Source organism: Tyto alba, unplaced genomic scaffold (genome assembly GCF_018691265.1).
Source record: "Tyto alba isolate M040663 unplaced genomic scaffold, T.alba_DEE_v4.0 Super-Scaffold_34, whole genome shotgun sequence".
Lineage (NCBI taxonomy): Eukaryota > Metazoa > Chordata > Aves > Strigiformes > Tytonidae > Tyto > Tyto alba.
The window spans coordinates 3,868,616-3,990,511 of record NW_024881309.1 but is presented as its reverse complement, the minus strand read 5'-3'; the positions used below and the strand labels follow the sequence as shown (position 1 = coordinate 3,990,511).

The 121,896-nt window shown below is 48.3% G+C and overlaps 5 protein-coding genes across 10 annotated transcripts; 1 reads left to right on the top strand and 4 right to left on the bottom strand.

Annotated features, from left to right (window-relative positions):
- Positions 1–653: 653 nt before the first annotated feature.
- Positions 654–9,766, bottom strand: ENTPD4 (ectonucleoside triphosphate diphosphohydrolase 4). 5 transcript variants are annotated; one of them, XR_006166147.1, is made up of 15 exons: positions 9,658–9,765; positions 8,830–8,982; positions 8,502–8,619; positions 8,033–8,230; positions 7,405–7,610; positions 6,719–6,869; positions 6,531–6,634; positions 5,840–5,899; positions 5,444–5,598; positions 3,743–3,909; positions 3,191–3,515; positions 2,423–2,508; positions 2,034–2,195; positions 1,242–1,753; positions 654–1,147 (listed from the first exon to the last, which is right to left on the bottom strand). XR_006166147.1 is itself a non-coding variant. In XM_042801560.1 (14 exons), exons 3-14 carry the CDS (start codon positions 8,507–8,509, stop codon positions 1,525–1,527), a joined length of 1,773 nt encoding a protein of 590 aa, XP_042657494.1. In that variant the 5' UTR covers positions 8,510–8,619; positions 8,830–8,982; positions 9,658–9,766; the 3' UTR covers positions 654–1,524. The 5 variants fall into 5 exon arrangements, 4 of the variants coding, with proteins under 4 accessions (XP_042657494.1, XP_042657491.1, XP_042657493.1 ...); XM_042801560.1 differs by having other exon boundaries at positions 654–1,753; positions 7,483–7,610; positions 9,658–9,766; XM_042801557.1 differs by having other exon boundaries at positions 654–1,753.
- Positions 9,767–18,937: 9,171 nt separating this feature from the next.
- On the top strand, positions 18,938–32,396 carry SLC25A37 (solute carrier family 25 member 37). Its single transcript, XM_042801531.1, has 4 exons — positions 18,938–19,215; positions 25,995–26,223; positions 27,704–27,760; positions 28,928–32,396. Exons 1-4 carry the CDS (start codon positions 19,009–19,011, stop codon positions 29,446–29,448), a joined length of 1,014 nt encoding a protein of 337 aa, XP_042657465.1. The 5' UTR covers positions 18,938–19,008; the 3' UTR covers positions 29,449–32,396.
- A 10,031-nt stretch (positions 32,397–42,427) lies between these two features.
- NKX3-1 (NK3 homeobox 1) lies at positions 42,428–47,741 on the bottom strand. Its single transcript, XM_032989986.2, has 2 exons — positions 47,370–47,741; positions 42,428–45,400 (listed from the first exon to the last, which is right to left on the bottom strand). The coding sequence occupies exons 1-2, from the start codon at positions 47,716–47,718 to the stop codon at positions 44,991–44,993; spliced, it is 759 nt and encodes a 252-aa protein (XP_032845877.2). The 5' UTR covers positions 47,719–47,741; the 3' UTR covers positions 42,428–44,990.
- A 4,674-nt stretch (positions 47,742–52,415) lies between these two features.
- On the bottom strand, positions 52,416–54,646 carry NKX2-6 (NK2 homeobox 6). The gene is made up of 2 exons (XM_042801440.1): positions 54,526–54,646; positions 52,416–52,996 (listed from the first exon to the last, which is right to left on the bottom strand). The coding sequence occupies exons 1-2, from the start codon at positions 54,644–54,646 to the stop codon at positions 52,416–52,418; spliced, it is 702 nt and encodes a 233-aa protein (XP_042657374.1).
- A 19,530-nt stretch (positions 54,647–74,176) lies between these two features.
- STC1 (stanniocalcin 1) lies at positions 74,177–101,794 on the bottom strand. Of its 2 annotated transcripts, none has more exons than XM_032989991.2 (4): positions 101,733–101,794; positions 79,606–79,748; positions 78,410–78,621; positions 74,177–75,137 (listed from the first exon to the last, which is right to left on the bottom strand). In XM_032989991.2, the coding sequence occupies exons 1-4, from the start codon at positions 101,746–101,748 to the stop codon at positions 74,867–74,869; spliced, it is 642 nt and encodes a 213-aa protein (XP_032845882.1). In that variant the 5' UTR covers positions 101,749–101,794; the 3' UTR covers positions 74,177–74,866. The 2 variants fall into 2 exon arrangements, with proteins under 2 accessions (XP_032845882.1, XP_032845881.1); XM_032989990.2 differs by lacking the exon at positions 101,733–101,794 and adding an exon at positions 82,049–82,268.
- Between the last annotated feature and the right edge of the window lie 20,102 nt (positions 101,795–121,896).

Here is a 121,896-nt window from a genome sequence, read left to right as displayed (position 1 = left end):
TCTCAGAAACAGGAAGTACAGGCTCTGTAACAATTGGCAGTGTCAGTTTTCTGCTAATTCTTATCAGCCTACGAGTGCAGCAAGTTTGTACCACAGTTCCAGACATGAGAAGCGAGAGGTGTATTATCTGAGCATTCACTCAGATGGTGCTCAAAAAATAGCAAAATGCAAACCAGACTCTCTGCTGAAGTGCTTAGACTTGTCAGGTACAAAAATTCCTTATAGAAGGAAGATGCTATTTGTTATTTCTGAACATTCAGTTAAAAGATTCTGTTGCCATTTCAGAATTCCACCACATATCCAGTTAATTTTTATGACTGCAACACAGCCATCTAGCAGACACCCTGGATAGAAGGAACAGGAAGTTTAGCACCTAAATTTAGATCAAGCCTAAGCTTTCTAGACAAAGGCAAAAGCAAGCATATCAAAAGTAGACTATAAACCAATCTGAAGTATCTAGATTTTTAGATGAATAAACTGCAACTTAAATATGACAAAAATGGTATCAATGCATCTAGCTCTCCAATACTGGAAACAGCATCCAGTTTTCCAACATATTCACACCTACTAGAAGAGAAAAAAGTTTTGCCAGTTTGATACAAACAGTGAGAACAGAAGTGATACTGTGCAATAAAATGTCCACACGCCAGAAGTTCATATAAATCCCACTTTTAATCATGGACAAATTTACTTCCAAGTAAAATTAACAGTTTTAAATAAAATATAAATTAACAAAGCAAAGTACTCAAAACCAGAAAAAGACACTGTGCATGTCTACTCTAGCAGGAACAAAAGCCTAGACATATTCCAGTTGTCTTCACCTTACTGGAGTTTCAGAGATCTCTCTGAATGATTGTGAAATAGAAATAAAAGATTAAAAAATAGTGACCTTTGCCACTAGGAGGATGCAGCTTCCAAGACAGAAAAAGGGGAAACCGTCACAAATAAACAAAACTGATTTAAGCAGTTTTGTGGAAGCACAGCATTCGGTGCAATAGATTTTTCTTCTCCATCACAGTACTTATTCCAGAATATAATCAGATAAGCTGTCCTAAACGGTTGTTTTCTTACTGCTTTTGAAAACCCTGCACTTCCGTTTCTTTGACTGAGGAGACTCAGAACTGAGAAGTAATATCAATCCTGGAATCTGGAAAAGAAAATAAAAACAGTCCTCATTCATCCTAGCTAACAGTGTCTCGCAATCTCACCCGGAGGATGAGAATTCACACTCATTCTCTTACCATGCGTAGCTTAAGCTGCTGCTACTCATCTACTGACAACGAGCCTTTGCTCGTCCCATTACACACAAAAGTGCAATACAGAAAAAAAAAAAATTTGGCAGATATTGTCTAATGAGACTAAGCCAAGTTGACCCCATTTTCCCATATTTCCAAAGCCTAGCTGTATTACACACTCTGGGCAATCTGCTTCTTCAATGGTTTAAAAGGGACAAAAAGGAGGAACCCTGAGGCAAAAATGGCTTTTTGTGTAGCAAGTCCAATAAAAGCTCTCCATCACAGCATCTCATAAGGGTCCTGTAATCTTCTGTGGTGGGATGCCTTCCTCAATCCATAGGGAAGTAGACGAACTGTTATGCAACATTCGTCTGTGGATCCGTCTGAGCCTTAGCAAGTAAAGCAGGATGGAGAGCAGCACAATCAGAAAACAGACAAAAAACAAATAGTGATTGTAAACAAAGGAGAAGCTCCTCCAGTGGGAATGACTTCCACGGAAGTTTTCTTGCTGGATGTCTCTGAAAAGAAGCAAAGGGATAACGGACATAAGTTGCAAATCTGACTGCCTCCCAACTATCTCACCACAGGAAAGAGAGCCCACTTTAGTAGAACTGTCTTTATAAAGCATTACTTGAGCTACCAAATATGTACTGAGGTTAGATATAATGCACTAGAAACAGTGTCTTGTCTCCCCCTGTCTGTCAGCTGCTTTGCTACCACTGCACTGCTTCCCTTCTCAGAACTCCCACACCTTCCACCCAAACGCTCTTTCCAGACACTTAAGAAAACAACTGGTACCTTAAAGGTAAAAACCGTGTTCGGTAAAGAATGGCTCCCAAAGTCCATTGCACCTCTTTATCATAAACCTGCAGAGCTGTTTTCAAATTGCTGTAACTCGCAGGAAAAGAGAAACCACTGTGAAATACTTCATACATCCAGGCAGACTTAAAACACTGGTACCTATAGAAAGAGTGGCATATGGTCAGGCCAGCAGTTACAAAGTCTCAGAGGACCAGGGAGCACACAGTTAGACACAATTATCAGTATTTTTTTTAATGGCTGATGCAATATTTAAGGTTATATTCACACTTTCAATGATTTCGTTAAATGGATTATTTGGACATGACCTTGACCTCTCCCTGGCAACTCTGCATGAATGAATTTGCTGTACAAACACAAATACTTACTTCAATCTGTGGAGATCAGCATGTGATGCATAAAGACCACGGTCAAAACGTTCTCTTAGGACAGACCACTTAGTGGCACAATAATCCTTCAAGAAAAAAAAAAAAAAAGAAAAAAAGACTTTAACATTGCTTCTGCCTTGAGAAGAAAAAATGCCACAGAAGAGGCTCTGTAAATACTGAAAGCAGGAAAAGACAAAAATGTCGTGGTATTTTCTGTAACATTTTGATCCACACTTGACATTTATGGTTAAATTAATATCCAGTAGCACTTAAAATTCCTTGCTCATGCACTTGGAGGTGACAAATAGACAACCTATTTTTAAGGCACTGAGACAAAGCAGGTCATATTCTTCTACTTTATGTTGTAGCCTTACTTTAAACTGTCCCGAACAGACTGATCCCTGTTAGGACTAACACCCAGGAAACTGGTACAAAATGTATAAAGCAAGAGGAAAAGGAATTCTTTTTCTAAACAACAACTAAGACATTCCTAAAAAGAAGCAAGGGGTGGAAGCAGCATGGATTTCCCCATTATTAATGGTTCTGCTGGAACTTGACTACCATGATTCCCGTTACCTCTAGAGTCAGTCAATTTTACTATTGTGCCTTAAAACAAGTATTCCGAAAGAAAACCCAACGAGGATAAGAGATGCCCTGCAAGAGCTTATTGGATCTTTAAAGGTAGATTTTTGTCTCAAGAATTTCAGAACAAAATACTTCTGGAGAGTATTGTTTTGAATTAGAAAAAGTTTCTCTCAAGAACGCTACCTTTGCAGCTTTAGTAAATTTAGCAGCATTGTAATCTCCTCCCATGCGTAACACATCCTCGGTGCAGTAGTAGAACTCTGAGAAACCATAGAATTCACTGTTCTGAAAGTGCACAACAGGCTGATAGACACCATTAAGAGATGTCTGTGTTTCATTAGTCTTATTCATGAACGGTTGAATAATTTCACGACACAGATTAAAATCTCCTGTTCCCCGCAAATACATTATCTGTCCGTTCCGCTGGATCTCATCCTGAGCATCCAGGGGCAGGCAAGGATCTAGGTAGGGCGAATCAGAAGTCATGCCAGTCTGTTTGCCCAGCAGTCTGTATAAAAGAACAAGCACAGTAGCAACTGCGTATCAGAAACATCAAGCTCTGAGATACAACACGGTCAAAAGCATCCTCCATTAAAGAAACTTCAGCATTGCATGCAGCACGCTGTAGAAAGTAAGTTTTTTGTCAGGACACTTTAGTAAATGTATTCAAGTTAAGGGGTTACTGAGCCTGGTGACGCACAGAACCCTTAACCCCAAGGGGCTGCAGCCAGCTACCTGTTTTTAAGCACTGTACTGGTAAACAGACTGTCTTCATATCTCTGGCGTGCTGCATTTCCTCCAAAGCCAAGGAATGTTGCAACGTAGACTCTATATACGTGCTCAGTTTGATGAGCATCACAGCCCAAGTTGAATTCTGCAAGTAAGTTTTTGGCTACTTCCTCCTGTAGGAACACAAGCACCAAGATAAAGTATAAACAATACGAACCAGAACCTAAAGATGAGTTCTCTGGACAACGGGATGCCCTTGACATCTTTAAACTTTATTCACTACTCATCTATTTTGCTTTTCATGGGTCCACATACCTTCTACTTCATAGGGAGAGCAAAGCATACTGATTGCAGAGAACTGCATTATCACTACTGATACTCAAGGAACTGTAAAGGCCAGCAACTGCTACTATGGACCTTGAAGTATCTTCTCCTATAAAAAAGAACATGTTGTGGCTACTAAACTCAGCGCTACCTTTTCTGAGTCCCCGTACTACTCATTGCTAGGCTAGACAGATTTAAGGGCTGCCCAGCAGAGCTGTTCTTCCTTTTCCAATCTGGAGTGCTCAGGAGACCCATCAGTCACTCAGGTCTCCTCACATACCACACATCAGTCACTTGCAGGTATTTAAGAGATGCGTAGAGGAAGCACTTCATGTAGAAGGCACTCAGAAACGTGGCGTAACGCTGCAGGGCTTCCAGCTGACATTGTAAATGAAAAACAGCACTGGAGCTGTAAGCATCACAGTCAGTTGTTTGACTCTTGTCATTCTGTCTGGGAACCTGGGGAGGCTCCATGACCAGAATACCTATTTTATATCAGCTTATGTTCAGACAGAGCCATACAACAGTCATCACCAACGGACTGCAACTCTTCCTATTTCCCATTCATATCTAACTGGGGCGATCTGCTCTGAATCGAAATGCCTGTACTTTCTTTTAACAGGCCAAACTATTTGTTACACCATCTGTCTGAAAGGCAGTGTAGTTATTAAAACCTGTAATAATGAAAATGCATCATTTCACAGGAAGGTTTTAAAAAAAATAAATATATACATCATTGTAACAGTGCAGAGAGTCAAAACATAGGGCTTTTATACTAGTCTTACTTTAGATAATTTCTCAATTTCGTAATTGGGAGGTCAACCAACTTCAAAAATTCAGGAATTACTCTCAAACTCTGTGGATTGAAGTTAAAGCAATTTATGTTCCAAGACTTGCAACAAAGAAATTTGCTTCCTACAACAGATGAACTGTGCTGAGTATGTAAGTGATATTTAAACAAACTGTACTGTTACTCCCATGTCCTGTTAATTCAGTTTCTACCAATCCAGCCTGAAGGAAAAGGCGTATCTTATATAAGTTCTTATATAAGAATCACCACACGTTTGGTTTCCAAACTCCAGAATACAGTCTCTTAATTATAACACAAATTTAAAAATTGTACATACATACACACACAAACAATGCACGCCCACTTAAACTTAAAAATTAGTATCAAATTATACTAATTGAAATAAACTTTCTGAATGAACAAAATACAAATGAATTGCTTAGCTGATGAAGGACTTGTATTTGCCATCTTTTCTTGCCTTGGTTTTGGAATGTGATGTAATGAAGAACAGGACTCAAAACAAAAACAAAACAACAACAAATATGCATTAAAATAAATCAAAAGGAAAAGAAGAAAGTTGCACAGATAATAACCTGCTGTGAAGAGGCAAAGCTTACAGTTTTAGGGACTTCGTATGCTATCTGAGTCGACACTCCGCCCATGTCAAGAATACCCACTGTCCTCTTACGGAAGATAGCCTCTTTGTTTTCACTGCCTGGGACATGCACCTCCACAATCGCTTCATCCTCTGGATAAAACAATAAAAAGGCATTAAGAAATACAACTAGGACGGGCCTAAAGCAGCAGCACACTGCTTCCAGTTAACTTTTTTGTAGTAATGCAGATCTCTGAAATTTCACATACAAAGTAAGCCAACATCAGCACACGCACTATACACCAATATCTCTCTCTAAAAACATTCCATCAACAGTGCACAGGAACGTGCTTAAAATCCTTCCTAAAATCCAATTGACAATTGAAATACTTACCATCATCTGTGTGTTCAAATCTTCCAAGAACAAAGTTGATGCCAATCCATGCATATACTCCTACGTGCATAAGAAAACATATTTGGACATTTCAGGAATACCTGGTACATATAATCTTAAAAACAAAGAGGGATTTTTTGCATATGAGTTAAGATATGTTACTGCTCATATTTTACTATATAAAATACTTAGAAGTTAAACATTCCTGACAAATTATTCTAGTCCTCCTCTCCCAAGTCAGAGCTATGATAAAAAGCCTAATTCAGTGTATTAAAGACAGTCTGATGTGTAAATTTCAAAGAAAGCAGGTTAGCTTTTAACATGTTTTTAAGCTAACTCTAGTGAGTTGACCACATCAAAATGTTGCTTCTTTAGAAACCATTTTTCCCTGCAAAGTTTCTTCCATCGAGAACGTTATACCTTATCTCCGCCCCTCCCTCCCCAAAACCAGAGAAAATGGACTAGAATTCCTGCTAAACACATATAAGTTATTTTCACTGCTAATTAGAAAACATTTAGACAAGTTAGAAGATCACAGCAGATGATCATCTCCACACTCCATATGTTGCTACTGAAGAACAAGGTCTCTCAACCAAACCAGAATTTTAAAAAGCAACAAAAATAAAATGATCCAAGTTATACTGTGAAAGTTATAAACATTTCAAAGATAATTTTTCTGATGTTAACCTACCTTCCTGTTTCCCTGAAATAACCTCTGCATGCGAGTCCGAAAACAGAAAATCAAAATGCACGGGAATATCAGTGAGCAGATCTTCAAGTATTGCCTTCTGCTGGCTGCAAAATTACATTTTGAAGTTAAAAATAGTCAGACACACCAGGACTGCTATTCTAAATGCTAAAAATAAGACAGCCAATAACCTTTCTGGCAGAATCCTCATTCCTGCAGTGCACAGAATATAAAGAGGAGTCTCTTTGTGTTTTGCACGTGGCACGTGTTCGGCAGCAAAGCTCAGAAGTGGGGAAATATAATCGCTGACCTTTTCAGGAGAGCTGGCAAACTCTGAAATGCCTAGTGAAACAGATAAATAGGAGAGTGAAGCAGCTCAAGCTTTGGGCATTTCCTGGAAAATCTTGATAACCACAGATAATGCACAGAGAAGAAAACAACAACCCCAAGCCAAACCCAGGAAATTAACTACAGAAATAAGAAAATAAGATTGAAACTAACAATTTAGCATCCTCTAAACAATGAACAAAACCCTGTACTAAATACATTACTATTTATATAATTGGTTCAAATAGCCTTACAGAAAGCCAATTATTTATTCACTAAACAAACAGAACCAAGTTAACTGACAACTGAACCGGCAACTGTCTTAGTCCCCAGAGAAACCTCGCCCTCCTGCCCATCAGTGTCATATTTCAACCTTTAAAGCTGAACAAAGCTCTCTGCAAACCAAGCCCGAAGAAATCTGGAGGAGTGCCATGCTGACAACTTGCAAGTGTCCTTTACCCAGACACTTTAAATACCGGGTTTGAAAAAGCAGAGTTAGGATAGGCAACTATCTAGCAAATTGCATCTAAAACTGATTTCTTTCCAGTACCTGGTTTAATTTTCATAACCACTGGCTTTCTGGTTTTGTCCCTCATCTGTTTGATGTCCAACAGATCATGTGGATTACCATTGTGCCTTGGCCAACAATACACAAAAATCCTAGAGCCGCTGCTGCCACAGTCCACAACGATTCCGTAGTTCAGATTGGGGTTGTTTGTATCTGTAGCCTCAGTGTCAGTTACTCGGGCGAGATATCTAGAAGAAAATCAGGCATTACTACATGGCAATTAAGTTCCATACGGAAGTTTTTCTTGACATCAGACTCAAATCAGGACAACAGTTTCCACTACTGTAATGTCGCTGAAGAAAAAAAGTGAAGTGCCACTAATAAGAATCAAATTCCCAGAATACTAAAAGTAATTTCCAAAATAATGTATTACACAGTAACTTTTGCACCTATAGATTTACCAAGCTGCTACAGGTACATAAGATATTAGAAAGTGGAATTACTGATTAATTAAAATCAACTTAGAGAAAGCTTCATAAAAAAGCAGGAAGTTTTCCTCATGCTTTTTCCACCCCATTCATGTATTTTACAGATGTGACTTTTCAGCGTTTTCTCTTTCACACCAACACTCCATTTCCTTCCTTTCCACAAAAGTCTTTCCAGCTCTCACCTGTGGAATCTCTTGTCCCTGTATGCACGTCCATACTTATTGCGGATGACTACCAGAGAGTAGTAAAGCAAAGAGACAGCAGCAGCAAGTATTCCTATCACAACGATTTGTCGCAAGGTGGTGTTGAAAATACGTGGACATCCCACTGGAGAGATGCTGAAGTGCCAGGAAGCAGGAAGCAAACATGAGATGCTGATCCTAAAATTCAAAGAAGATAATTTGCTTTAAGAATGGGCTTTATTACCAAAAAGAAGCACAATGCACTCTGACACAAGGTAAGGACAAACAGATTCTTCATAAAACTATTTACTTTGCTCTGCTCTAGCTTTGCTTTGCTCATGGTCAAGTGTACTCAAGGCACTATTCACAGCTTTGAATTAATCATTAGCCATGAACTCATGATAAGGTTCTCTGTCCTTCACTTAAAAGACGCGACAGTTTAATTTGACAGTTCCTTTCGGATTCTTACCTCCCCATTTTGGGATATGGCCAGCAGAGAGAAAGACCAGCTGGTGTTCAAACATCAGCTGGCCACCTCAGCCTGACAAGGCACATCAGTCATTCTCAAAGCCATCGCTCTTCTGTTCCTGAATTAAAAATAAAACACAGATGATCTTCTAGCCAGCATTATGAAGAGCATTGCCAGCAATTCAAGGGCGTTGATCCTTCCCCTCTCCTCAGCACTGGGGAGGCCACACTGGGAGTGGTAGGTGCAGTCTGGGGCTCCCCAGGACAAGAAATACACATTGTTCAGTGTAGGACCACAAAGACAATTAAGGTACTGAAGCAGCTCTTACATGACGACAAATGGAGAAAGCTGGGCCTGATCTGCCTGGGGAAGAGATGGCGCATCAATGCATGACTGGAGAATGTAAAGAAGGAAGCAAACTCTTCTCAGTGGCGCCCAGTGACAGGACAAGAGGCACTAGGCACAAACTGAAATATTGCACCTGAACATAAGAAAATAAACCGTGGGACAGTGGAACAGGTTGCCCAGAGAGGTTGTGCAGTCTCCATCCCCAGGGACAGTCAAAGCCCGGCTGGACGCAGCCCTGGCCCACCCGCTCTGGCTGAGGCCTCCTGGAGCGCGGCCACGCACCCCTCTGCCCAGGGAGGCCAAAGCTGGCCATGCAGCAGCCCGCCTGCCACCCAGGGCCTTCACTAACCGAGTACCTACAGCTCTGCCACCACTTGCAAAGCCAGTCCCCAAAGCGTAACATAACATCAACGACATTTAAAAAAAAGAAAAAAAAACAACATAAAACCCCACACCGCCGCGTAAATGCTGACACTTCTGCCCAGGTTAGGACTGGCTCTTTCTCCACCACCCCCAGCTGGTCTCACAGCCCTTCCGCACACGCCCCATCCTTACGAAAACACCCGCCCGAGGTGCCACGAAGTCCCTGCGCCCACAACCGGGCAGCGGGCACCGGCAAGGAGAAGGACGGGCAGGGGCCCGGCTGCGGGCAGGCCGCCCGGCCTGGCCTCACCCCCCCACTCCGCTCGCTACAAACGCGGCAGCACCCCCGGCGGCGGGAGCCTGTCCCGGCAACCCGGAGGGATCCTCCCCGCCCCCGCCGCCCGTTCCCCCTGCCCAGCCGCGGAGCCGCCATCGCCGCCCTCACCTCCGGGCCCGCCGCCGGCCCGCCGCATAGCAACCGCCCACAGCACCACTTCCGGGTCCCGCCGCCGGACGTGACGCACACCCACGGCGCGCGGGCTGGCGGGGAAGGGATTCCCCCGGGGGCGTGACCGTGCGGGGGGCGTGGCCACGGGCTGCGAGGAGGCGCGGCTACAGGTGAGAGGTGTGGCCGTGCGTGGGGGGCGTGGCCACGGGGGTACGAGCAGGCGTGGTTACAGGTGAGAGGTGTGGCCATGCGCGAAGGGGCGTGGCCAGGCCGGGGATGTGGCCAGGGAGGTACCGATGGGTTAATGTTAATTTATAGCGCGTTGGGGTCAACCACTGCCGGGCTGTGCAAGTGATCTTACGTTGCTGGTATAGATAGACAAATGTAGACAGTACATAAACATATAAATAGGAATTTATAAATACAAAAATATAAAGAAAAGTATTTGTATATATTATAAATATACAATGGTATTGTAGCACCTGTAATAAACATATACATATTTATGATGTAAGTAATAAATGAATCTGGTTTAAAAAAAAAAAGCAAGAAAAAAGCCTCTCCTTGCCTCGAAGGGGCTGAAAATCCACTGGCAAAGCAAGGAACCCTCCTGTGCGTTGCCACTGAGCGGCAGCACAGCTTGTGCCCACACCGCTCCAAGATTCTCAAGTTCTCCCTTCGGAGAACTGAAAAGAAGAAAGTTTATCCCGGCGACTCTAACGGATGAATAGCAGGGATAACCCCGCAGAAAGGCTCGCGGGGAAAGAGGTGTGAGCAAAACCACCCGCGTGGCGATGAACGTGCGTCCAGGTGCAGGCTTGGAGGGAGGCGCATAAAGCTCTGGTGGGTTAAATGCTGCTTTTCCAGGAGTAAGGGATGGGCCGGGTGACTTGGTAAGGTCAAAAACTGATCCCCTGCAGTCGCTGCTCATTTGCAGAGAGGAGGAGCTGGACCTGCCGGGCTGCTCAGGCTTCTCCACTTCTCATTCCTTCTGCCAGCACAAATTGCTGTATTGCAGATTTTGCCTTCATCCCTGGGAGCTCAGCAGGAGGGAACTGGAATAAAACCGAAGGCCCAGCCTGATGGCTGCTGTCATTTTCTGTACCTGCTCTTTGTCCGTCTGTCTGTCCATGACACGCCTCTGTCGTCGCTCAGGTGCAAGGCTGTATTTCGGATGGCCCAGCATGAACACCCCAGGAAGGCTTTGCCTTCAGGCAGCGCCAAGCCCTTAAGCGAAGGAGCATCGAGCCTCTGCCATGCATTTCACAGGAGCATCCAGAGCTGCTCCTGCCTTTTGAAAGCCATGGTCATACTGGGAACAGAGAAACCAAACCTGGCCCGGGGTGAAGCAGCAGAGCCAGGATTGTCTGGTGCCCTTATGAAAAGCAGATGTGACCAAGGAGCCACGTTGCTCTGAGCAGAATCCTCTGCAGGACTCCTCCAACCGGCGGGGAATGTGGAAGACAGCGGGGTTTCACACAAATTCATTTTCTGCTGCGTTTCCTCTTCCCCTTTCTCTACTCACATGAGAAACTTTCATCTTTGCCTCTCCAGCCGCTGTCAGAGCTTCTCAAAAACACTTTGGCTTTTGCTTCCCACTGGGCGCAGAGCTGCCAGCACACCCAGTTGTCCTGGGGCAGACCTGCTGAGCCCATGCGCTGGGTTTCACATCTGGGTTTTATGTGCTGGATTTTGCACGACAGCTTTTGCACACTGGGTTTTACACGCCGGGTTTTGCACCACAGGTTTTACACGCCACATTTTGTCCACCAGGTTTTGCATGCTGATTTTTGCACACTGGGTTTTGCATGCCAGGATTTGCGCACTGGGTTTTGCACACCGGGATTTGAGCACTGGGTTTTGCACCACTGGGTTTTGCGCACTGTGTTTTGCACGCTGAGGTTTACCAGATTTTACACACCAGATTTTGCACCCCAGGTTTTACACACCACATTTTGTCCGCCAAGTTTTGCAGGCTGATTTTGCACACTGGGTTTTGCACACCGGGATTTGCACACTGGATTTAACCGCCGGATAACCAGGGTGGGGTCAGGGCTATGCTTCCCTCCAAGGCTCACCCCAGCTACTTAGCTGTGCGCTAAGAACTAATTGTCTCCAGTGTGTTTTCTCACAACAGTTAAAGTGCTTTTTAAGCGTTGCACCTCTTGTCCGTGGGTCTATATCCCTTGTTAGTTTGGACTGAAGCAGAGCACAGAGTATTAATCTTGCAGGGAAAGTTGTGCTTGCTGTGCAACCCATCCCCAGCACAGCTGGATGCGGCCCTGGGCAAGAAAGCAGGAGCTCTGGGACGGGGAATTATACCGAGCTAATGACAGGACCTCCGGGGAGAAGGACTTCTTAGACCTGCTCTGGTTTTGCAGGAGAAACGTGGAGCCCTGGGGCAGCTCCCGGCGCTGGTGTCAGCACGAGGGCTTGGAGGAGCGAGCAAACCTCAACCAGGGGTTCAGCCCAGCGAAGATGCTGAGCCTGTTGTCCCACTGAGCGAGGAGCACGTGTCCCTTCAGGGCTTCCCCATCCTTGCTCAGCACGGTGGACATTCAACCACCCGGCTGGTGGGACCCATCCTGGCATTGCATGGGCTCCCAGTAGCCACGCAGCTGAAAACCCGGCAACTGTGGGCAGCCCCTCAGTCCCTTTCCAAGCTGAATTCCACCCAAAAGTAGTCGCTGCAACTTGTGACTCTGGGGGAAATGGCTTCAGGGCAAGCGGTTCCCGATGCTGCCGTCATCTACAGAGACGAAGGCACAAGTAGGAGCATGTCAGTGGCGGTGAAGGCTTTGTGGAGATGAGCAAAAAAAAAAAAAGCGCCAGCACTGCCATCAAACCATGCAAACAAAAAGGCTGCGCTGGGGGGTGGTTTGCTGAGGGCTAAGCATGGTTTCTGCATCACTGGCAAGCTTTGGTCAGCGGTTGGCCTGGGCCAGGCTGGGTGTTAGAAATATTGAACAATATGCAAAAGTGGGGAGTTGCTGATAAAAACGTCATTGCCAGAGTCTGCAGGCGACACAAAATGGAGGCCTAGGAGGAATGTGCAAGTTGGTTTTGTGCATGCTAATTATTTCCAGATGCATGCTCTTTGCAGCAGTGGAGAAAATATTAGTTGTTTGTGAATATATTTCATTCCACAGTTAACAGTATCACGAGTGGGAGCAAAACCTTCCCCACTGGCTGTTGCTCGTGCTGGTGAAGCGAGCCCAAATTCTAGCTTGGATGCTCCGCTGCGGAGAGCTCCCAGCGTTTGGCATGGGAGGAAGGTTTCCTCCAAGCACCAAATCCTGCTGTTCTTCCCCCTCCATGCAATTCGGAGGAAATCTGGGATAAAGCCACACTGCTAAAATCATCAGGCTCGCTCTGAATCGGTGCCTGGAGAAAGCAGCTCGATGGAGACCCAGAGCAGCGCCGCCGAGCTCGCCGTGAGCGGGACATTTGGGCATCGGCCACTTCCAAAGACAAAACCGCCTCTCGGACACGCGCGGGTCGACCCCGACAGCCCCAGCAAGGTGTGTGCAGGGGCCCCGGCCCCTATCTCGGGGGAACACGTCGCCCTCCCCACCGCACCCTCCCAAATATCAGCCTGCAGCGTGTACCGGGGCCAGCAGATACGGGAGCTGCTGTTGCTGATCGAGGCGGAGCACCCCGCTTTTCTGGCGGGTGGGGGTACGAAGGAGGAGGCAGGGCTGAGCCGTGTCTGCCAGCTGGACTTTTCTTCTTGCATTTTTGTGTTTATTTGCTAAAATGCCCCTCTTCCCATTTCAAAGCTGGAGAGGCATCCCTGCAGCCTGGCTTCCCCAGATGTGCTGGCTGCGCTTGCTCCGGGGCAAATAATGCTGATTTTTTATTTGCTTGCACTGTGACAGCAGGCTAGGACTGCCTGCCAGCCATGGCCCCACTTGCAGAGCCCTCATCTCATCCCTTTTTGCTCACCATCTCTTAAACACACAAAACCTTGCCCGGAAGAAGTGGTGAAGCCCATCAGAGTTAAACAATTCGACCAAGGCCATGTGAGGAGTTGGTGGCAGAGGAGGATCATACCCAGCTTTAAATTACATCCCCTGAACAACAAGCCAGGGTTTTCTGACTCCTTTCTGGATCTAATTTTGCAAAGTGCTATAAACAAGGACAAAAAAAAAAAAAAAGAAGAGCCATGCCCAAACACAACAAACTCCGTGGGATCCTTTCAGCCTCCTCTGCCCAGTGCCACCAGTCAATCCTGAAAGCACCATGTGCTGTGCCTTTCCCATTGTTTCCCTGGGGCTTCAAACCAGAAAGGCAAGTTGATGAAAAAATTTGGTCCAGGAAGTAATACAAAAGGCAGGCTTAATTATACACATTGGGTATTGCCTCTCCCTGTTCCATTAATCCATTGAGCTAGGTAATGGTAAATTAGGTCAGATTATATGAGCGCTGAAATAAAACCCACAGGCCAAATTCCTTGCATCCACACCTCCTTTACCTCTGAGGTTGCATAAATGTTAATGGGTACTGGATCTGTCTGCTTTGCTTCGGCGGAGCTGCAGTGCTGAGTTTTCAGATTTTGACTGTTTTGGCGTAGGAATAACCCCACAGCGTCATTAGGGCTCAATTCTCTCTAATTTTCTTTGCATTCATGGCTCCCACTGGCATCAGCCTAATACCCTGCGGTTGATCTGTTACGTATGAACCTGTTATATACACGCTGGCTGTGAAATGAATACCTTGGTAATCTGGAGTGCTGCTCTGGTGAATCAAGGCAAGAAGAGATGCTCTGAGTTTGTACCGGAGCAGGGATTAATGTTTTTGATTTTCCAGTACTAACCTACCTACCAGCATCTCAGTGTGCTCAGCAAGGGCTTAAAACCAGGGGATGCCTTACACTGATGTTCAAGTAAGTGGGTCAGTTCACCTCGGAGACAAAACAATACTGTTTGCTTGTTTTGATGGCGTTTGCTAATATAAAGATAAAAAATAACTGGAACGCATTGGGTTTCCTAGAGGATGATATTTCCCCGCTGCCGCCTCTTCCCAGGGGCATCGCAAAACGCACCCGGGTGGGCAGAAAAACCCACGCTGGTGTCAGAGAGACCCTTTTCCAGGGCATCTTCTGAGTGTGATGCTGCCTTTGACCTAAGGCCAGTTGTGGGGAGTGAGGTCCAGGCTTGCTGTTTAAAATTTCTTTTGAGGTTTTGAGCATTTCTAAGCAGGGCCAGGGCTCACGGGGCTGGCAGTGGCCGAGCACCGGTGTGCCGGGAAGGGGCTGCAACCCATCCACACCATGCAGGACAGGGAATCGGGGTGAGCACTGGTGATTCCCGCATGAAAACTGTCCTTCCTCAAGCGTAAGCATCTGGCACACAAACTAGTGGAAAAAAAAAAAAACAAACCAGGCTCTGGGGACAAAAAGTTCAGGCTGGTTGCAAGTAAGATTGCAAACATATGCACTTAACGACATACATTTGCTGTGATCCCCCTTCTAAACTGAATGCTTTACACCATGCCATGAGTGGGCCTTTCCACAATTAAAAATATAATTACCTGCTGCTGAACATCTAAATTAAAAAAAAAAAAAAAAAAGCCCTGTAATTTGCTGCTATGTGGCATTGTGCTGCTGGAGGTGAAGTAGCGTTCCCCCTCCTCACCCCAGCGGGCTCCTCACCGCTGCTGCAGCCCCGTGATGGTGGCAGCCGGTCGTGAAAAGGATAAAACCCACCCTAAACCAAGGTGTTGTTCAGCTGTTAAAGAACTTGTAGATTTGGAAAAAAAAAAAAAAAAAAAAGAAAAAGATATATATCTCACTGGATCTTGTAGATAAGGTACAATTTCTGTGGTTCCCAGAAGGTGTCCACCTCCCAGCAGGACACTCCTGCCTTATCGCCGTGGGCGCAGCCGTGGTGTCCACGATAAGCAAAACCGGGTCCCCCGAATCAGCTGCAGAGTGCCAGGCAGATGGCCTGGGGGCTGGAGGCACCTTCTTGGGGCAGGGACTTAGGAAACCCAAGGAAGATTTCGCTTCATTTTGCAGGTTGTTTCTCATTTCTCATTATGGTTCTGGCAGTGTGTTATATTTCTGCTGTGTAAACACTGTCCTACGGTGCAGAAGCCCCATTAAAAAAGTTACGTCCCAGTGAGGACTCAGATCTGAGGGCCTGATTCATCATATTAGTTCGCTGCTCGCAGTGATGCAACGTGCGTGCGGATTGCGGCGGTGTATTTTGCATTGACTTGTCAGTGTATAAATGAGCGTGCTCTCTGCAGCCTGCAGCCAGGTGGTGCTTTTAATAGCACAGGTAGCTTTGCCCTTTGCTGCTTCTCTGCCGTGATGGAGTTTGGGGCTTGTGGAGCACCTGAGGGACACACTAACCCCAGGGGAGCTCCGGCACTGGGACGGGATGCACCGAGCAGTGGTTGTGCCCTGGGAGGCAGCAAGGGAATCATTGCACAAGACCGACCTGGTACAAAGGAAGGTTTTGTAAATCAAGTTACGTTCCCTTTGTTGATGACCTGAAAGGGATGACTCTTATTTGCCAGGCAGGGATGGCAGGAAACCATCCAAGAGGCACAGGCTGTTCCTTTTCCTGCCGGTGGGACATGTGACACGACGAAACCACAAGCCAGAGCAGACTCCCTGTTCCATTTTCCCTCCACAAATGAAGAATAAATCTGTCCCTTCTCCATGAACGTGGGGAAAATCCTCAGTCTGTGCATCTCAGCTTTGGCATCTGGGGCCACAGGTCTCTGTGCCCTGGGCTGGCCCTCGGCATGGGGCAGGAGCCGAAAGGATTCCTTGTGTTAGTGCTCCTCAGGGTTAAAATATAACCTGCACCTACCTGGAAACAGCACCGTATTTCAGACTGATTCATACTATTTCTTATCAGGGAGCAAGCCCTAAGATGGTAGGGGAAAGGGCTCATTAAGTGACAGTGTAATTTCCCCACCCTTGTCTGCCCTGCCAAAAGCATTGGAAGGAGATTAGCTGCTGTTGACTGTTGTTCGTGGAGAAAAAAACCTAAATAAACTATGTGGAGCAACACTGGAAAGTGTTCCTCTTCGAGTTTTAATTCAGGCATTTCCTTGAATACAGCTGCCTTACAAAAAGGAAGTTCTTGTGCCCACGTTTGATTTACGTCTTGCAGACACAACTGATCATCGGGGAGCATTGCCTGCTGGAATTACATTTATGCACATGGCTCTCTAGCTCCAAAATGTCATTTAATCTGGAGAACACAGTGTCAAACCATCTGTCAGCACATATATTTGCTTTAGCCTCTTTTGGAGGAAACAAAGCCACGATAATCCAGTGGCTTCTGCCAGAGGGCAAGATGGAGGGGAAAAGAAGGAGAGATTTAGCAATTGCTGTGCTAAACTGCATATTGTTGAAGGACTTTTTATAGTCTCTGCTTTCTGCAGGTTTCAGGACAGTTGATGATGCCTGGGCTCACAGGCCAGTGTGGTGGCTTGGATGCTCCAGGACAGTGGCCAGGTCTCATCTCCGGCTCTCCCACCCCCTGTAAAAGCGCTGCTCCGGGTGCCGAAAACGCTGCCAGGTACCCCAAATCGATCAGGAGTGAGTCAGGCGTGTGTCATGCTGCTCTTATTGTTATTTTTTTTCCAGCTGCCCTGCGTTCCCACAGAAGACAGAGGATTCCAGGCACAAACACGGGGCTGGAGGACGGTGCCAGCGCTGGCCCCAGCACTGTTCCACCACAGCCCCTCTCCAGGAAACCGGACGGGAGGCGAGGACAAGAACCAGGCTTTTCTCACCTCGTGTGTTTTCATTTCCTGGTTAACGGGAAAACCAAGTGCTTTATTTTTCTGCTTTTTTTGGGCCCGCGGAGGATGGTTTTCTTACTTGCTTCCCAAGGCCCAAGCAGCAATAAATTGCTTTGCATTATTACGGTGCCTCATGCAAATGGTTAACCTTGATTTCAGCACACGCTACGCAACGCCACCTTCCCAGCAAGGTCGAATTCCAACTAATCCTTCAAGGAGGAATGAAATAAAGTCAGTGCCGTTCCAGGAACCCCGGGGCCACAAAGACTTTGCCTCCATCTCGTTGAGAGCATCACATTTAATGGGTTTGGGCTGCTTTCACGGCAGAACAGACATTGAAAGAGAACAGAGGGGAAGGGGAGGGTTTGGGGGTGCGGGGGGCATGGGGTGAGCTTGTTCCTCTTGTGGCCAGGCCAGGGTGAAGGGCTCCGTGGTGGAGCAGGAGCTGCGGTGAGGGATGGTGGGCGCTGTGGATGCCATTTTCCCCAAAAGCCGTTGTAGGAAGCTCTCCTACGCCCTTCCACGAGCTTTCCTTCCCCCGGCCGAGGCTGAAGCCCAGACAGGGGAGCCTCATGCTGCTGTGCCGGCCCCGCCAGCCGGGGTGACAGGAGGGGGCACGGGGCTGAGGCGCCCCGAAAACCCTGCGAGCAGCACCGAAGCTAAAGCCCATCATCGGCAAAACTCCTCCGAGCCAAAGCGGCAGCCCCACGAGAGCTGAGCGGGCCCCGTGGCTTGTGCTTTGGAGGTAAATTTGGGGCAATTTGGGGCCATGCAGCGCCCATGTGCCCCAGGCTGCTTTTCCTCCAGAAAAAACACCTTTTTTGCCCAGGCACGGCCGCCATTTCCACCGCCCTCTCCACCCTGGACCCCACCCCCCTCCGCCCAGAGTCACGCGTGGGGTGCCTGGCGCACACCGGCCCTGCACGCCCCACGGTTGCACCCCGACACGCGGCTGTGTGTGTGTGTGTGTGTGTGTGTGTGTGTGTGACACAGGCCCCGGGGGGCAGCTGGAGCCCCGCGCCTGTGCTTGCATGGGAGTTTGGGTGGGGGGGTGCAAGGGCCACACTCACAAGCGGGGTGCGTGTGATTCCACGGGGGGCGCGCTCGCACCTCGGTCGCGAACGCAGACGATCCCCCCCCCCCCCCCCAAAAAACAACCCACGCACCCCCCCCCCACCCCCCCCCACGCGCTTGCACACCCGCGCGAGGCCCGCGCCCGCCGGCCGCCCCGCCCCGCCCACCCCCGCCGCCAAGAACCAATCCCGCCCCTCCACCCCGTCGCTTCTCCTCGGCCATTCGCCCGCACCGCTGCCAATTTCCCGCCGGGCGCTCTGTGACGTCGCCTCGCGAAGCCCTCTCCCCCCCTTTCTCCCGCTCCAAGCGCGGGCCCGAAGGGGGCGGGGCAAGCGGCGGCGGCCCCTCGCTATTGGCGGGGGCGGGGCGGGGGCGGGGCGGGGCGCGGCTTTAAAGCGGGGCCGGGGCGGCGCGCGAACCCCGTGCGGAACCCCCCCCACCTCCCTCGCCACTCGTGTCCGCCCCCCACGCTCCACCCCCCCCCCCCCCCCCCCACACACGGGGCGGATGGAGCTGAGCTGCGGAGTGGGGGGCAGCGCGGCGGCACCCCCGGGGCCCGGTCCCCCCCCCGCCGCCGCCGCCCCCGCGCCGCCTATGGAGGGCGAGGAGTACGAGAGCCTGCCCAGCGGCGCCTCGCTCGGCACCCACATGATGGCCGGGGCGGTGGCGGGCATCATGGAGCACACGGTCATGTACCCGGTGGACTCGGTCAAGGTGGGTGTCGGAGGGTGTGTGTGTGTGGGGGGGTGGCCCCCCCGGGACGTTCGCGATCTCTGCCCCCGTGGGTTGCACGGAGCCGGCGTTTGTAGTGGTGCAAACGGGAGAGCACGCGTGGGGGGGGGGGGGGCGTGTCGGGGTGCGAGAGGTGTTGCGTGGAGGGAGCCGGGGGGTTGTGCTGGGCTCTTGGGGAGCGAGTGGCAAGCTGGGGGTGGGTGAGGAGCGGGGTGCTGCGGCGCGGGAGGTCCCCGAGGTGGCACCCCCGAGGTCACCGATGGAAGCTGGCGCTGTGCGCCCACCCTGGACCCATCCCTGCTTCTCCTCGGGTGCTGTCCCAGCGTCCGAGCCCCCCCCGCGAGCTTTGTGCGACCCGCGGTGCAAAGGTGTGCGCCGGGCCTTGTCACCTCCCGCTGCCACAACCAAAGTCCTCCTGCTGCTCCCCGGCGTGGGAGATGCCACGGGTGCTCTCCTGGCACAGGGTTGGAGCAGGAGCACCCTCCCCCCTCGCCCGAGAATCCCAACCCAGGAGGGAAAAGCTGGTGGGACGGGGTGGTCTGTCCATCCACGCACCACGATGACTGCGAGCGGTGTGGACTTGAGCTTTTCAGTGTCACGCCAGCCCTGTGGGAGAGGTGGCTTTAGTGTCGTCGGGGCTTATAAAGGGGCCTGCGGGGCTTATAAAGGGGCTTGCACGGATGCAGATTTGCTGGTGGTTGGTTGGGTTTTAATGCAGATGAACTGCTTGAGACCAACGAGCGTGCCGTCGAGTAACACACGAGGGAAGACTTCATGGCATCATCAGTGTGGTGGGAAGCGTCATGAAGGGTATTTCCTCCCTCTGCGCTGCCAGCATGCTGCTCTGGAGGCTTAAAGAAGAGAAAATAAAGTTGGGAAAAGCCAAACTCTCTTGATACTGAATTGCTGGTGCTGACAGAGTATCAGTGGTCTGGTTGGGAAAGGCTGCAAGCAGATGCTCTAATTTCTTCTCTTTTCGATGCAGGACTCACTGGGAGAGTAGAAAGAGGAGAGGAGAGGAAATGCCTTTGCTTTGAGGCACTGGAGGTCTTGCGATAAGCTCCCCAAGGAAATATTCTGTGCTTTTTTCTGTATTTTCCATCTGGGTCTGTGCCTGCTGGACCTGGCTTGTAGGTTTGGGCTTCTCTACACTGTGGGTCCCCCCGATCCCCGAGTGCCTCTGTACCGGCTCCCTTCACAAACGAGCCTGGTATTTTCTGCCAAGTCACAGTCAGAGCAGCGTGTCGTCACTCTGGACTTCACGGTGTTTAAGAGGGCATTTCCTCTGCAGGGAAAAGGGAGAGGGAGAAAACGAAAGTTGTGCCCAGTTTCCCGGAGCGGGAGGTGCTTTATAGGAATGCAAAAGTGCTGTTTTCGCTGGACAGTGAATTCCCTGGTTGCTTCAGGGCTGGCAGCGCCTGTGCTAGGAGAATGCTGGAGCAATGCCTTACGCTGGGAATAATTCCGCTCAGCAAACTGCCTTGAAGTGCTCGGAAGCAGATAAAATACTCCGGCTGTTGGCTGGCTGCAGGGAAAGCTCTGTCAGAGCATGGGCAAGGTCACCCCCTGTGTCGGGGGCAGAGTGAAATCCTGAGCTGCAGGCTTTGGGTGCTGCTCCTCTGTCCCTCTTCTGTCTGTCTGCTATGGGAAAAGGTGAGAACTGACCCCAAAAGGGCTTTTTTCGTAACAGGAGTAAGCAAGCTCTAATTAAGCTTGCAAGAGCAGCTGTCTTTCACTTTACTATGTGCCACTCTCCTCCTACGGAAAGAAGAGTGGCAAAGCTCCTTCCTTAGTCTGACTTTCTGGATAGTGATTACTGGAATCGGTCACAGCTGAGCAGAGGAGCTGGGGGGGCTGTGGATGCTGCAGAAAGAGCTCTTTCAGGCACCTGGATGGATTGTGCTCTAGAGGAAATGTTTTGGTTCCAGCAAGTCACTTCCTCTGAAAGAGAAACTGAAAATGTTTTAATTTGGGGAATTGTTTGCTTCAGACACTTGCACGGTTCCTGAGCCTGACGAGGTCGGGGTAGGGCGGGCTGCAATGGTTGTGACCTGTTGAGGTAAGTCAAGGCAAGCAGTTAAAATAGTGCCATATGGACCTCTGTGAAGTTCATAGATATGCCTGTGTGACAGCACAGAAAATACCCAGAGGTGTGCTGGTGGGGCTCGTGGCACAACACATGCTGGGATGTGATGAGGGAAGGTGTAAATCTGTGATGCCTGTGCGCAGCCTCCTGCAGCACCTGGCTGCCATAACCATGTTGTAACTTAAAGCACTGCTAGTTGTATGTGTGTTTTGCAGCAGTTTTGCTATTTATTTAGAGGATAGATGTGTTACAGATTGTATTTACCAACTAAAGCTTCAGCAGGAGGCTTGTGATTATTGAGACTTGCTCAGTGTCTTTTCCTTCCCATCATTTTCCTTTTAATGGTAGAGACCCCCTTTTGTTGGCCTCTGTCACCCTCTCAATGCTGTGGTTGTATTAAAACACTGGCTTGAACTGTAGGTTTTTAGATGTGTGCTGATGGTGTTTCTCATAGTGCTTAGGCTTGTTTTATTTCGTAGCTGCTGAAAACACAGCTGTCCTGGCAAGCCTGATCAGTCTCCAAATTAATTTGAGGTCAGGGTGTCAAGGATTTCTTGTGATGGCAGCAGAAGGGAGTTTCTGGAGGACTCCCCTGGAGCTTCTTCCCTGCTCTTGTTTAAGGTACTGGTGGCTTTTCTGCAAGGCTGCTGGAGCTGTTTTCCCAAGACGGGTAAAGTAACTGCCTTGGGGATGTGAAGAACAGTTGTTGTCACCTGGGAGCTAATTCCTGGTGTGAGACAGCTCAGTGAGGAACTGGGGATGTGCTGGGCTCCCTTCCTCACAGTGGATGGCAGGTGCACTGATGACAGAAAGTCCTTGCTCCAGCTCTCACCCCTTTGCAGTCCTCCGTGAAAACCTGAACCGTTCCTAACCAAACGCTGTGGTTTATTTAGACTTTGGGGTTAGGGATGCTTGCCATGGCTTGGGTTTGGTGGTGGGAGGTTCTGCATCCACCCATCTTGATACCCAGTGTTGGGGTGCTGGAAAGTCACGGCCAACCTGTTCAACTGACCCTGCACTCCTCTCTCGTGGGCCTTTGCAGACACAAGTGGGTACCACACCAAGAGTGTTGCTTGGATGGGGAGCTGCTGTATCTGAAAAAGAGCCTAGCAAAAAAAAAATAGGGAGTTCAGAGCTTGTGTGTAGCACAGGTCATGCAATAGTGAAGTCTTTGGCCAGCAGGATTTGACCCAGTCGCTGCATAAATGCTGCTTATTTCCTAGTAAAAGCATATTGTGTTCTCCATGCCTTTTGTTAGCTGAAGAGAGACCAGAGTGGTTGTGTCACATGAACGTGCAGGCTGAACTTTGAGAAAGCATGCTGTGTTCGGGGACAAAAAAAAAAACAAAAACCACCACACAAATAAAAAAAACAACCAACACCACCAAAGGTAAATTAGATCTGAACTTGTTTGTACAGTGGCATGTCAAATCAGTGACCCCTTGCAAGAATATGTGAAACTAGAGACCTGACTCCTGTTAGTAAAACAATTCTAGACAGAAAACTACCTGGGACTATTCCTGTGCTCCAGGCAGCAGGAAGGCTGGGTCCGTAAGGATGGCACTGGTCCACAAACAGCAGGTAACCTGAAGCTGTGACTTTTGGTGCTGCTTCTTATGCCCAGGCTGAAACCAGGACTACCAGGATGCTTGCAGTTGTCAGTGCCTTGCCTTATGCAACGAGGATTAATTTAAGTAGGTGGAGAAGTATTTCTTGGCTGGTTTAACAGGGAGGTGAGGTTCCTGGAGGAGCTTGCTGGCTTCAGAGAGGTGGCAGGAGCTGGAGGGGTGAGGGCTGCATAGCTCATAGCAAATCATCATCGTTCACACCACGATAAACTTATCCTGGACAAAACAGAGCTGAACTTGTTTTCAGCTCCATGCCTCTTGCAGCAGCTGCGCAGGAGATCCTGTTTTTCGTTACTCCTGGGGCTGTTTGTCCTGTTTGTGTCCACAGCTTTTAAGGAGAGGTGCAAGCCTGTGGTCCTGGCTGTGCTGATGGTGATGCAAACTGCAGCATGCTTGGGGTAGGTGGGTACAACACAGACTTACCACCTGTTTTGGGGTACAGTATGAGCTTCTGAACCCCTCCGGAGAGGATCAACAGAGAAATAAAAATTGATATTTATCTGTTCTTATGTGAAAGCAACTGGATCCTCAGTAAGGGTGGAGATAGTCAGGGTTAGTTTCCAACAATGCAGCACCATGTGCTTTGGTCCTGCACATGCCAGGCGGATAGCTTATTGTTTAACAGGAGCACTTATCCCTCATTACCTTTCTGATGAGATGACGCCGCTGTGTGCTTGTGTGCTTAAATTATACGGGCTGCTTCGAAGGCATCCCAGAAGTAGTTTGGGATGAGATTGAGATCTCCCCGGGGTCAGTTCTGGAGTCTGAAGCAATGCCTTCAAGTTAAAACTAGTAGAGCAAAAAACCATAACAAAACAAAACAAAAAAAAAAACCAACCAAAACCCCAGCTGGATGCGACCAGCTCGGCAGCGTTGGGTTGTGCTGAGTCACGCTGACGGTGGAGCGGCTGCTGGGAGTTTCTCTGGGGCATCGTGAAATCCAGCCCCTCCTGATGAGCATCCGTGGGCCGGGAAAGTGCAGAGACCCGTAGAGGGGTTGCAAGACCCTTACGCCCGCTCGGTGAGGGCTGAGAGCTGGATTTAAAAATGTGGTTTTAAATTCCAAGATAGTTCAGGGCTGTTGCTGCCTTTACAGGAGGGTTTTTCTGAGCCTTTGGGTTTATTTCCAGCACTGTTCATAGGTTAAAGCACGCATTTAGTGCTCTGAAACAAAGCCTTGCTCGAGGCTGCCACATTCCCTGTTGTAGGGTGATGCCTTGTCATGACCACCGGCAGATGCTTAAGTCTGAAATTCAGCTAGCTGTTGGACTAAGTCACTTTGCAATTGTAATTCCTGTGCAATTTTTTAAGAGTATTTATATGCAGTAATTTGGCTTAGCCTCACGTATTGCTTTGCTTTCATAGCTTTGTTTTATTATGCTGGATTAAAGTCCTGAATTCAGCTCTGGTCTCTTCCTTGGTCTCAGGAAGTATATGTGAAATTTTCTGGAAACTAGAGTGGTTTGGGGAGTCGAAGGTCCAAGCCTTGAAACACTTTTGTTGGCTTAATCTTGCCTGAAAGCTCAGCTGTAGTATTGCTTCCTGGCTAATTACTGAAGTGGCTTGATAAGCTCGAAGGGATGTGTCCCGATGAGGAAGTGCGGAGGTGGCCTCGGCAGCCCTTGCTTTTTCGAGGGCTCTTAAATCTCTGCTGAGGGCCGAGCTGCTCACATTGCTTTGCCTGCTGCAGACTGCCAAATTGTTTGGGGGGAAACTTTATTCTGAAGATGGGGTGTCCCAGCTGACGGGGCTGTTGGCACCCTTCCTGTCAAACCCAAATGACCTCTGAAAATTAATTACCAAGCTTCTCCTTAAAAGAGCATTAATTTGAAGGAACCTGTTGCAGGATGCTAAATGCTCATCTCCTGTGGCTACGCCCTTTCCTAGGAGCCTTCTCTGTTTGTGTTTCGAGGCATGAGGCCCACCACCAAAGGCTGGATCCCTTCAGACTGGTTTCGGTGTGATGAGGTTTATCAGCTGTGTTGCAGACTGGCAGGATTTGTGGGTGCCCTTTGCATCTTGATGCTCTAGATTTGCTTGGTCTTGCTGAGGTGGTTTTTAGGGGTTGAAGCCCTGCCGGTGCCTCTCCTGTTGCTGGTGAGAGGTGACTGGGGTCTGTGCCCTGCAAACGTCCATCGCAGGTTGGCATCATCGTTGCAAGAGCTTTGAGCGTTGCTGGTGTGTGATGGCATCAATCTGCAGAAGCCTGAAACAAGCTAAAAGGAGTAATTTTTTTTTTTCCCACGGTGCATAATTAAGTGATGGCAGTGAGTTTAATAGGATGCTTTGGATGCCAGAAGCTTGGCTGCCTTCAGAAATCTGTGGAAGAGCCTGTTGAGGGCTGTTGAACAAAGGTGCAGGTGAAACCTCCTGAGGGCTCAGGCAGCTGGTGGCTGTGGGGCACAAGGAGCCAGGAGGAAGATAAAGGTGAAGGGCAGCTCTGTGCTTGCCAGGCTGCCGGGGGACAGTCTCCATCTGGGTCTTCCTCGGGTCTCTGCAGAACAGGGTGGCCTTTACCTGTCTCCCCTTCTGTGGAGGGGTTACTGCAGGCACCCCATTTTCTCAGCTTGCCCTTCTAGGAAACCTGTTTCCCAATCGAGCAGACTGACTCTGCACGCCAAGTGTCACAAGCAGCTGAGCAACTGCAGGAGAAACAAGCTGGGGCAGAGAGCCGGGAGTGTTGTAAGCAAGAGGCAATTAAAGACCTAACTGTATTTCTTCACCGAGCCTTTTTGAACAACTGGGCTAGCTTAATTCCCTGTACTTTCGATGCATAAACAAGAGCAGAGGTTACACTTCCCTCCGCTGAGCACTTGTCTGAGCAGCCTCGTAACGTTTTGGTGTTGCAATGGGAGCACGGACTTAATCTTGCTGGTCTGGCAGGCGAAGCGTGGATAAGTAGTGCCGTGGCCCTGGCATGGGTGCAACCAGGGACTAAATTATTGCTCCCTCTAATGATCTGGGAAGTCTCGTAGCTCTTTATGACTCCTGCTTGTTGCGTTAAAGATGGGTAACTGAGGCCTCTCCCTTTGTGTGCTTTGTTGCAGACAAGGATGCAGAGCTTGCAGCCGGACCCCAAAGCCCAGTACAGGAGTGTGTACGAAGCTCTGAAGAAGATTGTCCTTACAGAGGGTTTCTGGAGGCCTTTACGTGGGATTAATGTCACCATGCTGGGGGCTGGCCCTGCCCATGCAATGTACTTTGCCTGCTATGAAAAAATGAAAAAGTCTCTAAGTGATACTATCCAGCATGGAGGAAACAGCCACTTGGCCAATGGTATTTTTTTTTTTTTTTTTTTTTTTTTCACAAAAAACCCCACTTGCAGTTAACAGCCCGTCCCGTGCTTGCTTCATACACTTGGCCTGGCATCCTTCACGGTGCTCTGCTGCTGGAAGATGTGCTGCAGGCAGCCTGCATTCAGACTGCCTCCCTAAATATCCGTATGGGTGGCAGATGCAAACGTAACCCCAGGCTTGCAGGGCTCGGCACCCGCTTTGGGGGTGCTGGGGAGGCAGGGGGAGGGCAGGTGGGCAAATGTGGCACCTGCCCTCCAGTTGAGTGGTTCATGCTGGTCATCATGCTCCTCCAAAACCTGGGTCCTGTCCTAGGACTATTTAGAGGGTTGGGCTGGCTGTCAGCAGCAGCGTAGAGAAGCTCTTCCTGGCACTGTTGTGCACCCTCCAAAGTCTTAGTCTAATCTAGATTTCTGCACTACTCTTTAATCTCAAATTATTCTAGCACAAGTAATCAATACATTGGACAAGAGGTGTTCAGATGCAGTTGCGGGCTGTTTCTGGCTTTATCTTGAAGGCATCATCTAAACCTTTTGAGGTTTGAAGTACAGGTTGTTCCAGGTGTCTCTTGAAGCTCCAGCATGGTGAAGCGCACTGCATGCCCTGTGTGCTCACATGCTTTGTTAAAGATTTTGCTTCTACCTGGAAGGCTTTTGCTTTTAGGTCCAGCAATACTGCTGTGACAGCAGAAACCCTCTAATTGAGCAACCAGAGGTGTTACAAAAGGGTTTGTGCCGAAGACATTTCTGCCTGGTCCTTGACATGATGTGACAGTGGGAATCTGCCACGGCAGTCACTTGACTCAACCAACTCAGTTAAGGGTATATAATAACTTTCTGGCTTGCTGCTTTTTGCTAGTAATATGCTTCCTGTGTTTGCCTTTCAAGTAGCTACAGGCTTTCAGTACCAGCAGGAAAACTGAAGTGCTGTGTTAATGAGAAATGACCGAAAGTCATTTGGGCAAGAGAGAATTTGAGATGGAAACCTACATCAAAGGAGAAGGTGTGGCGCGAGAGGCCCATCCTAGAGCCAACTGCAGAATCATTAATGGCTGGATGGATGTTTGCAGAATCCGTGCAATTAGTGTTTAAAACTAGACTGAGTAAATGGATGAAAATGCCTAATTATGGATGTGCTGAGCCAGTTCTAAACATTGCTCACTTCTCAGTCCAGCGCAGGCTGAGAGAAGCCAGTGGTGTCTTGCATAAACAAAACCTTGTGAGTTGTAGGGAATAGCAGAGGTGACAGCTGTGATCTGGGGAACGGATCCTGCTTTCTGCCAAGCCTCTCTGGATGAGTTTTTCTGCACTGGGGATGGGCCGTGTTGCTGGGCTGCAGCTCCCGGGTGCACGTGGGCTGCCCGCACCATCGGCTGCTGCCTCCGTAGGTGCCTGAGCAAACCCCTGGCTTCTGATTTTTTTTTTTTTTTTTTTTTTCCTGAAGGATGCTCTTGTGTCTTGCAGGTATAGCTGGGAGCGTGGCCACGCTACTCCACGACGCAGTGATGAATCCTGCTGAAGGTAACTCCCCGTGCTGCTGGGGGGAAGTGCTTCACCCGCTTCACCTGGGAAGGCACCGAGGACACCCTGTGCCATCTCAGCAGCTTAAGCCCTTTGCTTTAGTGACTCTGCCCAGCTTTAATGAGCTCAGACAGGCCAGTGTAAAGGGATAAATTCTGCCCGGCTCCTTTCCCTTGCTTACCAAGGGGTTGCACAGCATCTGTGTGGCGTGTTGTGACTTTCCAGGAAAACTGGTGTCATCTCGATGCTGTTACTACTCTGCTAGTGCATCTTCGTTAAAGTGGGTTTTTTTCAGAAGCTTTGGACTACCCAAACAAAACTGAGCTTAGTCATGTTGTTAGACAAATGCAGCAGCTGGTGGGACCATGGCTTAGCCTTCCCCGGTAGGTAGAATCTGGTATTAAGATGACTAACAGCAAAATGCAACTGAAATGAAAAACAATTAGCTGGACTGCCAGCTATTTGGTGTTAATGTATTGTACTTCTGAGTTGGCCCAAAGTCAGGTTTTTCTGAAGGAAAAAAAATACCTCTAGTGTTTCAAGTCCTTTTAAACATATCCCAGTTAAATGAATCAAATTAGTTGGCCAATTGCTTAAGTCAGTGGAAGTTGTTCCATTTCGGGACTTGGGGCTGTAGGTGGGGTCTGTTACACTTCCCAGGTGATGTACAGTTATTTAATCACCTTTCTGCCCATGTCCTCTTGGCATGTCAGTGTTTCTGTGCATCAGCTCTGCATCCTTACAGATGCATCTGATGGTCCTTATCAGTCTGTCTTAATGCCTTTCTCGCTAGAACTAAAGGTTCCTTAATTAAGCTTGAGGAGTGGGTTAGCACGTGGAAGTGGGGCTGAGCTCTGACCCGCTTCCCTCGCTTGTTGTGTTGAGGTTTTTGGGGGGCACTGGGCAGGTTGGGGGGGGGGGGTGCAGAGGATGCATGCTGCCTTTTGGTGAAAGCCTGGCGACAAGGAGCTCGTCGCTCCAGAAGTGCCTGGCTTCTGTTGCAGCAGTTTGGACTTGGGAGGTTGGGTCTGGGAGCAGGGTTTGGGCCGGGTGTTGTGATGACCAGGAAAGATGTGCCTTGGCTAATAAGTCTTTATCTCCCTGTGTCTGTCCTGCCTGGTGCTGCCCGCCCTGCCTTGCCCCTCCGCGGCTGTCGCCTGGACCCAGTGGTGAAGCAGCGGATGCAGATGTTCAACTCCCCCTACAAATCCGTCCTGGCATGCGTAAGGACAGTGCAGAAGACGGAGGGGTTCGGTGCCTTCTACCGCAGCTACACCACCCAGCTCACCATGAACGTCCCCTTCCAGGCCATTCACTTCATCACCTACGAATTCACGCAGGAGCAGATCAACCCGCACCGGGAGTATAACCCTCGGTCCCACATCGTCTCCGGTGCCATCGCAGGGGCCGTGGCCGCCGCTGCCACCACTCCCCTGGACGTCTGCAAGACCCTGCTCAACACCCAAGAGAACATGGCCTTGAACTCCGTGAACATCAGCGGCCACCTCTCGGGCATGGTGAACGCCTTCAAGACTGTCTATCAGCTGGGGGGCATTTCAGGGTATTTCAGAGGGGTGCAGGCACGCGTCATTTACCAGATGCCCTCAACGGCCATCGCCTGGTCGGTGTATGAATTCTTCAAATACTTTCTCACAAAGCACAAGCTGGAAAAAAGAACATCCTTGTGAATGACTTAGAGTGAATGTGAGGCTCCGTGTCCCCTCCGTGCGTGTCTGTGTGTGCCTGCAAGCCAGCGGCTCTGCTAAGGAACGTGCCAGGTTTCTGGTGGATTCACAGCTGATGTCCACTTCTCCCTCCCCAGGGATTACAGTGGTCCTCAGTCACGTGTTCCCCTCCTTGCTTAAACAGTGACATAGTTTATAAAGACTTATAATAATATATATATATTTAATAACTTTATTTTGGAGAAGTGAAATGGCTAACTGATATTTTTCTCTGAATAAGTTTGAAGATGTAGTTTACTCCTCACCAGAAGGCTTAGGTTATACAGCCTAGGCTGTTTTTTTTTTACAGCAAAGAAGCAAAATGTCCTATCACAGAACTTACGTTTTATATAAATATAAAATAGATGGATAATGTTTATCCTTTATTTTTCTATGTAGGCGTTTGGGTTGTTTTTTAAATAGTATTACAGCTAGATGCTAAGCTGTTTAAAAAGGGCTAAATTCTTCCATCCTATGTAAGGAAGACACAAAAGCATTTATTTTTATAGCCAGATTGGCTTTAATTATACAGCATTTAGACCCCAAATGGTGGCCTGGATTCTCATGTGGGTGTCAAGGTACTTGGTAGCCCCTTGAGACATGCTGGGATGGGGGGAGAAGGAATGGGGATACCACTTTGGGAAACTGTAGGACACCAAGGAAGGGCACTCCAAAATACCTGGTCACTTTGTGGGGGAGAGGGGGAAACTGTCAATTGAATTTTTTTACAAGGAGACTCTTTAAAAAAAAGGTAGATTTTAAAGAATAGTATTTTTTTTTGCAAACACTTTTTAAAAGGTACATTTTTATGGTGTGTGATAGCTGAACAACCTTCTTCCTCCCTTAATTTATTCATACTTCTTTTTCACTAAGGCCCTGATCTTACTTGCAGGAGCGACCGTGCACGTCCCGAGATCGAAGTGGGGTGCACGGAGCTGCTCTGCTCCCTGGGGGGGGACCAGAGCTTCTGTTTACAATTTGGCTACTGAGTCGCAAGGGTCGCATCCTGGCAGCACCAAACCAGCACCAGACAGCGAAAGCCTTGGGAAAGTCTTCCCTGCAGAACCGAAGCCACCTCCCAGCCCATGTCTGACAATAAGCTGCTTCTCATCTCTATTGGGGGGGGGAATAAAAAAAAAACCAAACAACATAGAGAGGTTCCTCGTGCTGTGGGCTTGGTTTTGCTGCTGTGGGATGCTGAGCTTTGCAGTGGCCAGCAAAGATGTGCCTGCTTGAGAAGGGTGGCAGCCCTGCTTCTTCTGGGAACGGCTCTTCAAAATACATCCTTGATCAGTAGCTAATGAGGGATTTGAGGGTCCTGGATGTGTAAGTACAAGTTACAGGACACCAGCTGGCAAATCTCCATCCTCCCTGGAACTTGCCCTGCCCGCAGCAGCTGATACCTCGAGGTGGCACCATCTCCTTACGGTGCAGCTCGTGGAGATGGGGCTTCAGCTCGCTGTCAGCACTGGAAGGGTCTGGGGGGGGACCTGCGATGCGAGGGGCAGCTTTTGGGCTGGCACGTGTCACTGGAAGTGTCCTGTCAGCCAGGCGTGTTGTGTGTAGGGTGACACTAAACAGAGCTAATCCTTTTGCTCCATTATTTGGCGAAGGTAAATCAAAGAGCACCTCTCCGGGTGGTGTTGCATGTGCCTTGTGTTGATTGAACTTGTACCACTGATAATGGTGAAATGAGCTTCTCGATGCCTTTTTGTCACTTAAACTGAATGAATCACTGTGTCAAATGCACCCTGTGTCTTAAAGTGTAAAAATTGTAAGCTTGAGGCCACTGGTCCTCGGGGGTGCAGCTGGAGAAAGCGCCCAGCTCTCTGCACGCGGAGATCCTCGAGGCTGGAGGGCTTTGGGCTGTCCGTTAGCCTTGGCTGTCTTTTTCTGTTGACCTGGGAAACTGGAGGGTCCCTAACAGGAACCAGAACTGCACAAAATATTTCCTTCGGAGGTGGGCATAAACACTTAAGATGAAAATTTTGGGTCACTTTAATATTAAAAGAGGCAAACTGTAGCATAATGTGGAAGGCAACTGCTTTCCGTGTGACTTCAGTAGCTAGGAGTCGCACTCGGCGAGCGGTCCCCAGTGCATCATCCTCTTCCTCTGGCTGCTTAGCTGTAATATTTCTGACTTCACCTTGGCTATTCTGGGAGAACTTCCCTCCCGTTTGGAGTAACCTGTGAGTAGCTGGGACATGAAGGCTGGATTTGCCCAGGGTTAGAGCCCATGGCCATGGAGCGACTAGGAGGGGGGGATCATGGTTTTGGCCAGCTGAGAATTGTCCTAAAACAGGGGGAAGTAGCATCCTGTTTCGGTCACTAGCCAGGCGGATGTGAGCATGTCCTGAGTTTTGAGCACATAAATAATTATCAACCAGGTTTTCTTGGGAACTTGCTCTGCCTCAAGCTCCGAGTGGGTAAGGAGCACTTTTATGTTTATAGAGCTCTTCACGGATTACCCTGGGTATCCGATAAAACCAGACTTCCCATTCTGCAGCTGGGAGCGTGCCCAGTTTGTCTAATAATTGCAGAGGTCTCTTATATGTTTAAAATGTTTCCTGCTGTGCATAATGCTGGATCCCCAGGTGAAAGCCCCTTCAGCAAAGCCTCTCCTTGTCTCTTCTAGGTTTGCATTTGAAAGTTTTGCTGCGACTCTGAAGTTTTATTTTAACCTGGTATGTGAAACATGTACTGCTGCTTTGTCTGCAACAAACGCACATATTATTTGAGGGGGAAGATGAGTAACTTTGTCCGCAGTTCTTATTTTTTTTTTTTTTTACCTGCCTTGGAATTTGATGTGTTTCTTTAAATGTATATTTAACAATGCAGGAGTTCATTTGTGAAATGCTGCTACAGTTGTATCACTGGAGCTCAAGGAAATAAAATACTCAGATTTTTTGTCCTTTGAGGCTCATGCTTGTGGCTTTCCTTCGCTGTGTAGTTGGGCATCGAGCTCCAGCTGGGGCTGAGCTGCGGGAGGGTGTCATGGTTCTGTGTGGTGGCAGCCGGGCAGGCTGATCTCTGGAGGAATGGTGCCTTCTAGTGTTGCCTGAACACTTGGCAGGCTCAGCACCTCATCATCTGAGTCAGATAAAGCCCTTCGTCATCACACAGGAGGAAGAAAATACTTCTGGGAGGGGTTTTGCAGCCTGTCAGGAGCTGACATCTGTATCATGGGCTTGCACTCCTCTAGGAGCCGCTGAAGAGTTTTGAAACAACCCTCTTGGCAACGAACTGGCTTCTGCGATTTGCAAAGCAAACCCACAGACTGTGGCTTGGTCAGCAGCAAAGCAAATTCCCAAATTGGAATTTCTTCCCCCCTGGAAGAAAGTGCATGGGGTGAAGGCCCTGGGGGAGCTGCTTGTTTGCTGAAGTTTCAATAATGCTTGCTGCATAATTTGAAGGGAAAAATGCAGAAGATATTAAGCTGCTTCAGATCTTTTCTTCCCCTTCAATAAAAAGGAAGAGAGGCTTTAATTGGTCTGGTTTCTGCACAGCACTGGTGCTGGGGGAGGAATGCTACCCTTAAAGCTGGGCTGAGCAGCACCTGGTTAATCGGGGGTTACCGAGCTGTCCCCAGGGCCAAGGAGACCCCCAGGGCTTGGGCAGGGTGGGCTCTAAAGGAAAAAAAAGCGAGATTTAACCAAAATGTTTCAACTATGAAATCTCCAGCGTGGGGTGACTGTTTTGGCTCTGGGTGGAAAATGTTTCTGGCCCCGAGGTGGCTCCGCGCAGGGGTTTTGGTTTCCAGCTGGGTGTCTGATGCAGGTAGCTTTGCTCTGGTCTGGTCACCATCATAAACCAGCTTGTGCTGTTTGCCATCTCGGGGGCTCTGTGGGAGTTTGGGGGCTCTGCGAATGCAGCAGCTTTTCAGGCTGAAGTTTGGTCTAACTGAAGTCTACCATACCTTATTTTGAAATTTGACTCTTTATAACACTGTCCAGAGGATCTGGGGTTCTTGCAGGTGCTTTTCCTCTTTTTTACCTCTAATAAACCTGGCAGAACCACATGGCCCTGGTTCCAAATGTAGCATGACACCCAGGTTGTCTTAAAATAACATTTCGGCTTACCAAGTGCTGTGCATCTCTGATTTAAAAAGAAGAGTCTGAAACTCCTTAGAGTAAATCTCCAGCCTTAAAAACCGGGGTCTGTGTCTGAAGGATTATTTTGGGAGTAGCCTTGTGTCGTTTTGACAAGGGGATGGAGCATAATTTGTTTCCTATCAACTTTGTTCAGAAAATGACAAGTTTGGAATGGATGCTCATCCCCAGGGTATGCACCTTCCAGCGATGTAGGAGGCATTGATTTCGGTGTGTTCCTGGTGCAGCAATTAAGAGACGCACCTAAAATCACGAAGATTAACTTTTTTTAGGATGCAGGCAGCCAGCAGTTCTGCCTCAGCCCCTCCTGGGCTGACAAAGGGCACCTCAGCTGGGAATAATAATAATAATTGTGAGATTTAGCAGCAAACACCTACCTGGGGAGGCAGGGCTGGCTGCAAAAGGAAGCAGCAGCAAGACGCTGTTGCCCTTGGTCCACCCCAAAGGAAAACGGACTTTCCTTTTCTCACCTATTCTTCTCTTTCTTTTTTCCTTGTTTTTTTTTTTTTTTTTTTTTTTTTTTTACTGTCTGAAAAATCAAGAAGGTGCAACGGACTGTTGATGTGCTGGGGTGGAGAGCAGGCTGCTTCGCCTTGCTGATGAGCTTAAGAGACAAGATCAAGAGATAAAGTGCTATTTGTGCTCAGCAAAATATTTTTGACAGGTTTATATTTCTGTTTGCATTATAGAGTAAATATTTAACACCCCCCCCCTTCCCTATGTGTAGGAAATGTGCGTAGTCCTGAAAGGTGAGGTATGTAACACACTTCATACATACCTCTAAAACACTAAATACTGGTTTTATGTGAAGGCTGGTGAGGACCTCTACATTTCTGTTCATTGTAGTCACTATTCAGCTCTGTTGTATTCCCAGTAACTCCCCAAAAAGTGAGAAATGCCCCTACTATGTGTCTGATCAGGAGGGAATTTCTGTGTTCGGTTGATGTGTCGTTACTAATTACGTGATTAAGCTTGCAGCTAAATTGCTGATAACACCTATTCCTGTCCATCCATGTCTTCCCCATTAGACTCAGTAGCCCTACTGAGGGATTTTTACCCCTGAATTACTCAAGGCTGTCAAAACTCTGAATTAGGTCTACTGAAATAAAGGAAAAACTTCCAGGAGAACTAAAAAGCCCGTGAGAAAAGACTCTGTGCCCTTGCAAGATGCCCTGGGAGAAGCTTTGGTCGCCTGCCTGAGTGGGAGATGTGACTGCAGCCCTTCAATCCTGACATCCCTGAGGACTTCAGGCTGCTCTCCCTCCGTTTGGCTGGTGAGTACTTTAAACTTTTCTTATGTTTTCTCTGGTTTTGCTTTGCCTAAAAGTTGTCTGATATAATTAAATACTTATTTTATGCTGCATCCTGCTGGTGCTGCAAATAATAATGGAAAATGTGGCTTATTGAGGGAAATAAGGAGATGTAGCTTGTTAGGAAAGTGTGGGGTGGCTGCAGAGCTGGGAATGCCTGGGCTGAATCCCAGTTTTCCCAGCAGGAAAAGGCTGTGGTGGGGAGAAGGGGATGATTTGTCCCTGGATGGAGAGGCTCGCTGATGTTATTAGAAAGGCTGGAGGACCTCTGCAAAACACATCACGTGCGTGGTTAACTCTTCTCCCTCCTTTCTGCTCTAAATCTCTGGCATCTGCTTGGCTTGGTGGTGGTTGTTGAGTGGGAACTGGGGATTCCTGCAGCCGAGCAGGACGGGCCACGTCCGTGGGGCACACGGGTACCGAGAGCCGCAGCGGGAAGCGGCGGAGCAAGCAAAGCCCAAGGGCATCGCCCCGGCTCCTCCATCGCCTCAAACTTCTGGGACGGCTCCCTGGGCAGAGGAATGAGCTGCTGGAGGTGACACCCGTGGGCATGTGGCACTTGCCAAGAACTGTGACACTCATGTCCCCAGCTCCCTCCGGGCTGGGTGGTGTTTTGCCCTGGGAACACATCCGACTTTCTAATTGACACTAATGGTTTCTTTGGCACCAGTACAGATTATTGTGTAAATAATTTTTGAGGGTATTTTTTAATGCGTCTTATTTATCTGGTAGACCACAGCAACTCCTTAAACTTGCAGGATTTCCTGCAGCGAGGATCTATAGGGCGGTGGGTGTTCTCTTTGCTGTGCTCAGCACTCGTTCATATATTGAAGTCTTGGGATGGTACCAACAAATAAATTCCCTTCTGCCGTGCAGTCCATGTTTTATAAACTTCCCAACTGGCATTTTTCCTAGGGGTCTATAAGTATAGAGCAGAAGAGGGGAGCAAATTTAAATAACAACTGTAACATCTCAAATCTTGCGTGAGTAAAAGGAGAAGTAGCAGCCGAGGGCTGTGCCGGCGGGTGGAAGGTGCGTCCTGAGCATCAGTTGTGAGGACAGCGGGAGGCCGGGGGGCGACTGCTCCCTGGGAGACGTGGGGGGTGGTGATGGCGAAGGCCACCTCCCCGGGATAGTGTCGGGGGATGCCGTCCGGGGGGCACCTTCTGGCAGAGATGTGGGAGACAGCGGTGGGTGCAAGGGCTACGTGCCCCATGGGACGTGGGTGCTCTCCCCTGTGCCACCAGAGCCCTGGCGTTTGGATTTTTATTTAAGTCACTTGATTAATCCAGGATCTAGGCTGTGTTTGTTCACCGCATGTGATTATTATCTTCATTTCTCTTCAAATATTGTTTCTGCTTTAAAGGGTAATGAACATAAAGGCAAATATCTCACCTTTTCCCTCTTGAAATTTCATTAAGCTGCATATTTACCTTGGATGACAAGATGCAGCCCACAAAATGAAAGGTTTTCCGGCCTCACCTTAACCCGCTATCTTATTCTGCCACAACTGTCCACAAAGGGAATAAAAACACTTGTATTTATCCACAAGATTTAATTCCTTTTAAAAGACAAGGGATCCATTTGTAGAACAGGTAAGTGTTTTCCGCCGGACTCTGCAGGTGTAAATCTGTCATGGAGCACTGCAGTGCGGCCGAGCCCCGGCTGCGGATGGCTGTGGAGGAGGTAGATGTAATTCCAGCTCCAAATATTGCCGATTTTTGGCCATGAGCCTTTTGGCCCTGGAATTAAGCAGGTCCCCTTCCCCCAATATGCAATATATATCCCCAGTGCAGCATCCTCACTTTTGCTTCACTTACTGCCTGTTTTGCTGCCAGCACAAAGGCCCCAATATTAGTAGTTTTGGTGGGAGGAGGAAAGCCAGGATTTCCCCCTATTTTCCTTTTCACCTGCCACAGTTTGCACAGCAAAAGTTTGTTTGTCCTTGCCTGGAGGAAACTGAACCCTCTAAGAACTGCTCAGAGATGCAGGTCTGTGACAGACAGCACAGCCCAGACACAACCACTGATCAACTGGATCCTCCTTCATTTAAAATTTTCTATATTTTATTTGGTTTAGAGCTTTGCCCCCTTGAATTTTTTTTAATTTTTTTTTTTTTTTTTTTTTTTTGAGCAAGTGGTACAAGAAGCACGCAGCGACTGGGGCCTCCGGGGCTGCACTGCAAAGGAGATGAACAGTCTCCTGGTGAAGGAGAGTGTGGTAGCTAAATACTGCAGTAACTCCTCCTTTCCCCAGCACAAACAGAGGATGAGGAGGGTTGATGTGCCATCGACACTCAGCAAAAAGCTGCTCAGCAGGGAGGGGTGAAATATTGGTCATCTGCTAAATAATGCCCAGAGGTCGTTTGGGTTGGGAATGGGGAGACTGTGGGAAAGCTGTGGAGAGCAAAGAGTGCCCCTGGCTCTTGCCGATCGTGAAATCTGGGTAAAAGTTGAGTAGGTCTTTGTGTCACAAAATAAATTAGTTCCTTGGTGGCTCTTCTGAAGCCCGAGAGCTCCAGGCCCTGGACTGGACGATGCCCTGGTACTCTGTTTATGATCTGGTGCCCAGGCGTGGGGCTGCCTTGTGCTGGGTTGGATCTTGCAAAGGCTTCTTGAAGGCTCCCCAGGATTTTTGCCTTAAAATTCTCCATTTGTCTATTAGTTGGCACGAACACACCCCCCCCCCCCCCCCCCCCCGCGATGTTTCTACATTGTCTGTGCTGATGAGGACAAGGCTGTGGCTTTGGGGTGCAGCCCTGGGTCTGGGAAGTTTTGCTGCTGCCTTTAGTGGTGACAATCCATCTCCTCGTTAAATCCAGCTGAGCGGCTGGCTCTTGAGTTGAGATGGGAAAAGACCTGAATCATTCTGGATTTGGGACCTCTTCATGCTCATGTCATCAAATGCATCATGTTTCTGGGGAGCAGGGAAATGAGCCCCCACGGTGGTTCTGCACGGAAGCTTGAGGCTTCCTAGGGACCTGCCACAGGAGCAGTGCAGGCTCGGTGCCGATTTGTAGGTTTGTCTCCATTTCTCCTTTTTTAAAGGGCAAAATGATAAAGCCTGTCATGTGGAAGTACTGTTCTGGGGGGCACAGCTGATACAGGTAGCTACTTGCTGGGGAACAGCACGGATATCTAGGCTAAAACTCTGGTATTTGGGAGAAACTCAGCTTCATCACGGAAACTTGCCTGGGAGCTGGGCGATCGGCATCCCCCTGCCTCGTACGTGACGATACCTAGCAGCAAACAAATCCCATAGACGCTGGCAGAGCTCCCGGCCGCCGCAACGCCCAGAGTCTAGAAAAAGGATTAATATTATCTTGTTGGTACAAAGGGAGCCCACATTCTACTTGCTTCAGACCCAGCGGGGGGGAAAACATCTGCAGATGTTTGGGGGGAACATCTGACGTTCGCTGCAGCCTCTCTGAACAGCCCCAGCCCTGTGCCTGGGCTGGGGAGGGAGCTTTGCCCTGGCCCCGACCGAGCGGCACAGCCATTGGGGTGATATTTGTAAAGCATTTGGACATCTTTCTGCAAAGGAAGTTACTCTGGGTGTACTCCAGGGTTACTCCGTCCTGTGTAAATCCTGCAAATCTCCACCCCAGAAGCCCGGGCGCTGCCATCCCCCATGAGAAAGTGGCTCCAAATGAATAATTGCTTCGCTAGAGCTCGGCTGGTGCGTTCTCCCAGCTGAACCAGCCATTTATTCGCAGGGGAGTGGCGAGGAGCCCTGGGCGCCCCCACCCAAGCTCTGTTTGCAGAGAGACTTGTGCTAATCCCTTTGCTTTCCGGCACGGCGCGAGCAGGACCCCGGTGTGCTGCCTGGGCCTGGCGCTTCACCGGCCGGTGGAAAAACACCGTGGGAAACTTTGCCAAATAGCTAATATCCCGGCTTTTCCCTCCTCTCCGTAACACGGGCTCTTCAGGACGGGGTCCCTTTCTCCTTTTTTTGCACCATCACTGCTGAGAGCCCCGATCCAGCCTCACCGGGCTTGAGTGGTGCAAATTGTGAGACACGGAGGATGTAAAACCAAACTGTGTTAGAAATTCAGTCCTAAAAGTTGGCACAAACTAGATTTTAAAAGCCTCTGGGATGCTCAGGCTGGGCAGGTGGGTCTTGACAGGGATGTGCACGGAGCCTTGCCTCGCTCTGAGGTTATACCACCTCAGGTCTGAAAAAACCCTGCTTGTCTGGAAATCTGGTTGCCCCAAAAGGCTTTGGATGAGAAGAGGAGCTTTGGAGACCACACATGGCTGATGGCTCTTGGAAACCCAAACCCTAGTGCTGGAAAAAGCCCTAAGTGGGAACGGAATTAGGCAAAGCCAACAGCTACAAGCGCTGCGAGCATCCTCCCCCGCTGACTCTGCGGAGATCCCCCCTTGGCTCCGTCACAATCCAGTGGGAATGTCCCGCCGCGGCCGGAGCCTCCCCAACGTCCTTGCCCTCCCTGCCAGCCTTCCGAGCAGAGGGAGAGGCCGACTCCCCCGAGCAGCGCTCCTGGAGCCAGAGCCCTGATGCTGCAGCTCCCTTCCACCCCTCTCAACCCCCCCTGCCCCGGGAAAGGCATTGCCGGGGGGTCCAGGGTGAGGCTGTGGCGAGGTGACCATGGGTGACACACGTGGTGCCCCTCTTACCCCCCCATTTTCCTATTTCTGTCTGGGGAATAAAGCAACAAGCCTGAGTCCATCTGTTCAGACACCCAGTACCTGACTCCAAAAGCCTTTTTCTTCACCCTGTTTCCTTTTTCTTCCAAGACCAGGGCATTTCAACACAAACCCCACCCATATATGCTTCGCTCCTAACTCCTTTTCCTGTAAAAATACTTGTCTTATCTCTAGACTTTCCCTTCTGTGAGTGGACCACCATAAATTACCACGGGCAGACAGCTTTGGAAGCACTTCCAGGGCTATTCACTGCAGATTTCTCTCCGCCTTCGGCTGTTCTTAATAAAGGGTGCCCAGACCGTAACAGAAGAAAGAGGAGGAATGCGCCTTGGATTTTTGTGAGAGGCAGCAAAGGAGTTTCCCATGGGAACGTCAATCTGCAAAGCTGCATTTTGCCACATCTCCAAAGTACTTTATTTTAAAAAATGTATTTCTTTTTTCCCTTTTTCCTTTCTCTTTCCCCATCAGCTGTCCATCAGGGCGAAAATCTGCCTTGATGACCTTGCCACTCAGCTTCTCCTGTGCTTCCCTGACCCCCCCCCCCCCACACACACTTTGGCATTGCTGCTGCCGGGATGGCTCAAGGGGGAAGGAAGCACCAAGTGCTCCAGCACCTCGAAATGCCTGCGGGACTCCCTGCTGCAGGACAGCCTCGCCCCTGAGGCACTAGCTGGGTTAGAACGGGATGGAGCGTTTCTGTGGATGACAAGAGCATCTGCAATAAGAATAGCAAATATTGAAAATCCTCAAGGGTTTTTAAGAGCGCTAAATCCTTGTTTTGTGACTTAGTTTGCTTCTTTCCTTAGGAAGCATCCGCACATCCATAAAGACGCATCCTAGTGCTCGCTGATGAAAGGTTTTCTGCACTTCTCTCCAAAGCATCTTCGTAATAACCGGTACCAAAACTGGGGGGAAACTGGTCTGCTGCAGCCTGGCACTTTGGGTGTCCTTGCATTTTCCATCCCCTATTTAGCTCCATGTAGCGAACTTGTTCCCACTGCTCTGGTTTGCAAATGTTGTGTAGGTCAAGTTGAAGATTTTTTTTGGCTCCAGTCCTGTGAGTCCTTGCCAAGTATGTGGTTTATTGCATGCAAATGTTAGTCAACAGTTACATTATCCAAAGGCAGCCTTTTTTCTCTCTTTTTTTTTTTTTTTTCTTTAGCTTTAAATAAATGATTTGGCACAAACAAGCGTAAATGTTATGTCAGCATTAGACACTATTTAATCTTGATGGATATGTTAGCGGCAGAGCGTGACACTAATTGACAGACATTAAATTATGCTTTCTGTTTCTAGTTGCGTACAAACAGGAGTTCTGCTTCGTTAAGGCTGATTAAAACTCCCTGTCTCCACAGTTAGGGTGGGATTTTTCTATTCTGTATTAATCAAGGGGATATTTATCACCAGGAAAGCCTGCTGTGTCGTTCCCCTTGTTGTGATTAGTGCTTTAACACTCTCGGATGATTTGGTTCTCCAAATGGTACAGCCCTTTTTTTGTCCTCGTGCTTTGTGCTTGGGAAAAAGAAGAAAAAAAAAAAAAAGGAAAAAACCAACTGGAGGTCTATCTTCTGTCCATAAAGAAACCACTTGGGGGTTGCAGAGAAAAGAGTTGGGAGGGCAGGGGCAAGTCAGCCAAGATGTTTCTCGCTGGCAGAGGCTGCGGAGGAGCCGGAGCTGCTGCCCGCACCCCTGCCTCCCGCCAGCACCGACGGCAGACCCACAGCCTGCTTCGGCACGTGCCCACGCTGCAGAAACCCTGCACTTCACCGCGTGCGTGTTGCAGCAGAGCGTGGGGTGCAGCAGCTTTTTGCTCTGGGTGACGAACACGGCAGGTTCGGTGAGCGGGACCACAGCCGCTGGCAGGATTAGGGCAGGGGGAGGAGAGCCGGCCCCCAGCCCTGGCGGCGGGGACGGCTGCGTGTCACTGCCCGTGCCAAACGGGCACCCACGCTCGGGAGCTGTTGTTCCCTTCCATGACATTGCTGGGTGCGGGCAGTGGAGCCTGGTGAGCTGTGTCTGCCAGAGGATCTGGCTGCTGAGGACCCGGCACCAGCCTCCTAAGGCAACAGGAGCTCCCCAAGACCTCAGTTTGCCATCTTAATGCCTGCTTTGGCTTTTTTTTTTTTGTTGTTTTTTTTTAATCTTAAAGCTACTGAAATACAAAATTAAGCTGGGAGTAATGGTGTTTCAGCTTGCTATCCACTTGGGAAAAGTCGCAGCTGCCAACAGCAGAGGCGAGGGAGTGTGTGCAGGGGCAGGCTGGGACCCAAGGTCAGCCCCTCTCCGCCTCTGTACGAGGGGGGAACGTTCACACCGGCAGCTCCCGGGGCGAATTCTTTTTCTTATGGTCCTATGGAGCTCAACGCTGCCACAGATTGCATCGACGTGCTTGCAGGACTGGAAGGCAGGGGTAGAAATAAACACCGGGATGAGCGCTTGTAGTGTAAAACCCTGGAGACCACCAGGATTGTGTTTAAATTGTGGGATTACGGGTAATTTGGGGGTGATAAAGAAACTACTTCACTGTATAAACTCTAACTTTTGGGAAATAGTCACCTGTTTAATGCTCATGGGAGAGTAAATGGGATTAGAGGGTGTTCAGTGGTACTCCTGGCTGGATGAGTGATGGAGCAGCATTTGTAGCTGAGTGCCTAGAAATAGCAGTGAATGATGATTTACCACCTGTGAGCTGGTGCTTGTGACAATTCATTGCACAAAACTCACTCGAGTGCATTGTCTGCAACAGTTGTTCATACGAGAAGCTGATGCTGGTGGGACAGCCGTGGGCACTCCGTGGCAGAAACTGGGGTTGAAAGAAAATCCAAACCCAGAGCAAAAAACCCACAGAGGCAGCTTGTTTTTAATAAAGACTCTGCGCTCTTTATTCCAAAGCACAATGCACATCAGGTAAAACAGTATCAAAAAATATGTACAAAAATAGCAACTATTTGCCCTGGACTGGCTTTGATACCAGCAACGTTAAGTATGAGCAGTTGGGTGTTGAAGCAACAAAAAGGATATTTTACTGGTTGTAAAACAAAAAAAAAAAAAAAAGAAAGTAGTTATGACACAAACATTTTCCCAAAGAAGCATCCAAGACGTTCGTTTATATCTAATTTTCAGCTTATATCTAATTTTCCCAGCCCGGTTCAGTCCTTCCCAGCATAATGTGCCCGTCCCTGCTGCTTTTCCGCTGTCTGTGCAGAGGACACAGTGTGATCCATATCCAGGGGCAGGTCCGGGATGGTCAGAGCCACTACTCCAGTGAATTTAGTGCAAATATAGTGTCTCTGCATCGATTTAAGCAGCATCCCAAGGGGCCGGGTGAGCCCATGGGATTTTGGCAGGACTTTCTCCCGCTGGAGCTGCCACCAGGAGGGATGCGTGCCCTGTGGGGGCTTGGCTTCGAGGCCATAAGGGCTTTTTTTTTTTTTTTTTCTTTTTTCTGTTGTTCCAAGCAGCAGATAAGCCAAGTGGATAAGCAGCAGGACTGGGTTTGAAACATATTGCAACAGCGCAGGGGAGATGGCCTTCTGGCCAAGGGGCTGCGGGATCCGCAGCATCTGAGAGCAGGAGCTGGAAGAAAAATGTTACCTCAAGATATTAGCTGTTACTTTCAGACAATTAGAAAGCAACTGGTTGTCCTCCAAACTGAGCAAGCAGCTTTGATAGCAAGAGAAAACGAGTATCTACCGCAAAGGGTTTCAGTTTGCATGTTCTCCCTTCCCTGTCCTCCCTTCTCCTGAGTTTTTCCTCATCCATGTACCCCCAGCAGCTTTGTCTTTGCCATGTCTGTGAGCTTGCAAGATCTGGATCTACTGGCAAGGCAAAAGATCAGTTTCCAAATAATGTTGTTAAAAGGGACGGATCTAAGCAGTTTCTTAACATGATTTAATTGTCTGCGTTTCCCTGCTGCAGGAGGGAATTGGACCACTGTGATTTTTAATTCTCTTTCAGAAAGAGCAGGTACCACAGGAACGTTTCTGGAGGTTCACAGGGAAGGAACCTCTATGTATTTTTGTTTCAGAAGAGTAAATTTGTTCTAGCACAGCTCTGCTGCTTTACACTAGCAGAGAAAAAGCAGCTGATGTGTTTCCTCTCTTGGAAATCTCATTTATTTCTACACTTTCTCTCATAGATTTAGTGGCATCTAAAGTTTTAAGTATGATTAGTTAAAAAAAAATAAAAATCTTTGCTACTCTGCTAGTGCAAATGGTTGTTGTCTCACTAAAAAAATTACTTGTAAAGATCTCATCCTCTTGCTGCCCCGATGCCTCGGCACTGGGCATTGGGCTGATTTCACCACTTGCAAACAGGGTGTTTGCTGCTTTGAAAGCTGACGGGAGCGTTCAACTCTTTGAGCTGCTGCTTTTTCAAATAGCTTATATGGGAACGTTCAAACAGCGTCAACACCCGGATATGCAAAACTCATCTGTCATTGTGCTATTGTCCGTGTTCCCGAGGCTTTCTGGTTTGGCTGTTGTTGGCATCTCGGCCGTCGAAGGGCAGAGGGAGGGTTTGGGGGGTGGGGGGAGGCTGGCACGGCTCCATCCCCAGCAAACCTGGTCCCCAGCTGCAGCTCCGCGGCTGGCAGGCACTTCGGGTTGTTGTTGCTCGTGGCAGAAAGCGGTGTAATTCTCCCCAAAAGCCACATGAGTTGCCCCAGGTGGAGGCTGCGGTGCTGCCCGACAGCACGCAGAAATCTTTGGGGGGCTCTGAGGCCCCTCTGGGGCCTTTAGCAATTATGATATCAATGGCAGAAATGCAAATTATTTTGCTTTTTTTTTTTTTTTTTTTTTTTTTTTTTAGTAGCCTAAGTTTTAGATCATACAACAACTGGTGGCCCAAGTGGCCGAGCTGGGGCCATATTGGTGCCAGCCCAGGAGCAGCAGTTTGCATTTTGCCCGCTTGATCTCAGCAAGAAACAAAGGCTTTAGGGGGGCACGGGTGATTTAGCAGGGGCAGAGAGGGGCAGTCGCTGTCTCTGGGGCTGAACCATCCCTTTCTGTCCCTGAAAGAGCCTGCAGTATACGGCTGCAGATTGAACCCAGAGCAGTGCTATCAAGCATGCTGAATTACAGGCTTTTAAAATCTTGGGGGGGGTGTGTGGTTTTTTTGGGTTGGTTGGTTTTTTTTTTTTGTTTGTTTGTTTGGTTTTTTTTGTTGTTTTTGTTTTGTTTTGTTTTGTTTTGTTTTGTTTTGTTTGCGGTTTGTTTTTTTTTTTTTTCAGTGTTAGTGACAAGAAGCTTGTGCAGCATCTAAGAGATGCTGATCATTACCACGAATGGGGTCTCCGTCCCCGAGTTAGCACTTAGAAAGAGCGATGCAATATTAAAAAAAAAAAAAAAAAACAAACCCAAACCCAAACCAACCCCAAACTATTTTAAGAGAAAAGGATGCTTTCCACTTAAAAAAAGAGGTTACCACCATGAGGGACTCCAGCCGTTCAAGTAGTAGAGGCAAGGCAGGTACTGCCAGCCGCCCCGCAGCGCGAGCAGCGATGCTCCGGGGAGCTCGGCCGCTTTCTGCCCGGCCAGACGCGTGTCCAGTCTGCTGATTTCGGAGGCGACCTGTTTCCTCTTGGTTTTATATCTCCTGTTCTGGAACCAGATTTTCACCTGGGTCTCGGTGAGCTGCAGGTTTTTGGCCAGGTGGGCTCGCTCGGGGGCCGACAGGTATTTTTGGTGGCTGAATTTCCGCTCCAGTTCGATGACCTGGGTGTGGGAGAAGGCTGCCCGCGAGCGCTTCGCCTGCTTGGGGGGGCACGGGGCGATGGGCAGGCGTCGCAGGGGGGGGTCACACTCTGACAGGTCCGTCTCTGCCGTGGCATCTGCAGGGAGAAAGAGCTGAGAATTACCTGCTTGGAAATTGCCCAAATCACTTGCTTTTTTCCCTTCCAGAGAGCAAAATAGTCATATTATCTCGGAAATATTTTCATTTAATGGAACAAACACCATCTTAAAGTCATATAAGGGAGTTTTTCTTCCTAAATCACACTTAATTCGTATAAGCATGGATTCAATATGAACATACATTCAAGGGACTAAAATAATACTGAAAAGGCTATTTTGTAGTGTTGGTGGAGGTCTGCTTAAAACCTCAAGGTACTGTTCTTACATACATTATGGCATCAATAGCTCTTGAGACTTTTATTGCAGAATTCCTACTATTAGACACTTCTTTGAAACATCCTCACTGCTGTGCCTATGGGGAAATCCTGATCCCCACAGAAAACAAGTTCCTATCCTCAAGCTACGGAGGATAGCTCAGAAATGGGAAATCAGTGCAGCTTAAAGCAGACTGCAAAACGTTGAAAAGAAATTAATTCCTCCCTTTTCTCTTTCATGACTCCAAAGCAATGCCATGAAATTTGGGGTCAGGTTTTTAAACCTTTAGGCCTGGCGTGGCACACATAGCTGCCGACCTGGCCTCGGATCACAGCTCCAAAGCAGCATCTCAGTATTTGGCTCTGACTTATTTCTCGTGGCACCGGCTGGTTGCCTGAGCCGCGACCCAGAAAGGTGCTGAGCTCCCTGGGAGGCGTCACCTATAACTGTTTAAAACTTCTTAAGTCAATTTATTTATGCAGCTAGTTCCTTTTTGTGTATTACTCAGCTTAGGATGAAATAGCCCAATTTTTTTTTTTTAACCTTTAGTTATTTCTTAGTATATTTTCCTAAGACGTGAGCATAATGCTCAGGATAGAAACAAGGGGCTTAATTCTCTGCTTGAGTAAATCATGGTTGTCCCGCTAAAATCCCTGCAGCTTCGCTGATTTGCACTAGCCACTTTTGGGGAGATTTGGTATGGCTTTTAATGATTTTCGTAATAATCAGCCCGGTGGCTGTTTCTGAACTTGCTTTTATGTAGAAGCTTCTTTTAATAGAGTTGAAACGTAAAGCCAAAATTCCCCTGGCAAGGGCTCTCTTAGCAAGCAAGAGCTGGTCGCTAGAGAGTTCAAAATTGCTTTTTTGGCTGTTGCAGCTCAGCCCAGGATTGTTTGGGCAAGGAAAAGCTGAGTCCCCTCCTGCAGCCCCGGCCGTGCTTGTGCTGCTGCAACAGCAGAGACACTGGTCAAAGTAATTTGCTCCTGACTGATTTTTGGTACGATGCTTCTGCAGTGAAACCTTATTGCCTGCAATGAATTTAGCAATCGCATCCTACAAAGGGACGCTGTGGCAAGAAGAGCAGGATCGTTATCAATAAACCACGTGAGGTACAGTGGCAGAGGCAGGAGCACCCTGTAAAATTGGGGCTGGGCAGGCGGGAAAGCTGAGCCCTGCTGCAAACAGCACAAATTCAACACGGGGACTTTCAAAATATCCCCGGACCAGAGGCACCGATGAGCTTGGCCACGGCGGCGTGAAGGACCAGCACAAACTGTCCCTCTGGGCTGGCAGCCCTAAACCACCCCCCACCCTTTCTGGGGACCTTCTGTGTTGAAAGGGAACTTTATTTCCCAAGATAACGCAGAAATCCATCGGCTGGATTTGTTTGTTTTTTTTTGTTTTTTTTTTTTTTTTTGGTCGTTGTTTTTGTTTTGGTTTTTTTTTTTTTTTTTTTTTTTTTTTTTATTAAAGTGGCATTTTAGGCAGATTCAGTCCTTTGACGCGCCTGGCGAAAGGTTTGCACGCAGTTGCTGTTTCTTTTACTTTCCCACTGCTAAAGCACAGATCCTCCCTGGTATTTAAAGCACGGGCGATTTGGCTCCTGGATGCTCGAGGCAGCCGGGGCTGGACCCTGCCCCTTGGTTGACCCAAGCGCGGCCATCGCTGATCCAGGAGCTTCCACCCCCTTACCTGCATCCGCCCCGTGGGGTGTCCCTCGGCCTTGGGGTGCTCCTGGGGGATGAGGGCTCTTGGGGGGGAGCCCTGGGGCAGCCCCCGGGGCTGAGCTGCCCTCGCTCCCCTCCGCCGTGGCCGCCCCTGGCTCCCCGTCCTCTGGGCTGCCAAATCCTCTGCTCTTGCCCCGTTCCGGCCGCGCTCCCCGCTCTGCCCCATCCCGGAGGATGTCTTGGATGAGGAAGGATGTCCGGGGCCTGGAGGAGATGGGAATGGGCTGCTGGGCTGCTGTTGGGGTCTGGCTCATCCCTGCTGGGGTGCCGCTGGGTGCTCTCTGCCTCCTTGAGGGGAGCACTCCAGCACTCATCCTCCTCTTCCTCTCCCTGCCCAGAGGCACGCTGGCTTCCCACCCTCCCTGCGCTGCATTTATAGGGCAGGCAGCCAAGCCTCCCTGGGCCTGATTGGAGATCCCTGGCAGGAGTCTACGCCCTTCAGTTGTGTCTTGGCTCCGGCGGTTTTTCTGACTGCTTGTTTCTCCCTCTTGCTCAGGACTCCCTTCCCCGTGGATCCATGGGGTCACAGCCAAGCCTCAGCCTCCTCCTCTGCCCCTCTGTTACTCCTTTGCTGGCATATCACCCCCCTGAGATTTTACAATGAGAGAAGGATGCCTGAGTTCATCCTTTTCAGGATCAAAATGCGCCCAGGGTGGGGGTTTTGGCCAGAGGAGCAGGGAGCAGCATTGCTGCCTTGGAAGGATGCGCTGCAAGGGGACAGCTTCTGCACCCTCGGCCCCAACCCCATCGAGCTGGCTCTCTGCTTGCTCCTTGTTATGGAAATTATTTATGTCCTGGGGTAATCCCTTGACATCTTTGGGGAAATGCTGTTTTCAGGGGAAAAAAAAAATGAAGAAAATAAAAAGATTGGTTTGTTTTTTTTTTTTTTTATTATTTTGAGGGCTTTGGGGGCATTCTTCAAAACTTTCCACTTTGATGTGCTTTCAGTTTGTTGCAAAACAGGGGGGAAATGTCAAAGGCATTTTCATCAGCTTTGTAAAGCTGAGTGAGGGCTTTAAAATGAAAGTTAAGATATAACAGACAGGGAGAGTGGCTCCAGAGGCAAATGTTTGCACAGAAAGGGGCAGAGGGTTCATATGAAAATTTAAGCGTAAACCTCAGACTAATTCCTTGACCAGCTGTGGAATGGGACAGCATTTATTTAAGAAGCCTTAGTACCTGTGTACACCATCCTGCAAGACCCTGTGTTCAAAGGCACCCAAAAGGAGCAAACCCCTCCCTACTCCAAGAAAAACCATGAGTCGAGCGCTCTGCTATGACAGATTTTTTTTGTCTGAGTATCTACTTTATTTGTAGTTGCTCTTCTAGAGTTTCTGTTTGGAAAATAACTCCCCGCTCGCCCCACAAACAGCTGCGAAACCCACCCCCAGAGGTGAGCAGCGCATGATTAAAAAATCACCTTGTCCCATCCTAAAGCAAAGCGAGCTGGTGGGGAAGCCTTGTGGGAGCAGGATCCGGCACCACGGATGCAGCTGAGCAGCATCCCTGGGAACTGCAGGCACCCTCTGAGCAGTATATGTGTATATACAGTGACTCCCCTATAGCCTCCTTGTCTGCAAACTCCTTTTGCTGTTGGAATAACGTAGCACTGATCACCCCTTCTGTTCCTAAAGCTTTCACTCCAACCCAGCCCCTCGTTCTCAGCCGGAAAAGCCCAGGCATGTTTTTTTTTTTTTTTTTTTAACCTTAAAAAGGGGAAACAATAGATTTCCTTGAAATACCCTGAGGACTTTGTTGATTTTATAGGAGGGTGTTTGGTTACGGCATCCCAAAGCCCAGAGCAGGTTGTGCAGACGTGCCCCAAGCCCTGCTTTTAACCTGCCCTTTTCTCTCCTCCTTTAACCTGCTGATGCTCCTGCATTAGAAAACGTCCCCCTACATTCACTGTATGCTTGGAAAACTTCAGTAGCTTCAATAATTCATCCTCATTATCCTCTTATAATCTGAGAAAGGGAATTTGGGAAGATTTATGAAGCGATTGGAGCCCAAGAGTATTATTGCAGCCGTGGCCCAGCCGCTGGCCCTCTAACCCCCCGGCCTCACTTCTGGAGAGCAGATTAGGAGCCGGTGTAAGGTGCTGCTGTGGGTGGGTGGGCTGCCCCATAGCTCCCTGCCTGCCCGCTCCAACGCTTAATCTGCATCCCACTGTGCCTCCGGGGGGGGGTTGGGGTGGAGGGGGAGCCCCAAGGGGCACCGGCGGGTCCCCTGGCAGGACCAGGGCTTGCCCAAAACCACATTGCCCAAAGCCACGCTGGCGTGCCTGTGAGCACAGCACCGTGCAGGGACGCTCCCCGGGGACACCGTGCCCAGTTTGGGAGCCAATTTTCCCGCTGCAGAGATGCTACCTCTGCTGATTTTAGGCTGCCCTCGCTGTTGTCGGAGCTCGGCACACGCCTCTCCCCCCACAGCACACCCAGACACTCAGCCTGTCCTGCATCCACAACTATTTTGGGGTCTATCACCAAGACGTGAACATAAGACCCGGCAGAAGGGTTTGTCTCCCCAGAAGCTGGGCAGTTGACTTCCTTCCAAGGGGATAATTTCATTTCAATTAAGTATTTTCCTGCAAAAACAGCTGGGCTGTGACACCTTTACCATATCCATTAGTGAAATCTCCTGGTGTCTGTAGGTCTGCCCTGGACAGCCTCTTTGCGTGGTTCTTTTGTGGTCAGATCCCTTTTCCCTTCACTGCCAGTGCCTGCATCCTTGGCTCGCTTGGTGAAAATAACCCATAGCTGGTAAGCAGTGAGAAATTAAGCCCACGACAGCAGTTTTGGTGCAGGAGAAAGCTTTGGGGAAATGTGGGCTGGTTTGTGTGTGTGTGGGTGGTTGGGAAAGCTGGTTTTGCAGTGGCTGGTGTAGCGGGTCATTTTGGATTTACGCTCAAACTGGGAATTTTAAAGCACCAGCCCTGGCATGTGCTGCAGAGAGGCAGGGAACTGAGGGGATCTGGCAAACACCACGGGATCCCAACCCCTTCCCTTTCAGGAAGCCCCTCCAAAACATATGGAGGGGCATAAATGATTCTTTCAACACTCATGTTTTCCATTTTCAGACTTTTTTTTTTCTGAGCTGGGAAGGGTAACAATTTCCTCCTTTGATTTCTGTGTTTATTTGGGGGGAGTTTCATGTGATTTGCCTTATTTGATTGCTGAACCTCGAAGGAAAAAACCTTGGAGTTGTTAAGACTTGCAGGTAAGCCCGTGCACCGGAGATGCCGCTGTTTGCTGGGGCTTTCCCTGATGCTGGCAGCGTTTCCCAGCACAAGGACCCAGTTGAGTCCCCTGGCTGCTCCAAAGCCAGGCCAGAGACCCCAGATTTTGGGAGATATCCCTGAGTGTGTGGGTGGATGAAGGGGAGGAAAAGGAGCAGCACCTTGTCACCTTCCCCAGTCGTTTCCAGGGTCTTGGTGGGGCTGCAAAGCCTCGGCGTGGTGGGACGGCGTGCAAGCTATCTCACCCAGAAGGTTTTTCTGGTTTGATTTGGATGTCAGGGATGTCCCATTTGGAAATTGCAGGAACACCGGAGTGATGGGGATGAGTGCGATTAGAGATAAAATCTTAATTGCCTCCTGCAGGTCTCTTTTCATCAAACCCTGGGAGGATAAGAAGCTGTTGGGAAAGGAGCAGGGAGGAGGGGGCAGTCCCGTGAGGTGGGAGTTGTGTGCCGGTTGTTGTCTGGCTCCGTCACTGGGATATCTCAGCTTTGTAGCAGCAAGATCTCTGTTAAACCAACGTTTTGCATCAAGCATGGATCTGTGGGTGGTTTTGCCCCCTCCCCGATCCGAGTAGAGCCTGCTTGGGGCAGGGGGCATGGGCAGCCCGACGAGCGGGTCGGTCTAACGAGGTTCTCACCGGGTTTATTCTGTAAGAGTGAGGCTGTGGATTTGTGCTGCCTGTTCGGGAGGTGGCTGTGCTCCCCTTCGATCACCCCCGGGCACTGCCACAGCATCCAGCTCTCCTGCATTTCATAGAGAGACGTACACGTATGAATATACATACAGTCCTTTGATCCAGCAAGGCACTTGACGCCGATGGATCCTGGTTGGGGATCCTGCACCTCCCGGTTCAGCCCCGGTGGCGTTGGTGTCATTCAGACGATGCCAACCCACCTCGTGAGCCTGTAACTACGGAGCTGCTCCACCACGTACCTGCAAACCCGCTGCACCAGTGAGGGAACAGCACCAGAGAGCTGAAAACACTCGCCAGGAGTCGGGGGGGGTTAAATCTGAGCAGCTCTCCAAGCTCGGACTACAAGGTGATTATCTTTCTGGGTTAATTATTCATATTAAGATTGATTTGTTGTTGGTTTTGGTTCCTTTTTTTTTTAATTTTTTTTTTCTTTGGGTCAGATTTTGATGCTCAAATGCAAGTTGTGGGTATGAAAAATCAAAATGCTAAGTGAGGAATGGCAATAGAGTGAAAACACACAATTTCATTAACTTGATTTTATTTGCAAATAATAATATTAATAATAATAAAGACAGAAATTAACACCTGTGCTGGCAGATATTAAGAAATATAAAACAGAAAGGTACCTCTAAAGATTAGAGGAACTGAAAGCTTTAAATAGTGTTCATAAAAAAGTGAATGCACAGTGATGTGCACAGACCCTGTTTTCCAGCTGTCCTTAGGCAGAAAATGAGTGTTCACACCCTCGTGGTGGCCATGCGGTGGCATCAAACCCTCTGGGAGCAGGGAGGGCCAGACTCCAAAACATTTGTGTTTAAATAAATAAATGCCCTCAGTCACTGGGTCTCCGAAGTGCTGGCGTGGCAGCATCCCCCTCGCTCCTGACCTGCCTTCGCGGAGACGTGACCGTGCGAGCTGCCTGGAGGGGACGATGCTCCGGAGACGTCCCACTGTCCGGAATGTCCGAACCCTCCAGATTCGACCCCTGTCCCGACAAAATCTGGGCTCTGGAGCAGGGGGGAGAGGGGTGGGGGGGCTTTCCTCCAAGCTTTTCAGGCAGTCCTGACCTCCACGGCCGCCTACCAAACCCTGATCCCCGCTTGCAGGCAGGCGGGCTGGTGCTGAGCAGCGCCGGCCGTGCCCAAGCTCACGGTGGGGACGGCGTTGGGGGGCAGCCCGGTGTAGCCCCCCCGGTAGCTGGCACCATACGGGCTGTTGCTATAGGCACTGTAGTAGGAGCTATAGGAGTAAGGGCTGGCGGTGATGCTGTACGGGGCTGGGTAAGGCTGGGAGCCCCCGAGGCAGGGTTTGCCATCCCTGACCAGCACCGGCACGGCCACCCTGCGCGGGGGCAGCGGGTGGGCAGCCAGCTCCAGGGATTTGTCCTGCCTTTGCCTCTTGCACTTGTACCTCCGGTTTTGGAACCAGATTTTCACCTGCGTGGAGGTGAGCTTGAGCACGCTGGCGAGGTGCTCCCTTTCCGGAGCTGAGAGGTATTTCTGTTGTTTAAATCGCTGCTCCAGTTCGAATACCTGAGCTTGGGAGAATAAAACGCGGGGTTTTCGTCGCTGTCGTGGCTTGGGGTGCTGGCAGGGGTCGGCTTTCTTCTCGTCTGCCTCGAAGGGGTGGGCGAGCAAACATTTTCCTGCAGCAAGAAAAACTCAAAGCAAAGTGAGACCCAAGTCTGGTTCTGTTCCCAGTGAGTGTGTTTCCAAAGCAGGGAATGAACTGGGAACAGGGCCCCTTGGGTATATGATAGAGAAAGGTTGATAATTGATAAATTTAATATCAACTTTCCTGTGATGTTTAACAGGAATTCAAGAAAATTCCCTTTTTTTTTGGATGGAATGAGACTGCTATATGGATTTTGCATAATGCCTCCTTTCGGTCCGTGCTGTTGTGGGTGCTGCCCCTGTGGCAGCCCCAGCCTGGAGGGGCACAGGGGAAGTGGGGTACACTGCACGCTCGAGTACCCCAAAACACAAATCCCCTTCCCCACCACCCTGCTCTGGAAGCAATTGCAGTCAGACCTCCGGCAGGCTTTACCTCCGGCGCCCGAGGAAAGGGGAATCCTGCAGCTCTCTGAATTTGAGCAAAACCAGAAAAATGGTGGGGCTGGGAACAAAGGAGGGAAAATTGTTAGATTGGAGAGAAGAGGCAAAGTAGTGTTAAGTAGTGTTTTTTTGTTGTTTTTTTTGTTTTTTGTTTTTTTTTTTTTTGTTGTTTTTTTTTTTTTTTTTTTTTTAGTTTTGCTGGGGTTTTGCGTCCCAGGGGAGCTAGCTGGGGGTGTTGCACAGCGATCACTCCCTGGCTGGTGGGATGTGCTCGGGTGCCCTGGCAGCCACAGCTGGGGCTTGGGGAACTTGTGTGGGGGCTGCGGAGAAATAGGGGTGCTGGAGGGCTCCGTCTGCAGGTACGAAGCGGGCGGGGAGCTCTCCCCGGGCTCCTGTCACCCTCCCCGGGCTGCTTTCGCCCTCTCTGGCTCCCCGGCTCCCTATCCCAGTTCCCCCCAGTGCTCAGGCTCTAGTCCTACTGGTTTCCCCGTTTCTCTGCTCTGCAGCCGCCGGGCATTGGGGAAAACACGAGCAAAGGAAACTTTGTCGGGTTGTAGCCGCGGGGAAAAGGGGGGGCCCGTCCGATCCCCCCTCGGCGGCCGCCCAGGAGCAGCATCCCCGGTCCCGGCTCCGCGCCCCCGGGCTCGGTCCGATTCACGGAGCATCGAAACGGGGGGGTTGTGTCATCGAAAACGGCGGCGATTTGTGCCTTTCGGCAGAAAAAAATCCCCAAACTTGCTATATCCATTCCCCGCGGCGGGGGCCGTTTCGTTTCCCCGAGGGCGGCCGGGGCGAACGGGGCGGGATGCGCCGGGACTCGCCGGGCTGCCCGGAAAATGCCCCAAACAACACCCCCCCCCCCCCCCAAAAAAAAAAAAACCAACAAAAAAAAAAACCAACAACCCAAACCCTGGGTGGGAAAGGGGAAAAAAACCAACCAACCAACCAAAAAATGGAAAAAAGGAGCAAACCCGCCATGGCCCGCCGCGGGGAACATCGGCGGGATCGTGGGCGGAGGGTGCGAGGATGCAACGGGCGGCTCCGCTGCCTTCGGGTTTCCAGCCCGGGGGAACGAAAGCGGCTCCGTGGGGCCCCCCCCGGGCCCCGCCACCCCCCAGCCCCGTGGGTCACTTACGCGGCTGCGGTGGCTCGTCCTCCCCCCCGGGGGTGCGGGCAGCTGCGCGGGGTCCCCCGGTAGCTCCCGGCCGCTCCAGGTTGAGGATGTCCTTCACCGAGAAGGGGGTGGGCAGCATCATCCGGGGGGGGGGGGGGTGTTGGGGTTTGGGGGGTGGGTGGGGGGTCGTCGGGTTTGTCGTGCCCGCAGCGAGGCTGTGCGCTCCGGGACCCCGCTCCCCGCCTCTCACCCTCCTGCTGCCGCCAGGCCAGGCACCACCCCCGGGCTGGGCTCTGGGGGGGTCCCCGGGGGTTGTGGGGAGCAAGGGAAGGCGGGTCGGTACCCCTGGGGCAGAGGGGGGGTGCGGGGGGGGTGGTGCGGCTCTCCCTGCTGCCCGGGATGCTCTGGACCCCCCTTCAACTCCCGAGGAAGGAGCCAAACCCCTTCCCCTCTGTATTTCCAAAACAAGGGGAAGTGAGAAGGGGAGGGGGATTTGGGCTAAACTGCAATAAAACAAATCAAGTCGATTTTAGCTCCATTAAGGTCACATTAGCGAGTGGCTTGGGGAGATAAGGGCTGATAAGGGACCACCTAGCTCCTGCGGGCCGAGGATGGGGGGGATGCTGTGAGAGCCCCCGCCTAGGTGGGCTGCCCTCCAACAGCACCACTGGGCCCCACTTTCCCCCCAGTCTGTCCCAGAGCTGCCTTGGCGGGTTGGCACTGAGTTGGCAGACCCCCCCCCCGCCGCCCTGCTGGGGCATGGAATTGGGCCAGAGTCCCACCTCCCCCCCCCCCCCCCCCCACGCCCCCCATGAGTTTGGGGAGCGGGGCTGGGTCATGGCAGCTCCGTGGGGCAGTGGGGAGGCACTGAGGAGCCCCACTGGCCGTGGGGTGGTGCTGGGCCTTATCTGAGCCCAGTGACCGGCTATTTCAATTAAAATTCCTAGCCGGCCTCAGGGGCTGGTGTTTGCTGATAGCCCTGACAGAGCGAAGCTAGTTTTTGTCTGGGTTGGGTTGGTATCTCTCGCACCACCGAAATAGCCAAACCGGACTGTTAGGGGAGGCTGAATAAATAAACTACCCAAATGCAAGCAAGGAAGTGAGGGGCTGGAACAGGAGGGAAAATAAATACAGTGGCTGGGGGAGAAAAGTGCTCACAGCCCCACGGGGTCGGTCCTCGTTTCTGTGTAACGCCTGGGCTCATTCCCAGTCCCTGGAGTCTGTGTTTTTAGCTCTGTGTGCATTCACGCCTGTGGGACATCCCTGCACGCAGTCAGTGCCTCGTTTTCCAGTGTAAAGTGGGAATTGTGACGGAACACATCATGAGAAACACGGAGCTCACCTTCCCCGGGAGGGTTTTGGAGTGGGTGGTGAGGCCTTTGCAGGCCAAGGGCTCAGCCCCCTCGACAGCATCTGCTAAATCCCTTTGGTGGGGGGAAATCCCAGGCCCTGCTCAAGTGCTTTCTTTCCATTTGTGCTCCTAGAGAGCACTCGCTCGCCTCTGAGATGGCTTCAAGTTGTGCCATCCCTCGCTGCGGGCCTCATCCTTCTCTCCTCACACTTGGTAGGAGTGTAAATTTTTCAGGGTGACTTTTGCACGCTGAAAAGATGCTTTTATTTTGGCTATTGCACTTGATGCCCCCACCCCAAAATTTCTAATCCCGTATAGGAACGACACTGCAGCTCATTTAAACCAGCCCCAGCTCCTCGGGCTGGAGCCTCCTGCCCGTGCTGGGCACCGCGGTGGCTGTGTGTCCCCCACAGCCCTTCGCCGTGCTCCCCACGGAAAAATTCAGCTCCACCAAACCCCTTCTCCAAGGCCGGGGCTGTGCCCCATTGGCAAAGCCTCTCCCCAGGGCCCAGGCTGGATTCATTGCCACGTCTAAATGGCTTGTTTGGGACTCGAGGCACCAAAAGGCGAGAGCAAACAGAGAGTAACATTACACCTTGGCTTGTTGATGGCGGGAGGGAGCCGGCGCCAAGGTAAAATGCTTGGCTGGGATCGAGACGAGCAGGAAGGAATTGGGGTAAGTAGCTTTATCCGCCCCTAATGACTCGGAGCGGCTGAGATTAATGGAGAGGCTGGAGTTTGGCTCTCAGGATCTGCGGAGCGACGCGGCACAGAGTGGGTTGAGTAAGGGGAGAGGGAAGGAAAACGGAGCTTAACACAGGGCAGGTGGCAGCGGGGCAGGATTTGTGCCCCACAGCGACCGTGGGGCTGTGCTGGCTGCTCCCCATCCCGCCCCGTCTGCCCCGCGGGCTCGCCTCCAGCCCTCCCTCGCTCGCAGAGCAGCGACGGCCTCTGAAGCATCCAGAAACTTGGATGGGGTTTGGAAATCATCTCCGCAGGCGCCGCCCAGGCAAAATCTGCCTGCTGAGTCGGCTCAGCCCCGGCCCCGCTCCCTGCCCCGTGCCCGGGAGCTTTCCCGGTGCCGCGGCCGTCGGGCTCGGGCCCTTCCCTCGGTGCCAGGGATGGACCACGGCGCTCAGCCGCTGCGTTTTGGCAGCGAGAGGCCACTGGGGGATTTCTGGGAAGAAGACTAAGAGGATCTATCACAAACGATCATAAATCACCAGCTTCTTTTTGACTGGCAAGTTAATTTTATTACAGCTCTCCAGGGACATTACTCCTCTTTTTAACTAGGTTAGATGAAATCAGGAGAAAGCTGCTTCTAGCTGCTGTTGGGCGTTTAAACGGGAGGATTTCTATGGCAGCAGCACAACCGTGGCTCCCAAAGTATCTGATTTCTGGCAGCTATCGCCGGGACACATCAGGATCCCGATGCGATGTCGGAGGAGCATCCGAGGCCCTGGAAACCCGACTCTGCCACGCGATGGGGCAGCCAGCCCTCCCCAGCCAGCCCTCCTGCCCTGCCGAAAGATTTGTTTTTTTAAAGTACCCAGAGTGAGGGAATAATGGCAATATTGAATAATGGGAATAATGGGACTATAATGGGAATAAAGGGAATAATGAGTGAGGTGGGTGCACAGGGGGTTTGCAGGCACAGAGCACGTGTATAGACATCTCTAAGGAGTCTGAAAATGCTTTGATGCAGTTAAAACTAAACTTAAAAGGGTTTTCTATATCGTCTCCTTTTTCCCAGCTACTTTTTGTCCTTTTTCATCAGTGAAATAAAACAAAAAGCAGAGAAAATGGAAGTGATGGCAGAGAGCAAGCTGCAGGCGGGTGAGGGAAAGCAGATTCCCTCTCCAAGGCTTTCTAATAAACACCAGGGGAAAAAAAAAAGCAGAAAAATGTGCTTCTTTTCAGAATCTGTGGGATAAAAATAACTTTGAAACTTTAGCAAGTTTTCATGGAGAAACCGCTTTCTGCCTGGATCCAGGATGAAGGCCACGTCTCTGCTGCGCTGGCTGAGGCGGGCAGGGTGAGGGCAGGGTGCAGGCAGGGTGAGGGCAGGGTGCAGGCAGGGTGCAGGCAGGGTACAGGCAGGGAACAGGCAGGGTGAGGGCAGGGTGAGGGCAGGGTGAGGGCAGGGTGAGGGCAGGGTGCAGGCAGGGTACAGGCAGGGTGCGGGCAGGGTGAGGGCAGGGTGAGGGCAGGGTGCAGGCAGGGTACAGGCAGGGTGCAGTCAGGGTGCGGGCAGGGTGCAGGCAGGGTGAGGGCAGGGTGCAGGCAGGGTACAGGCAGGGAACAGGCAGGGTGAGGGCAGGGTGAGGGCAGGGTGAGGGCAGGGTGCAGGCAGGGTACAGGCAGGGTGCAGGCAGGGTGCGGGCAGGGTGAGGGCAGGGTGAGGGCAGGGTGCAGGCAGGGTACAGGCAGGGTGCAGGCAGGGTGCGGGCAGGGTGAGGGCAGGGTGCAGGCAGGGTGAGGGCAGGGTGCAGGCAGGGTGCAGGCAGGGTACAGGCAGGGAACAGGCAGGGTGAGGGCAGGGTGAGGGCAGGGTGAGGGCAGGGTGAGGGCAGGGTGCAGGCAGGGTGCAGGCAGGGTACAGGCAGGGTGCGGGCAGGGTGAGGGCAGGGTGAGGGCAGGGTGCAGGCAGGGTGAGGGCAGGGTGCAGGCAGGGTGCAGGCAGGGTACAGGCAGGGAACAGGCAGGGTGAGGGCAGGGTGAGGGCAGGGTGAGGGCAGGGTGAGGGCAGGGTGCAGGCAGGGTACAGGCAGGGTGCGGGCAGGGTGAGGGCAGGGTGAGGGCAGGGTGAGGGCAGGGTGCAGGCAGGGTACAGGCAGGGTGCAGTCAGGGTGCGGGCAGGGTGCAGGCAGGGTGAGGGCAGGGTGCAGGCAGGGTACAGGCAGGGAACAGGCAGGGTGAGGGCAGGGTGAGGGCAGGGTGAGGGCAGGGTGCAGGCAGGGTACAGGCAGGGTGCAGGCAGGGTGCGGGCAGGGTGCAGGCAGGGTGAGGGCAGGGTGCAGGCAGGGTACAGGCAGGGTGCAGGCAGGGTGCGGGCAGGGTGCAGGCAGGGTGAGGGCAGGGTGAGGGCAGGGTGCAGGCAGGGTACAGGCAGGGTACAGGCAGGGTGCAGGCAGGGTGAGGGCAGGGTGAGGGCAGGGTGAGGGCAGGGTGTGGGCAGGGTGCGGGCAGGGTACAGGCAGGGTGCAGGCAGGGTGCAGGCAGGGTGAGGGCAGGGTGAGGGCAGGGTGCAGGCAGGGTACAGGCAGGGTGCAGTCAGGGTGCGGGCAGGGTGCAGGCAGGGTGAGGGCTGGGTACAGGCAGGGTACAGGCAGGGTGAGGGCAGGGTGAGGGCAGCGTGCAGGCAGGGTGCAGGCAGGGTGCTGGCAGGGTGAGGGCAGGGTGCAGGCAGGGTGAGGGCAGGGTGCAGGCAGGGTGAGGGCAGGGTGAGGGCAGGGTGCAGGCAGGGTGCAGGCAGGGTGCAGGCAGGGTGCGGGCAGGGTGAGGGCAGGGTGGAAGGGCATCAGGACGTGACAAAACACAGGCAGGTGAGGTGCAAGGCTGAAACCCCATCACTGGGGCAGGCTGTCATCTCCTGCTCTCTATTAATCTCTTTTTCCCCCATTTTAGTCAGCTTTTACCCTTGAGAGACAGGCCAACACTTCCCCAGCACTCTGCTCTGCTCCTGGCTGCTCTCTTGGGCTGGGTTTAATCATGATATTTTTTTTATCATTGTAAAATTACCATATTTTGGGGGAACCTGTTGAAAACAGGGGGATTAGATGAAGAGAGCGTTTCTCAGCTGCTGCTACAGCAATGTCTGCTAGCAGGAGAGGTTTTCTGTGCCAGAAGGACTTTGGGATTGACTTAAACTAAACCCTTGCAGCAGAGCCCTGGCTCAAATCATTAGACAGCAGTGCCCTCTGCTTGGACACCGAAGATGTGCAGCTTTGCTTTAAATTCCAAAGCTGAGCACTGAAAAAGAGGGTGGGGGAATCCCCCCGTGCTCCTTTACCCACGCGGGTAAAGAGTGGGTCAGCAGTGGGGCAGGAGTTGCTGGGGCCTGGGGGTTTGCTGTGTCACGTTTGGGAGATTAAATTACTGGTCGGTGTTAAAAGTGCTCTCACCATCTTTTGAGCTGGGGAGTTATCTTTAAAAGGGATTCTTTTGGTGAAATAATGAATAATTCAGTGTCCCCCAGTGCTGGCAGATGGAGAGAATTTGCACTCACAAAATCACATCGTGGGTAACTTGTCTGTCGCTTTTTCTAAGGAGACAGCTGTAGGGAGCAGCCTTCATCGAACCATGGGGGCTGCCTGCTCCTTCCCCCGCGTATTTCCGCGAGGAAGCGTGCAACCCTCCGCTTTGCCCCGGACAGACAAACGTCTGTGTTTGGGCATGGCCTGGCAGGGCTGTGCTGGGGCCATGCCCGGCGCCGGCGGCAGCGTCTGGCCCGAAGATGCTGAGCCAGGGCAGAGTCTCCCCGCGGAGGGTCGCAGCTCTGGGCTGCCCCTTCCCACCATTTAGACTCGGCCCTGTTAGATTTATGGTTGTACTTGATGATCTTAAAGCTTTTTTTTTTTTTTTTTTCCAGCCTAAAGTATTCTCTGATTCTCCACCTGGACATTTTGGCTAGCACATTCCTGCTTCTACCCTCGTTCCCTGCAAAAACGGGTCGGAAAGCAGCCGGGGGGGGCAGCCTCTCCCCCCTCCTTCTCTGCCCTTGGGGCCGCCTGGGTGGCTGCAGGGGGTGGGGGGGATGACCAAGGAGCAGAATTTTCTCATCTTTGGGTTTTCTGGGATTTAGCCAAACTCCCGGGGATGTTTTCAGGAGGTGGCGGTGGGAACGAGGCGGGGGAAGGAGGTGCCTGGGGGGCTGCTGGGGGTAGGGGGGAGAGGATGGGTGCGGGCAGGCTGAGTGGGTGCTGGGTGCTGGGTGCTGTGGCGTGGAGGGGCCACGGACCCATCGGCCTTCGGTCGGCAGATGGCACAAGAGCTGTGGCTGAGCGCCTTGGGCAGGGAGCAGAGCTGCTGGGAAAATGTAATTGGGAAAAAAAAAAAAACAAACCAAAACAAAACAACAAAAAACCAAACACCAGAAGTACATCAGCCTGCAGCTTGCTGACCAGTAAGGGTAGAGCAGGAAACACTGCAGGTGACTGGTGCTGGTCCCTTCCAGCCTTCCCCACAGCTCCCAGTGAGTCCCAGCGGGGGCCCAGTCCATCATCTCACCCACCAGCAGCTCTGCGAGGGTTGGAGCTTCCCAAACTCATCCCTGGGCTTCCCGCAGCTGCATCCTGCTGCTTGGCCGGGCAGCGAGGCTGCGGAGCTCCTGGCTGGGTTAGTAGGGAGCTGAAGGGTTATTTAGCCCCTCGGGAGCAGGGGGCTGGGGGGGCTTGTGAGCACGGTGACAAGCCAAAAAAAGAACCCCTGGCTATGGCAAGGGAAATGGGGCTGAGACATGATGGGAAGTGTACGGGGTGTTTGGGATGCAAACGTTCCTCGGGGAAGAGGTCTGCATCTCTTCGATTCTCAGCGTGCAAAGCAGCATCCCAAATGCATTGCAGAAGTGTGGTGCCCCCCCTTTCTGTCCCGTCCCCCGTCGTCCCCCCCCCCCACCTTCCAGCCATGTAAGTGGGGGTGGAAAATCCTCCTTCGTCCTCCCAGATGCACAAGAGAGGGGGTTTCAAAAAGGTGTGCAGGATGGGGGAAAGGCTGAGCAGGCTCGGGGAAAATCTGAGCTTGGTTAGCCCCTGACCTCCCAATTTCACCTCTCCGAACCCCAAACCTCAACATCCTCATTTAAAAAACCAGGGGTTCCTCCTCCACCCCACACTCTCGTACGTCCCCGTCGCAAGCTGCCCGGCGGTTTGCAGAGATCAAGCACTGCGCAAGTGTTCTTTATTATTGGTTTTGACAGGCTCGGTTAAGTGGGTGGACGGGGCCTGGCAAACGTGCTCGGGTTTGCTTTCTGCTTTGGAACAACTGCGGGGCTCACCACATCTGTTGGGTTTGTGTTTTGTTTTGTTTTGCCTTTTTTTTTTTTTTTTTTTTAAATGGGAGACATTTATTTAGATTGAAGAAAGATCGCTTGGATGCTGCGCCAAAAACGTAACTTAAAATATCTGGACTAAATAAGCTCTTAAAATAAGGAGAATTGTTTAATTTTTTTCTCTCTGATGTCATCTGTGGATGCCACACTGAAATCCTAGGCATGATAATATTTAAATAAAATGCAGCTTCAAATAATTCACAGGGCAGGGGGAAATGCATCATGTGTTATCAGCTATTACATGTCATAGATTTCCTATTTGTCAATCTACCCACCCTTAAAACATATAAACTGGCTGTGAGCAACTTCCTGAGCTGGAGTGAAATACGTGCTGAAGCAATTGGAGGTCAACCCGAGCAGCCCATTTGGTGCTTGTGTTTGTGGTGTTCTCTCTGGAATTTTTTTTTTTTTTTTAAAAAAAAAAAGAGAAAAAAAAAGAAAGAAAAAAAAGATGATTAATGATACAGCCATCAGCTCCGAGGGTGAGCTGTGTAATTTTCCGCTTTCAACTAAAAGGCTGCCAAAAGGAAGAGCCTCCTTAAAAACACAAGTGTGTGAATTGTGCCTGTTGAGGGTTAGCAACTCCTCCGCGGGTCCTGGCCCGATGGCTGGGAGAGTCGGGGTCCCCTGGGAGCCCGGTCCCAGCCCTGGACCGCGTCCCCGCGTTCGGGACAGAGGCACCCAAGGTGCCACCCCGCTGTGGCTGTCCCCACCCTCTGCTTCTCGCACGGGCACAAATCCCCGCTATTCGCGCCCGGCCCGCCTCGCTGCTTCTATTTTCACGGGGAGTGACATTTATCCCCCACCGAGAGGGTTTGCTCTCATCCATTTTTCACGTCGCGGGGATGAGTTTTGCCCTGGTTTGGCCTTTAAAAAGCAACAGCATCGCTTTCTAACAATCGCAGGCATCCCGCTGCCCGCGGGCGCCAGCATCGGCCCGGCAGCTCCGCTGCGCTCGGGGCCAGCAGGCACCACGGTGGTGCCTTTGCTGCGGTGTTTGCTGCCTCCTCCAGCCCAAACCCGGAGCCTTTTGCTCTAGGTGCCACACGGACACTCCCTGGTTTTATATAAAAACGGGATTTCCAAGGTACCCACTCCCCTTTCGGTGCAGGCAGCCCCGTGGTGCTTAGCAGGAGCCTGCGCTGTGTTGGAGGGTTTTATTTTCAGGCTGAGAGCAGCAGAGCTAAGGTTTCACTCCATTATTCGGTTAAGAGGGGGATGAGGTTACCGAGCAGAGGGACGGCGATGCTGCGGGGACCGCACGGCTGCTGCCGGGGGGTACCCAGGGCATCCTCCCCCCCCCCTCCCCGCCCCCCGTGCCCCCAGCAAAGGGGGCAGACAGGGCAGACAGGGTCCCTCGGGTGCCGTGCCGCGCTGGCCAGATGTGCCTCTCGGCAGCTGGTTTCTACGGCCGGGAGTTTCACAATATTTATTTTCGCCTTGCGCAGTTTTTCACGGGCTGCTGTTGCGCTCGGGAGCCATTCGGTTGGCTTAAACATGGCCCGGGAGCCGGCTCTGGCTGGAGGAGAGACCCAACTCTTGTGTTATTTCCCCTCGTGCCATTAAAATAGCCAACAGACGCGGCAGCGGGCCACTGCCCCCCCTGTCTCAGCAGCCTGTCCCGAGGCTCGTGGCCCCACTGCAGAGCCAGGGGGGGTGTGTGTGTGTGTCAGCGTGGGGAAGACCCCGGGTACAACCCCCCACTGCCCCCCAGGGATGTCTTTGCTCTGCTCCGAGCTACTTCAGGCGTTGCACTGGATTTTCCTTGAAACCAGCTCTGCCAATGGCTTTTTTTTTTTGAGAGGTCGCTGGCCCAGTGTGGCAGCCGGGAGGGGAGGGGGGGTGTCGGTGCCCCCACCCTCCCAGCTCCCCAAACCTGCCACCACCCTCCCTTGGGGCTGAAGCAGGGATGGAGCCGTGTCCCCCGGCCCCCGCCGATGCCAAAGCTGCTTTTGAGCAAGCGGGGTGACAGGATGGCACCTTTCAGGGAGGACAACACATCGCCTGGGTGCGGGTGCCCGTGGGCTCAGGGGGGCCGCGAGAGAAGAGGAGGGGTAGCCTGTCTCACTTAAAAGGCTTTTAAAAATACAACAAAGTTTCTTTACGTTATTTAAAAGCCTCTTTAAAGAGCAGCTGCCTCCTATTAATACCGCTCGGGCTGATAATCTTTGCTTGGATCTATCTTTAGAGCGCTGCCAGCATAAATGGGAGCTGGAGGTGCAGCGCGGGGTGACGTCAGGCTGCGCGCCGGCTCCGGGGGCGGCCGAACCAGCTGAAAACACATCGGAGCCTCCCGGGAGGAGGAGGAGAGTGGGGAGGAAAGCAAATAATACCCCGGGGCTTTTCGGGTGGATTTGGAGAAACCAACCTTTCGGTTGCTTCTTTGCTCCGAAGCGTGTCTTTTTGTGACACTGGAGGGCAGTTTTTCGGGAGCAGTGACCGTGGCAGGGCTGCACTCCCTGGCTGGGCTGGGGCTGGGGATCACGATGCGCTTTGTCAGCTCAGCTGAGAAATGGTTTAAGACCAGCTTGGGGGAAAGCGTGTAAACAAGAGTTGTTTTTTTTTTTTGCTGCCCGGTGCAACCCCCCATAGCAGTACTGGGAAACTATGCTGGGTTAGTTGCTGTGCTGGGGTGCCAGTGACAGAACAAACCACACAAGGGTTTGCAGAGATGAATCTCTGCCCCAAATCAGCCCTTGCTCCTCTCTGCCTTGAATTCCGGCTGGAATTGAGATGATTCCCTGTTTTCAGGTGCCGTCCTTTGACGCAAGCATGGCTTCAAAGGGGACCCTGAATAATCCTGCTCTCCAGCGTCAGCGCCGTGGGGGGAAGAGGGTGAGCGGGATCAAAACTCTTTGACTTGCTTTTATTTCCTTTGCTTTCTTAATCGCTTCCTGACAGCCCCGGAGCTGCATGAGAAATCCTCCGGAGTGATGCTGTGCAAGGGCTGACGCAGCTTTCGTCCCATTCCCAGCGGGGCAGCCGGGAGGGGTTTTGGTAGGGATTAACACCGAGCTCCAGTTTTGCCTTTCACCACAACGGCTGAATCCCAGACTTCTTGAAGTTTTATCAATAATTGTCTTAAAACCAAGTTTCAGCTGAGCTGGGAGCCCCAGATGCCTCACCAGAAGAGAGCATCTCCATGTTTTCTTTCTCGTCATTGCTTAAACCAAATCCATCCCTAGTTTGACTCAGACTTATCCCAGGGGTGAACAGGATTTTTCAGGAGCTCAGATCTCCGCCGAGAGCGGGATGTTGAAGGTGGCAGTAGGCTGGGACAGTTGGCTGACTTCTTTTAAGGCACTTAGGGGCAGTGAATGTGGCTAATTCTTCCTTCACTCAGCGTGCAAGAACCTTATTACCGCATTAAAACAACATTTACAACCTCAGTAAGAAACTGCTGCCTGCGTGACAAGCAGCCAGCGCATATCAGACCTCTCTGGGCACACATGTAATTTAGAAAAAACACTGTATTATTCATTCACTGAATATCAGGGGATGCTGAAAAAAACCTAACGTGCATCTTGCCAAAGCCCAGTCACACAGTGGGATGGATGGGTGCTGCCTCTGTTGGCCTTTTGGTCAGTGTCTGCTCAGCAAATTGTTGGAAATTCAGATTATAGGGAAGATTTTGCTCTCTGTAAGGCAAATGCTGAGCTTTTTCTAACAGTTTGAGTATCAGAGCAGAGGGTTATTTGCTCTTTTGACAGCAGATGAAACCCTTAGTTGCTGCAAGATTGAGTAGGAGTTGGTAAAACTGAGCCGGGCACCAACGCGTGCAGGATTTCTATGACGCTAACGTGACTTTTTTAACTGTGCTTGGATGTGAAATTTGGGAGATGTCGCAGCCAGATGCTCCTGGCAACTCAGTTGCACGTAAATGGGACGTGGGTGGCGGCTGTGGCTCGCTGTGATGGAGAAGAGCTGATGTTTGGGGTGGGATTGTCTCAGCTGGTGTCGATCTGCTCTTTCAGCCTTGCTGAATATCCATCAGCTGAAACTGGGGCTTTGTCAATGTGCTCCAAGTAGCCCCAAAAGGGGATGCTGGGAAAACCCTGGGTATTTGTGGAAAATTCGTCTGGATGCTGAGCTTCCCTGGAGCACCGAGGGGCCCCGAGGCTTCAAGCAAAAGGTCCTTCGTACTTGACTCTGCTTAGTGACTAACGATGGGGTGAGCGTCAGGGTCCGTGAACTCCAAATACACCCCGAGGAAGAATAAAGCCTCACAATGCTGGGAGCAGAGCAGAACGCCTTTCCACCCCAGAGGAAAAACCAATATTGTCCTTCTGGTAATCTCATTTTTTTTCGGCCAGAACGTACCACTCCCCATCCTTAAGGGAAGTTTGCTCCCTGACCTGGGAATCCAGCTCCAGGGCCGGTGCATCTCCCCGGGGGCCCTGTGGGTGGATCTGCCCGGAGCCCTTTCCTCTGATGCAGCGATAAAACATCTGCCCTCTCCAGCTCCATCAATCAAAGCTTTGACCATGTCAGCAGGGCTCGGGGCTCGGGTGTCCGTCCCCGCGCGAGTGACGAGGAGGAAAACGCTCGTGCGTCGTTGGGACTCTCTTGACTCACCGATGGCAGCTCCACCTAACCAGTCACGCACTTTTCCGTGAGCCACCGGGACTCTCAGCCTCCTCCTTCCTTCTTCCTGAGCACACTGTCTTTGTCCAAAGGAAGGAAAGATTTACCCCGGGCAGGAAAGATTCACGGCCGCATGGCAGGAGCGTGTCCTGCCCGGCCAGGAGCCGGCGGGCGAAGGGGAAGGTTGTTGGGGCAGGGAGCTGAGGGATGCTCGTGACAGCTTGTGCATGGGAGCTACTGGAGTGAGCAAAGGAGATGGAGGACTGATAAACCCCCAAAAACATCTGTATTCTTCTCTTATTTTTCAGATTAATTTAAAAAATTTTCATGCTTGCGGCTTCTCTGCAAGTGTACCCTATGGGGGCCGTGCTCTTCACTGTGGCTGTAGGGATAAAGAGGTAGTTAGGAAAAGATCAAAGGGACTTTTTCCAGATAATTAGCCACGAATGTGAGCTCGAATCCCACAGACGGACACCTCATTCCCATGAAAATCATGGCCAGCGAATAAAAGTCTAAGGCTAAGAAACACATGTGAAACAGTTAAGCAAACAACAGCTCAGAAAAAGATTTTTTAAGTCCTGAAAAAACTTCTAGGATTAATTATCAGCACAGCAATAAAAATAAATAGCTGGGCTCTTTCTGCTGGTTCAGACTGTCTAAATTCCCCAGTTGAGAGCAAAATCGTGCTAGGGTTTCGGCACGACTGGCTGGAGATGGCTGATGATTTTATTGAGCCTGGTTGATTATTCCAAGCCAAACAGCACATCAAGAGAAGAGCAGAGATTTGTTTTCGCAGCACAAAACGCTCCAAGCCTGCAGATGAAAAATAACCCCGAAAGAAATTCAAAGGAACCAACTGGAATTTTCTCCCGGCTTGAGAATACAGGGAACGCAGTTTCCATAAGATGATTTTTCTCTTTAAATAACCACTCTGACCGGCTCGGTTCTGTGGGCCTGGACCCTCAGCATCAGTCCTGGCCAGGGAAAGGCTGGAGGGGGGAGCGGGAAGGCGCAGGTAGCAGGGATCATCCTTTGTAGCTACCATCTGGGCTATCCTGACATTTCGGTCTGCTTAACAATAAAAACCAAAGAAGAAAAAAAAAAAAAAAAAAAAGATAAAAAAATCCCGTCTGTGTGAAAATAATTACATTTCCCCCACCATGAGCTCATACAGGTATTACTAGTTTTTCCAGCTGCCATCTGGAACAAAACTCCCGTGTCTCTTGCAGGTATTTGCTGCCTAAGGTTCTCCAGCCACTTGCCATGTGGATCCCTCTCCACCGCTGAGATAAGGGGGGTTTACAGCAAAAATTATCGATGTTATCTCTAACGCCTAACTTGGCCTTTTCAAGGAGGAACCCAGCCTTTGAAACTATGGGTTTGTAAACTGTGAACCAGGTGAGGAAGAGTTGTCTCCTTAGAAAATGCTGATTTATTGAAAGAAAGTACTTTTTGTGAGTGCCTTATGCTGTTGAACAATATTGTCTGTAAACTTTCCGTACGCGCCGAGTATTCCCTCCCTCTGATCAGGCTGTGGGAAGACAGGGATTTCAAGCAGTGCCACCCCCCAAAAATCTATCAGCATAATTTTTGGCCATTGCTTTACACTGAAATATATAAAAATCTTGATTGCATTTGCATAGCTCGGTGTCCTGCGACGGCGAGTTTCCCGGTTTGTAAAGTCTGCATCCATTTGCATTTCTTCTGCCTTTTCCTTCTGCCTCTCGCCCATCAAACCTCGCATGATGGGAACGACCACTGCAGAGTCAATTTGTTTGTACTTTGATTATATTTTTAGCATCCTACTTCTTTTTTTTTTTTTTTTTTTTTTTTTTAAACTTCTTTCATATTCCCGGTCACACTGGCTGAATCATGATGGCAAAGACAATGTCCTTTATTATATTGTGGAAGGGGTTTTTTTCTGCTTTTTATTTTCCTAAGTTCACGGGAGGCAGGAAGTGAAGTCTGTTCCCAAATTTCACTCCCAGTCATTTTGCCCAGTGTCATCTGAAGTGCCAAAGATCACACTCACTCCTTCGCGCCTGCTCTCGCTCTTTCTCTTTCTCCTCCCTTGCTCAGAACAGCAAAGCAAGCAGGAAGGGTGAGGACCAGGAAAATCTGAAATGATTTTCCCCTTGTTTTGTAATGAAACTTTAGGGAAAAAAAAAAAAAAAAAAAAAAAAGGACAAGACAAGAACATCAGTCAATCATGTACTTTGGGCCTCGGCCAAATCAAATTAACTCCTGGTCTGTTTGTTCCATTTGAAGATGATAACCAGGACTTTACCGCACGCTGAGCTCTCTGTCATCATCGAGCCGAGATTTCCTTTTCTAGGGCTGTTTTCTGCACAGTCTTTCCACCACGGTGGCTGTTTTGACTAGTCCCCAGCTGCTGCCATTTTTTCTGAAATCAAACCCCTCGTTACTAGCACTGGTCTAAACATGTCAGGTTTTTTCTAACTATTGAGAAGTTGCTGCACTTCAGAAATATTGTTGCAGTTGGGGACACCAGGTAAAAATTTCCCATGAAATTTCCAGTAATAATGCTAGTAGGACTAGTAGAAGTAATACTGGTAATACTAACAATACCAGTACTATTACTACTACTAAACCAAACCAAAGTAAATCCCTCCAACAGCCTGGTTAACACCTTTGTTTTTTTTAAAGAACTTCACTTGACTCATGCTGCCCACTTTATACACTGTGTACATGAATTATTGATATTTTAATCTACAGGATACATAATCCCCACCACTAAGTCATTCCTGAATTTGGGATGAGGAAGGAAAACTTGTATTATAATGCTGCAATTTCTGGCGGAGCACGGTTGGTTTTTGAAGCGTGCTGGGGAGTTCTGGTGTCATTCACTCCTTTCATGCTGGGGTTGAGTTTTAGCACTCGGGGGAGCTGAGGGGAGAAAGAAAAAAAAAAAAAAAAACCAAACAACCCAGAATTAGCAGGGTTTCAAACCGAATTTGTTGTGTAGAATTCTTATAGAAATGTCCCGATTTCTAAGTAACGCCATGCATTGGGGTGAGGTGCTTTGGGCCAGCGAAACGCTCAAATTCTCTAAGAGCAACTTCATTTGAGGGATGTGGTTGGCTGACGAGGAAGCCATGGAGGCTGGTATTTATGAAAATTTCATATGAACAGTTCGTTGTATTGACAGTAATTATTTTATAGTGGTTATTAATTACAAAATAGCTGTGAAAGTCAGCCTTTGGAAGCGTGGCGTCTGTACTATTTCCAAGGCACTCTTTTTGCAAGAGCAGAAATGTTAACTGGCTTTGTTTCTAGCCATGTACAATTCACTATTTATCCCCACTTTTTTTTTTTTTTTGGTCATTTCTGGCTGATCGCTGTTCCCTTTGCTGCTTTGACTCAAAGAAAGGGGGGGTAGAGGGCTGCCATTTAGTGGCCGGTGATTTGCGGGGGGGCTGGGTGGGTGCGTGTGTTTGCGATTTGGAGATTCCTACTAATGGAAAAACAAATGAAAAGCGGGAGGGTGACATCCATTCCCAAGGCCCCTGGCGCGGCGGGTGGCCCGGTGGCACTCGCGCAGAGACGGCGTCTGGGTTTGTCGTCCCTCGTGAACCTGATGCTCAGCTACGGCGCCGGCGTTGACATTTCTTTGCGATCCTTTTTGCTTTTTTTTTTTTTCATTTGGGGAAAGGCTTTTATGAGAAACCTGATCGATTTGGCAGTGCGGCCGGGTGCTCCGGGCGATGCGAGCACCGGCCCTTTCTGCCTTTTCCTGAGACAGCGGCTCAGCTCCCGCTGGGGGGGTGAAGCTCACCTGGAGCCAGGGACAGGGAGACTTCCCAAAGCGGTGTCAAGGTAGGGAGCTGGCGGGGGGCTTGTCACCACCCACGGGTTACTAGGAGAAAACAGGAGCTTGGGGAAGGTCCCATCTCCTCGGCCCTGGTTTGCAGCGACGTCAGGTAAGCGCTGCTCGGGCTCATCAACTCGCAACGCTGCGAACCCGAGCCGCGCAGTAGTTTGCGAAAAATTCTAAATTCTGATTTTGTAAGTTACTGTGCCTTGTTATGAACTTTGGTTTTGACTAAACAGGGATTTCAACAAAAGCAAAATGTTAATAGCCCCTTTTGAAAGTAATTTCTAAGTTGCTGGACAAAACAAGAGGAAGAAGAGATTTTTATTTTAATCCATCTGTATTGCTAATATATATTATTTGGTTCTCTTGGAGAGGTCTTACTGTAATGTGATGGGGGAAATGCTTTTTTTGAACTTTGCAGTAGCTTTTGGAGCAGTAACTCTGAGTTAGTCTGCCCATCTTCCTCTGCTGAGTATTAAACTTTTGTTGATCTTCCACTGGAAATTAGAGATTTCCTGAACGAAGCGTAAATGCACATTTACATGTACATCGAAGTCAAAATCAAGGTATTTTCTTTTTCCTGCAAGGGCGTTACGGATGCATCCATTAAGAAATGGTTCTGCCTTAATTTGGTTATCAGGCTAGATCAGCTACAATTCACGAGGTCAGGCCGCTGTCAAAGAGAACCATGACAAGAGCTTTATCAGCCCTGGGATTTACAGCTGCTCTCGCACGCGGCGGGGCCCGGGCTCGGAGGTTTTGGTCAGACAAAACGTACCCAGAGGATTATTCCAGTGATAATCGACCTGGTGGCCCAGATGCCAAAAGGCTGCTTCAGGAATCATTTACGCGGCGCTCACCCCCTTCGTCCCACTTTTTTCCAGCCTCACCGCTGAGCAGCACCGAGAGGTGAAGACCGTGCGAGATGAACCTCTGGCTTCACCCAACCTCTGCCGAGCCATTCAGCCTCCAGAACAGACGGAGAAACTACACTGCTCAGTCGAAGGTTAAGTGCCACGACGGCTTCTTGGGTGGTATCATGGTCACGGTAAGGTTCAATGAAAGAGTCAGACACTAAAAACCCTTAAATTTGACATTTTATTTCATTGCAGAAGAAAATCCAACATAGGCCTCATTATGTTATGCATCTTTAATTATAAAAATAAGCAAAGAAAATAACTTGCATCTTTCTCATTACTATGATATGTTTCAAATAACCTTTATATGAACACACTGAGCTTTAAAAATGTAATTTAAACAATAAATAATGACATATACCAGATATGCTCACTGTTTATTCCAGTACTCAGCAAAAAAAAACAAAAAAACCCAAACTCTCTCCCCCTTCTAAGAATCTTTAAATTATAAATACATAATGCAAATTTATAATGGCACAAAACATCTAAAGTGCAAACAAATCACAATGAGAATCATGCAACCATTTCTAGATAAGCCCCTCCCCGCCCCCAAGAGAAATCATTTCGCAATGAACGCAGGATTAAAAAAATAAAGCATTAGAGATTAAATAAAACATGAAATAGCTGGACTTAACATCGAGAATCATTCCCCATCCCCAGGGGGATCGCTCTCACCTAAGTCAAACCACCTGAAGGCAGGCATCCTTCCCCGTCGAGGGGAAGCGCCTCTCCCACCTCCCTGTCGCCCTCCCCGGCTCAGAGAGAGCTTTAAGTGACCAGCTTAGGCTAGATGGTGACAGTTAGGCAGGGTGAGCCCCAGGCCTTTCGATGGGATGGACGTGTGCTCGCGGCTTCCTTCCTACTTCAGCATAGGAAAAAAAAAAAAAAAAAAAAAAAAAAAAAAAAAGTGACATACTAAAGCAGCTCAAAAATGCCGTGATGTAGCCGAGGCTCTCGCCGGCGCGGGTGCCGGCACGGAGAGGCAGAGCTTTGGGTTGCACAGGGGATGTTTACCTGGGATACCAGAGCAAATCGGATCGGGGCAGGGAATGATTTTTCCCAGCCATCTTCCCACCCACATTAAGGGGCCAACAAGTTTAAGTTCCTACTGGAAAAAGAAAGTGAATTATGACAACCCAAAAAGATGGGGTTTGGGGTAATCTAACCCTCCTCCCCGGCCCCAAATCAACTTTATAAACCATCTTTGGGTTTTCGTAGAAACGGATGCACAAAGCGGCAGAGGAGCCACTTGCCCTGAGGAGCATCTCGCTGGACCATCGTGGCTGCTGGATGTCCGCAGCGAGCCCACGGGGACCTGGGGAACCCACGGCAGGAGCTGCTCCCCGCAGCCCCGTTGTTGGGACTCTGCCTCGAGCTGGGTGAAGACCTTTTTTTTTTTTTTTTTTTTTTTTTTTTTAACTATTTCCCCAAACAGCAACATGCACTTGATGCACAAACCCCAGCGGATTTCCCTGCTCAGCAGTGCCCGCAGCGCGGGGTGCGATGCTGGAGGGTCGCACGTGCACAGTTCTGCGAGCAGTTCCTAAGCGTAAGTCAAACTTTTAGGGTCAGGATATTCAAGGGGCCTTTGGTTTTCACCTTGCAAAACTTCTTGGTGTTGGACTCTATATACCTGACTGAGATTTAAGAATGAGCAATATTGCATCTTGCTTGCCCTGGACAGCACGATTCAGAGTATTAAAAAAAATAAAGTAACAACCCTCTACCGTCAGCAACATTTTTTGCTGCTTACAATGTTATGACAGCACTTTTGGGCTACATTTAATGAAGACAGCAATATTAGAAATGCTGCCACTGCATCTGGTTTCAATATATTAGCAGCAAGTTATTGTTTAAAGGCTTTGTGGTTTAAACAAACAACAAAAAAAAAAAGTTATATTGCTTTAGATTTTGAAAAGAAAAATAGATCCCTCCTTTATTAGCTCTCTAACTAGTTGAGCAAGAGTCATCCACTCTGCAGACGGACTCTAACGGGGTAGATTTGGAGCGTGGAACTGGCCTTGTTGATCGCATGCCACAATGCGGCTTTTTTTGGCTGGCGGCAGCCCGGCCGGACTACTGTGCAGAGCCGGCGTTTGGGGGGGCCCCCAGCTACTGCTGCGGGCCCGGCTGCTCCGCTCCCAGGCTGCCCCAGAGGTGGAGGGGAGGAGAGGCAGCGAGCACTAACGCACGTGTCCTCCCAAAGGCAGGCACACCGCTTCGCTTCTGAGGCTTAAGAGAATTTAAGGAGTTTTCCTGCCTCTCCCCAGAAACCAGCTCTCTGAAGAAGCCTTACCCTGCGGCAGCTATGAGATCCCAAAGCAGCTTTTTGTCAGCCATCCGATAATTCCCCAAATAGCTTTCCAGCAGCACTCGTGCCTCGGGTATAACTACGTCTCACAGCAGCTCTGTGGAGATAGGACTTGCCAGTCTGAACTCTTCTTTTTTTTTTTTTTTTTTTTTTTTTCCCTCCCTTTTAACTATGAGAAGAGAGGCTTGTTTCTGGCCCTGTCATTTCTGTCCTAAACATTTTCTCTCTTGCATTATAAAAAGGCCACAGAGTAGAATGCGAACTCTCGAATATGACAGAGATACTGTTTCCAGGAAAAAAGAAAGAGCTAACTTACAAAACTAAGTTTATGCAATAAAGTTATTATATTCTGCTCCTTTCAAGCAGACTCTTGTGGAATTTATGTACAGTACATGACAGATTTTAAAACTATTTATACCACAGTTAGAGCAAGACCTTTAATACTCTAGTCTTAAGACAGGGTTTGTTTTTGTTAGATTTCTTTTAAAGCTTTAGACAGTTAAATACAGTACATAGATGTTAGCTTTTAAATACAATGCAAGATTATGTAACTTTCTGACTAGCTTCAACCATAGACTGGCACCTCTTTTAATCATTTCCGTAGTACAAAATGTTCCTTTCCTGATTTGGTGTGTGTCAGGGCGGGGGGGGGGGGGGGGGGGGGGGGGGGGTTAGTTTTAACTCATTTTGCACTGTGGTGCCAGGTCACGGTAACGAGAATCATCCACAGCTAGCGAGTTTGGTAAATCAATGGGTTAACAGAGCTGTATTGGAAGGATTAGGACTGTATGACACTAAGAGACCAGGAATATGACATTCATATTCGTCCATGGCCAGCACAGATTCATAACACGAACTCCACTGACATCTTTAGGATGTGCAATAGCTATTAGTGCATCTATCGTCGCCTACCAGCTTACTACAAGAGAGAATAAGCTATTCTCCTTGGTGCCAAATCTTCAGACTTCAACGGTGTTAGCACTACAGTACATTTAGAGTTTGGTGTCTGAAGGCCTGACTATTGTACGGTTATATTTAAGACTAAGATTGTTTGGGATATCTTTTTGTGGGGAAGAAAAGAGATGGAGACACTTTGACGGCGGGAAAGCTGAGACACTGAACACAGATCCATGCAAAAGTTTTGTTCGAGAGGAATAGAAAATATTAATGACTAAATCTAAAACCAGTTCCTAGTTGTTATTAAAACTAGCTACAGTACACTTGGTTTGGGTGCATTACTCTTCTAGAAAAGAGAGACTTCAGCTTTGGTAGTGCTTAGCATCCCTTACACACCCATTGTGGCTCCCCCGAGGCGTTACGCGCTTTCGGCGGAGCTGCGCTTCGCGTGGGCCGGGACGGACCCCTCACCTCGGAGGTTCCTCAAGTAGAGTTTTAGCTTCTGCGGCTCGGTGATACGTCTCCTGGCGAAGTCGGCGCGCGGGTGGCCTTGGGCGCAGTGGTCTGTCTGCAGCAGGTGGAAGAGGCTTGCCATGTTGGGCCCGATCTTCTCCATCAAGCTGTCCTTGATGGTGCTGACCGTCTCTTCATCACACTCCAATAAGCTTCTCACCAGCTTGTTGTAATACCTGCACGAGAGTGGCCATCCGTCATTCCAAGGCATCTCCCAGCAAGACGAGAGAAACAAGGTAAGAGCTGATCTCAAACCAGGAGACCAGTCCAAGCGACGTAACTATCAGAATCAGAGTTTTTAGGTCATTCAGGGTGTGTTCGAAATCGATTGTTGACAGGGCACAACGTACGGACTCTCACTGTGTCTAACAAATGCCCCAGGCCTGGAGATGCTGTGCCCACGACACGCGGAAGGAACACAACCCATCAAACTTCTAATTTCGTTGTCCTAAACGAGCAGGTGCTCCAGCTCTGACAGGCAAGGCCACGAGCACAAGCGGTTTCGGTGTGACACCGGTGGATCAGGAAGAAGGTGAGAGCGAGGAGCTGAGACCCTGTAGTAACTGGCTTCAGCGTGTGTTTTACTCCCTGCTAAACAACCTGAGCTTCTAGAGCTTTAAGAAGCAAAACAATTGCATCTTTCTAATAGACAGGTACTGCCCATCAACCAGGCTGGGTACAGGTTAAACAGGCCACTGGTGGGAGCCAGTACCACCCTGCCTGTGAGCGTGTCCATCCCTATGGCACCGTTGCCTTTCGTCCCTCTCCCTCCCCCTCTGTGCAGAGCCTTTAGCAAGGGACCAGGAGAGGGAGAAGCAAGCTCAGGGCCAAGCCAGAGCCTGACAGATGCATGTATTCCCCGGGGAGAGATCTTTAGGACACAGACTCAGTTGCCACTTCCAACAAGCTGACCATGCATTAAATCACAAGCGAGGACCTTATGCTTCGCCCTGTTGTGCGCCTGCCTCCTCCGCAGCCTGCTGCTGCCTTTTCGCCTCCCAGCAGCCTGGAGCACGCGTTCCTTGCTCAAGGAGGGAGCCAGGAAATTGTGCTGATCTGTTTCCCCAGCGCAGCTTGAGCCGAGCGGAGCACAGTGCTCAAAGGCACAACCCTCCGCGGGGCTGAGGCAGAATCAGCACAGCCCTGCGCGCACGGCTGGCTCGGGCAGGGACAGCAAAGCTGGCAAGTGGGACCTCACTGTGCGAGAGAACGTCTTCCTAGGGAGAGAAAGCTGGGAAAAAGAGGAGCAGTCCTGTATTTGCTAGGCTACTTCTGCCTGAAAGGACGTCGGGGAACTTATTTTAAGCCTTTAAGGTCACCGTGACATTTTTCCATAGGAGCAGAGAAGAGAATAACCTGCAGGTGGAGGAGGGGAAGGAAGAGGGAAATGAGAGTTCACATTCAAACTCCTTTCCTACCTCTCAGCTCCGGCCTTTAGAGCAGCCAGTGGAGGTCAGGTGAGGTTAAAGTTTCTGCTGCACTTGAAGTACAAATGGCCCGGGCTTTGGCACGGTGGAGCACAGAGCAAGCACAGCTCGGCAGTGCTAATATTAAGCCCTGAAGCGTGCACAGGAGCTGGTGATGACTACATCTGTGCGAGGCATGCTTGCAGCTTCTGTCAGTCCCAGTCCGCCAGGACAGGAGGAGCAGATCCTGTCCACCTCCCGCTGCTGCCCTGCCTACACCTCCTTCGTACAAACACAGCTCGGTGCTTTCCAGAGCTGGAGCTGCAATCAAGCAGCTCGCTAGTGCTTTTCAGTAGCTAGACTGCAAGCAAAGGCAACAAGGCTTTCCTCTCCTCCTGCTCCTGCCATGAGATTAAATCACAGGAAGATGCTATGACCTTTAACTACTTCCTCTCAGTGTCCCAGGCCAAGTGGCGCATTCTTATTCTGTGGCTATGTTGGGACAGGGGCTGGGAAAGCAGGATGCTTTAGGAGACCTCAATGTAAACTATTAGCTGGGAAATCCTGCTGCTTTTGTTACTCAACATGTCATAATATCCTTTGGCTTCGACAAGGGTTGGCGGCTGTGGGGGAGGAGTTCCCTCCGCCTCAGGAGACAGCGGCTCCGCTTCAGGCTTGGTCCTCTGGAGAGGAACGTCCCCAGCACGTATAAGAGCGCTGCCGCTGTCACTGCACCCTCCCTCGCCCAGGTGCCCACACGTCCCCCCTTCGCCCCAGTGTCCCCACAGCCCCACCAAGGGCTGCGTAACTCTACGCTCCACCGTATTAACCCAAACTGCTCTTTCAGCCCGTGAAACACCGATGCCACAGTGCTGCCTGCTCCTCGTCCCAGCCCTCGGGGGAACACTGAAGCAAACCTCTTCCAAATTTGCTTGGGGGAAGAGGGGAAGGACACACAAGTATAATTTTTGTCTTCCCACAAGTACAATCTTCTGGATATAATATCTACAATAGGATTTTCTATAATCAGTTTATGCTGGTCAGAGATGCAACATCGATGTGTCACTGGCATACCAGTCTGGAGGCTTAAGATGCTTCTAGATCAGGTCACAGCCAGTCAACATGTTAAATTGCAGCTTGGTCTGCTTGCACTCAAATTCTAGAGCATATTTACTCAAATTGTTCAAAAAGATCCTTTTTATCCCAATCACAAGACTCAGCACTGGTTGTTCCAGGGTTTAGAGGGAGAAATCCCTGCCCTTGCAGCGTGACTGTGCAGACTGCAGTAGCTCCCTGAAGCCTCTCTCTGTCCCTTGTCCTTGGAGGATGGGGACAGGGCAGGTCTGTGCTCAGAGAAAGGCACCAGAGAGCGGCGTGACGTGGCCATTTCTGCAGGCAGCCTTTGCTACCAAGAAGGAACAGGGGTGAAGCCAACCCTCAAAGAGACCATTAAGAACAGCAGAGTATCCCTAGAAATACGAACTACTGGATCGTGGCAGAATGAGGTTACAGAGGAGCACGTTTGCTGGCTCCCTTTAAGCTTTCCTAATTCTTTACATTGCCACGGTAAGTCAGAGGGCAAGGCCACATTCGGTAGTGCCACATAAACCCAGGGAAGGGGGATGGCGGCAGCCTGAAAAAGTGAATGCAATTGCAATGGGTTGGGAAGCTCTTCAACACTCAGTATGCCAGAGATGCTATATTAATCGAACTGGTTTGGTATTTAAAAGCTCTGTTTACCACTATACTGCATTCAAACTAAAAGAACTAACATTTAAACAAACTCCACACTTTGAAGTAATGTATGTCCAGTTAATTTTACAATTCTCCCCTGAAGACGTTTATAAGTGTATTTACCAAAAAAAGAGAATCGGAAGAATGCTGGTAAAACTTAACAAGGATTTGAAAAGGCAGAGAGCGTTACATAGGCTAAGCTATATTAGGACCTGGAAGAAGTTAGTCAACTTGGTTCCTCTCATTTCTTTCTCTGTGCCTCACATTTCTGCATTTGATGCATTTCAGCTGAGGAAAGCTCCACGTACCGGTTGGAGAACTGATTTGGAAGCTGGACGACCTCCGTGATGGCTTCAGGGTTTCGTTTCGCAATGCCGCACATGTCCAGTTTGCTGTAGCACTCCTCCTGCACTTCGGAGATCATTCTTTGGAACGTGGAGCACCTCCGGATGGCAAGGAACACCTTGGACGTAACCCCATTTGCAATGCATTTCAAGCTTTCTTTCACAAAAGCTTTTCCCTGAAAACAGAGGAAAAACCTTAAAACCGCAACAGCTTTCATCGAAAGGGATGCATTAACAGATACTCCGCTGTGGCTGGCTGCTATTAATTACCCTTGCTGCAATTACAGACCTGCTGGAGGTCCCTTACCAAGCACGGCAGGGAATTGGACCCTAAGTGCTCGCAATTATTGCACAGTTATCATTCACAGCAGTTTCAGTTGGGGTGAACGCAAATCCGGAGAGAACAGCGAGCTCCTGCTCCCCAAAGATGTGGCAGTCTTTGGGTGATGGGCCAGTTCTGCCCCCCGGGAGGGGCCCGGCCCGCTCGCTGCATACCAGCGATTTAACGCATCTGGTTCACCAAACCTCAAGATGCTTTAAGAGCTTTTAAGCTTGTCCTTGGGAGCGAGAGCGCAGGGAACAAGAGGGTGTGCGCATTTTGGGAAGAAAGTACGAAGAAAAAGGGCCCTTGGCAGAGCCACAGTCCTCTGATATTATCCTATTTACTCTGCTGCGAGCGACTGCAGCTCCGGAGAGGCTGATCTGGCTGTGCATTCCCAGGCCCGAAGACTTCCAATTCAAATCCCAGCCCTGTGCCAGGTCACACAGTCAGAAGACTTACTTTGTTAGAAGAACATTTATATTTCCTCCTGAAGAGGAAACTTAGCTCTCCGCCCCACAAAACACTCCTTGCCAAGTCCTCACACATAGCATACAGTATGTGGAAAATGTACTGTAGAAAACAGTCCTGAAGGATGCATTTGTAGCCAAAAACCAAAATCATGGTTCAGAGGAGTAGCTAGGCAGCAGGAAGGGCTGCAAGAAAGGAAGGGTTAAGCCTGCACAGACCCCGTCTCCACGAGGACAGAGAAATTAAGGCATCCATTCAGCACACGCTTTAGTGCCGCGGGACTTGTAAAAACACTTTATTGAACCGGGGCATGAAAAGGGAGGTCTAACGGCGAGGTATTATTCTCATCCCCCTTACGCTCGTACCGTACCTGAGTGTCGAATTTAGCAGCGCTGTACAGGAAGGACTTGCAGATGTCGTACATGCCATCCGTGTCGCACGTGGAGTTCTCCAGGCAGGCGAAGGCCCCGCAGCCCACCTGGAGGGCACTGTTCAGGCAGCGAACCACCTCGGCTGCAGAGAGAGAGGCACAGGCACAACGTTACGGACGCGCCGCTCCCCGGCGCCGTGAAGCCCTTCTCCGGCGCAAGGGCACGGCGCGCTCAGCTGCAGTCGAGCGGTAGGAGCCTTGCTGCTTTTCAAGACCGGCCTCTCTTCATTACCCCTGCCTCCAAAGGCACTGCCAGGGGCCAGTTGTCAATCGAAGTCGTGCAACAGATCACCGGCAAACCCAGGAACAGAAACTGCAACTGCCGAAACCTTCAATCGGTTACGCACAGATTAAAAGAGGGGCGACATCTGACAGTCTTTGGCGAGACGGAGACTTACAGGTCCAGCCTCACCTAATTCTGATCGCACACATTTACAGCTGTATTCAGAATCCCTCTAAAGAAGGCAGAAGTGATGAGGATGGGCCCTTGAAGAGCCCTGGGCGGTGAGGTCTTCGCCACCGTCATAGCGCGAAGGGAGGTCTGAGCAGCTTGGCGGCATCTGGCTCACAAACCTCATTTGAAAATGAGACTGAAGTGTTGGCGATTGCCAATGAACCGGCATGAAATCTGCGCTTAGGACGAGGAAGAGCCGGTTTTGCAAGCACTGGAAATATCTGTGCTTTTCTAAAAAGCATAAAGTATCTAGAAATGAGACTTCAGTTTGTGTGTCAATCGTCAGCACTACAAAGGACTTGAACGACCGGCTTGGTGCTAAATACTAACCCAGCACCCAGCAGTTTGCAAGCAGAGCCAAGAAAGGTCATATTGCTGAAGATTCGCAAAGAGAAGGGGCATTTGGGTAGAGAAAGTTAAGGTAATGGAGCTGCCCATGTATAATTAAAATCATCGAGGCAGTAGTTAGTCTGAACAGGAGGGTATCCATGTCATCCCATCTTTTTTAGTGCAGATACTATGCATTTTAACAATGAATCAGCAGTATTGCCACATGATTGCCCTGAAATTAGTAGGGATTAACCTTTTTTGGTAAGCTGAACATCTGTCCCCTTATGTGTCTGTGCAAGGCATATTCATTACTTTTGCAGATCATGTTACGAGACATTCTTTAGGAAGAAATGCAAACCCAGTGTCTCCCATCAAGATCCTAGGTGTGGGAAAAGTGAGGATTTGCATTTAGTGGAAGAGAACAGACCTTATTAAGAGCTTCGTTATAGCCTAGACGTATCTATGTAACTAGGATCTTTACAGAAAAAGAGAAGAAAAGAAAATATTTTAAAAAATCACCCAATTAACCCCTCCTCATTCTCCGCTCTTGCTTACGTGCCTGAAGGGAGAAATATTTGGTAAGATCATCCTCTCCCCAGTTCATAACCTCATCATCGCACAAGTCATTCCCGTAATTATGTTTCCACAGGTTCAAATTATAACTTTGCTTTCAGCAGACTTAGTATGCATTAAGCTTTTATTGTTTTAGGCACGGTGCAATAGTGAGACCCTATGTTTCTATAGCAACCAAATACAAAAGGAAATTGAGCAAACACCCTGGTATAATGCTGCAGAGCCTTGCAGATCTAAAATAAGACATCTGTTAATGAGCTCCAAATTGGAGATCTAATATCTTTTCAGTATACTAGAAGACAGATTTTTAATTTCCATTGTTCAAGACAATGTGTCCAACTTATCTAAGCATCTATAGTGCACAAAGTAGAGACATCCAGAGCTGACTTGCCAGCAATTTTTTTACCCATTGTAAAAGCAAGTTTGCTAAATGTCACAATTGTATTTTTATGGTACCATCTAACTGATAGCAATCAGTTTTTGAAAATAAATGCTAGCAGTGGACAGTTTCTAGGTTACTGCATTCTTCAAAGTCGCATATCTCTCTCCCCCTCTTTGAATAGACAGATGTTTGGCAGAACAATGGTTCAGTCAAATTTCCACGGATTTTATCAACTTCCTAAAAAGCAAGGAATTTAACACCGAAGTATGATTACAATTGGAGAAGAGAGAAAGATACATGCAAGCAGGGAGGGGGGGAGGAAAAAGTACATGGAACTCATTTAGTAGATGGGGGGAGGAGGAGAGAGAATGGATTGCATCCTGCAAGCAGATCACACACCGGTTCCCTGACCCGGCTCCTGAAAGGAGAAGATTTCTTCTCCAGCTATGCACCGATATCCTCCTGAATCAGATCCTTAAATTAATATTTGTTCCTACCAGCCATTAAGTTTATAAGCAAAAAAAAAAAAAAAAAAAAGGAAAAAGAAAAAAGGAAAAAAAAAGAAAAAAAATCAGCAGTAGAGATATCTGAAACAGTTTAACACATCAGGGTTCAGGCTCAAAGCCCTCCTTGCTGGGTGTTACCTGAGTTCTGGGCTGCAACCCTGGGTTTCCTGGGGCTCACAGAGTCATTCTGTTCAGCTTCATAGGATGCAGATGCACTGATCACCAGCAGCAGGAGAAAACCAGACTTTAGGAGCATTCTCTGACAAGTTTCCGCTAAGTGTGGTTTTTTTGGGTGGTTTTTTTTTTTTTTTGGTTGGCTTTTTTTTTTTTTTTTTTTTTTTTTTTTTGGGTGTATGTGTGTGTGTGTGTGTGTCTCTCTCTCTCTCTCCTCTTCCACTTCGGCTTGAGCAAAGATGTGGAGCTGGATACGCGCTCGCAGGGGGAGAGAAAGGAGTCTGCCGAGGCTCAGGGACGTGCCGCAGCCCGACTCTGCCCGGCCCCTCTGGCTCCTGCTCGCTGGGGGACCAGGAGCTGCGCCGAGGGCTTTTATAGCCGCCCTTATCGGTCCCCCCGCGGGCTGCCGAGCCAATCGCGAGGCGCTGGGCAGAGCCAATGGCAGACTGGACTCATTCAAGCCCCAGAAAACTGCAACTTCACAGGAAGAATATTTTTCCAGCCAATTAAAAGTACCTGCCAAACAACAATCACCAAGAAGTTAATCTTTGGGGAGGCGGTGGGAAAGGGAGGGGGGGGAGAACGGGGCTTCCTATGGATAATTGAGCTCAGGGAAATGACAGGGCAGTCCTAAATCATCCCCCCCCCCCCCAAAAAATCACCTGCCCTTTAAGAAAAGATATTTCCCCATCCGTTCCGCGGTTATCCCGGGGTTACAGCAGCTTGGCAGAAGGGAAGGGGCATTTCTGGACGATGGGGGCTGGCACGGAGCCGTCGGGCGGGGGGGGGATCAGCTCTGCCCCTGACCCCCGCCCCCCGAAAAGCAAAGAGGCCGTACCTGCGTGCGTGGGGAGCGGAGGCATCGCCCCTCGCCTGCCAGAGCACGTGTGCGCAGCACAACCCGTGCACAAACACACCGCGCCTCACGTAGGCACATGCAAATACCCCCTCGGTGCCTAAAACCTTATTCCCCGCACCCCGCATTCCTTATCTTCCCCTCACTGGCACCATTACCTTAATAAAACCACGCGTTCATACCTCAGACCTCGGCGTAGTCTTGCTTTTACTGCTTCCCAGTGAAGCTCAAGAAACAAATTTTTAGGTGTTTGGTGGTTTTCCTCTACGCTCCCCCCCCCCCCCCCCCCCTCCCCCCATTCAATCCTGTTTTTCAGATTTCATAACGGGAGGAGGCACCCTAATGCTTGATTTAATCTTCATTTTAATAGGCACATAATGAGGATTAACACACTAGAGAACTGATTATCCTGTATACCAGAAACAATTTAAAGCTCTGAGTATTTAAGGGATGAAAGTATAAGCAGTAGTATTAAGCCTCAGAGCTGAAAGGGAGTCGGGAAGGTGCACAGAGAAAGAAGATTTATAGATAAAAAGTTACAAGTTCCTGCAGCTTAGAATAAGTCGAAAGATTTAGATATCTGATATTACTGATCAGAGACAAGATAGCTCCTTTCGGATCTTGAGCGTGTTTGATTCTCACTCAGCTATCCCCACGATCTTTTCTGTCGAAGGAAAAATACTCTCGTCTCTGTGGTGCCAGGCAAGGAAATGCAGCTGGAATAGATTCATAGATCCGTCCACGTACAGAAGTTCCGTTTGGATGAACCAATTCTACAAATCTCATTTAAGTGGAAGTGCAAAAAACCCTCGTCCTGTGAGCATTCGTTCAGGTTTATGGGTGGCTAAATTTAAAAGTCAATAAGGAAGCAATTTAAAGAAAAACAGAAGTAGCCTCTTCCTTAGTGAAGCTCCAGAAACAGTGTCCACTGCTTTACCTCATTCCTGTCTTTTTTTTTTGCATAGGTTTGACAGCTCTGACTGTGACAATGGGACCACTCTGGTTCCTCGCCCCATCCCGGAGCTCTGATTTTTTCCAAGAAGGAGCTGACAGCTCAGTTTGGGCTGCACAGCCCCATTCGTGTTGGCATATTTGGTGTCAGCTTCAATTGGAATAGGAACAGGAGCGAGGTTGTACTCCTGCCTTGGGGTCAAAATAACAGCTGTGCCAGATGTTCCAAGAACATTCAAAAAGCACTGAAACAGAAGGGTTTCGGGTTTCGTCTCAGTTTTGTGACACTGAGCCAATTTCATTAAATAAAAAAAAAATAAAATAAATAAAAAAAAAAAGCTGCCCTGCAAAAGCACTGTGGTTTCTCTACTTAATAGGACCAGTCCAGTTTGCAAGTGAGAATAATCCCATAGGGTTTGATTCTGATTAAATCAAAAGCAACTCTGGCATTGACTTCAATGGGGGATGAATCACCATTCTATCTAAGTCCTATTTGGAGTGGAAGCATTGCATTTTCCACAAAATTGAATTTCAAACTCAAAGCCTGATTTCTCCACCCCTTCACCCCCAAGGTGAACATTCCTACTTGTCTTTTTTAATGTTTCAATCTGAACTGTAAGTAGTTTGCAAAACAAAACAGGTTGTCCTGGCCCTCTGAGCACGTATACATCCTGATTTGAGTCCAGGTGTAAGCAAAAATTAGTACCAAGCAGCTCCTATAGATATGGAAATTATTTCAGCACATCTTCTATTCTTTCTCATATCATTATCCCGGAGTTGATTTACTCCTTTAGGGACGTATTTGTACCAGCTGCATATTTTCAAAGCAACCTGTTTTAATTACTAATGGCAATAACCGGAGATCAACTGTAAGATGAGGCTCAGCTTGGTAAGGAGAATGTCACTACAGTACAGGGCGATATATTGGATCAGGACACATGCAGACGTTGTAACACCAGAAAAACTTTATTGAGTCTCCAAAACGACCCTGTGATGGCAGTACCTTTATTAATGCTTGCAGAAAGAGGGAAAACGAATTCAGGAGTGCAGGACCCATCCTGAGTTGCTGTCAAATTTGTCAGGAGACTTGTACAAGCAAATTTCGGCACGAGACACTTGAGTCCTTTGGTACTAGAGCATATTTGCATTACTTATTTTGCACACTGAAGGCAACAAGAACTGCAATATCCCTCTGTAACTTCTATTCTGCCCTCACCGTACGATGGCAGAGGAGCTTGGCTTCTCTCTTGTCCTCAGGTTTCTAAAGAGGAAAAGAAAAAACCCAGTGCAGGACTCATTAGGCTGTTCAAAGATCGGTGGTTTGCCCATTCCAGGGGTCATGCCTTTAAGACTGTTCCTAGAAGGTTTAGGGACACAAGAAGAATACCCATTACAGGGCAAGATTTTCCCTAAAAAAAATCTTCTTTCCTCCTGTTCTCAGTTAAGAGCTGGCCTATACCCTGGAGATCTCACCAGAAGAGGAAAAAAAAAAAAAAAAGAAAAAAGAAAAAAATGAAAACCCAGAAGAAGTTCCACTCTTCATTACTAAAGGCTCGGCATAACCTGCTGGAAGAATTTTCTCTGTAGCTTCCCTTACAGGCTAAATGCTGCCCTGAAGTAGAAGGGTTGGTTTCCTGGCTGATACGTGTAAAGAGAGAAAAGAAAGGCACTGTTAGCCCTGAGTGAACCGTCCCATTCTTTCCATTTCCATTCAAGAGATCCTATTAAATCGAACAGTACACACTATTGTACCACCGCTACTCTATTCCCAAGGTGCTAAGATTTTTCTCCAACCTCAATAAGAAATATAAGAGAAAAGAAGAGAAAAGAAGAGAAAAGAAGAGAAAAGAAAAGAAAAGAAGAGAAGAGAAAAGAAGAGAAGAGAAAAGAAGAGAAGAGAAGAGAAAAGAAGAGAAAAGAAGAGAGAGAAAAGAGAGAGAAAAGAAGAGAGAGAAAAGAAAAGAAGAAAAAAGAAGAGAAGAGAAAAGAAGAGAAAAGAAGAGAAGAGAAAAGAAGAGAAAAGAAGAGAAAAGAAAAGAAGAGAAGAGAAGAGAAGAGAAGAGAAGAGAAGAGAAGAGAAGAGAAGAGAAGAGAAGAGAAGAGAAGAGAAGAGAAGAGAAGAGAAGAGAAGAGAAGAGAGAAAAGAAAAGAAAAGAAAAGAAAAGAAAAGAAAAGAAAAGAAAAGAAAAGAAAAGAAAAGAAAAGAAAAGAAAAGAAAAGAAAAGAAAAGAAAAGAAAAGAAAAGAAAAGAAAAGAAAAGAAAAGAAAAGAAAAGAAAAGAAAAGAAAAGAAAAGAAAAGAAAAAGGAAAGAGGGGAACCCGAAGTCAATACCCGCTCCCCCCCCCGCTTTGTGCTCAGCTGCTCCCTGGCTGGAAGCTGCTGCTCGGGCAGCGGCCCCCCCCCCGCATTGTGTAACTCGATCCCTGCCCACCTTTCAGCCCCCCCCTTCCCCAGCACGGGACCCCCCCTCCGTTCGCTCCGCTCCGGAGGGACGTGAGCAACTGCATCACCTCGGGAGTGAGCAGCGCTCCGCCGGCTCGTCCCCGCGCGCCGGCTCCTTCCAAGCCAACGCGCCTCCTCTCACGCCGCCTCCCGCGGCCGCGACACTTTGGCACCCACGTACGCAGCCACCCCGCCCTTTCCTCGCGGGCCGACACGCCGCGGTCACCTCCGGCGACACGCGAAAAGGGGGGGGGGACCGGGGGGGGGGGCTTGCCGAGCACCATCCCGCTCAGCACCGCGGGCGCGCAGGGCCCCGCGGCCGAGCTGCAACCCGAACGCGCGTTGGACCCCCGCGGGCAACGCGCCGTGTGCTGCGGGGATCCAGCCGGCCTTGAGGGCTCGCCAGCCGCCTGCGCACGTCCCGCTGGAGCAGATCCTCAACAGGTGCACAGCGGGGTAACCGCCGAATTCCGGAGCAGCCCTTCACCTACGCCATTATCCTGATGCGTCACTACACGCTGTCTGGATGCAATTCCCCCGCCGTCGAGTTATAAACCGGGAGTAGCTTCAATTACACTGACAGTATAAAAGCGAAGTAAGGGAGAGGCTAAGCAGAACCTTTTAATTTGTTTAGCCCAAATGAATAACCCTGGCTGCGCCGGGGCAGGTGATGTCAGAACTCGTTCCAAAAGGCAGGATGCAATTTAAGAGTTACCTGGGTGTCTGCCCCAACAAAGCCACTTGGATCCCTCTACAGGCTTTGGCCTTCGCTCCATAAACCTGGCAACAACAACAACAAAAAACCTGCTCGAAATCTTCTCATTAAACAAAGGGATTTAATATCTCTCGATTTATATGCAAAAAGTCAGAATAGGTTTAACTGTGTCGCATTCGCTGTATGTTTAAGGTACGATCGTTAAATGCCCAACATAAAGTTGCGACTGTTGCCTTCTGCTGTGTCTGAGTTAATCGGAAACATAAATGAAGGCAAGTTAAAGCTCTTCTCGTATTACTGCACTACATGATTTATTCACTTCACACAATTTGATTTTTTTTTAATAAAAGGGATTATGTATTTTAGCGTATTTCTGCTGGGATTGTGTTGTATCTTGTAAATGCAATGCATGATGAAAAGTGATTACTAATAATAACCCGGTATTACTTGTAATCCTATGCTCTAAATCCTGACTGCCCGTTTCAATGGGATTTTGATTAAAACCAAATGTGCATCACATATCAGAAACATAAAGAACTTTCAGCACTCAATTCCAGATACCTTGGCCTGATCCAGGCAGTGAAAATGCTCATCTGTGGAAGGTGAAATAGTCGTTTAAAGGCAGTGCTGTGGCAGGCTGACAGCTTTACGCCACTCTAATCAAACACGGATATCACTGGCTTGGACTGGATTTGTACCCGAAAAACAGAGTCAGAGGTTTTTTAATCCTTCCATTCAGCAGGTAGATGTGCCAGTCCCAGCCCTAAAGCGCTAGCCAAGAGGAGTTACAGAGGGAGGACGTGGCCCAGGGAGGCGAGGAGGTTGCATTTACACACGGCAATATGCTTTGGCAGGTTATCCCACATCATGCGGATGAGTAATGTATTCTGGAGGACGCACACGGAGACAGAGCGCCAGGTTTTGCGCGCAGTGACAGAGCTGTTCACCTGAAGCAAAAGCCATCAGAGCTCAGAAACGCTGGCACAGTTGAAGAGAGGGAGGAAGCCCCCCCAGATTTTAGAGCGGTTGGACACCCATCACATCTCCTTTCCACCCTGCAGCCAGCAGTTCTCCAGGCTGTTGGTCCTAAACCCCCAATTCTTTTCCCTGCAGCCAGAGTTAATCCCACCCCCCCGATTTTGAGGGGCTCTGGGTAAGACCTTTGCTCTGGGACTCCCCCATCTACATGGGGCTCCCACCACAACAGCCTTTGCCACAGAGGCATCCCCCCCCCAATCCCCCCCCAAATGAATTTCCCTCCCCCTGCTCCAGAGCCTGATGACACTAGCAAATATCCAAATAGTTTCTTGCAAAGGCTTGCCTTAACCAGAAAGAGGATCTCTCATTAAAGCATAAAATTAAACACTTCAGAACAAAGATATTGGCACATTAATATGGAGATTCTGCCTCACCCCCCACCCCCCCTCATCAAAATGCATTAGCCCTTCATGTGCAATTTGCATTGGAAAGCGTAGGAGCCACATAGCATTAACAGCTGTGAAATTGGTGTCATTCTTAAAGGTTAAAATAAACCCAGCTATTCTCTAAAGCTGCCAAGCATTTCTTTGCAAGATCTATGGCCAGAGCCTTCATGAATCATGAATTTGCTTTTTTTTTGTGTGCTGTGGAAGGATCCTTGGGAAGATCTTTCCCCTGTTTACAGGCAGGCAAGAGCACTCCCTGCCCAGCCTCTTGCAGGGTGACCTCAGCACTAGGTGTGAAATAAGGCAAGCGGGAATCAGCCAGCAATATACATTTCAATTTGCACAGAAGCTCTTTAAAAAAAAAAAAAAAAAAAAAAGGAATGACATGGCAGCCTCCTCACTCTACTCTTGAGAAAGTCTCTTGAAACTTTTCTAGCCAATAGTTACTGGAATTTGTTTTGCAAGAGTGTCATTTTGTATTTTTTCTTTTTATTACTGTAACAAGTCACAGATCCTAAAGTTAGTATATTAAATATTCTGGTTACCGTACTGACAAGGACATTTAGCATAAGAATCATTCTTTCCTTGTGATTTTTCAGAAGCTAGAGAAATTATTCTCAGGGAAAAACTATTAATTGCCGAGGTCTACATAACACAGTGCCTTGTTAGATAAGAGGAGCTAAGTCAGTAGAGCACAATTCTAAACATATAGAAGCAAATGGGAAAGCTCCCCTGGGGATTATGGCCTGCGGTCTCTGTGCCAGAGGTTGACTTGCAGCCGATGCAACTCCAGCAGTGCAGAGGCTGAAGTCCCTGGAAGTCGCTGCACATCCCGGATTTTGGGCACAGGCCACTGGATGCTTCTTGTCCCAGTCCCCACCCTGAAATACCCACATGCAATACCTGTTTGTCACAGCAGAAACACTCAGAGGGTATTTTTAGAAGAAGAAAACCAGGGGATTTTTCTATGTTTTCTCTGAGGTTCCACAGCAGTAACGCAGCCACCCTTCTGCTCTCGGGGGTCCTGATAAAAACCACTGGCTCAGCAATGGTCTCGGAAGAAAAGGTATCCCCCACAGCCTCACTCACCACGAACCCAACCACAATGATTGTGCTCCTTTGCCCTTGGAAATGGTACAAATTAATATTTATTACACCAGCTGGAGGGAAAGGCAGTACCAAACAGAGTTTTCCTCTCCGAGCCCGGACAGAGAGCGACGGTGCGGCTTTCCCTGCCATGCTTCACCCCTAGCAAGTCCTACTCGCGATGCAAAGCCGCGGGAGCGTCCAGAGCTGGGGCTGAGCGTAGCGTTACTTCCAGTTCAGATGGGAGGTTAAATCCAAGTGGAAACAGGCCTCGAACAGCTTGTTCCCAACCCTGCTCTGCCTGCCGCCCTCCACAGCACATGCTATCCTCCCCATCTGCTGCTTTGGATGTTAAACCCTGAACATTGCTAAATAAGTCGAGCTGCGAAGAGTCGCGTGTATTGTCTGGCTGAAGTTCACTGCGGGTTGGCCTCCGAGGGAGACGATGATTAACTTGACAGCAGGGCTTGGGCAGGGAGGAAGGCTGGGCTTGCCGGAGAAGCGAGCGAGTATCTCCGATCCTCTGCTTGCTGTCTGCTTCAGCAGGTTCCGTTGTAACAGCGCGTTTCGCCGCTACACCTCACACCTACTTTTGCAAACGAGCAGGAAAAAGCAGCAGGGAGCTCTGAATAATGTATTGTCATTTCCTTGCTGATTCCTTTTCTTCCCCCCCCCCCCCCCCCCCATTCTCTGCCCCCACCCGCTTTTTTGATCAAAACTGAACTTAAAATAGAAGAGGAAAAGGGCTTGCAGAAATATCTGACAGCTGCTCCAAGCTTTCTTGCTGGTGCCGTAACCAACAGAGCAGCGAAGAACCTGATTTTTCAGCTTAGTCAGAAGACCTGTTTTGGCCCATTTATGACGAAAAGAGACAGTAGAAGGTGCTATCAAAGCAGCCAGCCAAGTGAGGTCTGGGGATATAAGCGAAAGAAAGAAACTGGAATCTAGGGAGAGGACCACATGAAAGGGAAAAAGATAAGGGACACCAGGGGTGACAGCAAAGAAGCTGATCTGAGGCTGTCCTCTACCCCCAAGGAGGCTTCATGTATTTGCCACGGGAAATTTCACCTCTACCCGTTTCCTAACTGGGCACGCAGTAATACGGATCACAGCCCTGGTGTCCACATTTTTAAAACAGGCTTTTGCCTTTTTGATACCATTCACTAAACGTGAGAGGAAAGCAGATTTTACAGAGCCGAGTTTCAAACATCCCTATCATGTCAGGGCAAACAGGTGAGGCTTAGGGAGCCTGCAAAGGTGAAGGGAGAAGAGGTGGGATAATTAATGGTCCTCTCACAGCATCTACAACCTCGATTTAGTTCGCTTTTCAGCAGCTCCTTCTGAACCAGCTATGGGAAAATAGAGACATCACTAAACGGGACAATCAATTTTCACGGAAGATAACAGCCTGGCCGGCAGCGTGCTATCTTCTGAGAGAACGATCCCTTTGTAGTCCTAAATTAAGATTTGTCTTCCAGATTGCAGTTGCATCAGATGGAAACTAAAACCAGAGCAGCCACAAATTGATTGTCTTTTCTAATTGTCACTTATCTAGTGTGCAGCCATAAGAATAAGCATCTTAAAGGCCTTACATGAAATGGGAATGTGCCCCAGTTCAAGCCAGCACATTGAAAGATTTGGCCAGGGATTTCTAGTTTACATCTCCCAGCACAGTACAGCAGCTTTGTCCACTGCAAACACCTAGACACCAAAGGTCTTCTTTTGGAAAACCTCATTGTCTGAGCTTACAGTTTAAGTTTTAAATAGAACAAAGGGTAACTTTTATCTCCATATTATTCCCCAACAGTTTGGAAACTGATACAGAGACTTTAAGGCTTGATCCACAAGCAGATGGCCAATATCACGAAACTAACATCTCAGCTAGATCATAAAACAAAAATCAGGACTTTGGTCCTGCTCTGCCTGTACTAAGAAAGACAGGATAAAGCCCACAATCCTCATTTCAAGATGAGCAGAATTTAATCTTGCATGCTTTTCATCCAAAAAAATCAAGACAGGGCTCTACATATAACAAAAATCCACAACAAAACCAAAAAAAACCCCCAAACCCCTAAATGTGCTCAAAACCAATTAAGTTTATGAAGTCTGCCATGATTTTCAAATGCATCCTTAGTAATTTTTAGCCCGATTTAACAAGGTGACGTTTCTACAAACACACCCCATATGCATGGGGCTGTGCACATTTCTGACCATTTCAATTCTCCGGGCACCTTCAGCTGCATTTGATGGAGGCATAATGCCTCAGAGTCCCCCATCGCTGCAGCTTTGTGAGAAGTTGTTAGAAAGGACAGTTGTTAGAAGACAACCCTAAAAACCAACAGCATCTGATCACCCCTCCCTGGATACCAGAGACTCACTCCATGGGGGACGAAGGGGGAAGGGAGATGTCAAATGCCCCAGTTGTGGGAAAAGCTTCAATCGCAATTAACAATTGCCCACAAGACACAAATCTGTGGGAAACCAGGCTTTGTTAATCCCTGCGCTCAAGGAAATACTTATTTGTACCCTGAGGAAGGGGCCCGTTTCCTGCCAGCTGCCTTCCCACTGAAGGGACCCGGGTGGGTGTCTCCAGCCACCAGCTCAGGACCCCCGTACGCACCATGGCAGCATCCAGCCATTCACTACGCTCATTTAAGATCTAAATATTTAAGACCTGGCTGGACAAGCTACACAAGTAATCTGAACCTTAATCTCCTGTGATATTTAAGACATGGCTGGACAAAGCCGCGGAAACCAACTGGCACTATTCAATAATACAGGCTGAAGGATGGATGGATTTTACCATCATTTTTATGCTCACTCTTCTACCTTTTGGCCAATTTGTTTGGAATTTCCCACTCTCCCCCCAAATATACCCTGTCCTTCACTACAGTAACCACGCTTTCGATCCAGTCGCAAGGCTCTGAAATCTCAGATGGTGCAGGTTGCTATAGACAGGGAACTATCAATGGGGCTACAGGACAATTTGGCTGGTCTCCAGTTCACCCCAGATCAAGACAATTGCTCCGCAGCGACTGCTGTAACAGCTACCGAACAGCTAATCCAAAGAGCTTACCAAAGCTTTGAAAAGCTTTTAGCAATCTTACACCAGGAAGCTCCTGATTTCTCAGCTGAGATTGTCTCTTCTGATGGAGAACTTCTTACGGTGTATGATAGGTATTTGCAGGTATTACTTTGAGGGATTTCAGAGCTACGCTGAAAGCCTTCTGCTTACCAGATAGGATTCATGAGAGAAAAGGGGGCCTGGAATAACAAGTGAAAATTGCTTAGATCTTTTCCAAAGATCACAGGCAAGAAGTACAGTCTCACTTGGAAATGCTCGCCATGGTCTGGATTCAGGGTAGCAAAAATCTCCTAGCGTTGTAAGATGAAGGCTAGCTAATTAACAGCACTTAATAGCTGGCTAATAGAGGTATGGGTGGAGCAACGTAATTCAAGAGTTCACATCACAGGAATTGAAATTCTTTTCTCTGGGGCAGGTATGCTTTTGGGGCTACTGCTGCAGCAAAAGTGTAGCCCAAAGTAGTGAACAATAGCGGGGGGAGGTAGGGAAATCAAGGCAGGAAGCTTTTGAGAATGCTCTGGTTCTAAAAATAGTCTGGAGTTTTGGTTATTTTAGTGTACAATGCCACCAGGCAGCCAGCTCACACAGCAAAATCTGCAAACTCATTCCCTTCACACCAGCTCTGCGCTTCAGCATGGCTTCCGGGAATAAAAGTGCAAATTTGGGCAAGGATGCAAAGAATGCAGAGTTGTTCAGCTACTCTGGTGATGAGAAGCAGCGAAAGGCCCTAATAGAGGCACAGAATCCCATCTAAATATATAGACAGAAACTGAGAATAGCTTGCGCCAGCCCTGCTCCAAAAGCCCACTCCAAACTCTCAGAAAGCCTCTCCGACTTCAGCAGGCTTTGGGTCATGGCCTGTCCATACCAAAGGGCATGTTAAATTGGGTTTACAATAGTCCTTTTCCATCCGAGCTGCCCAACAGGCAGCCAACGCCTCCAGGAACCTTTTGACTTTTCAGAGGCTACAAGAATAAAATTACAATTTGGAACTGAAATCACCGCTGAGACTGTGATGGAGACCAGAGCTATTTAGGGATTAGATTAACACAGAGACTTTATGAAGCATCAGCTGTATGGCCGCTGTGAGTGAATCAGCAGGCTGTTAGCCTGGGGACCAACTGTTAATTGAAAAGGGGGAGGGGGAAAGAAAGGCTGGAGTTTCATATCTAACGGTTAAATACATTTCAGTTGCTGGTCCAAACTGTTCAAAGGATTTGCCAGACTTGTGCCTGCCTTCCCATCCCCCCGGCAGCCTTTTAGCCTCAGCTTCCTCATTAAAACGGCTGAATAGAGCTGCACTTGTTACACATTTCTGCCTGCAAAGGCAGTACCAGCCTCAGCATCCAGGCAACCCTGCTCCCTTCCCAAATTCATCCACAGGGTCTTTACCTGCACGGCAAAAAGCAATTCTAGCAAAAAAAAGCAATCACTCGCCTTTGGGAGGGTGGAGGGATGGCTGTAACCCAGCAGCAGTAAAACCCCTGCTAACACCTACGGGTACTTCTCACCCCGGGGCCAGGGCACGGGTGTCCTCACCAAAATTAAATGAAGTAAAAGCTCCAGGCTTCCATTCCCTGACTGGTTGCTGTGTTGGTGAGCTGCACGCTGCACCAGGCGCCTTTTTTTGTGGGCAGCGACCTGGTGATGGCACGCACGGGACAGCGCACGGCCAGAGGACCAGCTGGTATTCTCTGCGTGCCCTGCTGGGTGTCAGAAGGCAGGTAACGGACTCACTTGTGCAAGTTACTCAATACGGTGAGTTTTGCAGGTTAGAAACGAGAAGCGCTAGAACAGGCTGTGAATTTCTGGGCAAGAGATGCCTCACATAAAGTTTTTCTTGCAGTAGATTATGTAGCTGCCTGAAGTCTCTATGGGTTATATTAGAGCTCTAGACAGTTGTCTGACAAATTCCTGGTAAACAAAGAAGACAAAGCTGGAACTCAAGCTATGTGCAAGTCTATTTATGTTTGTTAGTTGCAAGTTATTTCTTTAGTAAACGTTTCCTGTTTAAGAAACAAACAGATTTTTAGTTCAACACGCCTGCAACAAAATGCCCAAGCACCCCTACTCAGAAAAAGCAACTGTCACTTCCCAGGTTATGCTGGTCAGATGCAGCCATTCTCCTATATGAGAGGTATAAAATGCATCTTCAAGAGATTTTATCTTCACCAGCTTTTTTATTTATTTATTTTTTTTTTTTTTTTTAAAAAAGAGGCCTAACCAGGAGTTCCTGCATTGAACATGTTTCCAGGAAATTGAACACATTCAACACTGCAAAGCTAATCTCCCCAAGCATAACCCATTTCCAATTAAGTTATTATATAAATGCACACTATGATGGACAGCAGCTACTTAAACATACATAAGCTGTATGATATGGTAAGCATATGTTACTGCTGAACATGCAATAAAATTTGATTTTACCCTGTTTACATTCATGTGTTGGTTCAGTTTGCCTTTTTATTTCCAAGAAGATAAACACAAGCCCAACTGACAAGTTAATCTTAACCACACAGTGAAAAATCTGTGTCAACATAAGAAATAAGAAGGATAGTATATTTTCTCCCTCCAACACTCAAGTTCACTTCATTAATGATGCCCCACAAACTTTTTTCAAGGGGAAGCCTTCTGTCTTCATTCTACAGAGCAGAAAACTGATGCATAGATGTAATCAGAACAAGATGAGGACCCAGGCAGCCTGGCCCCCAAGTGTTCACCAGTAGATCAAAATCCTTTCCTAGAGGCACGAACAGAACCCTAGAACCCCATTCCCCGTCACTGCTATTTAAATCCCTGCATCCCATTTTCTTTCAAAGCAGGAGCAGCCCTTTGGCATCCCAACTTCTGGCCTCCTTCCCCCCTTGCCCTCATAACAGCGCTCCTCAGGGCTCTGTGAAGTGCCAGCTGCCTCAGCCTTATCAGTTCCAAAATCATCGTCGGTGACATTATAACAAAGCTGTTCGCCTTTACATCCTGGAGCATATAAGATGCAACCCCTCCCACACGCACTTTTGTTCCAAGCCAGCCAATATCTGGGAGGAGAGACAGCTCTTTAGCCTCCCACCCAGCATGTTTCTGTGGTCCCTGCTTCCTCGCAACATAACGGCATGAAAGGAGCAGGGAGGCAGCTCTTCTCTCTGCCTCTTCTCTCAAAGGCTCGGTGACTCTTGTGTCAGCAGAGCTGTGGTGAGCCACATACCGCTCCTTCAGTTCAAAGCATCTTTCCCGGGAGGATAGCCAGCAACATCCCAAATTGAAACCACATACTTGATAGCTAGCACCCTAATCAGCTACATCTCAATCTCTGCATATATTGGCTCGTTAAAAAAAGAGAACCATATAGAAAGCCAGCGGGACTCCTTCCTTGGGGGCCCAGTTCAGCAGGTAGTTTGGTGCACGCTTAACTTTGTTGTATCAGGTGGAAATCAACTGCTTCCTAAGGGCCAGGCTTGCTGCACTGTACAGAGGCTCCTGCTTTCTACCAACATTTGGGGTCTACAGGGTCCACGTCCTTCACCAGAAAACACCCATTTGGAAAAATCTCTCCGTACACAGCTGCAGGTGTACTCCCTCTTGGACAGGGCAGATTTTGGCAGACAGGCCACTGAGCAGCGCATGTGTGGTTTATTAAAGATGGAGCCTTTTCTAGAAATTTTCAAAATAAAACATAATAAGCCCTTTTCGGTATTGTCTGAGGCCTCAGGGAGATGTGCCAACAGAGAACAAGACACAGGTGGCAGACAATAAACTCTCTGAGCAATGACTTCTGTTTTGTGAGATAGTTCTTAACGGGGCCAAGTGATGCAGATAGACTACATGACATACTGTCCTCTCCCCTTCAAACAGCGTGGGGCTGGGGCTGAACACCCCATCCCTTGGATGCTGGCAGAGCAGCAACCTGAGTACACATCCTTCAGGCAGAAGCGAGAGGGGCTTGGAGGAGCTGCGTGGTGATACGGGAGGTAGAAACACACCAGCTGTGAATTTGAATGGAGCTGCTTTGCAAGAGAGCAGAACGCTGCTGCTATATTTGGCTAGTCCCTGAGAGATTTTGCTGGGAAGGAGCATCTGTTTCATTTGATGCAGTGCCCATCACCCCCTAAAAGACAGCATCTTGCAACCAGTCATCACCAAGGGCAGTACAAAAGGGGACAACCTGTCGCTAATCTAAGGGAGATGATTGGGACCACCTCTCGGAGAGTGGGGATGCTCTTGGCAAGATGGGGGGGGGGGGGGTTTGTGTCACCATAAACCTCCCCTTCCACCTCCTTGATTTCAAAACAAAGCAGTATGCCACATCACAGCAGCAGTACACACGAGGCAGGGCAGAAAACACTGAGCTGTGCCTTAGTCTTCACCTGGACAAAGACGTGGCCTAACAGCAAAACCTGTTTTTCCATTAGCTTCGTGTTGTGATGAACGTGTGAGCGGTATCGTTCCCTGCTCTACCTATTTCATCTTGGGGCAGATCCAAGGCGCTAAGCGTCTTTAAATTACAGTAGAAAAGAAAGGAGCAGACAACCACCTACAGAAACCTGATAGCTGCTTGCTACAGTTGTAACCCCCCCGGCCAGGGCACGCCGCGCTGCCAGGGGAGCAGCACACGCAACGTGCACCCATGGCTCTCCCGCTCCAGAGGCCACAGGTTCCTTTTCGCTCACCCTTTTTTTTTTTTTTATTTTTTTTTTTTTTTTTTATTTTTCAAAATCCATCCAAAATAGCAATGCAGGACCAGTGCAAGGGACCTGTTTTTTTTTTGGCGCATCCAAATTTAAGATTGCTTGCTTCCAAACACCTTCTGTGCATCCAATACTTGTTACAATCACAAGGGCATTCATTTCAGCAGAAAACCACCGTCCCACCGCTAAACTACGTATTATCGAGCGATGCCGTTGCTGCCTCAGTCTGAACTGTGCCGCCAACACTTGGGAGCCCCGGGGGGGGGGGTGTGAGGGGGCAAGGTGGGGCGACCACACCGCCCGCAAAGACTGGAAGGAAGGCGATGTGCGTGGGAAGGGTCTGCCCTAAACCCCGTGGGCTGGGGGAAGCCCGCGCCAAGGCGGCGATGGCACAGTCCCCCCGGCGCGCTCGTAGCAGCCGGGGGCTGGGAGTCCCAAGCTCTTCCCGGAGATGGAGCCGGTTGCTCCCAATAGATGGCAGCAATGCATGGGGACACGGGCCCCTTCTCCCCGCCGCCGCGGCCTCGGGCGCAGGTGAGCACCCAGCACCCAGCCCCGCGCCCCGGTGCCGAGCGGGACCCGGGCACCAGCCTCCGGCCCACCCTGCCTTCCCTCCTTTGCTGCTGCTTCATTATGTGCGGGCCTGAATGCGAGCGGCTTCCTCCCCCCCAGCCAGCCCCTCGCCCTCCCCTGTTCGGTCCTCGGCTACTTTTGTTCCGTGGTGGAGGCTATTAAATGCCGAATGAGGAAGAGGCCCGTAGCAGCGAGCACAAGCACTAGATGTACTCTGAAAATAGACCGTGTCAATGGAGCTGGGGTTTTGTTACCAAGTGTCCCTAATCGAACTCTTTGTGACTTAATCACGCTTTTGGCAGCGGCATAAGAAACAAGTAATGAATCAAGTTATTGTATTTCCTGGATTTTACTCTGCTATTGTAGTGTGCGACCCCAGTGAATATGCCGATTCCACTTCTCCCCCCTGGGTTAATTCCTCCAGCCCTCCAAGCCCAGCCAAAAGGGCTTTTTTTGGAAAGAGCAGTTTTGCTAACACTACGCAGTATATAATGGTTTAAAAATCTCATCTAGAACTGTTAAATCTCTGCAGAAGGAGCAGGGGTGAGAGCAGAAAAGGAAAACGGAAAGGGTTCAGACATGTTGGGAGCCGGGAAACGGGGGAAAGAAAAAGCAGTAAGAAGTTGCTTTACAAATACAGGCCTCTTACTTTGTTAACACATTTAAGTAATGTTAATTGCAGTGCACTGCAGTATAAAGAGGCATTTGTAATTGATTAATCTATGTTTGCCATTTTCTAATTAAAGAGAAAAGAAACCCTAATTATTCCACTCTGTACTAGGCAGCGGAACAGTCATTATGGAATAAGCAATTTTCCCTCCTCAGACACTGGGTTCCCCTATTCTCCCACGTTACATAAAACCCTCACCACACAACGCTCCCCGCAGCACGGCCGATTTCTGCTTGTTAGGCACTACCAGCACTGCTGAGTTTCACAGCATCCCACTGTGCCGGAGCAGGGGGTGTGGGTCGTGAGCTTCAGCTCAAGCCTCAAACCTTGCACAGGATGACTGTGTGAGGTTTTCCAGGCCCTCGATCCCCCCCCTGAAAAGTCAGACTGGAGAAAATGATGAATTTCGGGACCCAATCCCATCACTACATCTGTACTGATGCTGGTAGATCAGAAGGCCACTGGAAAAAGGAAAAGTAAGGCCTTAACAGAATGCCCGTGTCAGGTGGAAAGAGGTGACACTGAGCAGGAGCTGCTGCTGCTTTGTTCTGCATCGCTTGAACAACAGAGAAATGGCAGAGAAAGCATTTGCGTGCAAACTGCAATCTGTGGTCCAGGGTGATGGACTCGGCCCCAGCTGCTGCTGCAGCTCCTGAAGTTCTCTCAGGAAAGAAAAAAGCCCAGTCTGGCTCCAGCTCCCAGTGCTGGCCCCTCCGAACTGCTCCACGTCCTCTCCCATTCCCTCCTCCCCGCGCCAGACTACTGCAACATCTCCCCTTGCGTGGGGAGGGCAGTCTGTGGTCCAAGAGGAGCAGAAACGGGAAAAACCTCCAACAGTGTCAGGGAGGCCGAGTCTGCTCATTCTGAAAGGCTGATGCCTGCAATAAAGCTGGGCAAGACAAATCCAGAGCTAGGTAAATTTATTCAGTGATGTCGAGGCTAGCTGATGGAGAGAGCTGCAAGGGAAACAGGCTCCCCTTTCCCTGGCTTAAATGAGGCAGGATGGAACATTTTCTCTTTAATTTGGAAGACACGCTGGTAACACAGTTCCTGCTGATAAATCACATGCCATTGCCTGGCTGGAGAAATGGGGAAAACTAGAGTACACTAATTTGCTACAACCACACGCCTGGCACACAAGGTGCAGTCGCTTCAGAGCTGTTCTCTAGAAATAGTTAAACTGCATCACATCCCACTTAAAGTGAGTGTTCGGGGTAGGTGCTGTGACTCCCTGATTTTATACAAGTGCCCAGTGCAGTGTTTCTGTCTCTGGTTTCTGTAAAGGAGCAGCTGGTGATGAGCTGCTGAGAGAGGATGACACGGAGCACACGCAACCCAGCTCAGAGCAGAGTTCGGAGTTCTGGCTGCGGAGGTACTGTGGAGTTGGATTGTAACTTTTTCACTTTTCACGATTTAAAAAAAGCTTTGAGAGAAAAAAAATATTTCATAATTAGACTGTAGGACTCATTATTCCAAGATATTGTTGAAGACACGTAGGAGGATTTTTAAAAAGAGCTTAGACATGAATAAAGATAAAGAATATGCAGTTTTAAGCCAGGCAAAGGTTTAAAACAGAACATAAGCCCCTCTTGCTTCAAATCAAGACCCATTTTTAATAACTGGGGGTTGAGAGAAGTATTATTTTCTGCCAAGTGCCAGTGTCCTCCTCCTTGCTAGCACATCTTAGCTGGTAGAAGAAAGTTGTTCTCAATCTTGCATGGAATCATTATTCCCAGCCTCAAAGCAGACCCAGTGCGATTACTTACATTACACAAAAACAACAGAAGTGACAGAATGGGAGGTTTTTAAAGTAAAGCCATTTCAGGGTAGATGAATAAAGTGTGGTGAGACAAAGTTTCTGCCCCTTGGCTGAAGCAGATCCTAAAAAATGAAACTTCGGAGATCCCAGAGGTGCGGGTAGATGACAAGGATGGAAACAGCACACCTTAAACGCTCAGTTTTTCCTGTACTAGTATAGCGGTGGCTCCAGATAATTGCAGGGATCTGTTGTGCTAGGTGCAATACAACCCCCTAGACATTGCTGATAAGATTATTTTGCTAATCGCTACATGATAGAGTTACATGAGCGTGGAGGTGCTTCAAGTCAGAGGTAGCCAATTCACACACAGAAAGATTGAAGATCCTGTTCCCCATATCCATACACGTGTATTTAATTTTAAGCATAAGTAATCCTTTAAATCACAGCCTTTAAGGAACCACTCATGCTTAAAATTAAGCACACATGTGGATGTTTACAGGGTCAGGTCTGGAAGATCATTTGCCTCCGTTTCCACCTGTTGGGGGAGAGTTCCTTTTCACATTTTTCCCCGACTTCAGCTACACACTGTAAGATCTGGGCCTGTGTTTGGTACAGCTTACACTGGGGCCTCGAGAGTTGCCATTTATACGAGTAATAAAATTAGCCCATTATCAGAAATCTCCTGAAGAGCCAAAAAATAAAATTACAAATGCAGAAACGTCAACAAATATAGCCTCTACCATTCTCATTCACTGCCCAGGGAGCTCAGAGGTGAGCAGTGTGTTTTTCCCCCCATCAGCTGGATTTGTCCATGTTGTGCATAGACAGAGCCCATGGCATCACCCCTTGGATGAGGCCAGAGCAAGATACAGGTGCACGGGGAAGGCACTAAGCTGAGAATTAGAGGTACATGGCCTATTTCTAACCACACTGCACATCCTTGCACCAGTTACGTAATTTTTTGTGCTCCTGTTTTTCCCTCATTTCTTGTTTTCTTTTTTTTTTTTTTTTTTTTTTTTTGTCTATTTACAGTTTAAGCTGTTCAAGAGAAAAATGTATTAAAGAGATCTCACCTGAGCTCAAGGCTAAATTATGCCCAGTTCCAGACAAGGCAGCAACCAACAGAAGCACTACCCAGCTACTCTGGGGCCCTAGAGACCTTCAGAACAACAGGACAGCCAAACAAAAACCATAAACAAGTTATTTTGGAAATCATCTTTTTCCTTAGGTGAATCAACCCACCCAGTGTCACAAACACACAGCAAATCGCATGTAAACCTCACACAGAGCTCTGCATATCACTCAAAGCCTCTCTAAACAGTTACTTTTGAGGGCCTGTCATCTTCTTTAGAATAAAAAGGAGAAGAGCAATCATAAAAAATATCAGAACCCCCCCAAACTTACCAGTTAGAAAGGACATAAGCCTGTAGGAACCAGGTAGCAAACAGCTACCCTAGCAGAAACACACTTCCTTCCTTTCCCACCTCAATTTAAAGGGCCAGAGAGAAGGTAAACTGGGAAATGCAACTCCGGCTCTATTTTTATTTCTGTACTAAAAATGAAAATAATAAAATGCAGAATTCTGAACTTGGTAGATCTTTCACTGCACCTTCTGAGACTACAAATTACTGTTTTGCTCAGGGAGTACAAGACAAGTTGATGTATGATAGACACATGGCTAACAAATCTGACTAATTTAAGTGAAGGAGGAAAATTTCATAATAACAGGGTATGTTGGTAAAGAAGATCCTGGAGATAATTTTCTTATATGATGCTTTTTTTAGCATTTAGGTAAATGCATGTTGACACTGCTCTGGTCTGTTGAGACGTAACATTGATCCTGGAATTGGAGTTCTTTACTGATGCTGCCAGCAAATTTCCCAACAGAGATGCTAGACATCTGTCTGTCCTGCCTCGGTGGACAGGCTCTCCTGTCTTTCTAGTGGGAATTGTGCTTCAACCTCTGAACAAAATGCTTCTGAACATTTTTATAAGTGAAACAGATTTCCTTCGTCCCAGTGCCACACCAGAGCTAGCTGTGTTGGGATGTGTGACGGAAATTCACCCTTGATCTGTGCCCAGGTTTTGTTTGACTCTGCTCACTACAGGAGAATCTCTGCCTGTCCTTGCCTTATCCCCATGCTAAAGATGAGAGGATGCAGGAACGAGGGGGGAAAAATAACGGAACTAATGTCTTTTTAATTATTTGGAGAAAGAGCTAAGCTGGTGAAATCCTCCCATTGTTAATCAGGTGATTCATCCCTTATCTGCCACCACACTAAGTTTCAGGAGGATTTTCTCCTACCTGGCGTTTATGTTCAATCCGATGACCTGAGAGTCCTCCTGAGTGGCTGTAATCTCCAGGTACAGCAGTGGGAGCGGTCGCTCCCAGCAGGATCTGTCCGTGACTCTATTTCATAGAGCTGAAATGTCACCAGAACATCCTTCTCTGCAGAGGGAACTAACTGAAGGAAACCACCAAGAATTTGGCTCCACATTATCACCCAAATCACTAGTAAATTATCTACTTTGTTTTAAGAAAGGAGTACTTGGAGCAAAGAAAGACAAGGAAGTTCATCCAAACCCCTTGATCTGAATCCCCTTTGGGCACAATAAAAACATGTTCTGGCTTTCTATTCCTTTATAGATTGTAGGCAATGAAAGCTTGAAGTTCACCAACCCTCCACAGTGCTTGGCTTTAGTCAGCATAGATGGTATCTGGGGCTTTTGGAAAAAAATTAAAAGCGTTGGAAGATGTCTGCAGCTCTGACATGATTATTTATGGGCCTTCAATGAGTGTTGGCTGGAAAAATAATCAAGAGTGGGAATTGAGGGGGAAAACATGACAGTGAAGCTCAATAGGCTTCTTTTTGCTAATATAGAACCTCGCAAAATAAAGGGGCTCCTGGAAACCTGTAGGTGTCCACAAAATTAGCTATAAGATTATTGCAAGGGTTTAAATTTACAGAAACAGGGCCAACATCTGACCAAACGGGAAGTTCTCAAGAAAAAAAAAAATCATGGGTCACATTTGGGTAACTGTTACTTGAGGCAGCCTGGCTTAAAGCCCTGAGCATGTGTGTGTGTACAAACCTCCCTTGACTTCCAGTTTAGACACTTTATAACCTGAAATGATGGAAGGGGGTTTATCAGCTACAGAACTGAAACTAGCACTTTTACAGCTGCCTTCTGCTCTGCAAGGGAGTGGCGGGGGAGAAGTTTGATCCGTATTATCCCTGTTTCGGTGCAGTCAGGCCAGGCCAACGTTACCTTTGTCAAAAGCACAATCCCTAACGTGCTGTGCAGAGATCTGGAGCAATGGCAGTGCCCGGCAGAAGCTCCACCTAAAGCAGGGCTGAAAGGGGACAGACACAGCCTCGTGCTGTTCGATGCATCTACCCACGGTGAGAGTGGCATCCAAAGCAGCAGGAGTCTTCCCGTGGCCTCATAGCAGATGGGTGCTGGAGGAGCAATTTAAAAAATCAGATTTATGGCCTCTGCCCCGGCAGCCATTTGGTGACTTCTTGTTGAGTCCCAGGCAAACTTGTTCTGAGATCAGGCGGGAGGGCTGGGAGCAGCATCGGCGAGGACAGCGCAGACCAAGGTAGAGCGACAGAAGCTGAGACTGCTACGGGCAAGATCCTCCGAGCCTACAGAGAAGGTGGGGCTGACAGACCTTCCAGAAAACTGAACAGGCTTTGGCAAGATAAACAAACAGTAGTTATTCACTTCTTGGGAGAGACTTAAACGGGATTCAAGAGTTTTCTCATGGTTCCACAAACAACTGTCGTTATCCATAGCTCATCTCTGTGTCAAACTGAGGTTTCTCCTCCCCCCCCAAACATGTTGAAAGAAGAAGTGAAAAGGTTACACATTTATCTTATTTCTTCGTCTCCCAGGACTTGTCTCTACTTTTCTCCTATTTCCTTAATGCAGGGGGAGAGAGGGAGAAAGAGAGAAAAAGGAAACAAAAAAGTTCTCCATGGAGAATTCAATTCAGCAGAATTACACTGCTCTTACGTCCGCTTCGAGGCTCTCTCCCACGCACAGCCTGTGGCTTCCAGCACAATATCTGCACAGCCCCAGCACTGTGTCAGCTTTGATAAGAGCCCCTGTGTAATCAGTGCAGTACCAGTTATCCGGCTACAATACTGTATGATTTCCTCTTGTGGCTTCTTCATTCCTGTTTATAATTAAAGAAGGACTTCTTGCCATGCCAAAGGCTATATAAAAATAAGTAATAAGTAATAAAGTGATGGCATTGATCCAAGAGCTTGCTGCTGCCGCTCTTATTCTTGCAACACAGTAATATCCATCAGTGGTAAATGGCTTTAAAGGTTTTGGTGTTTGATTCAACTATTTGCATTTAGCAGTTATAGGAGGATGCAGCCAGCCTAAGCAGAGAAAAGGGCTGATGTGGTTTAGGATTACTGGATATTTAACCTTTATATTTAGAAAAAAGTTGAATCATTTGCTGGATTTTCTTCATGGCATTGTGTTCACTCTGCTGCAATCAAATTGGCCCAAAGTCACAAGCAGGGCAGGTGGTTAGAAGCTCAACCCCGGAGCCAGAACTTGTTCCATCCATTAATTATTTGTGTTGGATAATTAGCACAGGCACTATGGAAATCATGGCCCCATTGTGTAAATACATATGGTGCCCCCAAGAGCTTCAGATTTAAATAGACGGGAGAGACAATGGGCAAATTAGCCAGTGCTGCACAACAGGTCATCGAGAGCCAGCGGTCCCACCCCGACTTCCCATTTTCCAGGACAAACTGTTCTCTTCATTAGCCCATGCAACTTCAAAGTGCTCCAAATTGCAGCCCCACACTTAAAAATTCCTTATTTCTCTCCAAGTGCCTTCGGTCCCTGTCCCTTAGTCAAAGGGACGTAGGGATAAGGAGGAGGTCTCCTGTGTCACTGTATTTCTTTTCCCTGCTCGTGGAAGAGCTGTGTCATACAATCTCCTGCACAAACCAAACAATCTTGCTCTGTTGCATGTGGGAGAGAAATTCTCTTCCTAACCATGTACATTTGTGGGGCGTAACTATTGAGCAATGTACTGTTATTTAGTCTTTGTTCTTAAGTAATTTATGAAAGCTCTGTGAAATCAGCACAAGGCTGGGGACTGCAGACACCCAGGCAAGTCACTTCTCCAGGGACACTGCAGGTGTTGCCATTTTACAGATGAGGGTCTAAGATGGAAGGACTGGGGTTATGCAGGATGGCTGTGGATAAAAAGGGTCCTGCATTAGCTAGCACTGTAACCACAAACCCGTTCGATTGCATTCAGCATCTTCTAGCCGGTAAGAGAACCAAGCTGGGAGCAGGCAGAGCACAGGACTAATCCAAGCAGTACTAAAGAAGTGTTTAAAACAACATGTGTTAAAAAGTCAGGGTGATTTCTTCACCTGTCTCCGATATGTTTTATCCACTGACCTCACTGGGGTGAACTCACTCAGGGAGTTGCAAAGGTTCCCAAACAAAGGCTGCTACCCATTCCAGATTACACATGAAAAACATTGCTCCCCGTCACTCTGAGTCACTCCTCAGCTGCCGAGCCAAGCCTAGCCAAACCCAACCAGCCCAACAGCTTGGGGAGGGGGCTCCCTGCCTTTGATGTCGTTGGCTAGAAACACCCTTACCCTTTCTTACACCTGAGAAAACATGCTGTAAAGAACCTCCTTTCCTTTCGCTTTGATGCTGTCTTTCACACTCCCTTTTCTCCCTTCACTTCATCTGCTTTCCTTAATGAGACTGTAAATAAGGTACTGCTGTGTCACTCTGAGGATCTCAAAATACTCAATGAAGATGGATCAATTAAGCATACAAACCTGGATGAGAGAGAGAAACATGGAAGTGCTTCTTGGAGCCATCTTCTATTACTCTGAAGCAGAGACATTTTTCATCTGCTGTAGGCATGATGTGGGTTACAGAGAGCCCCCAAATGTGGCCCATCTCAGCTGTACCTCAGTGCCCTTCTCTCATGAAGTCTCCCTTTATTTCAGCAACTTATCTAGAACTTGGGGTGTGTAACACATCTGGAAAATTTTCACATTCCTTTGCAAATGTTTCATATGATCACCACAAAAAAAGGTACTTTCTAGGTACATTGCCTTTTTAAAAGGAATTACAGTCAGCCAGGGTGAACAGCAGGCAGAAAGGACTGGATGAAACTGGTAACAGTTTGGATTGTGCCTTTAGGATGGCTCTTATTTTATTACCACTATTATCCCTCTACTTCTGTGTTTAGGAGGCTCTGGAGTATCAGATTGCTTAGAAAAGTTTCCATCATTACGCCTGATTTTCTACTCATTTAGGAAGACACAATGCTGAAACTCTTGGAGCTACGCTTCTGCAAATCCTTCTGAAAATGCAATTCAAAGCCCACTGTGGCCAAGGCCTCATCCACTGAAGCCCACTGACTTCAGCCAGCCCTTGCATTAGACCAGAGGTGTGAGGAGTATCTGCCCTGGCTTTCCCTTAAAGGGCTCTGAAGCCCCATTTGGCAACTTGTGTCCTGTCCTCGATTCATCCTGGTACCCATGTGCATTAAAGCACTCAGCACCTCACCACTCAACCCTCTCCTCCTTAGTGCAGTGCTGGAAATAGGGGCAGTTCTCTGCCATTGGGACCTTGTGGGGAAGCTGCCGGTACAGGCTGTTTCCAATTTCTACACTTTGAGCAAGACTTTCTACTCCAGTGTATCCAGCTTGGGTTGAGAAGATAGATGTTAGGCACAGAGCCTCCTTTTTGTGGTTTCCCTAATGCTTTAGTTTAAGACTCCTTTTCCTGCCCTCCTCCCCATAGATGCAATTTTATTCTGGAGATATGGAAATCTGCAGTGCAAGCTTGTTAAAATACCAGATGGTTTTTGGTGGTGATGGTGGTAGAGCAGAACAGATACTTACAGGCTTGACTGAAGTTTTCCCAACTAAAGCCTGCCACAAATATGCAATTGCCTTCCTGTGAGAGCGATCTAAACAAGACTGGACGTGTGGATCCGGCCACTGAACGCCCTGGACAAACAGAGGGCTTATTCACTGGTCAGTCATGAACAGAAGTTACATACTTGGTTGCCCACTTCTCATTTGTGTTTACTCTCCACTTCTCTCCCAGCCATAGGGCAGGTGATGGCCAGATCCAAACCTCACTGAAAGGAAGAAGAATTACTCCCTGGATTTCACCGGCCTTTGGGTCAGGACACAGTGGTTTTTTTAACCAGTTATTTTGTTGTTTCCCACCTTAACCTCAAGAATCCAGCACATCCTTGAAAGAGGTTGTATTTATGAAAATAACAACTCAAAGCTCCAGGTGGGCTCTGTCTGTCACATGGATTTACAGACATTCCAGGCTTTAGCCATATCTATCCTCACATCACCCAGACCAGGGCTACGGATGCCCTGCTGCCTGGGATTGCCTCCAAGACAGGCTTGAGGTCAAACTTGCTCCCTAGACTCGTTGCTTACCTGCTGCTCACCTTCAGATCTGGTTCTGGGGTGTCTCAGCTGCTGTTCCTCTGTGGAAAAGCCTCAGCAACACCTTTGCACGGGTCTCCAAATTCTACTTGTGGTTACGAGTAGCTGGAGTGAGGATTGTCACATCATGTCCTGTTGCAGATACTCTCAGTTTAGCTCCTCCTAAACATAAAAAGGACACACAGAGACAGAGTTATGGCAAGATGAAGTACCAGCAAAGATGGAGAACGCATGGGCCACTGGTTGTGCAGAAACCCACTCCTGAGCTTTCTACTGCCACTAAAATTTAGGCATAACCAGAGAGTCTTGACAGACAAAGTAGGAGTCCAATGGCATATTATTGTTTGCATGAGTAGCAGTAGTAGTGTAGAGCTGTCAGAGCATTTCTAACAAGACAAGCTCTGCAAGGCAATGTGATGAAAGCTGTGTCAGGTGAATCTACAGTCTGGCCTTAGGCATTTTGACTAATGCAAAGGTGAAGACATGTACTTGTCTTTTTGACCCGGTTCCTTTATGTCCCATCCAGCTGTGCAGATAAAGATGATTTATGGAACATTTCATTACTAATATCACTTATCTCATATTCCAAGAGATCATACCATGTCATCTTAAGCCTTTTTTCATACTTGATCACTATATCTTTCAAAGAGATGAACTAATGAAAAGGCTGAGGCTGATGGATATGTGCAGTGGGTACTGGCTGACTCAGGGAAGTATAGAAAAATAAATAACACCAGAGCACAGGCTGCAGTTTTGTACTTTGATTCAAAAAGAGACATACTTTATTAAAAAAGCAGGAATTACCTGAAACAAGACGGCAAATAGGTTTGTCACCATTTGCACTGCTTAGTAACAGGATTTCATAAAAATTAGAGGCTTGATTCATTCTCTTTATCATAAAATGCCTTCCACATATCTCTGGTTTCAACAACTATGTTTTCAGTGATGATGAAACCAAGTGTTACTGACCAGAAGAAAACAGACTGATTATGGAGCAGGACTATCTACTCTGGGTCTTGAGCAAGTACAAATAAAATCTAAACATCTGCTACATTAACCCTGACCACTGTGTAGGCATTTTAAACGAGACAGACATCGTGTCTTGCAGTAGCGCTGCAATACGTATGATAAACTGAGAGTGGGATGAAAGACATAAGACAAATCCGACTCTTCAACACAAGTGAGGTGGGCCAGAAAGGATGTTTAATTCTTTTGTATTAAACATGAAGCAAAGTGCCACTTATATATCACAGTGACAGAAATTAATTACAGCTGCCTCCAGCATGATCATAAAAGAATCTAAATCACAACAAGGTCCCATCTTACAAAGCGACTTTATGTCTCACGTGTGATGTTACAAATTACTTCAAGTGACAGAATGTCAAAGTGGTAATTAATTTGATGAGTTTAACTTACATTCTACAGAGGAAGAAGCCATGTTCTTGCACATCAGAAATTTTTATATACTATCTCCTATGGGAAAAGTCTCATATAAAAAGAAACCTAGTTGTGTCTGGATTTTATTATTTATTGAACAATGCCCCATTGATTCACAGATCCTCTCCAGACAGCTCATAAACAGGGCCTGTAGTGCAAAGTTTAGACAAGGACAAAGATTTCTGAACTCTTAAGCATAACACAAAACTCTGTGATTACCCGGACCGGAAGGAATGGACAGAGCTGGAATTTATAAGAGAGAAATGCAAGAAATGCAAAGATACTTTGCTGAAGGAAGAAGTCAGATTTCTATGAAAACTGCAGTTTCATGTTTGTTTGTCTCTGTAGTGTGCTTCTGGGTACGCTTGTTCCAGAAGCATTTCTACTGCACTCATTAACTACTAGTTCCTCCAAAACTCCTTGCCCCAAGGAACACCCAGCAGATTTATTTTGGGCAAGCACACATTATTCTCAGGCCTTTGGTTGAAAGCTCTACCTACTTAAAATGCACACTAACAAGGAGGGTTTCATGCAGCTTGGGATTTACTAGTTTATATAAAAAGGGCCATAGTTAGAGCAAAAGGCTACCTAGACGACCATCCTGTTTCACTGTGGCCTGTGGTGCTACAGAAAGTTTTAAATGGTATTTCTGCAGAATGTCTCCCCAGCAGCTGAAATGAAAGCAAAGTGTGAACATGACAAAGTCAATGTCATTGAAGGCATCTTAATATCACCCCCTCGCTTCCCTGGGTGCATGGTGGGGCTGACTGTACCTCTCTTTCTCAAAGGGGCCTTAAGGAGATAACGGTCCCAAATTGGTGCTCGTATCGGGTTCCCACAGACACCATATATAATCTCTTAAATTGGCTCAATTGCTTGGAAGTCAGTCCAGCTCCTTAAACCAATGGAACAACTTTAGTGGCAGTCACATCTCCTTATATCCAGCTGTTAAATCATTTAAAGGCAGCCAAAGCTACATTCAATTCTCTCCCATTACCGTCACTTCCCACGTAAGCAACTGCTGAAGCTCTCTCTCTTTCCAGTGAAAGGAGAGGTGGGGTCCGTGGGATCATGTTCTCAGCAGAGAATCTCAGTATTAAAACATCATCCACCCTATGGAAAGGGTTGAGAACCCCTTGGCCCCCGTGAACCCTGAAGGAGCATTTCCAGCGCTGCCAGAGGGGCTCCCTCTGTTATTGCAGGCAGCCCTGTCCTACCCTGGCTCTCGTTCTTGTTGATGATTGTCATTTCTAATCTTTTGGCAACACACACAGCCCCAAAAAAAAAAAAAAAACCCCAAAAAAAAAACAACCCACAACAAAAAAAGTTCCTCTGAGTTGGCTGCATCTCAGCTTCCTGGCTTGAGGGATGAACTGCTCTGCCCCAGATCCAGCTCTTCTTAATATCCAAAATATGCTGCAAGAAAGGTCATTGGAAGGGAGTGGGCTAATTCAAGGCACAATTGTATCACACTTAAAAAAACCTGAGCCTGATGAGCTTATTTTCCACCTGAGGAGCAGTACCCTGAGTTTGTGCAAGTATTCGAGTCCCACTGAAGATTCAACAAAGAGACCTCATAAGCTTAATGACATATAGTTTACACGTTACAGTTAAGACTTAATATTTCAATTTTTTCTATGCTACTAGTAGTTTCTACCTTGCCTTCTGTTCCAGCCTGGGTATTTCACCCTCTGGTGTCACCTAGACACGTTCTCAGCTGGCATGAGTGAGCACAGACCTGTTGACTCTCACGGCATTACCCACCACGAGACCCTGGCTGACAAACGACTCGTTAAAATGGAAGCTCCTGCCTGATGGGACATAAGGCGCACAGGGACTGAGAGGAATTTGGTTTAATTACTTTGTTGCATAAGTTTCCTACTTCTGGTCCGGGCTTCTAATTAGAAGCAAATACATTCCCTTTGAAATCTCAGTAGTTTCTGTGAAACTCAGAAGGTCATTCCTTTATATGACACCAAGAAGTCCGGCGTCATCTACATTTTCAAACCAGCCAATGTTATACCCTAACACGTTGGGCTATGAAAGATACGCGTAGAATCTGCAGGAACTTTGTTTCATGCCCTGACAAATCCAGAAGAGACTTTTGCAAAGCCTTCAGGGCCAAAGATTTCTTTCATATCAAGTAATAACACCAGTATGTGATGATATTTGAACCCAGAGCATCTATTTCACTTCCTTTCAAATGCAAAATGGACTGTGGTCATATCTGTAATTGACGCAATTATAAAAACTTCCTAGTTATCCACTCTTTTAGCATTATTGTGCCTCCCTTTGGAAACAGTTTCAGTTACATTTCCATCACTGGATTCAGAATATTCTGGTTTCTCAGCTAAAAACTATAATACTGAATCCTACCAGAGTCTCTAGAATTCACATTAGCATCTGGGTTGTGTTTGGGTTTTGGCTTTCCTTAATAGAATAGCAAATAGCAGCTGGGAGGAGATCGAAAATCATTGGGATTCATCTCTTGCTTCAAGACAATGAAGTTACATAATAAAATAGGAAAAACCCGTGTGATTTAGCGGGCAAGTTGAGAGAAGCAGAAAATCAGTTTTACTGCTAAAAACTATGCAGAAGGCCAGAGGCAGATACAACAAAAATAGCAGTGTATGTGGTGTCATGCCTTTGGGTCCATTCACTGACTCGGTTCCATGGACGTACATCAGCCAAAGATCTCACCCATCGCTGCTGATTCATTGTTATTAATTAAAGCTGAGACTCATCCCTCATTTCTTCTACTTGTGACATCCGCCACGGCACAGTGTCTGGGCCCCTTTCCCCCCTCACTGAGGACAGCATCTCTCTGCTTTCCCTGTCCAATTCAGATTAGGCGAGAGCCCCAGTAAAGGCACCAATACCAAGGGGAAGAGGAGGGAGAAATTTCCCTGCTGTAGCACTATTTTCTAGTTTGGGAAATGCTGTCCTTTCTAGAGAAAACCCTTGTCCAACAGAGACTGTAAAGACACGTGCAAATCCCAGAGCAGAGAATTCAACCATGGGCCTATTAAAGCAGCTGTGGATGGACTCTTATGGTTCCTGCCTAAATATTATCCCTAGGAGGATCATCTTCCATTATGTGGGATTAAAACTGGAGGGGTTTTATGCTGCAACAACATAAATACCTAGGATGTAACTAGAATGGGTATATGTTTTCTATTCTCACATCTATTTATTTATCTTAGTAGGAAACAACGTCCACTGAGACTGGAAACTATGTTTGGGGTTTTTTTGTTTTCCTTTCAAAAGACAAAAAAGCAGATCACAGTAACCAAATATTTAAAAGGTATACTGTTATCTGCACGCCTTTAAAATTTGAAGAAAACTCTGTCCCTATAGTTGAAACAGACAGTTAGCACACCATGTTTCCGAGTTAAAGAACCAACGCTGGGAAAACAGCCTGTCCCAGCAGCTCGACAAACGCGCAGTCCAAAAAACTGTCTAAGAGCCTTCCCTGGACCACAGTCTGAGGAGGGACATGAGGATTCCACGCAAGAGAAATGTAAGTCTTTAATCTGGGGGACCTGGCATACAGCAGTTACTGTAGGTGGGGGACACTGTCTAAAACCTAATCTGTCAACCAGATTATTGGGAATAGTTCCTGCGAGAATATTCGGAGCCTGTGGGTAGGTGTGAGTGAGTGCGTGTGGTCCTTGCCTCCCCATCCAGAGGTGACTATGACACCTCCAAACAGAAATATTTCTGTCCCAACAAGGAGAATTTGCCATCTACCAGCTCCTGTTTTCTGTTCTTCTTCTAAGCACTTATTTCTATCTTTGTGGAGTTTAAATCACAAAGTTTATATTTGCCCAGCTACTTTGACGCCCAGAGGTGTAATCCTGCTTGGAGTGGTATTCATGGCAAAATTCCAGTTCCATTAGGTGAAATATATATTTATTCAGGGAGCTTAAATGAATTGTTTAAAGCTACAAGAAAAGGAGTTAATTAGGACGCACAGGGCTTGTGTTGACTAGCTGATTTTAATCCTTTCGATGTAGAAAGGATAATATGTAATGGGAATTTTTCACTTAGTTTTTAAAAGCTTTGAAAAATGTTAGAATAGTGATGCTATTAATGCTGTTCCACTGTCCAAAAAAATGTCATCTCCATTTCTACTGCTAAAATAAAACAATGTGCTGCTGAAATGAAGCTATGTTTAGGGGCATAATCTGTTATAAGGACTTAAGCTAACATCTAACAAGGGAGTCTGGGAAGGAAATTCCCTGAAGGTAGGTTATTTCAGAGCTGCTCACTGCAGAACACACTTTCTTTCAAAGCAGCTGGTACCAGCCATTACGGGAGAGAGCTCAGGAGAGCAATCGGACTCCTGAACCATTGTGGCCCTTTCTCTGTTCTATTTATACATTTAGCTGCCTTGGCAGACCTTGAGAGACTGAAGGACTTTGCTCGCGTGCATCACACTGTAAGACGAAGGTTTGTTTAGCTCACACGTGAATCTGCTCCATGACTTGAGCGTGCCCAGTGCTTGTTATCAAGCCTCTATCATGCTAAATGTCCTGCAATAACCAAACTTTCCATGGAAGGCTTTTGCGACTGAGCCTTTCTCATGCACTGAACCCAGTGCCCTCCCCAAAAGGCTGACTTTTATGGGCACTGCTCTTTTCACCTTCAGGACTGTGTATGTGGAGATACAGCAAGTTAAGAATTTCCTTATTGCATATTAATGCCCTTTAATGTGCTTTGAACCTTTTCATTTTAATTACATTAGTTGCCATTCTATTTAAAGTTCCTACAATCTGGTTACTCTTATTCAAATCAGGTTTCCGATTCTCCACACTTAGCTGCTGTTTTTCCGCTTTGCTAAATGTAGAGCTCTTTTTCCTGCGACCTTAAAATCAGCATTAGCACCTTGCAAAGGACAAATAGAAAAAAACGACCCCCACTTTCTTTGCAACCATAGGACCCGATCTTATTCCCAATCAAGCAAAGCAGATGAGCAAACGATTTTTCCCTCATGCATTTTTGAATTTTTATTTTCCTGTTATACAGTCACTCTTCTGGATGGGCGAAATTGAGGCAAGGATAAGTCAATAAGCTGTTAGGAGTTAGCACAGTCATCTGTCCTTGCCTCAGTTTCCCAGTTGCAGGACCTAAGATTACAGATCCCTGGAGTTCTATCCTGCTGCTCTAACTGTGACACTGTATTATACTTGGTAGAAGAAAATGCAATTAAATAGGATCAGCTGCAATTAAGCAGGATCAAAATAGTTCCCCTCCCATTTAAACAAGCAAATTAAGGGCAAATTTTTCATGTGCCCATTTATCAGCTGTTTCTATGGTAACACTTGTTTTTCTTAATACTGTGTCTCATTTGTATCATGGTAACACCCTGTAATCCTGGTCCCATTGTCCTGGGTTCAGTGGAAATGTGTATAAAAGAGAGTCCTTTCCTCTAAAGATCTTACTGTCTACTTACAGACGTTCACTCTGCTTAACTTAAACTGATACAAATTCACAATGGTCACTTTTCATTTGGTTGCAGCGGCTTATCCCAGCGTAGGCTAACTCTTCACCTTCCTGGCTTGAACTGAACTGAAACAATTCTGACCAAAGTGGACAAATCAATGCTTACTCAGCAATTTGCAACCCTTTAACTAAACTAGTTTAAAATCATGACTTCAGTAAACCACTTTAACTCCCTCGAGTGGACCGAGGCTGTTCCTCCCTGTCAGAAGCTTTGTAGGTTTCTGTATTAAAATGCTTCTTTCAGTTTTAAATTCCAGAAGTCGTAAGACCCTGTTATTTTTACCTGGATGCAGGTAAAAAACATCTGCCATTGCAGGGCGACACCATCCTGTCTGATCTACTCACTTCCATTTTTTTTTTTTTTTTTTTTGGTTACAGATCCTGCATTTGTTGCAGGCTGTTGGGGCTGTTTTGTGGTGCATCGTGAATGACCTGGAGATGCTGCAGAGCCTTCTCCTCCAGGAGCCGTTACACGGCTGCGTACAGGCTGTGCATCGTTTTGTCTTCCTGTAAGACTGACTTGCATGGGTGATCTTGTGTAATCAGTGTGAAGAGAAAATTACCATCCCCTAAAAAATGGGATTTTGTATGGAGGAAAGGTTCTGCTGAACTAATACTCTTGTTTCTCTTTCACAAGCAAAAGGATTTCAAGGCATCTCTGCAGAACTCTTGTAAAGCTGGGGTGTTGTTCTTTGGAAATACAGGTCCTATCGATTTAACCATCCAACCCATAAATCAAAGCAGCAACCACTACCACCAAGAATGACCCTCCCTGAAAATCTCTCAGACTCTTTGAAAAACCCAGGGACACCTGGGTATGTGCTAAGGATACATCTCATTAACGCTTAAAGGTGTCTAATCTGCTATACACTTCCTGAAGATTATTGGAGGATTGAAGGCCATGTACATTGATGTTTCCTGTCAGCATCTCTCAGTAAAATTAATATCACAACAAAGATTACACAGCTACTTTCAAATTACAATTAGTTATATTCAGAGGCCAGAAATAGCTATGTGCTATTTCTACTGTAGGCTGCCTTTGATCTGCTCTAGTGAAGGCATGAAACTTTGAGGACTCTCTGACAAGCAACCTGCATCTACAAAGTTTTTCTTATTCAAGGAGTTGAGCATCTCCTAGCAAAGTCCAGAGACCAGTTTTGCAGCCTAAGACTGCCTGCATCGGTAAAGATTTGCAGAATCAGGCCCTTCGTGGCCTCTGCTCTCTGCTTAATTTGCTGTTATTTGTTTAGCTCCTGTGCAACAGAGGTTTCCTTAGCAACTGCTGTATCCTTTTACAAGTCATTGTTAATGACACACATTGACGTCGGCTGTGTACGAGGATGCTAAAAAGGATGGCACCCAATAAAAAATAACCTTTGTGATTACCCAGTTTCCTTAAGTAAACACCACTATTACCCATCAGGAACTTGCTAGAGGGACTTCTCTTTTGAACAATAATGTATGTTGCCTTTAGCATTACCAATGGGAGCCTTTTTAAAGCTTGCAAAGGTCAATAGGAAAATCTCTTGTCCTTTTCTCTTTGTGCCTAATGCCAACACTTACTGGCATACGTCTGGACAGGAGAGAGGCAATTGCTCTCTAGACTGTCTTGCTTCTAAAGACCGAGATCCAATTTCCTGAGCAGGGAAAATATCACTTTGTTGTTAAGTGATGGGAGGTGGTGGAGATCTGGGCCCCGTTCTCAGCTTTCCTCACACACTTCCTGCCTGATGGTCTGCAAATCAGGCAGGTTCAGATTCCCCAAAACGGGGACAGTGGCTGCTCTTTGTTACAAAGCAAGCAAAACAGGTGGTTCATTTGTTCTGCAGATCCTCTGCGCTGAAGAAGCTGCAGAGAAGAGATCAGGTGCAGAATAAAGATCCCCAATAGAGCGAAAACCGTAAGTTTTCTTCACTAGCAGTGTTCCCCTTCCAACTCCATATAACATCTGGTACTGAAGACAGAATGGGACATGATTAACTAATTTTATTACTGAGTTCATTAATGTTTTTCTGAAGATATTGGCCAAAGGCAAAGGAAAAGATGGCTCAGAGCCATTGTCCAACATGGTATTAATAGGAGCTTGTGGATGTAGCTGATTTCTGTTGGAGAAGTGGGTAGAGTAGTCTACGTTGAGTTCCTACTGCCAGTACTAGACTCTTACTGGTACCGGAGCGAGCTAGTTTAAAGCTTGTCTGTATCTGTTTTATTCATCTAGAATGCTGACATGCCCTGAAATGGAATTTGGAGGTTTTCCCATGGAAAATGACTTTGCATCAAAACCTGATTATTTTCCAGTTTGTGATTATTATTTTTTGACAAAAAGTTGACGCTATTTGTTTGCAGATAAAACTGGATTTGCTGTTTTCTGGTGAAAATATGAAAAAATTGAGGCAAACATGCTTTCCGCGAGTGTTTTCAATTTAGTTTGAAAACTCAAGTTTATACAAGAAAATGAGAGAAGAAAGTTGCAAAAGCATTTTCTACCAGTCCCAAAGCCTAGACTTCTCTGGTTTAGCACATTACATGGGTGGGGTACAGCTCGATTTGAAACTGGATCCAGGTTAGGAGACCAGGCTGTGCCGCTCTTTTCGCTTTCCTCTCTACATCTAGAGGTGCACACAGAGCTGGTGTTTGATTCAGGCTTATCTTGGGAGGAATTTCATCCACAGGCTAATTACATGCAATACCCTCTTGTTTTTCCCTCCAAATTCAACAGAATTTTGGATTCAGTGGGAAGAAAGTTTTAGTTGTTATCTCAATAAATTCTTGATAAACTGCACACTAACACCAGACTTGGATACATAAGGAAGGTAACGGAGAGAGTCTCTAACTTACCTGAGCTGAGAATCATACCAGCATCCCTGGTGATTAATGGCTGGAACCCAGTTCAAAACCAGCAGCATTTGTCTTAATTTCAAGTTCTTGACTGTCAAACGATGCTAAAACTGGAAGAGGACAGTGACTAACCTCCAAATGAGAACAGCATTCTTGAACAAAATTTGCTATTGCAATTGGTTTTTATCTTGGGCTGCAATTATTTTCAAATGAGTGGTAACCACTAATGCTGCAAGGAGCAATATTCCCTTCTAATTCTTAACTGCTCAGTGTATAGCTTTTTGTATTGTCAATTATTTTTTTTAAAGTGACCAAAGAATTCATAAAGAATAAAATAGAATTTATTGGCTTGGGAAAAATTGCATCGGCCAAATAATTTCTTATGTTTAGGGAGCTCCTTTCTGCTATCACAGTGTAAATTGCCTAAAATTTGTGTGACCTGGTCCTGCACAAATGCAGTATCCATCAAGCAAGTACAGGTGAAATGGCCCAGAAACAAGCACTCCTCTGGCTATCCACGCGTATTCTCATCCATACAAGGAGATTTTGAGGGGCTAGGGCAGAATATAAATTGGTCTGGGTAAGTTGGTCTACTCTTGAACTGCAGGTTCCTTTCAAATACATCTGAAGAAATGCAGGAAAGCCCGAGAATTGGGAGGCAGGAAAAGCCTGTAATGAATCCGTTATTTACTTTTCTTTTTTGTTGTTGCTGTTTTCTCTCTTTTTTGCTTGCCCCCACAGAGAAGAGACCTAAGTTCTACTTGCAGTTTTGCTTCATGACGTTGGATATGGCCTTTCACTGCTCTCTGTCTTCGTTTCCCATGTATAATGTGGGGATATTCATAGAAGCAGAGTCAGAAGGGAACTCCAGGTCAACATCCAGTACCCTCTTCCAAGACGGGAGCAGTTTTGTCCATGTCATTTCCAAAAGTAGTTTTTGTTAGGCCTGTTCATAAGGATTGCTTGGGCTGGAAATTGCTCTTGAAAAGCAATAACTTCTTTGTAAACTTATGTGAAGCTTAAGCTCTGCTGAAAACTTTGTTTCTTTACTGCTAGGATGTTTTTCCTAGCATTTAACTTGAGTCACTCTTGCTGCAGTATAAACCTGCCCCTTCTCACTTCGTGCACTGTGGCCTGGAAGAACAAATGTCTATAGCAGCAGTTTGCTTAAGGACTTTAAATGCAATATCAAACACTTTGTAAAGTACTTGTAAGAAGCAGTATCTAAGAGCCAGGTATGATCACTACTGTTATTATTTTTCATCAAGAGGCAGCTTTCTATACAAACATTCAGAGGATACACAAGCAAACAACACGCCTCATCTATGGGATTTGAGTGCACAGCTCCCAGAACTGGAAAACAAAACCCACTCAGCGTCAAAGCAGGATGTGATCAGAGACTGATGGCATTTCTGTGACCACAAGTTTAACTGAGCCTTTAGTTCTCACTGTGAAGCAAAGCTGCCCATGATGATGAATTCTGATTTCTTCTACCTTACAGCGTAAGTGCAATGTTTGAGCAGGTAGGTTAGTGCCTTGTCGTTAACCTCTGGCAGGAAATATGCCGTCAGGTTTATGAACACTAAGTGTGGGCAATTTCTGCTCTAATTATAAGGCAGCAGTTTTCACAAGTACTAACAACTCCGTACACTGTGAAGCAATGGTGAAGCAGGTTCTTTTGGAGAGAAGTCACTGATACAGCTTCAGTTAGTTACTGTTCAATATGATATGAAAGAGGACTGCGAGGTCATGTTCTGAATCCCTAGATGTTCAGATTCCTTACCCACGGGTCTAAAAGCCAACACTTTTAATTGTCTAGAAGTTATAAGAAAATAAAAAATAGGGTGCTATTTCAACCCAAAGACATAAATAAGCAAATAAAGTTGATAGTAACCAAGCTTAGCAGCTGAATATCTTGTGAAAAACCTACTCATGGCTTTCTAGGCCTGCATTAGTTATTAGTGACTATATTCTGTAAAACATACATAGTAGTCCGAATGTGCCTGGCTAATCTGCCCAATCAATCTTGCCCCTTTCTTGCTAAGTGGGAGTTTATGAGAATTTTCTTTGGATTATTAGAGAAGATATTTAAAGGGATGTATAAAAAGGCTATTAGAAAATTCACTGTTTAGTTATAATAATAAACATGACTTTAGGGAAGGGGGAGTAATCATAAAAATGTTTAGCCAAAATAATGATTGACAATGTGTGTGCATGGGGGGGAAGTAGAGGTAAACATCCAGTACAGTATTTGTTATTTGGAGAGAGGTTAGCTGGAACAGTTTCAGACCAAAATATCTGAAAAGGCAAGATTCTTTCTAGGCAGGATGTTTATAACAACTCTGGGCCTGACGGCTGTGTCCACTGCCCATCCCTCCGTCTGTATACACCCATGCTTTGTTTTCTGTCACCACCACTGCGCCACCCTCCTGGTCCTTTGCTGCATCATCCTTTTATTGTTTTTCCTCCCCTTCTTAATCAGCCTCTGCTGAAAAGCCTGATGCTTTCTCAGTTCACACAGCTAGACCGTCCCTCAACTCCCAGCCATGTTTGTTGTCATGTCCAATAAACCAAGCACTGCAGCTCTGTGCCATTTAGACCTGCCCCTGTCCCTTGTGCTCTCTCCTCTTTCTTTCCTCCTCCTTTTTTTGGCTCTTCCCTTACGATATACATCTTTGATCTCTCTCTACCTTCCCCCCTAATTTCTACACTCTCCAGGTTTTCACTCTCCTCTTCTCAGACTTGTTGCACATCTGCTCCATGCTGCAGGCCCTTCTTGTTTCAGCATCTGCACTCTCCTTCACCTCAGCCCTTTTACCCCTCTGCCTCCTGTTTCATGACTGGATATGAAAACACTGGTGCCTGGTATCCAAAACAGATCAATAAGAGACAGAAATCCCACTCAAACAGACTAACCCGAATGGACTTCCCAGCTGACTGCTGAGAAAGTGCATCTGAGCTGTTGACTCAGCCCCCACCCCCGCCTTGCTCTTTCCTGGGGGCCTGGGAGCCGGCGCAGGGGGGGACGCTGGCCCCCAGCCATGCCAGCAACTTGTTCGAATTAAAGTCTCATGCATTTACTTGGGTTACTCTGCTCCTGACTCCCAGGGGGAAGGGGGTGGATGCACACAAAAAGGCAGCAATGCTTTGCTTTTCTAGCCTTCGCTTTCTGAATTTTTCTCTCTCTCTCTCTTTTTTTTTTTTTTTTTTTTTTTTTTTTTGTCCCTTTAAACTCTTGTTTTAAAGAAAGGCTTCATGCTGTCATTTGGAACCTGGCAGGGCTCCTGAACAGGGGGGCAGGATGGGAAGAAGACAGCACTGGAAAAGAAGAAAAGGGCTCTGATTCAGCAGAGCAGGTCTATGACTCAAAGGCCTCCCGCTCTTTGAAAGGGCAGGCTTTTACAATGTTATCATTATTACAAATGAGGCAAGCGAAGGCAGTCACTGGCGTGATAAAGATGGGAATGAAAACAGACGGAAGAACAGAGGCAGCAGAGAAACCTTGCTGCACCACCTCTAGCAAAAGTCCTTGACCCCCTTCTTTGTAGGTCTGTGATCTCAGAAATTCAGAATATGAACCATCCCTGTAGTCCACAACTTTCTCCCAGCCTGGCAGAGCCCTTGGTACCTCCTGCAGATACACCCTAACACTTGACTGCGGTAGCTGCCACTATGGGACAAGAGCACCGACCTGGAACATTTGCTGACCCTCCTGACACAAGGACCGGGTGAGTGTTTTGCCACTAAGAAATGCCCCAGCAACTTCTTCAGCCCTCTGCTCAGGGACCTCGTGATTCGGGAGCTTAATAAATCTGACAATGTTAACATGTGATTAAAACAAGCTGCAAGGCTGGAGCGGCGGCGAAGAGGGAGATCTGAACAATGCGCTGGTTGATTAATGCTGTGATGAAGTGGGGAGATGGAAGACAATTTTTCTGGCGCGGGCCAAGTCGCAACAAGCAGAAGTTGTATGCATTCTTCAGTCCTCAACAGTGATGAAAGACCGATCAGCAGCACCGTGTTGAAGAAAGCATCTGTAGTCATTTTGGCTATTCTCAGCGGACCTGCAGAGATGCCAGTGCAAATCTTTCTATCTACACGAGTTAATCTCCACTTTAGTTCCACCTGTCCGATGCCAAAGGGAACAGGTTCATCTGCTCAGAGGTTTCAGGCTTCTTTTGGCACTGTCTACATTTGGTTAAGTGCATGCTACTAAGGGCTAGCTAAAGTTGTTGAAAACTCAGCACTGTCTCTTATCAGGTTGATTTTTATCCCAAGCATTCTTACAAAAAGTGAATGCAAAGAGC

Bases quoted from the DNA above. Each gene is read 5' to 3' on its own strand.
- ENTPD4 (XM_042801557.1), bottom strand. The intron at 5,599-5,839 runs GTAAGTATTTCA...TGTTTTATCCAG, and splicing joins ATTTGAACACACAGATGATG to AGGATGAAGCGATTGTGGAG. The intron at 3,910-5,443 runs GTTATTATCTGT...GTGTTCCTACAG, and splicing joins GCTTTGCCTCTTCACAGCAG to GAGGAAGTAGCCAAAAACTT.
- SLC25A37 (XM_042801531.1), top strand. From the start codon at position 19,009: ATGGAGCTGAGCTGCGGAGTGGGGGGCAGCGCGGCGGCACCCCCGGGG. The intron at 19,216-25,994 runs GTGGGTGTCGGA...GCTTTGTTGCAG, and splicing joins ACCCGGTGGACTCGGTCAAG to ACAAGGATGCAGAGCTTGCA. The intron at 27,761-28,927 runs GTAACTCCCCGT...GCCTGGACCCAG, and splicing joins AGTGATGAATCCTGCTGAAG to TGGTGAAGCAGCGGATGCAG.
- NKX3-1 (XM_032989986.2), bottom strand. From the start codon at position 47,718: ATGAGTGCTGGAGTGCTCCCCTCAAGGAGGCAGAGAGCACCCAGCGGC. The intron at 45,401-47,369 runs GTAAGGGGGTGG...TTCTCCCTGCAG, and splicing joins ACCCCACGGGGCGGATGCAG to ATGCCACGGCAGAGACGGAC.
- NKX2-6 (XM_042801440.1), bottom strand. From the start codon at position 54,646: ATGATGCTGCCCACCCCCTTCTCGGTGAAGGACATCCTCAACCTGGAG. The intron at 52,997-54,525 runs GTAAGTGACCCA...CTTTGCTTTGAG, and splicing joins GGACGAGCCACCGCAGCCGC to TTTTTCTTGCTGCAGGAAAA.
- STC1 (XM_032989990.2), bottom strand. From the start codon at position 82,166: ATGCTCCTAAAGTCTGGTTTTCTCCTGCTGCTGGTGATCAGTGCATCT. The intron at 79,749-82,048 runs GTAACACCCAGC...CTCTCTCTGCAG, and splicing joins GGTTGCAGCCCAGAACTCAG to CCGAGGTGGTTCGCTGCCTG. The intron at 75,138-78,409 runs GTACGTGGAGCT...ACTCTCGTGCAG, and splicing joins CCAAATCAGTTCTCCAACCG to GTATTACAACAAGCTGGTGA.